The sequence below is a fragment of the Musa acuminata genome, chromosome BXJ2-11, assembly GCF_036884655.1.
Source record: "Musa acuminata AAA Group cultivar baxijiao chromosome BXJ2-11, Cavendish_Baxijiao_AAA, whole genome shotgun sequence".
NCBI classification, from domain to species: Eukaryota; Viridiplantae; Streptophyta; class Magnoliopsida; order Zingiberales; family Musaceae; genus Musa; species Musa acuminata.
In genome coordinates this window covers 5,203,627-5,347,805 of record NC_088348.1, presented here as the reverse complement: position 1 = coordinate 5,347,805, position 144,179 = coordinate 5,203,627, and the positions used below count along the sequence as shown (strand labels likewise).

Genomic DNA, 144,179 nt, shown 5'->3' with positions numbered 1-144,179 from the left:
CGAGCTCTGCCAGGCGGTGCAACCTCTCCAGTCAAGAGGTGCAATCGCCTGATCCCGAAATTTCGGGATTTGATCGTTTTGAGCTCCAAATTTGAATTGGGTTGGGGCCTATAAATACCCCACCCATTCAGCACTGAAGGGACAATGATCTACACCGAATTCTTGATCTTTTCAGTGATTCTAAGAGCTCAAATTTGTGTAAAGTCCAAAAGTTCTCCTCTTTTCTGTTCTTCAAGTCTTGAGTTGTAAAGAGAGGAGAGAAAGGATCTGTAAGGGTTGTCTCTTGAGCCCGTCAAAAGGAGAGAAACTGTAAAAGGGCAGTTGGCCTTCGCCCATTGAAGGAAGGCAGCTAGTTGACGTCGGTGACCTCGTCGGAGGAGGAAGCCAAAAGTGGAGTAGGTCAAGACTGACCGAACCACTCTAAATCTCTGGTTTGCTTTTATTTCGAGTACCTTATCATTACTGCAAACCTCCTATATAACTACTGCTCTCTGCGCCTTTACGAACAAGTTCTAAGCGCTGATCTTTCCGAATCTGGATTCAGACGTCAACAGGTGTTTTCGTACGATCTTTACATTGCAGCTTACATTTACGTCTTGAATCTGTTTATAACTACGAACTGTCTTCTGTGCTTTTACGAACGAGATTCCTTGCAGTTTACATTTACATTTTGATTCTATTTATAACTGCAAACTGTCTTCTGCAATTTTACGAACAAGTTTCAACATTTAGACGTAAAACTGTATTTAGACGTAAATCGGCTTTCCTCACACAATCATCAGATTTCAGTTTACGTTTACGTCTTGATTTCAACTGCATACTGCCTTCTGCGAGTATACAAACGAGTTTCAAAGTTCAGACGTAAATCTGCGTTTAGACGTAAATCTGCGTTTAGACGTAAATCTGCTTTCTGTAGATTACTTTTTGAGCTGTACAATAGCAGCACATTGTCTTTATACTTCTGCTTAAACTACGCTTAGACGCAAACTGTGTTTAGACGCAATCTGCGCTTAGATGCAAACTGCGCAATCTGCGCTTGGACGCAAACTGCGCTTAGACGCAATCTGAGTTTAGACGCAATCTGCATTTAGACGCAAACTGCGTTTAGACGCTAACTGTGTTTACACGTAAACTGCACTTAATCATAAGTAATCTTAGAATCGGCTTTTGCATCAAAATAGTTTTTATCGAACGAACGCAGCTTTCGTTTTTAATCGCTGAAAAATTTTCGCTGCACTAATTCACCCCCCCTCTTAGTGCTCTCGATCCTAACAATTGGTATCAGAGCAAGGTTAACTCTCTAACGGACTAAAACCCAAAGAGAAATGGCATACGCCAGAAACCAAGAGGGGCATTCTATTACGCGTCCACCCATGTTTAGTGGGACGGACTACACCTACTGAAAGACCCGAATGAGGATCTTTCTTATTTCTATGGATTTTGAACTATGGAATCTTGTCGAAAACGGATTTTCAAAGTCTTCTCTTCCAATGATCGATTGGAATGATTTGGAGAAGAAGGCTTTCGCTCTTAATGCAAAGGCTATGAATGCCTTATTTTGTGCACTTGATAAAAACGAGTTTAACCGTGTTTCAACTTGTGAAACTGCATTTGATATTTGGCACACACTCGAAGTGACCCATGAGGGCACAAGTAGAGTAAAAGAGTCAAAAATCAATTTGCTGTTACATTCTTTCGAACTTTTTCGGATGAAACCGAGTGAAACCATTGGCGACATGTTTACCCGTTTCACGGATGTCGTCAACGGTCTAAAAGGACTCGGAAAGAGCTTTTCGGATTTTGAGCTTGTTAATAAGATACTAAGATCCCTTCCTAAGAGTTGGGATCCTAAAGTCACTGTTATTCAAGAGGCAAAAGATTTGCGAAATTTTCCTCTTGAAGAACTAATCGGGTCATTAATGACCTACGAAATGACTTGTAAAGCTCATGAAGAGCAAGAAGACATTCTTCCAAAGAACAGGAAGGATATGACACTCAAAACTTCTGAATGCCACTTGAGAGAAAACTCAAGTGATGAGGAATGTAATGATGACTTGGCACTTCTAACAAGAAAGTTTAAAAAGTTCTTTAAAAGAAACAAGTTTAAGAATGATGCAAAAAATAAACTTGAACCCAAGAAGGACCAAGTAATCTGCTATGAATGCAAAAAGCCGGGACACTACAAGAGTGATTGTCCCCAAGTCAAAAGGAGAACGTCAAAGAAAAAGGCGCTTCAAGCAACATGGGATGACTCAAGCGCATCCGAAGAAGAGGAGTCCAACACCGAGCAAGTTGCTCATTACGCCTTAATGGCCATCGAAGATGAGGTAACAAATTCAATAGATGCAGATTTATCATTCGATGAATTATTAAATGCTTTCCATGAATTGTTTGATGAGTGTAAGACTATCAGTAGTAAATACAAATTGCTAAAAAAGGAGCATGATAGTCTTATTTGTAATTTCGATAAGTTAAATGCTGAACATCATGATAGTTTAAGCCCATGCATAAAATGCCATGATCTAGAAACTCTCCAAAAAGAAAACTTGCTACTTAAGGACACCTTGAAGAAATTCGAGGTTGGTAGCAAGTCATTGAACATGATCCTTACAAACAAGGGTCACGTTCCCAAAAGAAGTGGAATTGGATTCGTGAGAAGTCCTCACCAAAATCCAACCACCTTCATAAAAGGCTCCATCCTACATATTCGACATCAAGACAAATGTAACTTCTGTTGTAAATTTGGACACGAGACACATTGTTGTCCATTCAAGAAAATAAGTCCAAACAAATTGATTTGGGTTCCTAAAGGAACCATGATAAACTCCATGCAACATGATAAACAATGCAGATCTATCTGTGAGGCACCCAAAAGCAAATGGGTTCCCAAAAATCATCCCTTCCTATAAAAACATTAAAATTTTAGGCCGGAGCAAGAAATAATATTCTGCTCCTTGACTCTCGATAGTCATAAACCAAGAGTCAAAAAGGAACTCGCAACGCTTAAGCAACAAGTGGAAGTTATGAAATCACAAATACGATTTGGATACAACCTTATTAGAAACATATGATATCCAAATTCACATATCCCCTTGATCTTCGAACCCATCAACACTATCATCTACGAATTAACTCTTGAAGAAACTAAATATGTCATGATTTTAAAAGGGATACCAAACAAACTATCAACATACGTATGACATATACACGTTAAAAGATCTATCTTAATAAACATTAACTGCTCTGAAATTAAAAAAAAAAAAAAGACTCTCCTCAAGGCAAAATCACATTAGGTGCTCACTGGCTGCAGGCGGTGGCACCTCCAGCTACCACGGGTTGCCAGAGGTTGCACCGCTCCAGCCAGAGGTGCAACCGCCCGCAACTCTGCCTTTTTAAACCCACGCTAGGGCCAGCAGTGGAACCGACCCCAACTCACTCCCATTTCCTCTTCTACTCTCCCAAGTCTCCTCCATTCTCATTTCACTCCTCTAAGCCTTCCAAATACCTCCCATTTCGAAGCAAAACATCAAGAATCCTTCCTTCTCTTAAAGAGTTCACAAAGGTACTCTCTAAGAAGCCCTTAAATTCTGTTTTGTTCTTCATTTACTCTTGCTCATCATCATCCCTCTAAACAACAGTAGTTATGGGATCTAGAAGATCCTCAAGGGACAAGGGAAAGAGGAGATTAGTAGAAGAGTTTGATTTCACTCTTTTCGATTCAAAAAACCATGCTGAAAAATTTCCCTCTTTCGAACTTAGATCTATCAATAAGGGAAAATACGTAGATCTAAATGAGCTAAGAGATTTAGAGACTATCCAATGGTTTGCAAACCTAGATCTACTTCCAATCTTGCAGATTAACGAACCCATCTATCCTATGCTAGTTAGATTATTTTACAATAACATACAAATAGATGATGAAGAAAGGATGTCCACCTATCTTTTAGGACAACACATCTCAATCACTGATAGGTTCATTTGTGATATGATAGGCATTCCCATAAAAAGCATAGGACTTTACTTTAGAGGATCATGGGATGATGAAAGTATTGGAACATCCTATGTTGAAGCCTTAGAAACAATCTTTGCCAATCCTAACATAACATTGGTTCCTAAAAGTTGTGAACATCTATTGCCTTTGAACACTAAGATACTTCATCATATCATGACTAGTATAATTCTTTCTAAACAATACCATCATGATGAAATAAGTCAATTAGAATTAGGAACTATGTACTTAATCATGAAGGGACAGGACATCTGTCTTGGTTATCTTATCCAACAAAACATGTTAGAATTATCTAAAAAAGATATGATGCTCCCATATGGTGGTATAATCACAAGAATAATTAAAGCTTACGACATTCTAATACCACCAGAAGAAGAAGTAATGAAAGTAGATCGATTCAGCATAATAAACAAAAATCTACTTCACCGACTAAGATGTTACTATAGAAACGATAACTGGGTTAGAATCCCTAGAAGGACTGATCACCCTCAACCCGAACCAGAACCGGAAACACTAGTATTTAGGGGTACCTAATCTCCTCCGACCCTTCCCTTTGAGGAAACACATCCAGATGAGCAAACTCATACATCCATCGAAGAAATTGGGATTCGAATGGATCGATTCGAACAGAGACAAGAACGGATTGAACAACGATAAGATCAAATCCTATCTGAGCTGCAGCAAATTCATAGTCAATTTGACTCCTTGTTTAGGCATTTTAATTTTTCACCTCATCAATGAACTTGTTGAACACCTGTTGTTGTTGTAAACTTCATATGTTACTTCTGATGTGTTGGCTGTAAACATCTATCGTGGTAAACATATATCTTGCGCCTTGTGGTAAAAGTTATCTCAGATTTTTATGGTATCATTATTGTTTGGTATGTGATGTGTCCAAATTAAGAATGCTGTGCTTTGAAACTAAAAGTTTTGAAAACCTTGTGCCTTGATTTCATTAAAAGAGAATTAGGAATGTTGATGTGTCCGAATAGATGAATTTGTTAAAATTATTTTTCGGACTATATTGAATGATCAATTCACTTGATTGCCATGTGAAAATCTGCAACAAAATCTTGTCCGAATGCATCTTATTTATTCGAATGCTATAAAACAAATTTCTCGTATACTTTCATAAAAAATAAGTTTCTGAAATAGATTTGATGAAGTGATTCATGTGTATGTATTCCATCCTGCTAAATCTTTACATAGACAATGGCTTAAAACAAAAAGGGGAAGAAGTATTAAAGCAATCTATGTAAAATTCCTCTAAGCTTGCTATTATTATTTTCCTGGTATCATAATTACTATGCTTTTTGTTGATGACAAAGGGGGAGAAAAATATGAATTGATAAAAACTGCCATGATCATACTTGCAAAATACTTGAGTGATGCTATAAACAATGTTATGATTATGCCATCCTTGCATCACCAAGAGATATATGAACGTGTGCTATAGTTTGCATTATGCCCTGAGTTGATATCTTATCATGTGAAGAAAATGCAAAACTTGCTAGAATATTTCAAATATGTGCATCATGTAATAGCGCTTCACAGCTTTAAATGATAATGTTCAAACTACATGATGAATAGTTACAAACACAATCATACAAACTTGATGATGTATGTCAAGCCTTGACATCATCTTTGAAGAGATACATCATGATGCGTATCATGATGGGAGTATTGATAAGTTTAACTGATCTAACTTATCAATACGTCACTTGAATTCTTAGGTCTTGAATTCAAGGTTGACTTATCTCAACTATGGCATATAGACAGGGGGAGTTAAGGATAACTCCATTATCAATTGATTGTCATCATCAAAAAGGGGGAGATTGTTGAATCTCGGATTTTGATGATGAAGTCAATTGTCATTTGTTGTCTAATCTATGTGTTGAGATAAGTGTGCAGGATTAACTACGATGAAAGTTAGACAAGCAGCAGGAGTTGCGCCGAAGTCAAGTTCATGATCACGTTGGGAGTTCGAGAGTTCGACGGAAGTTCGGACGATCGTCGGAGGTTCTGCGAGAACAGATCCGAGAAGTCCAGAAGCTTGCCAAGCGAAGCTCGTCGGAACTCGCCAAGTGGATCGTCGCAAAGTCCAGGAGTTTGCCGGAAGTCCGCAGAAGAATCAGCGAGGGTACATCGGATGATCGACGGAAGTTCGCCGGAAACTCGCCAGAAGAAGCGATTGACGCATCGGAGCAAAGCTGCAGAAATTGTCTTAGATTTAATCGTAGTTAGCATGTTGATTAAGTTGGAAAATGGGAGGTGATCCTATTAGCTTAATCTTGGGGCAATTGGGACCCTGAAAAGATAGAAAGTGGGCCGAATGAAGCTAACCATTCGGACCCTGATTGCACCAGGAGGTGCAACCGCCTAGGCCAAGAGGTGGCACCGCCTGGGCTAAGCCTCCCAGCGAGACTGGGCGGTGCAACCTCCCCAGCCAGGAGGTGGCACCGCCTGGGCTCAGTCTTCGAGCAAGACTGGGCGGTGCAACCTCCCTAACAGAGAGGTGGCACCGCTTGGGCTCAGTCTTCGAGCAAGACTGGGCGGTGCAACCTCCCTGACAGAGAGGTGGCATCGCCTGGGCTCAGTCTTCGAGCAAGACTGGGCAGTGCAACCTCCCTGACAGAGAGGTAGCACCGCCTGAGCTCGGTCTTCGAGCTTTGCCAGGCGGTGCAACCTCTCTAGTCAAGAGGTGCAACCGCCTGATCCCGAAATTCCGGGATTTGATCGTTTTGAGCTCCAAATTTGAATTGGGTTGGGGCCTATAAATACCCCACCCATTCAGCACTGAAGGGACACTGATCTACACCAAATTCTTGATCTTTTCAGTGATTCTAAGAGCTCAAATTTGTGTAAAGTCCAAAAAGTTCTCCTCTTTTTTGTTCTTCAAGTCTTGAGTTGTAAAGAGATGAGAGAAAGGATCTGTAAGGGTTGTCTCCTAAGCCCGTCAAAAGGAGAGAAACTGTAAAAGGGCAGTTGGCCTTCGCCCATTGAAGGAAGGCAGCTAGTTGACGTCGGTGACCTCGTCGGAGGAGGAAGCCAAAAGTGGAGTAGGTCAAGACTGACCGAACCACTCTAAATCTCTGGTTTGCTTTTATTTCGAGTACCTTATCATTACTGCAAACCTCCTACATAACTACTGCTCTCTGCGCCTTTACGAACAAGTTCTAAGCGCCGAACTTTCCGAATCTGGATTCAGACGTCAATAGGTGTTTTCGTACGATCTTTGCATTGCAGCTTACATTTACGTCTTGAATCTGTTTATAACTGCGAACTGTCTTCTGCGCTTTTACGAACGAGATTCCTTGCAGTTTACATCAACATTTTGATTCTATTTATAACTGCAAATTGTCTTCTGCAATTTTACGAACAAGTTTCAACATTTAGACGTAAAACTGCATTTAGACGTAAATCGGCTTTCCTCGCACAATCATCAGATTTCAGTTTACGTTTACGTCTTGATTTCAACTGCATACTACCTTCTGCGAGTATACAAACGAGTTTCAAAGTTCAGACGTAAATCTGCGTTTAGACGTAAATCTGCTTTCTGTAGATTACTTTTTGAGCTGTACAATAGCAGCACATTGTCTTTATACTTCTGCTTAAACTGCGCTTAGACACAAACTGTGTTTAGACGCAATCTGCGCTTAGACGCAAACTGTGCAATCTGCGCTTGGACGCAAACTGCGCTTAGACGCAATCTGAGTTTAGACGCAATCTACATTTAGACGCAAACTGCGTTTAGACGCTAACTGTGTTTACACGTAAACTGCACTTAATCATAAGTAATCTTAGAATCGGCTTTTGCATCAAAATAGTTTTTATCGAACGAACGCAGCTTTCGTTTTTAATCGCTGAAAAATTTCCGCTGCACTAATTCACCCCCCCCCCTCTTAGTGCTCTCGATCCTAACAAGTACAATCTTAAATTTTGAAAAGTCAATTTCAAGAACACCATTAGAGATATTCTAACTTAGAAAATAGAATTTGAACTCATTGATAATGACCATCACCCTTATCGCTCTTAACAATAGGCTCATCATACTTCAAATGCAATTGCACTTGAAGTGGTAAATAAAGACTAAAACTCAATGGATGAGTGAGGTTGAAAAGAAAACTAAATTCTTCTATAGTATGGTTAATATTAGAAGGAAAATAAATACTATCCATATTATTCAAAATTCCTCTCAACTCATCATTTTGAATATCAATGCTATCTTTCTAGATTTTGTGCAACGGTATCACCAAATGTAGAATGATTATCCTTTTTTCTTTAATATTCTAAGCCTTCATCATGTTAACTTATTAACGATTTAACATATAAGAAATCCATTCAACCCTTTCCTCGGTGGGCTTGGGAAAAGCTAAGGTCTAGATGACTTTATAATTATATTCTTATAATTTTTTTAAAAAAATCTATCCACACATTTTAGCCACATTTAGTGAATTTCACAAGTCTACTAGGATTCCTAAAAGTTGAGTGCAAATATTTTTTTATTATTTTATGTCTAAGATCAATAGTCCTAAAAATATTTTAAATTTTTGTCTCATTGTCTTGTGTCATGTTATTTACAAGTTATGACCAAAGTTCTCTTGGTTTAGTGCCTATTCTTGATACTATTATTGATCCGATCTCTCTTAGGTTGGTGCATAATATCTATAATAATATTCTTATTATTAATAAGATAGTTTACATCATGTTTAAATATGAATACTTTCATTTCTATAAAAACTTAATATTAAAAAAACATACGATCGAGTTTCCAGGGATGCTATTATCGATGTTAGGAGATGCCTAAACTTCCCTAATATCTTTATTCAATTGATAAAAAATTACATTTATTCTCCCTTTTTTTATTATTACATTAATGGGTATACTTTTAAATATTTTGGTGCTTTTAGGAGGATTAGATAAGGGAATCCTATATCCCCTTATCTGTTTATTATTATCTAATAATTTTTATCTTCAATTTTGGATGACTTAACCAATGACAATAAGATCCTCTCTTTCAAGGTTAAGAGAATTAAGATATCTCATCTTATGTTTGTTAATAATGTTATCATGACTATTAGGAGAAGTCAAAAGTCTTGTAGAAACCTTATCAAGGTCTCATAAGGTTACTCTAAATTTATCAACTTAAATATTAATAAGTCCAAGTTTGTCATTTATGTTTCAAAGCATTGTAATTCTTTTGCTAAGCACAATAGCATAATATCTGAAACTTTTTTCAATATGAAAGAAAGAAACTGGCTCATGAAATACATTGGTACTTTTATATCTCACAATAAGCTTCTTAAGAGGCTTCAAATGATCCTTGTTGATAAAGTGACTAATAGAATCTAGGGGCAGTAGAAAAATCTTATAAACTCCAGCTAGAAAAACTATCCTTATCAATCCTGTGATCAAGTCTATACCATTGCACTGTTTGATGACTTCTTATATTTTGGATAAAGTTATCTATAAGACCAATCATCCCTTTAGGAAATTCTTTTGGGGTTGGAATGAATCTAAGAAGGGCTGTAATCTTATAAGCTAGCATTCTATATAACCTTCATCTAGTTAGGAGAATGATAGTGGCCAAAAGATTGCTTCCCCTCCTTAAATGAGCAGAATACTCTTTGGATTAATATGCTCAAAGCCAAATATGACCCTACACCCTCAACTTATTGGTCTTAGAAAAATATCTTGAACTCTCTCAAGGCTTTAAGATCTGATTCCCTTATTAATATTGGCAGTGGCAGATCCATCTGTAGTATTTCATTAACTTTTTAGCCAAATTTTACTAACTTTAAAGAGGCTAATAATTTCAAGATGGTGTCTGATTTGATTTCATTTAACTAATAGAATAACTCTATTTTATTGCAAAATGTTGAGAAGGTAGCTACTATACATATTCGTCTAGTCCTTAATGATGATGCTTAAAGTAAGTACAGATTACTCAATAAAGAACAACAAGCACTTGACAATACTAAGGTCGATTGAAAGACTATTTGAAAGGTTGTAGTGGTTCTGAAGGTGAAAATATTTTTGTGAAAACTGGAATGGGATAGGCGGTCTAGTTTTGTTTGGTTCTCTAGATTTTTTGTTTTTTGTGTGTAAGGGTATGATTCATTAGATCATTTCGAGTATCTTTCACTTAAGTTTGAACTTTTGTTTAAGAATAGTTTTAAATAATTTTTGAATTTTTTTTCTAGACTAAAAAAAATAGTAGACAACTAGAAGGATGACTAGAAAAAATAGTGCTTTGTTACGAAGCACTGCTCCAATATGATAAGTACTATCGCATCGATTAGCCCTATCTCGGGACAACCTCGTTACTATTTTAATGCATTGTTATTGCTAAAGGCTGCTAGCAAGTGTTTGAATTCCTTAGACAATATTATTCTTGTTGTTGCGAAAGTAAAGTATTTGTACAGTAGATGCAAGCAAACGAGAAGTCTAACCTAATTTAGAGGTTAGCAATGAAAAGCCTGACCCAAGTAAAATAACTATGATGTAATATAATGGCTTTAATCGACGAGACTATGACTGTGATATGTCGACCTGAAGGAGGAGGAGGGGAATATTGGATGCAGCAGAAATTTGTGTGCTTCCAATCTAGTTTTGATTTCTTCATTGAAATTGATGTCGCATTTGTGAGCGTCAATGATATTTCATGTTAAGGATATCAAGAATAGAGGGGGGTTTTTGGTGGTTATGGGTTACCGTGAAGGTACCACTTGTTGAAGATGAAGGTATGCTGGCAGCCCCACAGGTTACGGTGGTGCACTTCACAACTAACGAGCTAATTATATTTAGTATCTCAATTTTTATATTTTAAAAAATTATATTAACATTCATATAGTTATAAAAGTGAAACATCTAAGTTCATTTATTCTAACATCGTCGATTTTATCGATGGAAACAAAAAAATAAAAGATAAAAAAATAATTTTAATATTTTAGTTAATGGTAGTGGACGATATCGATAGTGGTAAACGACAACATTGTTGATGATTGTGAATAACTATTATGGATGAGGAGAGCAATAACAAGAAATGAGGGTCACTCTACATTTGTATTAGTGGTTATTTTATCGCTCAACAATTACATTAATATTGATATAGATATGGAGCAACTCTTTTTGCTTTGCATTTGTATCTGTATTGACGAAAGGGTCACTTCGATAGCTTTTGTTAACGTTGACGTAAATATAGAGTGACTCTTACCTTTTATCGTTGCTCTTTTCATTTACAACAACTATCTGCGGCTCTTAGTAACATCACCATTCGTCACTATTAACGTTATCCGCTATTATCAATTGAAATATTAATATCTTTATCTTTATTTTTATATTTTTATTAGTAAAATTCATGATGTTAGCGTAAATGAACACAAATATTTTACTTTCGTAATCATATGAATGTGAATATAATTTTTCAAAATATAAGGATCAAAATATTAAAGATAATTAACTATTGAGATAATATGTAATTAGTTCACTTACTCAGTTATCATAACCTTATGATTATTTTATATTCTCATGATTAAAAATATTTTTAATTTTTAATAAACGAGTTTAATGTACAAATCATCGGTGGACTTAATTATAAATTTAGTGAATGAGACGTTCAAACCATAACATTTGGTAAATAAAATTTCATTATAAAGTTTTTTACATGAGATTTTAAATTAGTAAACTTTGCTAATTAGTTTTGAGGCAATAAATCGGTGGCTTTTGTTCGACAAGGAAGGCTGGTCCGACGGAAGAGAGACGTCACTCCATCCCATTGGCCATTCCCAGAGGATCCCTGTTAGTTGCCTCTTCGTGTCTGGAGCGGAGGAGCCGATGGAGAAGGTGAGGCCGCAGTTCGTTCTGTTCGGGGACTCCATCACCCAGCAGTCCTTCAGGCCCGGCGGTTGGGGCGCTGCTCTCGCCAACACCTACTCCCGAAAGGTATCCTCTCTCTCCTTGCCTCATCAACTCGTGCTTCTTTCGTCGACTACTATCAGATCCCGATCCAATTCGTAACATCTAGCAATCCATGTCGTATAGATCTCGCATTTCTATTTTGATTCTTAATTCTTATCGGTTTTTGGTAAATCCTATTTCCTATCTGCTGTAGAACTGTGGATTTTTTCCTGGTCGCTTGTCTACAACTCCTTTCGCTGATTTCTTACTGATTTTTTTTTTTGAATAGATAGCATGCTTCATTTGTAGATGTGATGAATGCCAGATGCAAGATATTCAACTTCCACCCTATGCGGCATCATGAGTTAACAGTAGAGTATGGATTGACGATTTAACTACGAAGCTTAGATAATCTAAGGGCTTTTTTAATTTTTTTTCTTAGTTCAAACTTATCTAACTTTACAAAATTAATATATATCTTATGACCTTTTTAAAGATAATGATGAAATGAAACTTACTTTACAAAAACCCATTTATATCGAATTACTTAAAGAACAAGAGAGAGAATTTTCAAAACTTACAATTAAATGTAATCTAGACGTTAATAGATTTGACTCCTAGGTCTGAATGCATATATGAAAGTGAGAAGGGAGAGCTCCAGAGAGAGTGTTAATATTTGTGTCAAGTCATATTTTCCCAACAGCTATATTCACTTGTTTATGTAAAATATTAACACTTAGTGATATGTTATATTGTTACCTTCTAATAACAACTTCTTTCTTTGATGGAAGAAGATATCAGTCAGAAGATAGAATGAAAAGGAGATGAAGAGAAAAGAAAACAGGAGTAAGATAAAAGAAATGGAAGAATATGAGAGGAACTATTGAAATATTTACTTAAGATAAGGATCAGTTCTACATCTTGTTATATTGTCACATCTCATCTACGTACGGATTGCATTGTGAGAGAAACCCTGATGCCTATCTCATCTTAATGTTTATCTTCAAACCTCAATCTTCGGCTCTCTCGGTGAGCCTCCCAGATGCAATTTTCAAGGGGAATGGAGACTTGGATGAGGGCAACCCTCTATCCTCTTTGGTGACAGTCCATGGGTAGCCAACCAAGACTTTTTAGCTAACATGGGACTCCCACTCTGCATATAACTCCTACCAAGTGAAGAGTTGGTAATCCAATTTTGAAGTGGAGCCCAATTATATCTGATCTGGTTGAGATATAGATATTCTGAGATGGTAAGGTCTGAGTGGACTGGCTAAATCCAAAGTCTTGACACTATAGACTAGTCAAACCCTTTTAAATCTGATTAAATTTGAGTTGAACTAAACATTGATAAAGGGCACCATGTTGTTGGAGCGTGTTGATACGGCCTATGGTTTCCTCCCCATGGTTGTCCAATTTTATTGAACATTCAAGATTGCAAGGCACCCCGTACTTTCGGGAAATCTTGGCCAATTGCTTGGCACTGGACCAGCTCAAGAAGGTTTTTTTTCCCTCCTAGTTCCTTTTTCACTGTTGTCGAGGTTGTGGGATCTCTTAGCCCCCCTTCCATTTGGTGTTGAGGTTGAGAAGGGATCTGGGTCACTTGGAATTTGCATCATACCACATGAACCCTAACTAGAACCCAACATAACTTGATAAGCTGCTGTATTTCCCCTTGGCCAATCCCTATTGGTAGGCTGTAGGGTAGGTCAACTATATCTAGTAGCTTGTGGCTCCAACCAATGGCTAGAAATTCCTCTTAACTTTGCCCCTTCTAGATTTCAGGTAGGGTCTAAATTCTTCTCTTTTTTCTAACTTATGCTATCCCTTATTCAATCTGATTAGGTGATCTCTTTGAGTCAATTTGGGTGGTATTAGGGTTGATCCTAGGAGTGAGTTTAATCTGGATTGTAGTGATCCGATTCCTACTCCCATTAGGAGTTGGAACTCGTTGATTTATTAAATATTGGCTAAAGTTGTACAAAGTTCTACACAAGCCAGAATATGAGTCCATGAAAAACTCAATTCATGCTTGCATTATTATGGTGGTGCTTAGCCCCTCCTCCTGACTACTTTGGCCTGCCATGTGGCCCAAAGTGGCTTGGGGCAGGTTTGGCACCCCTTCGATTGACCTATCCTATCTCCTGCTGGCATAGAAAGGGTTCTTTGGGTATTGTATTGTGTTGCTGAGTCTCCCTGAGATGTTGATGATTATCCATTGTTAATGGATAGTTACATGCTAACAAAATTCAAGTGATGGTGTGTCCCCTTTTCTTTCTTTAGAAGAATTAGATATGTCTGTCTTTGCATGTAGGGAGTTCTTTGTTTCTTCAAATGTTCCCTTTTTTGTGGTTTCTTATTTGCTATATCTGTTGCTTTCCAGGCTGATGTAATTGTTAGAGGCTATGGTGGCTACAACACAAGGTGGGCTTTGTTCTTGCTTAATCACCTCTTTTCCCTGGTATGTCTTTGCAATCTCTATAATTTTTTGCCTTGTTTTTGTGCATTCCATTTTGTGCATATTTTTTGCAGGACTTTATTGTCTTGCAGATGCTGTGCCAATAGTATTTTAGTTTTAGTTGAGTATATATGCTTGTTTCTGTTCGACCACTGAGTGATCATGTTTAGGTGTCTTGTTCATCTTTTCTGAACTAAAAGGCTTTACATGTGTGTGTGTGTGTCTGCAGAGCTGCACAGCACCTCCTGCTGCTGTAACTATCTTTTTTGGCGCTAATGATGCAGCCCTTTTGGGGCGGACAAGTGAACGTCAATATGTGCCTCTTGAAGAGTACAAGGAGAACTTAAGGAAAATTGTTAAGCATTTAAAGGTAACAGGGTTTATTATTTTTATTTTGTAATTGTGATTCTTAATATCCTTATATCTTGCATTGTTATCTAATCTTTGCTTGGCCTTTATGCTTGTATGGCAATTATAGTGGCAAGGACTTCAATTTCGCTCAGACTGTTCGTACTGATCGATATTTGTTGGTCCAGATCTGAACTAAGATGCTGATCATGTTTAGGAACTTTTCCAGGACCTTGTAGTATTTTAAAAGTAATTAAAGGTAACTTAAAATTATTGTAGTACATCACTGGAGCAAGTTGCTGTGGCAGTTACTCTATATTAATAATGATGTGAAGCTCAATAGCATTTTAGATTGAATAAAATGATGGGTCATAGTAATGACTCAATTAGCTGATAAAAGGTAGATCAAATTGATTCATGCAAGAAAATAATACACAAACTTCATTGGGTTGATGCGTTTTGAGGCTGCAAACAGCAGCTTTTAATAAATATCCATATGTGCTTTACTTATAATTTACTTAGGGTTGCTGTGTCTCCTGAAAATATAATGGCCACCTATAACAATAAGCCATAGCCCCATAAATCTTGAAGGTCTAGGATATTTTTATAGCTGATTTATAAAAAAATTGTTGTTTATTTAAGTTTATTTTCTGTTGGCATTTGCTATTTAGTACCAGATGTAATTTGTTAGTTTGTTGATGCATGCATATCTTATGATTTTGTGCATGTTGTGATCTTACAGGAATGTTCAGCCATGATATTGGTAGTGTTGATCACTCCGCCCCCTGTTGATGAGCAAGGACGCAAAGAATATGCACGGTTTGGTTTCTTTTTTTCCCCCTCCATCTTCTCACTCAACAATAATGGTATTTCACGACATTTGCTGTCGATTTCAGTCTTTTGTTACATGCTAAGTCCAATTACATATTTTGCACTCGTCTTTTATTTTTTCTTTGAGAAATGCATTCATAGACAATAGGGAGTTTGGTTGAACCTTAATGTGTATTACTCTATGAGGAATGGTACAATAGACACCTAATAGAACTCTGAACATAATTGGGAAACTAAAGTTCAAGAGCTGAACAAATTCAATCGCTGACATCAAATTTTGAATTGTAAAAGATATTACCAGAGAGCACAAAAGAATCTTCTAAGCATTTTTAGGATTATATATCAACTTAGGCATATCTGATGGATATTTTGATCAAGGTTGAAATATTGGTCTGATATATAGTTTGAGCAATCAGTTGGATTGGTACGCACCATTGGGTACCATAAAAAACCTAAAAAAAAATACATACCAATTAAATCTGACTTACATGGTCTAATAACGATCATCAGTCAGGCTGGTAGATATCAGTTTACACACTGGCCCAACCAGTATTTGAAACTTTAGTTTTGACATGATATGAAATTTGTAGGATATAGCTATTGAGCAAACAGCGAGGGAGGTAGTTGTTAGTGGATTAGAACACGTGGGTAAGAAGCTGGAAGGTATCCAGTTTTGATACGATATGAGAACTGATGTAATTCAGCATACCAATTCTTACAAGAAGATAAAGACAAAGCCCTCAGACCGAAACTCAAAATCGACTTTTTGTGTCATCCAATTGTATTGCTTTTAATAGTAGGAAATAAACAAGATTAAGCATTAAATAGTGAATCATGGGTGATATTACATGATAATTTTATAGGAAATGTGCTAAAAGTTCACATTACTCTGCTTATTAAAGCTTATTAAGTATTATTTTGTTAGACATTTCATTAAATGAAATTGCTTTTTTGTTACCAAGATCTGTATATGGTGAGAAGGCAATGGAACTTCCAGAAAGGACAAATGATAATACTGGTGCTTATGCAAGGCAGTGTGTTGAGCTGGCTAAAGAGTTGCATATTCCTTGCATTGATCTATGGTCAAAGATGCAAGAAACTACAGGATGGCAGAAAAAGTTTCTAAGGTAATCTCCCAGTGTGCTTTTTTGCATTTTTTATGCTGATGATAAATTGGTAAGTTATTTTTGTAACTTCAAATCCAAAGCCAGTCCATACAGTCTCCTTTCCATTAAATTTAGTCATCTACTCATGAGTTTTTCTTCATTTAATTTGGTTTTGGTGAGTTCTTACTAATATTAGATGGAACTATGGTAAGACCCTAAAGTCTTATCGTGAAAGAAATGGGAGAAATGGGGATGTTCTGATACCAAATGATAAGACCCTAAAGTCTTATCGTCGCTCTGATACCAAATAATAAGACCCTAAGGTCTTATCGTGGAAGAAAGGGGAGAAAAGGGATGATAATGATCGCTTTGAGGGGATCGGCCTCCTTGATCGCTTCGAGGGGATCGGCCTCCTTGATCGCTTCGAGGGGATCGGCCCTCCTTGATCACTTTGAGGGGATCGACCTCCTAGGGTTTGTCCACATAGTGAAATAACATTTGATTGATTGATTGATTCCAAAAGAAAATGTTACATTACTATTTATAGAGTTCCACCTAGAGTTCACCAGGACTTGGACTCTTAATAATAAATAAATATTAAATAAACTTCTACTTAACTCTACTTGAACTAAACATACTCAATAAACAACTGAATTAAATAGACTCAATAAATATTATTCAAAAGCTCATAAAAAGAGTCCTAACAAACTATGTCATTTAATTAGATGGAACTATGTCATACAATTTTTTAAATAGATTTTCTACTAATGACTTTATTTTTTGTGTAGGATTGGTATTTGACAAGTACCAGGGATATAACTTGGTATTTGACAACTGGTGACTGGCAAGCTTGATATTGACCGATACCACCTAGTTGTCCCTTATCTATGCACTAATCAACCATGAAACCTGAGAATACTATGTGTTACGTAATGGTCTGACTGGTTTTTGAGTATTTGACTAGTACCAGGGAGATAACCTGGTATTTGACAACTAGTGAGTGGTAAGTTTGATATCGAGTGATACCACCTAGTTGTCCCCTAACTGTGCACTAATCAACGTTGAAACCTGAAAATACTATGTGATATGTAATGGTCTGACTGGTTTTTGAGACCAAGTTTACAAGTATCATGTAGTATTGTAACTTAACCATACAACAAAAAATAAAAAAAAGGAGAAAAAGAGTATGTTAGCTTCTAGCATCATCACAGCCCTCTTAGCAGAGGATACCAGAGAACAAATTGTCTTGTATTTACCAGGCTAGGTCCTCTTGATTTGGCACCAGTATAATCAGAGTACTTGAATTATTGAATCTAGGACCCAGCGATGAACTATAAAAACAATTTATGACTTTAAGCTGGTAGTGTGTGTCAACTCCACAGTTTGACTCAAAGACCAACTGGACGGTTGTCGGTTGAATCCAATTCTTACAAACAGCTGACACTGTGTTATGCCATAATTTGTTATATATGTCATTGTATTTCAAGATATGTTTGAATATGCCTTAAGCTACGTCACTACTGTTGGAGTTTCTAGTTAATTAGTAATGGTTCAAAATACATGGCGACCATCTTTGCTGTATGTATTTTATAAGAATGATATACTCAAACTGGAAAGTGAACAATCACAAGGTTCTTGCCCACGAGTTGACTAACCAAAAAGTTGAATACTCTACAGTATGCAGATTAATGCAAATAGTTTTAATTGGTATTGCTTTCATACATGGCGACCATCTTTGCTGTATGTATTTTATAAGAATGATATACTCAAACTGGAAAGTGAACAATCACAAGGTTCTTGCCCACGAGTTGACTAACCAAAAAGTTGAATACTCTACAGTATGCAGATTAATGCAAATAGTTTTAATTGGTATTGCTTTCATTTATGGAGCTGGTGTTTAATCAGTTTCAGATCCTATTGTTGTAAAAAGTAATAGAATTGGATTAATTACCTATTTTTGCAGGAACAATTAATAGACTGACTGAAATACAAAAAGGTTGGGATCTTATCCATTTCTGGTATTAATTAATAGTTGTTCTGTAACTAAAAATGGTCTGTTTTCTTATTTATAGTATTTGAACTCTCTTGATAAAGGGTGCCATGCATGGTTTGCAATTAAAATTGTACTTTTTCTTGACATAAATATTTCTAATACGTGTGGATTCAAGTAAATGAAACATCTCCAATGCTTCAGTAGTTTGCATCAACTAATCCGGACCAGAAGTTCCTATACACAAGTGTATTGGAGCCTTCTGATAGTCTTTATATGTTACCAAGTCTTTAAGTCAATTGGAGACTTCTCAATCATGTTTTGATTCCATGCATATTTATCCATTGTACAAGCCAAGCTGAGATAGTGGTTTATGTTAGTAGATAAAAGCTCTGCCCTACGAGTCTCTCGGCAACACCAGATTACTACCTCATGATGCACTGATACAAATCGTTTTTCCAGTGATGGCTTGCACTTAACAGAAGAAGGCAATGCAGTTGTTCACGAAGAAGTTGTACAGGTTCTCACGGATGGCCACCTCCGAGCTGAAGCGATGCCATTCGATTTCCCTCACCATTCGGAGATTGACAGTGATCACCCTGAGAAAGCATTCGAGCCAAAGAGCTAGGTCCTTCCCATCTTGGTAACATGGCACATGCATACTTTACTGCTTCATTGAAATGTCAAGTGATCTTGGGGCACTTTACCACTAAACCCATATTGTTTTTCTTGCACTGGTTTGTCACTTGACTATTCAAGTGCATCTATTTGTTTGCATGCTTTTAATCCGTGAGCTATTTGTCTGCTGGGTAAAATAAGTACCAATTATCTGTGATACAATGTTTTATACCCTGTCAAGATCACTGTAGCAACTGAAGTATGCAAGATCCAGATGCTTCAAATTGATGTTTTCTTTATTTTTCTGTTTTTTTAAAGATTGGATTGAGACTTGTGTGTCCTCAATAGTTTGGTCTAATTCATGACAATTTTCAAATATCACATTATCAATAAACTATAGATTTTAAATAAATAAATATCATTGAATGAGGCTCTGTTATTTGGAGCTTGAAGACTATAAATTTAACTTTCTTTAGACTTAATGCAATGAAAAAAAATGAGTAAAATGCTTCAACCTTATAAAAATTAAAATTATTGGTGTCACCTTAATAATGACATCATTTTTGAGAAATTTAAATAATACCACAATCAACTCTCATATTACCATCACGTACATCTATCCTACACTTTAATCTTCGTCGATGTCGTATGTCCTCGAATAAAGATAGAAAGTGTTTTCTTCCATTGATGCGCGATTCAGAGATTTCAGTGGTGGGTTATGATGTGCTTGATAGCACAATCTCAACTGCAACAATAATTGGAGAGAATAGGGTTTAATTGGTTAAAGCGGAAATCTTCACCAGTAGGGAGTTGGAGCAGGAGCGGGAGTGGGAGTGGGACACCAACTGCAGTTGAAGACAACATTGTGCCTCCATCCCTGCAGCACGGCGCATCTGAAGCGGAGTTCCTTTCTTCCCTCGCCACCATTCCCCACATCCTCATCATACAACCATTAGCAAGCAAACGCCCATGCCGATGATGGCGTTGTTGGCCTCTCCTCATCCGCCGACCATCTTCCGTGCCCTATCCTGTAAGCGTAACCATCTCCGCCCCAGAATCACATCACCGCCGCCCTCTCTTCTACTTCTGACTGCCAGGAACCTATCTCTGGTTCTTGCGAGATCCGCGGATGGATCTGCTGACGCCGCAGACGGGAATATGGAGAAGAAGGACGAGGCCGTTCCTCCTACTCCTCGTCCTCTGGAGTCGGAGAGGAATAAGCAGCCGCATCAGCAGCAGCAGCAGTACCACCACCATGAGATTCGTGATGGTTCCGTGGTGAAGACACAAGCGCTCAAGTTCGAGGACACGAGATGGGTTGGGGGAACCTGGGATACGAGGCAGTTTGGGAAGAATGGAAGAACAGATTGGGACGCCGTCATACATGCCGGTAAGCCTCCTTTTCTTCTTGACCTTTTACAAGATTGTGCATCAATATGGTCTCCCAAGTCAAACTTGCGTTAAATTATTTATCATCTTTGTGCTCTAGCTTCCTGATAGATCTCCAGATGTTTGTAGCGCGTGCTATATGGTTCATTATGCTTAAGGAGCAGTATACAAGTGTAGTCATCCTTCTTAATTTGGTTGGTTTATTCAATATCATAGGAGGTGGTGTGTATTTGATTTCTTTTATACTGATTTAATTGGACTAGTTTCCTTATCAATACATCTCAGGTCACTATATTATATTGTGCATCTCCCTTATCCAAGCCAGATTAAATCTGCCCACAAATTTATGTAGCTACTGTGCTTAAACTACCATGACCAAGTAATGTTGGAGGTCTAGGTTTGTGTCTCCTTGGCCACTAAGTTGTCTAGGCAATGCCACAATGAGTTGTGCTTCATACTCAACCCTACTCTAAAGTCTAAACTCAATAATGCATCTTGATCAACTCAACTACAGAGTGACTCTCATAGCTGATCCTCTCTGAGGAAGAGAATAGCAGGGTTGATAGTAGCTTCGGCATGATCGACTAGCCCAGAGAGGCATTCGGCCCCCAAAACCTACTTTTATGTTGAGGCTATGTGATCAACTTGGTTAGCGCAGGCTCTATCTTATCACATTACTATATTATATTGTGCATCTCCCTTATCCAAGCCAGATTAAATGTGCCCGCAAATTTATGTAGCTACTGTGCTTAAACTACCATGACCAAGTAATTTTGGAGGTCTAGGTTTGTGTCTCTTTGGCCACTAAGTTGTCTAGGCAATGCCACAATGAGTTGTGCTTCATGCTCAACCCTACTCTTAAAGTCTAAACTCAATAATGCATCTTGATCAACTCAACGTCAGAGTGATTCTTATAGCTGATCCTCTTTGGGGAAGAGAATAGGGGGGTTGATAGAAGCTTCAGTATGATCGACTAGCCCAGAGAGGAATTCAGCCCCAAAGACCTAGTTTTATGTTGAGGCTATGTGATCAACTTGGTTAGCGCAGGCTCTATCTTGTCACATTAACCTCTCAAGATGGCTTCAATGTCTTTGTGGATGTCTCTTACAGCTTTTACAAGAGTTTGGCAGGCTTTTAATCAAGGTTTGACCAGTCAGTTGTCCAATTTAAGGTCAAATTAATATTTTAGAAGGATAATGATGTAATCTAACTGAGTTATTTGTTTACATAGATTTGTATTTCGAGAATACTATAGTCATCTTTCTACAGAGATATTATGAGATGATAAGATTTTCTTCCAGCAACTCCAAGAAATATATAAGCATATTGGCCATAAGACACATTTAAAACCAAAAGAATATTTTCTTCACTCAAATTTCTTCGTTTTTCCTCTGTTCTCCATTTTGTTTCTCTTTTCTTAAAATTCTTTCTTGGAGGTTACCACCTTCTCTAGAAGGAAAGGGACATCCAAAAAGTAGGTGACGCATCCTCTAACTATAGTTGTTGGAAATTCTAGCTCATATTTCTTTTAGTGCCACATAATAAATTAGTGTTCATTGAATATATAAGGACTGAAATGATTCTAGTGATTTAAAAAGTGCTAGGCGTCAAAAGACGCTAAGGTCCCAAAATGCCTAAGGTGCTAGGCGCTTGCCCGAACAAAGCGAGGCGTTATGAAATATAAAAATATAAAAATATATAATATAATTAAAAATATAATTATTTAAATAAAAATATGATATTAAATTAAAAATATACTGTTAACAGTAACATAGGGGGATAAAAGGGTCATTGACAGTGGAAACTCATGGAAAGCGACAGCGATAGCAACAGCAACAACGGTGAGAAGCTGGTAGTAGCAGAAGCTGCAGGCAATAGCAACGATAGCGATAGAAGCTGCGGATAGCAATAGCGGTAGTGACGGAAGTTGCGGACAACAACAGCGGTAGCGGTGGAAGCTCTAGAGGGTGCCCGTCGGTGGCGGAGGAACCTGCATTTCTCTCCCTCGACAATGGAAGGAACTCCACATGGAGCGACAACAGAAGGAAGTTACGAGCTCTTGCTAGGTCATCAGAATCGTCCGTCGACTATAGAGGAAGGCTCGGTCCGCTGTGTCTGCGTGGAGGCAATCGCAGAAAGTGTCGTTGGTGGAGGTAGAAGTAGCGCTAGGGTTGGCTCAGGGTTGTGCGAGCATGAAGGGTGGCTTTTGAGGGTAAGAAACAATGTTATTGAATCGAACTAGACTTAAAAAGTCTGGTTCGGTTTGCTTATTTGAATTGGCCGCTCACCTGAAGTGCCCAAGTGGCGCCTCATTGAAGCGCGCCGCTTGGTCCACACACGAGGCGCTCGAGCCTCGCCTCGCCTCGCCCAAGAGCCTAGGTGATCGCCTAAGTGCCTATTTAAATCACTGAATGATGCTAATACTTGTAGTGACTAAAGGATTGATGCCTAAAGGAAACATGGAAAGGATTGTCGTCAGTGATGTGAAACCATCATGGTTCATATTAGTAGCTCATTTAGTTCAGTATATTTATAGTTATGATTGTGACCACTCGATGGATCTGTGAATTTTCTGTATAATCAATTGGCCAAATGAGAGAACATTAGATTATTTTTCTTAAATGTTTCTTTCATTACTGTGTGAATATTTTGTGTTTGTGGCACTCATGAAAGTGGGAAATACTTGTAAAGCAACATATGCAAATCATAAATCACATGAAGGTGAGAGTTACTTAAAGGCATGTGGTCTACATGGAGTAAATGGTGTAATGGCATTAAGAAGAATTGTTATCTTTGCATGCCTCTTAAATTCAATGTGTTTTGAGTTAATTATCTTCTAAAATATAAGTGCATACGTGACCTTGATTTATGAACAGCATTTATTCATTAACAGAGTAACGACTTTAAGAGCATTGAGGAAGATGAAGAGTCAAGGTGGAGCTAGCCACTTTAGATAAAGCTTGGTCGCTGTCTTTCCTCTAACCTACATACTCCTACATATTGTTCGTCAGTTTCCATCTCCAAATAACAAACTTAAAAAGACAGAAAAAAAAAAGGTATAGAGAAGATCAAATCGCCACAAAAAATCCTTTTACTTATGTGGTAACCTTGATTACATTATTATAATTTAAGGTTGTAGTTATTTCTCAAATGGCTCAAGTTAAAGTTGCAAGGTATTGTTTGATTTTTTTTCCTTTGTGTTGTCTGTTAGCATATTTATTTCACATTCATATGGTTCATAGGTTATAGCAAATGATCGTACAATTTTCTAACATAAGGAAAGATTAATTTGGTGCAACAAATCCTGGCAGGGGCCTTTTTCCATGCAGATTCTGCAACTTCTTTGAACAGTAGTATGTTTCTTATTAATCCTCTTTAGTATCAGATGTAGTTTGGAAATTTACAATTTTTTTGAAAATTATTATATACAAACACTTCCAAGCTTGTCTTCAGAGAAATTCATCAAATCTCTGCTTAGATACCTCCTGGTTTTGGGTAAGAAATACACATCGTATCTGTCAGCTCATGTTTTTGTTGAAAATTTTTGTTTTGTATTGTCCTGAAAGAATGCCTCATAATTATCATTAGTCGTGTTTAATTACAAATTTCCAACAGAACTGTTGGCTTAACATATTATTCACATGGGAGTAATAAATGTTTTAGATGCAGATTAGACCTGAATGCAAATAAATGTAATAGAGAAAGAGCTTATACCTGGTAACACAAGATTTATTCCAGCTGATCAAGAAATGTTGTTTGCAAACTATGTCTCTCTCATAGAATGAATGTCTTGTCATCTAGAGGCTAGCAGGAGAAAATGGCTTGAAGACCATCCTGAAGCCTCAAGTATGGACGAACCTGTAATATTTGATACATCAATCATACCCTGGTGGGCATGGATCAAAAGTTTTCACCTTCCTGAAGCTGAGAAACTCAATGGTGGGTTATTACATTGCCTCTTGTTGATCTGTGGATGAATCGGTCAACGAAAATAGTAAATTATCTTACACCATGACAACTATGCAGGTCGTGCTGCAATGATTGGTTTTTTCATGGCTTATTTCATCGATAGCTTAACCGGCATCGGGCTTGTTGGTCAAACGGGTAACTTTTTCTGCAAAACCATGTTATTTGCAACCGTAGTTTGGGTACTGCTGATCAGGGAAAACAGAGATATCAAGAACTTAAATAAGCTCTTCGAGGAAACGACTATGTACGACAAGCAATGGCGAGCAACTTGGCAGGATGATGCTCCTGGCGACTCCAAGAAGTGAATTCTAATAGCCAGTGTTCTTTAGAACTCCATCTCTCGTGTTTTGCAGGCTAAGCTTTTGTTGTGTCTACCTTTGGAAACAACTCCATCTCTTGTGTTTTGCAGGCTAAGCTTTTGTTGTTGTCTTCCTTTGGAAAACAAGAGAAACAACTATTTAGATCGACACCTATAAATAATAATATCTGGAAGTGGCTAGCTGCGTGACTTGAGTCATTAACTTATCCTTTGAGCATTAATGTTCTGTCCATGTGAAATGCTGGCAATTTTGGTGTTTGGAGTCATTTCAAGACACCTATAAATGCCGGTGGTTAAACATTGATGGTTTGCCGTGTTTGTGTGCATCTGTTAGTTAGAGGTGAGACATTAGCCATATATTCAAATGTCCGGATCTTCATAACAGATCTATCTATTTGATTTCAACTCTTGCAAGGAAGAGGCCAAAGATTCTGGCTGTATGATCTATCTGGTAGTTTGTCATACACTGAGTTCCCCGAATATAAAGAAAGGGTTACTTTGGACTAACAACCATGTGACAAGCTCCCAAAATATTTGAGTTAGCGCAAATATTATCCTGGGATCTTCTGGCCCTCATTTCTTAATGAGAAATATCTCTAACAACAATCAAAATTCATCCATTTCGACGGAAACTATCCTAGTGATAATTGCTACTTAGCTTCTTAAAGTACCTATTAGTAATAAAGCTAATATCACCATCACAGTTTAATTTGATTCGACCAAGTCAACGGTGACGACAACACTTAAAACATAATTCATATGAATACATGAGATAATTTTAAAAACAAACTAAAAAAAAAAGCATCAAATTAATAAAAACAATATCATTATGAGCCCCCCATAACACCCATAAAATTATAGCAACAAAAGGCTTCGGTCAAAAAAACCCAGAATCAAATATTTTTTACACCTAGGTGTCATTTCATTCAATAAATTATTTTAAAAGATTTAAACAGTATATTCCAACACCATCCTATCCCATCTTCCTCATTAAAGAAAATTTGGCATCACACACGTCGCTAACATTGTTTTCTTTTCTACGTCAAAAACATCAGAAACGACGTGGATATTTGAATCGTGAGTCACATTGGGCTAAAATATAACACGTTTTCGTATGCATGCGCTAATAATAATAACACGCAACGCAAGCGACATCGACTTAGCTGTACACAGCATCTCCACGAACAAATCGTGCGTCGTTGATCCCCCATGTTGGCCACGTGGACAACTGGACGCCATCCGATGAAACATCTCACTGGGGAATCCAAGTGTCATCTATATTTGTCGATTAATCTACCATCCACGCGGCTCATATGGACCACTAGAATATTGAAATGAGTGCGTAAAGAATCCACAATATCTGATCCGTAGCAACCAAAGTTGTCGGTCAGCATTTTAATCTGAGTGAGATCCCGATGACGATTAAACAGGGAAGAAATAAAACAATATGTTTGGGAAATCCAAAAGAGGACTGTTCCTACTCGTTTGAGCCGAGCTGATCGATCATCGCTGGCCATGTTAGTTAGCTCAGAGATCCACTCGTGAGTCCTCCAGCTCCAGGCTATTTGACCAACTAGATAAGCGACCCTATCGGTTACTACTCCGAAGGAAGGTTGACGCACAGGTCGGTCGGCGATCCCAGGTTGCATGTGGACGTACGAATAGAGCGTGCATATGGAGAGGAGGAAGAAGGTCGTCGTCGTCCTCGCATCCGCTTTCATCTTCCTCGTGCAGTCGTTGTTTTCCACCACTTGTGCTCTCCGCCGGGATCAGTTCCCTCCATCTTTTCTCTTCGGGACCTCAACCTCCGCCTACCAGGTACTCATCACTTCCTCCTTCTGTACTCGTCACTTCCTCTTCCCACCATCGTACGCTATGTATGGAGTCGGGAAGAGGATCATCCGTCACGAGAAGAGTAGGAGACTGCAGTGATGCGTGCGCTAATATCGATTGCTGCTGGTCAAATCTTGTCAAGAAAGAGAGGACAATAATATTGATAACTTTCATCTTCTCTTTCCTTCTTTTTCCTCATCTCGGTCATTTTGAAAAGAAGGAAATCTGTTGGGTGAGTGAGTGGCTTCTCCTCCTCCTCCTCCTCCTCCTCCTCCTCCTCCTCCTTCATTGTTGGAACTTAAGAAAGGTCTATTACCTAATAATATCCCCGACATCTTCGTCAAACGCAAAGGCCACGGGAAGGAGATAACACTCGAAACAGAACATCGATACTTGTGCAGGAATAGTCTTCTTGATTCCTTGCGGCTCTTTGCCACATTGTTTGATGTTGACTTTCGCTGCGATGTGATGTCTTTCACGCATTCATCCATCTACTGACCGTAGATATGGCCATGTCTTTTTAAGTACTGTATTAGGTGGAGAAGGGGGATAATAATTTTTTTTAAATAAAAAAATAAAAATTAATAAATAAAAAATATATTAAAAAATCGATATAAGATTAACGTGATTCGATATCTCTCACTTACGTCTATAAAATAATTAAAATTTTCATCAGGTAAAACTGAAAGAATTTATAATTTTCTTTTGTAAACCGCGGTGTCTTACTTTATACAACACAACGTGGAGAGAAATTCAATACTCCCCAAAGATAAAACCCTAATTTTTATGAAAGAATTTTTTATTTCTTTTCTCCAAGACATTAATTCTCAAAATCTTAAAATACTTACCTATCCCAATAGTATGAAATGACTTTCTTTGGATGGTAAACAAATAGATTTTATGAGAGAGAAAGAGAGTTAATACTTGGACAAGTCAGCTTGCATTTAATAGGTTACTGTTGAATTCTCTCGCAATCTCAAACTTCTTTTGATCGTAGATCGAGGGTGCATATCAAGAAGGTAACAAAAGCTTGAGCAACTGGGACGTCTTCACTCACTCACAAGGTATGTCATGTCTCTCTCTCTCTCTCTTACCATGTTTATATTACTCGACCCTCCTGCCTCTTCTTCATCCATCAACTTGTCGAGTCTCTGCAGATGAACACAAGTTTGTATGTATCATTCATGCTTGTTTGTTTTGGTTCTTCCACTGTACAGGAGGCAAGATAAAGGATGGCAGCAATGGAGATGTTGCAGCTGATCATTACCACATCTACATGGTATCTCTGTTCATGATAACAAATGAGTAGTAGGCTTTTAGGCTCCTATTTAGCTACTAGTTTTGTGATTTCACGCCATAGCTGAGTCGAGTCTCTTTCATGCTATATTAATAATGAGGAGAAACCTTGAATCGAACTATTGGAGTTTATACCTAACCTCCAAATTTAAAGTTGAATCTTTTAGGGCTGTTTTGTTTCATATTTGCACATCTCAAGCATGAACAATAATACTTAGATTATTGAAAGTTTCATATTCTAGTTTTCTACGTCTGTGTTGCTGATGATTACATCGTATTTATGTCACCCAAATTGCACGTTCTAATCAAGAGGAGTGATTTATGCAGGAAGATATTGAGCTGATGCATTCACTCGGAATCAACTCCTACAGGTTCTCCATTTCATGGTCGAGAGTCCTCCCAAGTTAGTGCCCAAAGAACTAAGTTGTGTTATCTCAATAGACTTTTAACCACGCGTGATTTCTATTCTTCTATGTTTATGCTTATTTATGTGGATAATTATGCATAATCGGTAGGTTTTATCTTATCTAACCAAGTATATTTGTGATCATAATCATATGATATGATCCATTTGGGATGTTATTGTAAATTCGTATATGTTATTGTCACGGACTTAGCGTATGGTAACAGTTATATGTTATTGTCGCCAGGAGGTCGATATGGGAAGATTAATCCGACAGGCATAGCATTCTACAACAACCTTATCGATTCCCTGTTGCTAAGAGGTAGTCATCATGTCATTATTTGTTTCTCACACAAACAAAAGAGTGCTCACATCGATCATATCAAACTTAAGCGAGTCGATTACGACACTAAATGACTTGTTATTGAAGTTAATAGTTTGATTTTATATTTTTCGGGAACATTTTCATCTCTTCACCGAAAAATAAAGCATCTAATGTTTTGGATCTTCGCATACCGTAATTGAAGCAGGCATAGAACCATTTGTCACACTGAGTCACTATGACATTCCTCAAGAACTCGAAGATCGATATGGAGCTTGGCTAAGTCCAAAAATACAGTATGCATTTCTTCTTTATCCTTTTCTTTCATATGACTGTAGTTAATTTCATTTTCTATTAGATATGTTGAGCTAATTATCATTCATGATGTGAATTTTCAGGAAAGATTTTGGATATTTTGCTGAGGTTTGCTTTAGCAAATTTGGTGATAGAGTGAAGCATTGGACCACATTCAACGAGCCACATATGATGGTGAGACATGGATATGGCACCGGAGAGTATCCTCCCGGGCATCGCAATAAAGAATTTATAGCCGGTCACAATGCGATATTATCGCATGCTACCGCAGTGGAGATCTATAGGAAGAGATATCAGGTACAAGTTTTGTCATCAAATATAAGAATTTATCTCTCTTTGTTTTTTCTTTTTTTGCGGAAAGAAAAAGTATCTATTACTTCCTCACGGATCTACAAAAGGACTCATGAAGGTCAGCAGTATCCAGTTAGATTACAGTGATGTATTATGCAGCTCAGTTTGATGTCTGATTTGCATCCTCTTCTTTGAATATGGAACCTCAGAATAATAAGTTCAATTGTAAACTTAAAATCAGCATTAGTTTTTGTGATATTATTATAGTACTTGCAAAATGTCTTTCATTTCTAATCTTCTTTCTTTGCTTGATTCAATCTAAAGGTGAAACAGCAAGGCATGATTGGGATTGTAATTTTCATGTGCTGGTTTGAGCCACTCAGGAACAACTCATTGGACTTTCTGGTAGCCCAACAAGTAATGTCCTTCCAAGCTGCATGGTAATTTCTCCATCCATCAAACTATTAGTAGATGTACTATCAACTTATTTGTTTTCATGTAAGTGCAAGTTTAGATAATTCTTGCTGCTTGTATACTTGAAACATAAGAAATTATTTCTATTATATCTTTCTATATGTTAGAAGAGGTCATTAACACCGTTCTACGAGGGAGGAGTAGCCACCGGAACGATTGATGGGATAAAAAAGAGAAAACTTTATATACGAACAAATACAAGCAGATTGTAACAGGCAGCGAAATTAAATGAAATCACAATAAAATATGACACCAAGATTTACGTGGAATACCCCTCCAAAGTGAAGGATAAAAACTATGAGACAAATCAGAGAAAATCCACTATAAGAATAATGAATATACAAATCTCAAAGTCTCTTACCCAAAACCCAAGCAACAATCACAAGAGAATAATTGAGATACAAGGATTACGCCACTGTGCACAATATCCAAAATCTCCCCAAGTAATTATAGCAAGAATCTATTATAGATCCGATTATAGTAAGAATATATTATAGATATGATCTAACCTGAGATGAGAATACTGCCTAGATGATTAAGAAGAGTCTCTTTACATTACCCTTATCTTCTTCCTTGTCTTTCTCTTGTTTTTCTATCATTTTCTCCTCTTTTTGAATCACGTTGCTTCTGCCCTGTTGCTATAGTTTTTTTTCCTATTTTTCACAATCATTACACCCCCTTATTAGATTTAAGTTTAGGTTAAAAGAGAGATGAGCTATGGACTGTTAAAACTCATTATGAGCTGAACTCATGGGTTGTCAGCCCAACAATGATAAAGTTACTTCTTTCATTTGTGATATTGGGAGTAAGTCATAAAAAACAATCTCTCTATTTTCGGAGATAAGAATGCATATGTTAATTTCCTCATATCCTATGAGTCAAAGTCTAATGCATTTGATACATCATTAGACAATTCTTGCTTGTTGTATACTTTGAAACATAAGAAATTATTTCTATTATGTCTTTCTATATATTAGAAGAGGTTATTAAGTCATATCTCTCTATCTTCATAGATAAGAATACATGAGTTAATTTTAGACCATCATTTTATTGGTTACGGACACCTCGTTAGCATTTAAGACCATAAAAATTTCACCTTTCATATTTGTTAACAATGCAATAATCTAAGTCTTCTTTTTTTTTATGAATCTTTTTTGTTGTTCTTATAATGTCCTTAAGTACTTGTGTTTTTTAGGTTTCTTGATCCAATAATCCATGGTGATTATCCACCCGAAATGCGGCAGGCTTTAGGTTCAAAACTCCCTACATTCTCAATTAAGGAGAGGAGAAAGCTTCAATATAAGTTGGATTTTATTGGAATCAATCACTATACTAGTTTGTATGTCAGAGACTGTACCTTTTCTCCATGCAAGTCAAGTAGAAATATAGGTGAATCATTTATCTACACCGAAAGAAATGGAATTCCCATTGGAAAACCAGTAAGCTTCACAAGAAATATATCAGTTTATATTCATGTCATGCTCTATCATATATATATAGATGGTCTCGTCGAGTGGCTTATTGTTCAATTACGTTTCACAGACCGCAATGCCAAATTACTATGTTGTTCCTTACGGCATCGAAGAGGTGGTTTTGTACACCATGAGAAGATACAATAACACCCCCATGTTCATCACTGAAAACGGTACGTATGATTTCGATTATTGTCATCACATGATCACATACGTGACTTAGCTTTATGATCAATGTGTTCTTAACTTCGTAGGTTATGCCCAACACAGCAACTCTTCGATGACGGAGTTACTGAATGACAGCGATAGAGTGGACTCCATGCGTCAATATCTTACTTATCTAAACAATGCCATGAGGTTAAATTCTTATGCATCAGTTCCCTTCACAAATGTCAAATGCTTCACTAACATCACTCGATAGAGTACTCAAACGTATATGTAAGTTGATGTCTTGTGCCTGTTGGTGCAGGAAAGGGGCAGACGTTAGGGGTTACTTCGTGTGGTCTCTCATAGATAACTTCGAATGGCTTTATGGGTACACCATGAGATTTGGACTCCATCATGTGGACTACAATACACAGAAGAGGACACCAAAGTTATCGGCGAGGTGGTACAAGCAATTCCTACATGGTGTTGAGGGACAACATGAACATGAGCAAGTAGATACGATTTAAGATGAGAGAGTCGATTAACTTGTATGAAAATGAAGCACTTTTTTTTTTTGGGTATATTCATCCATATACAATAATGTTGATATAATTCGTTATAAAGTTTATTTGTTTGCTACCTCTTAACGTTAATCTAGTAAGGTCAAATTTTACTTGCCTCGTCGAGGTGGGAGACGGATGGAGATGACTTGATCCTTTTTGTTGAATGATAGCACCATGAGCTTTGAGAATATCATATATCATGCATGTTATGTCTTAAGCTTCGGAAGGATCCTCTCATCACCGTAAAGAGCATAAACACCATATGACACTGGAAAGGTATCTACGAAAGAGAAGGTACCGAGTGGTTACTCGATAAAACCTTCTCTTTGGTCAAGTCACTTATATTCGAAGAGAAGCGAGCGAGAAACAGTGGCGTTTAGATACAATTCTGATCATAAGTATATACGTCTTTAGTTGCCATGAGAACAATGCTGTAAAATCCTTTGTTACATATGGTTATGAAACATATTTTCTATTTCAATAATATGTTATTCTAATGCTTAAATAATATTGTTATCATGATGTTCACAGATTTAATAAAATATACTAAATTGAAAACTAGATTCATTCAAACTTGATCACGCCATAGTGGTAGTGTTAGTATAATATCGAAAATCAATTTAGGATCTAATTAGTATCCTATTCTAACTTAGAGATAATTATGTGATGAAAATATTGCTAGTCATAGGTGCCCAGTAAACTTTATACTGATTAAGCCAATCATATAATCTTTTTACTTATTATATTTTAGTATTTATCACTTTATATTGATTATATATATATATATATATATATATATATATATATATATATATATATATATATATATATATATATATATATATATATTGTGATGTCCTTGGATCTGTACAATGGAAATCAGATCATGATGAGATCACGATAATAAGGCCTATTCGCCTTTAAACATAGATCCTAAATAATCCTGGTCATAGGTTACTCGAGAGGGACATCGAGATAACTGGACAGACTAGTGTGCTGTATACCCGTCCATATAATGGATATAGCTGGTCTCATAGTTGCTCATGTGAGGACACTAGGGATACAGTATAGGTGCTCATTAGAGAATGAGTTCACTGATTGATCCACTTACGGAATGTTGGATAGTTGATGATACCTTATTGTTAGATAGTGATTCAGTAGTCTTAGTGGTGTATTTGGTCCTTAGACTTGAGATGCCAAGGATATCCTGTATGAGTGCTCCAATGTTTGATACCAGACTTATAAGTTTGGATGTCTCAGATCTAGCACAGCAGGTCTTCGGGAGTGGTAGTCAACCTTACTATTGAGTGTCGATAGAGGATCATCCACTCTCGGTGTCATGAGAGGAATATCTCATATGTTCTTGCTTAGACAAATCCCTGGCCAAGGTCATTCGGATTGAGAGAGAAAGAGTTCTTCGGGAGAATCCGATTAGAGCAAGACTCGAGTAGAAACCGTATGGGTTTGACAGCACCATACCCGGTATACGATCTTTGTGATATTAGATGGATGAAGGACTATAGATACACGGTAATCGAGGACAGACATGTCCATTGGATTGGATCCCCTTGTAGCGCTAGGGTTGGCTCGGGGTTGTGCGGGCATGAAGGGTGGCTTTTAAGGGTAAGAAACAATGTTATTGAATCGAACTAGACTTAAAAAGTCTGGTTCGGTTTGCTTATTTGAATTGGGCGCTCACCTGAAGTGCCAAAGTGGCGCCTCATTAAAGCACGCCGCTTGGTCCACACACGAGGCACTCGAGCCTCGCCTTGCCCAAGAGCCTAGGTGATCGCCTAAGTGCCTATTTAAATCACTGAATGACGCTAATACTCGTAGTGACTAAAGGATTTATGCCTAAAGGAAACATGGAGTGACAGAAGGAGATAAAAGGGTCACCGACAGTGGAAACCCACGAAAGCGACAACAACAGCGGTGAGAAGCTGGCAGCAACAGTGGCGGAAGCTGTAGACAGCAGCAGCGGTGGAAGCTGCAGATAGCAGCAGCAGTAGCGACGGAAGCTATAGAGGGTGCTCGTCAGTGGCGGAGGAACCTGCGGTCCTCTCCCTTGACAGTGGAAGGAACTCCACATGGAGTGACAATATAAGGAAGCTACAGACTCTTGCTAGGTCATTAGACTTGTCTATCATTGACAGAGGAAGGCTCGGACCGCTGCATCTGCAGCGGAGGCAGTTGCAGAAAGTGTCAGCGACGGAGGCAAAAGTAGCGCTAGGGTTGGCTCGGGGTTGTGCAGGCATGAAGGGTGGCTTTTGAGGGTAAGAAACATCATTATTGAATTGAATCAGACTTAAAAGTTTGGTTTGGCTCGCTTATTTGAATTGGGTGCTCGCTTGAAGCGCCCGGGTGATGCCTCATTGAAGCGTGCTACTTGATCCACACATAAGACGCTCGGGGCTCGCCCCGCCCGAGTGCCTAAGTGAGCGCTCGAGTGCCTATTTAAATCACTGAATGACACGCTAGTACTCCTAGTGACTAAAGGATTGATGCTTAAGGGAAACATGGAAAGGATTGTCATCAGTGATATGAAACCATCATGGTTTATATTAGTAGCTCATTTAGTTCAGTATATTTATAGTTAAGATTATGACCACTTGATAAATCTATGAATTTTCTGTATAATCAATTGACCAAATCAGAGAACATTAGATTATTTTTCTTAAATGTTTCTTTCATTACTGTATGAATATTTTATGTGTGTGGCTTTCATGAAAGTGGGAAATACTTGTAAAGCAACATATGCAAATCATAAATCATATGAAGGTGAGAGTTACTTAAAGGCATGCTGTCACGGACTTAGCTGGAATTGTCTAAGTCGTGAGACACCCTTGCGACCAAGATGCAAACTTAGCTTGAGTTACCTAAGTCGCGATGCACCCTTGCGCCAACTTCATGGACTTAGCTAGAATTGCCTAAGTCTTGAGGCGTCCTTGTGACATAAGCGTCTGTAAAGGTTCAGTCTAGTTGTAACCTCGTACATGTCCCAAGGACCTATAAAATAGAAAGTTGATTAAATTGTAAACGAGCGATGGACAAGTCCCAACGTCTCGCAAAGAGGGAAGTTTTACAAGCAATTCAGCAAGCACCTTGTGTGCATAGGAGAAAAGAGAGGAAGGAGGAAAATAAGAACTTTAGAAGATAGAACGAATAGTTGCAAGTCCACAAACAACTGCTCACCGGGTGCCGGGTGCGAAGGCAAGTTCCCGTCAAGTTAGTGTGCGAACTTGTGAAGATTTTTCAATGTCCGACAATATATCGAAGCCCCATCCATCCCTATGCCACCTGGGGGATTCCAGGGTGCTGAGATGGCTGACATTTCACGCGCTACAGCGGGCTTCAAAAAACAGCCCACGGCACACGAAAACGGAGTCATTTTGGGGCTTTTTGACTCGACATGGTGAGCGATTGCACTGTGCGCTGTAACCTATTCGAATATGTATTTTTACAACAAAAAACATACAAAACCAAGGTAAAACAGGCTGCCATGTCTGTGTTCAAGCATGCAAAAGTGACGAACGGTTCTTTGAACGAAGTTGTTGCGAGTGCGCAACGACCGTTCATGACAATGCGGTCTACATGGAGTGAATGGTGTAATGGCATAAAGAAGAATAGTTATCTTTCCATACCTCTTAAATTCAATGTGTTTTGAGTCAATTATCTTCCAAAATATAAGTACATTCGTGACCTTGATTTATGAACAACATTTATTCGTTAACGGAGTAACACCTTTAAAATTAAGATTAAATTTGACATATGTTAGGATAGTTGATTAAAGATGTTACTTGAATTTCGTTAAATGATTTGAAATAGGATTATAGAAGGTCAAAATTTAAATTTTCTCTAAATTAAAATAAGTGTCGTATTAGTTTGTCTTATAAACTCCCATAAGATTTTATATTTTTAATATGATTTTTCCATGATCCTCTTGTCCCTTTTTTGAAAAGTAGATTAGGGATATTAATTTAATTATAGAATATTATTCTATTTTTGAAATATATATGACTTAGTTATTCATTAAGATTATAGTAAGTTTCAGTTATTCTCTCTTAATGTAAAAGTTTTGATACTTTTAAGTGCAAAAAATTTATAGGAAATTTATAAATATAAAGTATTTACCTTTATAATTTTTGTTACCATATATTATTCTTAAAATTAAGATTAAATTTGACATATATTAGGATAGTTTGTAGAAGTTATTGTTGACATTAATAAAATATGTGACTTTAAAGTTAGAATACATTTGATCGTGCATTGATATTTAAACTTAGTTGTACGAGTAATTAATTTAAATATAGTTTTTATTTAATGTAAAATTAATTATCAGATATTATTTGTTTAATGAAATGACGAGTCTAATGAGAATTAGATATAATGTTATTTCTTTGATACATATATAATATAAATCATTCGAAATTATAAAAAAATATATGTTAAATAGTTGGATAAATTTTCATCATTTCAATTGCTTTTGTTGAGTTGTACCTCAACTTATATCTTATGTCAACAATCAATTAATTTTTAAAATTTAAAAATTTTATTGATTTATTAGATATAGAATTTGATATACTTGGGTAATCTAAAACCAAATTTATTCAATAAATTTCATTAATTTGTCATATATTTTATTTTAAAAATATATAAATATATATTTTTGACTGAAAAGTTTTTGAGTGGTATATTTAATTAAAATATTTTTCAAGCTAATTTAGGTTTATCCAACTTAGTATTTCAAAAGCTAACTATATTGATTAATGTTATTCTTAATCAAATTTGGGGACCAAATTTCTATTAAGTGGGGGAGAAATGTAATCACCGATAATTTCTTCATTAACATAAATTAATTACTATAAATGATATATTACTTCATTATTAACTTCTATATTTATGTATTATAGTTAAGGAAATAATTAAATTTGGTTTCCTTAATCACATGGATAAGTTAGGAATTCTACTAATCAATTAAATTATTAATTGATTTATTTCCTAATATGTGATTTGATATTTAGGAAGTAAATAGTTTACATTCCATTTTTGTGCATGAACTATAAAAAAAATATTATATTACCTTTTTGTGTGTGAAAGCAAATGTAAAATAAATGAAAAATAAAAATTAAATTATTACTTATCTCTCGGGGAGATCATCTTCTCCTATATAAATGGACTACTCATCCCTCATTCTCTACTAAGCCTAATAATAGGAGGATTGAGGAGATGACTTTCCGGGGAGATGATATCCAAGAAGGGATAATCAAAGAGAGGTAGGATCTTTTTTTTAAATTAGCTTTGATTTGTATTTTGAAATCTTAACAGTGAGATTGTTACAATTTTATAATGAATGATGATGTTTTAATTTCGAAATTTTATTATTTATAAATAATAATAATTGATTTGTGATGTTAGACTGATTATTTGATTTGTGTTGATCTTTTATGTTTAAGTGAATTTTAATATTAATTTAATTATTAAAATTATTATTTAGTATAATAATTCTAATTTATTTAATTAGTTATATCTATGTTTTAAGAATTATGTGTGAATTTCTGTAATGCAATTTGTTTTAAATTTTAGATCATGAATTTAAAGTTTTAATTAATGTATTTGAGTAATTCTTTAATAATTTTAAATATTAAAATCTAATTTGATAAGAGGAGTCTAATTGGGGTCTGACTTGAGTCAAATTGATCGATCAGATCGAATCGACTCAGACCATGTGGTCATGTACAACCTAGCTTATGTGACTAAGTACAACCTAGCCCATGTGGTCAAACATGACCCAACCCATGTGACTAGGTACGATCTAGTCCATATGGCCTTGTATGACCCAACCCATATGACTAGATACGTTCTAGTCTATATGGCCATGTATGATGGCCCAGCCCATGTGGTGAGGTATGACCCAACCATATGGTTAGGCATGCGCCAGCTCATGTGGCTAGGTACAATCCAATCCATGTGACCATGTATAACCTAACTCATATGATAAGGTACGATCCAATCATGTGGCTTAGCATGGGCTAGTTTATGTGGCTAGGTACAACTCAGTCTAGGTGGTCAGATATGGCCCCAACTCATGTGTCTATGATCAATTCGTGAGCCAAGCATGACTTAGTTCAATGGTAAGGCCTAGCCCAACTTATAAGTGAGGCTTAGCCTAGTCCATGAAGTTAAGCCTGCCCAGCTACGCGATTGATATTAGACATATCATCGCTCCTTTTATATAGCCTATCGTAACTCAACTCAACCTAGTTTTTGGAACAAGTATATGCAATGTATATGACCCGCCCAAGACTCAAGTGGGTTGGTTCGATTTGGGTTAGCACTATACGACATAGTCCAATCTCCTTCTCTATTGGTTGAGCTCATTAATTGACGAAATCAAACAGATTTGATTAGTTAAAGCCGATTTAGGGTGATTCCAAACTAACTTGACTAGTTCAAACCTATTTGACCTAATCGAGATCAATCAGGATCCTTATAGAACCAGTCCAGAATCACCCTAAACCGATCGATTAGATCGGTTTAGGGTGATTCCGGACTGGTCCTATAAGGATTTGATATTTGTTCTGTTAGATCATAATCAAATTGAGTTTGGTTTAAGTCAATTGAGCTATTCCAATTAGGGTTTTGATTGATTGAGGACTATTGAGATATTAATGTTTAATGCTTTTATGATTTGATGAATTTAAATGTTTTATTTGAAGGTGTCGTTTGAAAATGATTATTGATTTTCTATGTTTATGATATTGATATGATAAGTATCATATAGTAGATGCGACTAGACTAGTAGTTCACATTGGGAGTGCAACCTGTGAAAGGAGCTACGGGCCCATCATAGTATGGAGCCACCAATGAACATCGTCTAGTAGATTTACATCAAGTATGGTCTCTCATAATATTTAATCATATTGATTTCTTGATGTATGCATGAGTAATTAAATGAGTGTAAATGAATGATCATGGATGTTTATGTATCCCTACCGAGGGCAGGTATGGCGATTCCCTTCGGGGATTAGCGGGCCATCAGACATGATGGTTAGATGGTTCCTCCATCCGTTGTTGGGAGGAACGTGTCTCCACTTGGGCGGGTGAGAGATACCACTCCATCCGCTGTTGGGAGTGCGATATAAATTATCTCCATCCGTTGTTGGGAGGAATCCATCCCGTGGAATATGCCTCTCCATCCGTTGTTGGGAGAGTGCACCATTGGGTGATGTACGCCTTTGTTATTATGTATGTGTTGCAGGTGGCTGATGCATGACTTTGTTTATTATGCAAGAAATTATCATCATTTTTCTTATGCATAAGTTTTATGATGAATAAATATATTTTCATATTGAATTATTGATATTTGTTTATATTTCATGAATATTAAAGATTATTTTTATGATTTTTCTGAGGTTCCTATCGGTGGTTGCTGATGTATTTTTATTTTATATTTATTTTCAGAGTAATCTACTATTGTGTAATAGATCTGGATGGAAGAGACTTGTGACCCTATGAAGAAGATATCATTTTTCTAGCTAATAGAATATTTACTACTATAAAGATAATGATTTGAATTCAAAGACAAATGAGAAGAAAAGAGGAAGTTTATTATGTAAATTATGAATAATAAATTAATAATTTATTATTCTTTTTATAAATTCGGGATGTGACATCAATCATACCCCGGTGGGCATGGATCAAAAGTTTTATCTTCCTAAAGCTAAGAAACTCAAAGGTGGGTTATTACATTGCCTCTTGTTGATCTGTGGATGAATCGGTCAACGAAAATAGTAAATTATCTTACACCATGACAACTATGCAGGTCGTGCTGCAATGATTGGTTTTTTCATGACTTATTTCATCGATAGCTTAACCGACATCGGGCTTGTTGGTCAAACGGGTAACTTTTTCTGCAAAACCATGTTATTTGCAACCATAGTATGGGTACTGCTGATAAGGGAAAACAGAGATATCAAGAACTTAAAGAAGCTATTCAAGGAAACGACTATGTATTGTTAGTTTGGCAAGTCCCATAGTCACACATCGGGAAAATCAAACTTGTTATCTCCTATTAGAACTATAAATAAGGATCTGAGCTTTGAAGTCAGATGCACCACAAGAGACACCACAAGTGGCACCACAAGAAAAACCTAAGTGTTTACTTTGGGTTTAAGTCCACACTCAGTTAAATAGTTTGAGCTTATAATTTGGGTTTTTTCTTGTTTAGTATTTTCGGGTGTTTTATGGCCTAGGAACATCTTCCTAAGGCATTTGTAATAGTCCCTCTTTTATAGTAATGATTTGCTCCTCTTTCGTCCGTGGATGTAGGTCAAAGTCAATTGATCGAACCACGTAAATTTGGTATTCTTGTCGCTTTTATCTTTTCGCTTTATTGTCTTTGTTGGGTTGCCAAAATTATCCTTTGGTAAATTTTTTGATGCTAGCTCTAACAAACTAGCATCAGAGTCTGGCTTCGGGATCATTTGGCAACAATGACAATAACAAAGATTGTTGTTGAGAAATTCGACAGAAATGTCAACTTCGGCATGTGGCAACTCAAGATGGAGGCCATTCTGATTCAAGACGGAGTTGATTTAGCACTATAGGAAGTTGAGAACATTCCAGATGATATATCAAAAGAAGATCTTGCGGCAATGGATAAGAAGGCCCGATCAAGCATCATTCTAAATCTCTCTAACGAGATTTTACGGGAGGTAGCTATGAAGACTACAGCTAAGAGCATGTGGGACAAGCTTAAAGCTTGTACATGAAGAGGACAGTGGAGAATCGTCTCTACTTGAAGCAGAGTTTGTATATGTTTCGGATGACTGAAGGTACATCTATACTCTCACATCTTGATAAATTTAATTCCTTGATTATGGATTTGGAGAATATATATGCAAAAATTGATGACGAGGATAAGGCCCTGTTACTCTTGTATTCTCTTCCCAAATATTTTAAGCATTTCCGTGATACTTTGATTTATGGAAAAGAAACAGTTTCGTATCAGGAAATTAAATCTGCACTAAGATCTAAGGAGTAGATAGACAGGAATATCATTGGGGAAAGTAGAGGGAATCAGGCTGAATGTCTGGTTGTTAGGGGGATAAAAGAGAATTTGACAGTAGTAGATTTAAATCTAGATCTAAATTCAGACATAGAAATTTGGAGTGCAGATATTGTCATAAAATAGGGCACATTAAATCTGATTGCTTTAAATTGAAAAATAAATTAAAGCAAAAGGAAAAATTTGTTGAGAAAACTATTGAATCCATTGAAGCTAGTGTAGCAACTGATGAAAATATTGGAAATATTTTCTCTACTATTGATAACAAGACGAGGTCTAAAAATGAATGGATTTTAGATTCTGGTTGTTGTTATCACATGTGTCCTAATAGAGATTTGTTTTCCACATATGAATCTTGTAATGGTGGAATTGTTTTGATGGGCAATAATGCAGCATGTGATGTTGTTGGTAGAGGAACAATCCGAATTAAAATGCATGATGGTATTGTGAGGATGCTCACTAATCTTAGACATGTTCCTGATTTAAAAAAGAATCTCATCTCTTTAGGCACCCTAGAGGCCCTTGGGTGTAAATACACAGCTGAAGGTTGAGTTATGAAAGTTTCTAGAAGTGCTCTTGTTGTTATGAAAGCTTGTAGGTCTGGTAGCTTATATATTCTGCAGGGAACTACTGTCACAGGCTCGGTTGTAGTCTCGTCATCATCATTGTCTGATTCTGACATCACCAAATTATGGCATATGAGTTTGGGTCATATGAGCGAAAAAGGTTTGAGCATATTGAGCAAAAAGGTCTACTTTATGGATAGAGTACTGGGCCACTGGATTTTTGTGAACACTGCATTTTTGGAAAGCAGAAAAGAGTTAGCTTCAATTCTCCGGTAGTTCACAAAACAAAAGGTACTCTTAACTATATTCATTCAGACCTTTGGGGTCCAGCTCATGTTCAGTCTAAGGGTGGTGCCAAGTATATGTTGACTTTAATTGACGATTATTCTAGGAAAGTTTGGGTTTATTTTTTGAAGCATAAAAATGATGTTTTTCTAACCTTTAAATAATGGAAGACTTTGATTGAGAAGTAGACGTGTAAACAGATTAAGCAGCTTCAAACAGATAATGGCATGGAATTTTGTGAAGGCGACTTTAATGAATTTTGCAAAATGAAGGAATTGTTCGACATCACACTGTTAGGATGACGCCTCAGCAAAATGGTGTGGCCAAACGTATGAACAAAACGCTCTTAGAGAGAGCAAGGTGTATGATTTCAAATGTAGGATTGACAAAGGACTTTTGGGCAGAGGCAATTAATATGACTTGTTACGTTGTCAACCGCGCTCCTTCTGCAGCACTTAACTTTAAAACTCCGGAGGAAGTTTGGTCAGGTACTCCTGCTGATTACTCTGATTTAAAATTTTTTGGGTGTCCAACATACATGCATGTAAATGAAGGAAACTTAGAGCCTCGAGCTAAAAAGTGCATTTTCCTTGGGTATGCTTCTGGGGTGAAAGGATACAGATTATGGTATTTTTATTCCAAATCCCCAAAATTTGTAATTAGTAGAGATGTTACTTTTTATGAATTGTCTATGTTATCTTCCAAAGAGGATTCTACTAGTTGTATAAATGATAATGCGCAGAAGCAGGTGGAGCTTGAGATTGGTAGGTCTGATTCTTTTCAGTCGAACTCTTCTACTTAAAGAATACCAGTAGATAGTCTTGAGTCTACTGATGAAGTTGCTCAATATTCTATAGCCAAAGATAGACCACGGAGAGATATTCGACTACCACAAAGATATGCAAATTTGATTGCATATACTCTGTCTGTTGCAGAAGAAACAAGTGAAGTTGGTGAGACTACTTCCTACTCAGATGCAGTTTCTTGTGATAATTCCGCTAAGTGGTTGATCGCGATGAATGAAGAAATTGAATCTCTTTATCGGAATAGAACTTGAGATCTTGTGAAGCCACCTTCGGGTAAGAAAATTGTTGGATGCAAATGGGATACCATTGCTGAGGGGAAAGTCCTTGTTAAGAAAATTCATACGAAGCACAATCCAGCTGATATGCTTACGAAGCCTCTTCCGGTTTACAAGTTTAAGCAGTGCTTGGACTTGATTGGTGTTCATTGTTGGTGATTGCCCGTTGGGGATTTTATGAAGAAGGTAGAGCAGGTTTTGTTGGGACATGCCAAGGTGGAGATTTGTTAGTTTGGCAAGTCTCATAGTCCCACATCAGGAAAATCAAACTTGCTATCTCCTATTGGAACTATAAATAAGGATCTGGGCTTTGAAGTCAGATACACCACAAGAGGCACCACAAGAAAAACTGAAGTGTTTGCTTTGGGTTTAAGTCCACACTCAGTTAAATAGTTTGGGCTTACAATTTGGATTTTTTCTTGTTTAGTATTTTCAGGTGTTTTATGGCCTAGGAACATCTTCCTAAGGGATTGGTAATAGTTTATCTTTTATAGTAGTGATTTGCTCCTCTTTCGTCCGTGGATGTAGGTCAAAGTCAATTGACTGAACTATGTAAATCTGGTGTTCTTGTCGCTTTTATCTTAAATCTAGTGTTCTCGTCGCTTTTATCTTTCCACTTTATTGTCTTTGTTGGATTGTCAAAATTACTCTTTGGTAAATTTTCTGAGGTTAGCTCTAACATGTATGACAAGCTAATGGCAAGCAACCTGGTAGGATGATGCTCCTGGCGACTCCAAGAAGTGAATTCTAATAGCCAGTGTTCTTTAGAACTCCATCTCTCGTGTTTTGCAAGCAAAGCTTTTGTTGTGTCTTCCTTTGGAAACAACTCCATCTCTTATGTTTTGCAGGCTAAGCTTTTGTTGTCTTCCTTTGGAAAACAAGAGAAACAACTATTTAGATCAACACCTATAAATAATAATATCTGGAAGTGGCTAGCTGCGTGACTTGAGTCATTAACTTATCCTTTAAGCATTAATGTTCCGTCCATGTGAAATGCTGGCAATTTTGGTGTTTGGAGTCATTTCAAGACACCTATAAATGCTGGTTTGTGTGCATCTGTTAGAGGTGAGACATTAGCCATATTTTCAAATGTCCGGATCTTCATATATATATATATATATATATATATATATTTCAACTCTTGCAAGGATGAGGCCAAAACAATATCATTATGAGCCCTCATAACACTCGTAAAATAATAGCAACAGAAGGCTTTCGTCAGAAAACCCAGAATCAAATAGTAACATTGCTTTCTTTTCTACTTCAAAAACATCAGAAACGACGTGGATATTTGAATCGTGAGTCTCATTGGGCTAAAATATAACACGTTTTCGTATGTATGCGCCAATATAACACGCAAGCGACATCTACTTAGCTGTACACAGCATCTCCACGAACAAATCGTGCGTCGTTGATCCCCCATGTTGGCCACGTGGACAACTGGACGCCATCTGATGAAACATCTCACTGGGGAATCCAAGTGTCTATCTATATTGATATATGCTCATCCTTCTCATTAATGTGCAGTAGGTATATATTTGTCGATTAATATACCTCCCGCGCGGCTCATATGACTCGTAGAATATTGAAACGAGTGCGTAAAGAATCCACAACATCTGATCCGTAGCAACCAAAGCTGTTCAGTATTTTAATCTGAGTTGTGATTCACGTGAGATCCCGATGACGATTAAACAGGGAAGAAATAAAACAATATGTTTGGGAAATCCAAAATAGGACTGTGGTGGGTCCTCTTTCTTGATTGTCAAACCTCATCGTTTGAGCAGAGCTGATCCATCATCGTTGGCCATGTTCGTTAGCTCAGAGATCCACTCGTGAGTCCTCCAGCTCGAGGCTCTTTGACCAACTAGATAAGCGACCCTATCGGTTACTACTCCGAAGGAAGGTTGACGCACAGGTCGGTCGGCGATCCCAGGTTGCATGTGGACGTACGAATAGAGCGTGCATATGGAGAGGAGGAAGAAGGTCGTCGTCGTCCTCGCATCCGCTTTCATCTTCCTCGTGCAGTCGTTGGTTTCCACCACTTGTGCTCTCCGCCGGGATCAGTTCCCTCCATCTTTTCTCTTCGGGACCTCAACCTCCGCCTACCAGGTACTCATCACTTCCTCCTTCTGTACTCGTCACTTCCTCTTCCCACCATCGTACGCTATCTATGGAGTCTGGAAGAGGATCATCCGTCACGAGAAGAGTAGGAGACTGCAGTGATGCGTGCGCTAATATCGATTGCTGCTGGTCAAATCTTGTCAAGAAAGAGAGGACAATAATATTGATAACTTTCATCTTCTCTTTCCTTCTTTTTCCACATCTCGGTCATTTTGAAAAGAAGGGAATCTGTCGGGTGAGTGGCTTCTCCTCCTCCTCCTCCTTCATTGATGGAACTTAAGAAAGGTCTATTACCTAATAATATCCCTGACATCTTCGACAAACGCAAAGGTCACGGGAAGGAGATAACACTCGAAACACGACGTCGATAATTGTGCAGGAATAGTCTTCTTGATTCCTTGCGGCTCATTGCCACGTTGTTTGATGTTGACTTTCGCTGCGATGTCTTTCACGCATTCATCCATCTACTGACTGTAGATATGGTCATGTTTTTTAAGTACTGTATTAGGTGGAGAAGGGGGATAATAATTTTTTTTTAAATAAAAAAATAAAGATTAATAAATAAAAAAAATATATTAAAAAATCGATATAAGATTAATGTGATTCGATACCTCTCACTTACATCTATAAAATAATTAAAATTTTTATCACATAAAATTCGAAGAATTTATATTTTTCTTTTGTAAACCGCGGTGTCTTCTTTATGCAACATAGAGAGAAATTCAAGACTCCCCAAAGATAAAGCCCTAATTTTTATGATAAATTTTTTTCTTACACTACGATTTCTTTTCTCCAAGACATTAATTCTCAAAATCTTAAAATACTTACCTATCCCAATAGTATGAAATGACTTTCTTTGGATGGTAAACAAATAGATTTTATGAGAGAGAAAGAGAGTTAATACTTGGACAAGTCAGCTTGCATTTAATAGGTTACTGTTGAATTCTCTCGCAATCTCAAACTTCTTTTGATCGTAGATCGAGGGTGCATATCAAGAAGGTAACAAAAGCTTGAGCAACTGGGACGTCTTCACTCACTCACAAGGTATGTCATGTCTCTCTCTCTCTCTCTTACCATGTTTATATTACTCGACCCTCCTGCCTCTTCTTCATCCATCAACTTGTCGAGTCTCTGCAGATGAACACAAGTTTGTATGTATCATTCATGCTTGTTTGTTTTGGTTCTTCCACTGTACAGGAGGCAAGATAAAGGATGGCAGCAATGGAGATGTTGCAGCTGATCATTACCACATCTACATGGTATCTCTGTTCATGATAACAAATGAGTAGTAGGCTTTTAGGCTCCTATTTAGCTACTAGTTTTGTGATTTCACGCCATAGCTGAGTCGAGTCTCTTTCATGCTATATTAATAATGAGGAGAAACCTTGAATCGAACTATTGGAGTTTATACCTAACCTCCAAATTTAAAGTTGAATCTTTTAGGGCTGTTTTGTTTCATATTTGCACATCTCAAGCATGAACAATAATACTTAGATTATTGAAAGTTTCATATTCTAGTTTTCTACGTCTGTGTTGCTGATGATTACATCGTATTTATGTCACCCAAATTGCACGTTCTAATCAAGAGGAGTGATTTATGCAGGAAGATATTGAGCTGATGCATTCACTCGGAATCAACTCCTACAGGTTCTCCATTTCATGGTCGAGAGTCCTCCCAAGTTAGTGCCCAAAGAACTAAGTTGTGTTATCTCAATAGACTTTTAACCACGCGTGATTTCTATTCTTCTATGTTTATGCTTATTTATGTGGATAATTATGCATAATCGGTAGGTTTTATCTTATCTAACCAAGTATATTTGTGATCATAATCATATGATATGATCCATTTGGGATGTTATTGTAAATTCGTATATGTTATTGTCACGGACTTAGCTGAACTTACAGTATGGTAACAGTTATATGTTATTGTCGCCAGGAGGTCGATATGGGAAGATTAATCCGACAGGCATAGCATTCTACAACAACCTTATCGATTCCCTGTTGCTAAGAGGTAGTCATCATGTCATTATTTGTTTCTCACACAAACAAAAGAGTGCTCACATCGATCATATCAAACTTAAGCGAGTCGATTACGACACTAAATGACTTGTTATTGAAGTTAATAGTTTGATTTTATATTTTTCGGGAACATTTTCATCTCTTCACCGAAAAATAAAGCATCTAATGTTTTGGATCTTCGCATACCGTAATTGAAGCAGGCATAGAACCATTTGTCACATTGAGTCACTATGACATTCCTCAAGAACTCGAAGATCGATATGGAGCTTGGCTAAGTCCAAAAATACAGTATGCATTTCTTCTTTATCCTTTTCTTTCATATGACTGTAGTTAATTTCATTTTCTATTAGATATGTTGAGCTAATTATCATTCATGATGTGAATTTTCAGGAAAGATTTTGGATATTTTGCTGAGGTTTGCTTTAGCAAATTTGGTGATAGAGTGAAGCATTGGACCACATTCAACGAGCCACATATGATGGTGAGACATGGATATGGCACCGGAGAGTATCCTCCCGGGCATCGCAATAAAGAATTTATAGCCGGTCACAATGCGATATTATCGCATGCTACCGCAGTGGAGATCTATAGGAAGAGATATCAGGTACAAGTTTTGTCATCAAATATAAGAATTTATCTCTCTTTGTTTTTTCTTTTTTTGCGGAAAGAAAAAGTATCTATTACTTCCTCACGGATCTACAAAAGGACTCATGAAGGTCAGCAGTATCCAGTTAGATTACAGTGATGTATTATGCAGCTCAGTTTGATGTCTGATTTGCATCCTCTTCTTTGAATATGGAACCTCAGAATAATTAGTTCAATTGTAAACTTAAAATCAGCATTAGTTTTTGTGATATTATTATAGTACTTGCAAAATGTCTTTCATTTCTAATCTTCTTTCTTTGCTTGATTCAATCTAAAGGTGAAACAGCAAGGCATGATTGGGATTGTAATTTTCATGTGCTGGTTTGAGCCACTCAGGAACAACTCATTGGACTTTCTGGTAGCCCAACAAGTAATGTCCTTCCAAGCTGCATGGTAATTTCTCCATCCATCAAACTATTAGTAGATGTACTATCAACTTATTTGTTTTCATGTAAGTGCAAGTTTAGATAATTCTTGCTGCTTGTATACTTGAAACATAAGAAATTATTTCTATTATGTCTTTCTATATATTAGAAGAATTCATTAACACCACTCTGCGAGGGAGGAGTAGCCACCAAAACGGTTGATGGGATAAGAAAGAGAGAACGTTGTATACGAACAAATACAAGCAGATTGTAACAGGCAGCAGAATTAAATGGAATCATAATAAAATAGGACACCAAGATTTACGTGAAAAATCTCTCCAAAGTGAAGGATAAAAATCATGAGGCAAATTAGAGAAAATCCACTATAAGAATAATGAATATACAAATCTCAAAGTCTCTTACTCAAAACTCTAGCAACAATCACAAGAGAATAACTGGGATACAAGGATTACGTCACTGTGTACAATATCCAAAATCTCCCCAAGTAATCATAGTAAGAATCTACTATAGATCCGATCATAGCAAGAATCTATTATAGATCTGATCTAATATGAGATGAGAACACTGCCTAAATGATTGAGAAGGGTCTCTTTGCATTGCCCTTGTCTTTCTTTTGTTTTTCTTTCTTTTTCTCCTCTTTTTGAATCACATTGCTTCTACCCCTGTTGTAATTTTTTTTCCTATTTTTCGTAACCACCACACTCCCTTATTAGATCTAGGTTTAGGTTAAAAGAAAAATGAGTTATGGACTATTCAAGCTCATCAAAGAGCTAAACTCATGGGCTGTCAACCAAACAATGATAAGGTTACTTCTTTCATTTGTGATATTGGGTCTAAGTCATAAAAAGCAATCTCTCTATCTTCAGATATAAGAATTTAATTTTTCTCATATCCTATATGGGTCAAAGTCTAATGCATTGGATACATCATTAAATAATTCTTGCTGTTGTATACTTGAAACATAACAAATTATTTCTATTATGTCTTTCTATATGTTAGAAGAGGTTATTAAGTCATAGAAACAATCTCTCTATCTTCATAGATAAGAATGCATACGTTAATTTTAGAACATCATTTTATTGGTTACAGACCTCTCTTGCTCTACACCTCATTAGCATTTAAGACCGCAAAAATTTCACCTTTCGTATTCATTAACAATGCAATAATCTAAGTTTTTTTTTTCTAATCTTTTTGATAGTTCTTATAATATCCTTTACATACTTGTGTTTTGTAGGTTTCTTGATCCAATAATCCATGGTGATTATCCACCCGAAATGCGGCAGGCTTTAGGTTCAAGACTCCCCACATTCTCAATCAAGGAGAGGAGAAAGCTTCAATATAAGTTGGATTTTATTGGAATCAATCACTATACTAGCTTGTACGTCAGAGACTGTACCTTTTCTCCATGCAAGTCAAGTAGAAATATAGGTGAATCATTTATCTACACCGAAAGAAATGGAATTCCCATTGGAAAACCAGTAAGCTTCACAAGAAATATATCAGATTATATTCATGTCATGCTCTATCATATATATAGATGGTCTCGTCGAGTGGCTTATTGTTCAATTACGTTTCACAGACCGCAATGCCAAATTACTATGTTGTTCCTTACGGCATCGAAGAGGTGGTTTTGTACACCATGAGAAGATACAATAACACCCCCATGTTCATCACTGAAAACGGTACGTATGATTTCGATTATTGTCATCACATGATCACATACGTAACTTAGCTTTATGATCACGGTGTTCTTAACTTCGTAGGTTATGCCCAACACAGCAACTCTTCGATGACGGAGTTACTGAATGACAGCGATAGAGTGGACTCCATGCGTCAGTATCTTACATATCTAAACAATGCCATGAGGTTAAATTCTTATGCATCAGTTCCCTTCGCAAATGTCAAATGCTTCACTAACATCACTCGATAGAGTACTCAAACGTATATGTAAGTTGATGTCTTGTGCCTGTTGGTGCAGGAAAGGGGCAGACGTTAGGGGTTACTTCGTGTGGTCTCTCATAGATAACTTCGAATGGCTTTATGGGTACACCATGAGATTTGGACTCCATCATGTGGACTACAATACACAGAAGAGGACACCAAAGTTATCGGCGAGGTGGTACAAGCAATTCCTACATGGTGTTGAGGGACAACATGAACATGAGCAAGTAGATACGATTTAAGATGAGAGAGTCGATTAACTTGTATGAAAATGAAGCACTTTTTTTTTTGGGTATATTCATCCATATACAATAATGTTGATATAATTCGTTATAAAGTTTATTTGTTTGCTACCTCTTAACGTTAATCTAGTAAGGTCAAATTTTAGTTGCCTCGTCGAGGTGGGAGACGGATGGAGATGGCTTGATCCTTTTTGTTGAATGATAGCACCATGAGCTTTGAGAATATCATATATCATGCATGTTATGTCTTAAGCTTCGGAAGGATCCTCTCATCACCGTAAAGAGCATAAACACCATATGACACTGGAAAGGTATCTACGAAAGAGAAGGTACCGAGTGGTTACTCGATAAAACCTCCTCTTTGCTCAAGTCACTTATATTCGAAGAGAAGCGAGCGAGAAACAGTGGCGTTTAGATACAATTCTGATCATAAGTATATACGTCTTTAGTTGCCATGAGAACAACGCTGTAAAATCCTTTGTTACATATGGTTATGAAACATATTTTCTATTTCAATAATATGTTATTCTATTGCTTAAATAATATTGTTATCATGATGTTCACAGATTTAATAAAATATACTAAATTGAAAACTAGATTCATTCAAACTTGATCACGCCATGGTATGGTGGTAGTGTTAGTATAATATCGAAAATCAATTTAGGATCTAATTAGTATCCTATTCTAACTTAGAGATAATTATGTGATGAAAATATTGTTAGTCATACGTGTCCAACAAGCCAATCATATGAGTGATGACACGTGTGACTTCACATACAATTATTTTGCTTATTATATTTTGGTATTTATCACTTTATATTGATTATTGTATATATGTATTTATATATTGTGATGTCTTTAGATATGTGCAATGAAAATCAGATCATGATGAGATCACGATAATGAGACATATTCGCCTTTAAACATAGATCATAAATAATCCCGGTCATAGGTTACTCGAGAGGGATATCGAGATAACCGAACAGACTAGTGTGCTGTATACTCGTCCATATGATGGATGTAGTTGGTCTCATAGTTGCTCGTGTGGGGATACTAGGGATACAATATAGGTGCTCATTGGAGAATTAGTTCACTGATTGTCAGACAGCGATTCAGTAGTCTTAGTGGTGTATCTGGTCCTTAGACTTGAGACACTAAGGATGTCTTTGTATGAGTGCTCCACTCTTTGATATCAACATATAGGTTTGGATGTCCCAGATTTAGCACAGTCGGTCTTTGGGAGTGGTAGTCAACCTTACTACTGAGTGTTGATAGAGGATCATCCACTATCGGTATCATGAGAGGAATATCTCATGTATTCTTGCTCAGACAAATCCCTAGCCAAGATCATTCGGATTGAGAGAGAAAGAGTTCTCCGAGAGAATCCGATTAGAGCAAAACTCGAGTAGAAACTATATGGGTTTGACAGCACCATACCCGGTATATGGTCTTTGAGATATTAGATGGATGAAAGACTATAGGTACACGGTAACTGAGGACAGCCATGTCCAATGGATTGGATTCCCCTGTATCGTCTAGGGACTGTGGCGTAGTGGCATAAAACGTCCGCAGTCGATGAGTCGAGTGAATTATTATGGAGATAATAATTTATTGAGCCAGAAGGAGTTCTGACAAGTATGACTCACGGCCAGCTCGATATTGGGCCTAGAGGGTCACACACATATGGTAGGCGTTACGATGAGTAGAGGTTCGGATATGAGATATCCACCAGAGCCCCTATCTTATTGGATATCCAATAATCCCTTGAATTATTGGATCCTATTGACGAGATCCAATAAAAGCCCATGAGATATTACTGGATAGAGATCCACTAATTTAATAGGCTTGAGTAGTTGGATGAAGATTCAATACCCAATATGGGAGGATCCATTAAGGTTAAGTTGACAGGGGACCTCTATAAATAGGAGGGATTCAGTGGTTCATAGGCTAGAGTCTTTGCTTGTCTCTCCTATTCTCCTCCCCCTCTCCACCTCAGAGCAGGCCTGGAGTTTTGAGGAGCGTCATCGTAGCCCTGCTATATGGATCACCGCTAGAGAGGAGGACGCTTGACCCCCTTCACCCTCTCCTAGAGATTTGCAAGGATTCAGGATATACGATGTCCCTATATAACATAATATACTATATACGCGGTTTTAAGTTTTATGGATTTTTTGTGCACCAATCTTTGCACAACGACGAATAAATCTTTGGAAAATTGGAGATTTTGTTTTCTATTCTTCCGCTACACATGTGATGTCTCCCCCAAGATTTCCCAACAAATATTATCCATAGGAATAGTACTCGAGCCTCACATACATTAAATTATAACTAGTATGCTAATAGAAATATAAATAATATGTATATATTATCCTCACTTAGTTATATGACTTATGATATTTATGCTTATAAATGATATGCTCATATTTTTTGCTTTTAAAGTTGAAATACATGTTTCAAAAAATAAGTTATTCATAATGTTTTATGAAATTTTGGTTGAGCATGTACAAGTATCAATGTCTATCTTAAATATATTTTATAGTAAGAAGGCATTGTCCCTTCGTATCACAAGATAAAGTATATTAGCAAATTTAAATATGAGGTTAAGTTATAATATTAAATATGTATATAGTGACTAGAAGTGGTGGTTGAATTTTAATTGATTTTAAATGAATCTCCTTGGATGAGTTTGACTTTGATTAAAGTAGAAAAGTTTAAATTTTAAATATCATATATGTGGAGGATAATAAACTATTTAGATATAGATGAAGTAATAAAAAATTAAAGAGATGTATTAATTAATAAGGAGGAGACTCCCGATGGTAGAGAGGTATCTAAATAAGGAGATCAAAGAAATATATTAATTAATAAGCTAACAGAATCGATAGAATAATCATCTAGACAACTGAAGCATTTATTAGCCCAAAGACAAGAGGCAATACCAATAGCAACTTCAGAACATTGATATTTTAGAATCAACAAATGAAAGATTTAGAAAGAATGGTGGAAGAGTGGATAAGAAATTTTGAGAGAATATTTGAGTATACAATGATTCCAAGTAAAGATAAAGTTATTTGTACAACTTATATACTCAAAAAAAAAAATACCTATCACTAGTGAGATGCTGAACAAATGACTTCGAAAAGATTCAAGGAGATCTTTTACAAAAAATATTTCAGCGCAATCCACCTATGTGTCAAAATAGCAGAATTTGTTAATGTCATACAAGAAGATCAATCAGTAATGGTTTATATCAAAAAGTTTGATGAGCTTTCCCGATTTGCACCTCACACTATTAGTACTAATGTCTTGAGAGTTGATCGATTTCTACAAAGACTTATAACAAAATTTATCGGAATATAGAGATGAAAATGAATGTCCTAGACATTCATTATTCTCTAATAGCGAAAAGACCTTAGAGGCAGAGGAGACTAAGTAAAGAAATTTTCAAGCCTAATAGATGTATTGTGACTATGTTATACAAAGAAAGGATATTATTTTTATAATAAGCCCTTACAATAGATTTTTTATAATAAAATTAAATAACACCAAAGTAAGAATAGCAATATAGACAACCCAAGTGTCCTACATAAAAAAAGGAATGAGTCAAACATCCCAATCTTCTCAACTAGCTCAAGTGTAAAGATCTACTTTATCTGAATGCGGAAAGCATAATATAAGAGAATGTCTTAAAAGAAAAGGACTATATTTTCAGTATAGAAAGTTAAGATATTTAGTAAGAAATTGTTCAATAATCTCATTAGAAGATAAAAGAGTATCAGACATTCTTTTTGATGATCAAGATAAAAGTTGAGACTGGGCCCCTTAATTATCTCAAGTGAGATATATATTTATGATTTTTTTTCATGCTTTAATTGATTCTAGCACTACACTTTTTTTTTTATCACCAAGATGCTTTAATTGATTCTAGCACTACACCTAATGTTGGGTACTGAATCTATTTCCAAAGTATTTTATAAAATAATTTCAATAAAACTTAAAGGGTTAAAAATATAACTACAAGAGTACCATGATAAATGGTCCATTTGTCCTAGCTTTTCACTATGGGGAGCATCAATCCTACTTGTAAAGAAAAATGATATGATAATATAATTATGCATAGATTATAGGAAGTTGAATAAGATAATTATTAAGAATAAATATTGACTCTCTATAATTGATAACTTATTTGATTAATTACATGGTGCATCAATATTTTTCAAAATTATATTAAAAGTATACTACCATTAACTAAAAATCAAGAATGAGGATATTCCTAAGACGACCTTCAAGATAAAAAATAGAGACCTTGAATTTCTAATGATGTCATCAAGTCTAACAAATACACTAGTAATCTTTATGGACTTAATAAATAATATATTCAATGAGTATCTAGATAATTTTTTGATAATTTTTATTGATGACATTTTAATATACTTATCCTCTAAGAAGGAATATGTAAAACATTTAAGAATAACCTTAAGTATCATGGAGGAAAAGCAATTGTATCCTGAGTTTAAGAAATATGAATTTTAGCTAGAGAAAATAGTATTCCTTGAGCATAATTTATCCAAGGAAGGGATCGCCATGGATCTAGCCAAGGTAGAAGCAATCGGTAATTAGATCAAATCGATTACTGTAATTAAGATAAGGAATTTTTGACAAGTTATCATAAACATTTTATGAATGGATTCTTTAAAATAACATCACTTCTAACCAAATTAACAAGAAAATTTAAATAGTTTGATGACTATGAAAATAATTTCTAAGAACAAAAAAAAGAGATTTATTTCAGCTTTAATTCTTATTGTACCATTTGGGTCAAGAGGATTCATGGCATATAACGATGCATCCAAAAATGATCTAAGATGTGTTTTGATGTAGAATAATAAAATTATAACTTATATCTTATGACAACTAAAATATTATAAGAAGAATTATCTGACCTATAATTTAGAGTTGACTGCGGTGGCGTTTGCTCTAAAAATTTAGCGACATTATCTTTATAGGGAGAAATATATAATACACATTAATCACAAGATCTTGAAATATTTCCCTATTTATAAGAAGTTAAATATGAGATAAAGGAGATTGTTAGAGTTAGCAAAAATTATGATTGCGTAATCAATTACCATCCTTGGAAAACAAATGTAGTTATTAATGTATTGAGTAGAAAACCAACAAACTTAGTTGCTTTATTAATGATTCAAAGACCTCTTCGTATAGAAATATAAAAAATTAGAATATAAGATGATCCTTAAAAGTTTAAATAAGTGATTGGTAGTGTTGTCACTATAACCAACCCTCTCGGGGAAAATTAAAAAGTAATAGGTTAAAGACCCTTATTTGAACAATTGAAGTATGAGAAGAAATAATTAGATTTTTGGAATAGATTATATATACCATAGGAGCTTGGCATAAAATAAAAAAATTTAACAAAGGCATGCTCATCTTTATACTCGGTGCACCTTGGAGCAATCAAAATATATAGAGATCTAAAGAGTATTAATGGTGGCTATGAATGAAAAGAGATGTCATCTAATTTATTAAAAAAATATTTTTCATGTCAATGGTTCAAAATAGAACATTGGATGCTACCAAATACATTAAATCCATTACAAATATACCATAATGAAAATGAAAAAGATTAACATAAATTTTGTCATGGGTTTGTCTATGACCAACAAGGAATATGATGAAATTTAGGTCATTATGGATATAATGATTAAGACAGCCAACTTTTTACTTATTTTATGCTAACTATTCCATGAATCAATATACTCAATTATATATCCAAGAGATAATTAGATTTTATTAAATGTTCATGTCTATTGTATTAGATAGAGACTCTAGATTCATACGAGGATTTTAAAAAAAATTCATTAGGCACTAGAGATAAAGTTAAACTCTCATACTGCTTTTTTTTCTTAAACAGATGACCAATCAAAATGATAATAGCTTATGTCATAGACCTTAAGATATCGTAGCGTAAATATTTATCTTTGATAGAGTTTGCATACAATAACAATTATTAAGCAATGAGATGACATCATTTGAAACATTATATGGCTTAAAGTACAGATCATTTGTTCATTGGGATGAGATAGATGAAAAAAAATATTTGAGGTCAGATTTGATAAGAGAAACAATTAAAGCAGTAGAAAAGATTTGCCAAAGAATAAAGGTAACATAAAACAAGTAGAAGTATATGCTAATAACAAGAGATATTTGAAATTTGAGATACGATAAAATATTCTTAAATGTAGCACTAATGAAAAGAGTTATAAGGTTTGGAAAGAAAGACAAGCTAAATCCTTGGTATATGGAATCATATAAAATTTTTGATAAAATTGGTGATGTGGCTTACAAACTAACCTTACCTCCTATTTTAGTAAATGTGCATAATGCTATATATCAATATTGATGAAGTATATTTCAAATCATTCTTATATCGTGAAAGAACAACTAATAGAATTGGATGAAAATTTGATATACGAGAAATAGACTATATAAATTCTTGATGGAAAGGAGAAAAAATTTTATAATAAGAAGATTGCTTTAGTCGAAGTATATCATGCAATGGAGGAAGTAACTTAAGAAAGAGAAGAAGAGATGCAAGAGAAATATCCAGAGCTATCATAGTAAGAAATTTTGAGGATAAAATTTTTATTATGAGGGGGAGGATTATTGTGCTTGAGTTTCACAATTATTAAATTACAACTACTATGTCAATAGAAGTACAAATAATATGTATATATTACTCTAGTAATATGATTTGTGATATCTATGTTTCATTAATATGATAAATGATATGCTTATGTTTTTTATTTTTAAAATTGAAGTGCATGCTTTCCAAAATATGCTATTCACAATGTTCAATGAAATTTTAGTTAAATATGCAAAAACATCAATACCTACTTTAAGCATATTTTATAGCAAGAAAGCATGGTCCTTCAACACAATAAGATAAAATGTGTTAATAAACTTGAATATAAGGTTAAGATATGATAATAAGTATGTATATAGTTACTAGAAATGACGGTTGAATTTTAATCGATCTTAAGTAAATTTCATTGCTTCAATGAGTTTGACCATCGTTAAAGTAAAGAAGTTTAAGTTTTAAAAATTATATACACGAAGGATAATAAGCTACTTAAGCATGAATGAAATAACACAAAATTAAATAAAAATATAAATCAAAGATTAGTGTTATACTAAAAATATTATAAGTGATATTAAGGGATTAGTTAGATCAAAAATATCATTTTTATTAAACCAAATTAGAATCAATTAAAGCTATTGCAACTTTATAATTATATTAATTAAAAATTTTCAAATAAGATCTAGTGGGACTGAATCCTAGATATCAAGGTAATCATCTTTATCTTATTTTGGTCGCATCTTCTTTACTAACCTGATAGCCCATGACTCTTTCTCTTCTTCAATCATTCTATTAGCCTTTCTCATGAAAGCTAGAAAACCTAAGCTCTAATGAATGTTTGAGTAAGAAAATTTTAACTTTTTCCTTGTTACACCTAGAATTTTGATCTTATATATTATATATTAATCTTTTCAACTACTTTTAAGTAACCTAGATATCGAATTAATATTTAATTTTTAGATATATATTGTATTGTTCGCTTATAATTCTAAAGTTTATGGTATGATGAGATTGGTACATAGAGCTATGAGTATCCTAATATAAGATGCTTATAATCTTTTATTTTTTGAGAAGAAATTCTATTCAAGCTCAATTAACCCTTTATGGATATTATTAGGTTATGTCCTTTAAATATATTATTTTTCTTAAGATTCCGTAACATTTATATAAGAGTTGCTCAGGCCCGCATTGATCGATAAACCTAGCTCTGGTCGATGATCCCTTATTTCAAATTGAGAGGGTGGACAAGGAAAAACAAAATGCTTGTCATATCCTTCGTTCCTAAAGGGAATCTTCCTTTTGAAAGTGAAGAAGCCCCAATAAAATTCTTTATTCCTTTTCATTTTCATTTTTGTGGATTCTTCGAGATCTATGGTACAATTGATATAGAATATGGTGAACCCCCATCCAATAGTAAAGATTCTTTTGTAATCACATTATCAAAGCCTACTTATGTTATTTTGTAATCATAGTTCTGGCTAGTCAGATAATCGATTACTACTCTTGGAGAATTGAAGAAGTGATGCTTCGATGACAATTATACATGAATTAAATGACTTTGATGGGTTTGAGAATAAGGAACTGCTGATTGACAATCACTCTAATCGAGTACTAGCTTTGAAGTCATAAGTACTTCAGTAGAATATCTTAAAACAAGATTTGAAGCAGGAGAAAGGAAACTGAGTACCCCCTGTGCATCAAGATATAAAGCTTAATAAAATAGAATAGGTTTTGATAGTAAATTAAGAGAATAGTTTAACCTTTAAATTATTTTATTTTAAGCTATATATATATATATATATATATATATATATATATATATATATATATATATATATAGTTTTATATGTTTCTTAATTTTTTATAAAATTTTATGATATTTAATATTACATACAAATTTGTTTTTATTGATAGAAGTATAAAAACTAAAAAATATATTTTATTTTAATCATATATATAGGATATGGGTGAAGTAGGATGTTTCCACGTGTCCATAGATTAATCTTCCTATTCATTCCTGCTTTGTGTACACGAACGACGGTAGCCGACTCTTGACATGCACGGTGGAGTCTTCATGCTGCACGATGCTCCTCCGTCGATGCCTCCACCTGTTGTTCGTACACCTCGGCCTTGTACACGTACATCCTACTGACGTAGACGAAGAAGACGAAGTTGATGAAACCGAGGACTCCCAGCAATGCATAGTAGTAATCCAGATGCGATGAATTGAGGTTGTTCGAGATCCATCCCTCCCTGCCATTCCTCTTGGTAATGTCAGAGACGGCCATGAGCAGAAGACTGCTGAGAATGTTGCCGACGCCATAGGTGGCAAACGAGTAGGAAGTGCCCAAACTCTTCATGCTCTCAGGCGCTTGGCTGTAGAAGAACTCCACCATCCCCACCACCATGAAACAATCGGCTACTCCCATGAGAACGAACTGAGGAATCAGTCCGAAGATGGTCAGCCGAACGTCGTCTCTGGCCGCCCGTAGTCGTCTGCTCTCGGTGAGAGACGCGACCAGCATGGTGATTGTGTAGGTTCGAGACGGTGTCGCCTCTTCCCGAAGCTGTGGCGGAGCTGCCTCCCGACCCGACCTGCCGAACCGACCTCCCGACCCGAACCACCGAGCTCGGCCGTCGGGAGACCTCGAAGAGCCTACCTGCCCGATTGACCACCACCTTCCGGGCCCGGACCAAGCCGCGACGACCTCGAGGTCACGGCTGAACAGTTACTTACCGTAACATTTTGGCGCTAGAAGGAGGGCCCCGGAATGTCGACTGGTCAACAAACCCGCCTAGGCGGCCCCTCAGTTGCGAGGACGCACCCGATCGGGTCCCCGGAAGATCATCCCCCGCGGGAGGAGCTCCGAGGGGGAGGTCTCGCTGCGACTTCGGAGCAATACTGGCGCCTGTTCAATGACCCGGGCTTGTCGCCGCCCGACGCCACTATCGTCCCCCCACCAATTTCCCCCGAGGCCTTCCACGACCTTGCCCACCAGGTGAGGACACTGGCGGGCGTGGTGCAAGCCATTGTTCCGCTCATCCCCCAGCCGGCGCCCTCGCAAACGAACCAGCCCCTGCATCAACGGGAGCCCGCCCCTCGGGAGCACGCACCTCCCCCCGGGCCTCCGTCACCTCGAAACCAAGCGACCCGGCTCGGCGACCGGGACACCGTGGGCACGTCGAGCCACCCCGAGCCCGAGTGGCCACCCGCAGACTCGACCCGCACCTTGCAGGCGCAGCTGCATCTTTTCAATCGACGTTTGAACGAGGTACAACAAGAAGTTCGCAGGTCGAAAGGGGAGCCCGGGACGGACGGATACCAGGGATCCCCGTTCGCGCCCGAAATACAAGATCAGGCCATCCCGCCGCACTTTCGGCTTCCATCCCTAGACACCTACAACGGCGACACCGATCCCGCGGATCACGTAGCCGCGTTTCGCGCCCAAATGGCGTTGTACGGAACTTCTGACGCCCTGATGTGCAGGGCGTTCCCGACGACTTTGAGGGGACCGGCCCGCGCATGGTACGGTAGCCTCAAGGCAGGAACCATTTCTTCCTTCGACCAGCTCGCCCGGGACTTTGAGCTCAACTTCCTCGCCTACGCCCGCCCGAAGCCATCCGCGGCGCTACTCCTCGGACTCAACCAAGGGGAAGATGAGTCCCTTTCCCACTTCTTGGACCGTTTCACGACGCAGATCCGAGGGCTCTCGGACGCTCATCCTTCCCTGTTGATGCAGGCATTCATGATAGGCTTACGGCCCTCCAGGTTCTTCTGGTCCCTGGTAGAGCGACCCCCCACAACTGTGCCAGAGATGCTTCAACGGGCGAGCCAATTCGTCGCGGCAGAAACGTGGATGGCCGGGAGACCCAGGGAGCACAGGGGGACCAAATCAGAGCCGCCTCGACAGCAACAGCCACCAACATTCCGGCGCAGGTCGGACAGATCTGACCTAACGGCTCCGAGGCCCCCCCTACCAGCTTTGAATGCATCTCAAACAGACATATTCCTTCATATAAGGGGAAAAGGTTTGCTCAAAGAACCCTACCCGATGAGCGATCCCCTGGCGCTGGCAGATCAATCGAAATACTGCCGCTTCCACCGGCAACGCGGGCACGACACTGAACAATGCCGGGAGTTGAAAAGACAGATCGAGGAACTCATCCGCAGGGGGCACCTTGGTCAGTATCTCCACCCGGACAAAGAATCCTCTCCCCGCCCGGAAGGGCCCGTCGAGCGACGTATCGACGTGATATCCGGCGGCCCCGCATCCGGTGGAGACTCCATGGCCCGCAAGAAGGCATACGCCCGAGCCACCTCAGCAGAGGCTCCCGGACACGCCCCCGGACCCAGTGTCACCTTCCCGGCCAGGGCGTATGAACAGGCCGAACACGATGATGCACTCGTGATCTCGGCCAGGATCGCCAACGCGCAGGTACAAAGGATCATGGTCGACACCGGAAGCTCGGCCGATATACTATACCTCGACGCCTACTTGAAGCTTGGCCTACCCAGAGATGGCATGAAGCCGGTGTCCTCGGCGCTCACCGGCTTCACCGGTGACTCAGTCTCACCGCTGGGGGCGGTTACTTTGCCCCTGACCCTGGGAGTTCCGCCAAAGTCAAAAACAACGATGACCACCTTCCTGGTCATCGACCTCCCCGCCGCTTACAACGCCATCCTCGGTCGGCCGACACTCAACAAAGTTAGAGCTGTCGTCTCGACCTACTATCAGACTGTGAAGTTCCCGACCTCGGCAGGAACTGGCGAAACTGCGGGAAGCCCTCGAGAATCCCGGCGCTGTTACTTGACCGCCGTCTCGCTACCTAAGAGGCCCAGAGTCGAACCACCATTGATGGACCCCCGAGAGGTGCAGAGGTCGGCCCCCCATGTCGAGCCGAAGGGAATCACGGTCGCTGTGTCGCTGCAAGGACGCCCGGAACGGGCGATTAGGGTCGGGTCAGAGCTGCCCAAGCACGAACGGGAACGACTCGTCGGCCTCCTGCAAGAAAACACTGATGTCTTCGCTTGGTCCCCCTCTGACATGACAGGCCTCGACCCAGAGGTCGCCCTACATCGCCTCAGCATCTCCTCCGACGCACGTCCGGTACAACAAAAGCTGAGGCGGCAGGCCCCTGAACGACAGACGGCCATACGGGAAGAAGTAAGTCGCCTCTTGAAGGCAGGCTTCATAAAAGAAGCCGGAAACCCGCAATGGCTGTCCAATGTAGTTCTTGTCAAGAAGGCAAATGGAAGCTGGAGGATGTGCGTTGACTACACAAGCCTTAATAAGGCATGCCCAAAGGACTGCTATCCTCTACCAAGGGTCGACCAGCTGGTTGACGCCACGGCAGGCTACGCCCGCCTGTCATTTATGGACGCCTTCTCAGGCTATAACCAGATCGGGATGGCACCCGAAGATCAAGAACACACGGCCTTCATTACCGATCAGGGGGTCTACTACTACAAGGTCATGCCCTTCGGGCTGAAAAATGCCGGCGCGACATACCAAAGGGCAGCGAACAAGATATTCGCCCGCCAGATCGGTCGAAACATGGAGGTGTACGTCGATGACATGATTGTAAAAAGCCAAGAAACCGGGACTCATTTGGCTGATTTGGCCGAAGCCTTCGCTACACTCCGCCAGGTTGGCATGCGCCTCAACCCCGCGAAATGCGCCTTCGGCGTCACATCAGGAAAATTCCTCGGATTCATCGTGCATGAAAGAGGGATCGATGCCGACCCAGAGAAACTCCGGGCAATCATCAACATACAATCGCCCCGGACTACCAAGGACCTGCAGCGCCTCAACGGGAAACTCGTCGCCATGTCCCGATTCCTCGCCCGCTCAGGGGATCGCTGTTTCCCCTTCTTCAAAGCACTGCAGAACCCGAAAGGCTTCCAATGGACGACGGAATGCGAGGAAGCCCTCCAGCAAGTGAAAAAACACCTGGCCAACCTCCCTCGGCTCACCTCAGTCTCTCCTGGCGAGAAACTGAGCATCTACTTGGCTGCCTCCCTGCACGCAGTGAGCTCCGTCCTGGTCAAAGAAAGCTCAAATGGCCAACTCCCGGTCTACTACATGAGCCACGTCCTCAACGGCCCGGAGGAGCGATACCCCCCGATCGAGAAGCTGGCGCTCGCCCTTGTGCTATCCGCCCGGAAATTACGCCCCTATTTCCAAGCCCACCCCGTGGAGGTAGTTACGGACCAACCACTTCGGCTGGTCCTATCTAAGTTTGATGTGGCAGGACGGCTCCTCAAATGGGCAGTAGAGCTCGGCGAACATGACATTCGGTATGTACCCAGGACGGCCATCAAAGCCCAGTCTGTGGCCGACTTCATCGCGGAGCTGACCCAAGGGGAGAGCGGGAGCCTCGAACGACCCCCCGAGGCCTGGCTCTTGCACGTCGACGGGTCAGCCAACTCAAAGGGTGCGGGCGCAGGGCTGGTGCTCCGAGCCCCCGACGGACGGTCATTCGAGCGTTCCCTCCGCTTTGGGTTCTGTGCCTCTAACAACGAAGCAGAGTACGAGGCACTCCTTGCGGGACTCAGGTTGGCCCTCGAGATGCAGGTAGACTCCCTCCATGTCCATACAGACTCCCGGCTAGTGGCCGAGCAACTCAGCGGAGGATATGAGGCTCGCGACCCGACCATGGCAAGATACCTGGCGCAGGTAAGGAACTTAACTGCGAAGTTCCTGCACTTTACATTATCTAATGTCCCAAGGGTGGAGAACGAGCGCGCTGACGCACTAGCTAAGCTAGCCTCAAAACCTGCCCCCGGTGTCGGGCCGGAAGTCGAGGAGCTACTTGCCCGCGCCTTCGAGATCGCGGTCACGGCCACCAGCAGCGCGTCCTCTTGGGTACAAGAACTACTGCGCTACAAACGGGACGGAACTCTCCCACCCGACAAGGCGGCGGCCCGGCGCCTGCTCCGCACGCACGCGTGGTATATTGAGGCGGGCGGGCGGCTTTATAAACGCTCCTTCTCATACCCCCTCCTACGATGCTTGGAGCCCGACGAGGCGCAAATCGTCCTGGCAGAGATACACGAGGGCACCTGCGGAGAACACATCGGCGGGCGGATCTTAGCGCATAAAACTCTCCGCCAAGGCTATTACTGGCCGACCATGTGTCGGGACGCAAGAGTACACGTACAGCGGTGTATCCCATGCCAAGAGCACGCCCGCACTCCTCGACTCCCCGCAGTCCCGCTGGCCCCCATTGACTGCGCTTGGCCGTTTGCGCAATGGGGCTTAGACATCCTCGGGCCCTTTCCCTTAGCCGCAGGACAACGGAGATTTCTTATCGTCGGCGTGGATTACTTCACAAAGTGGGTCGAGGCCGAGCCACTGGCAACAATTACAGCACAGCAAGTAGAGAAGTTCGTATGGAAAAACCTGATTACCCGGTTCGGCCTGCCCGAAGCCATCATCACGGATAATGGGCCCCAGTTCTCCAGTCAGAGGTTTCGGGAGTTCTGCGCAAAACATGGAGTCCGCCTGAAGTACAGTTCGGTCGCTCACCCCCAGACGAACGGGCTGGCAGAAGTGACCAACCGATCCATCCTGGACGGGCTCAAAAGGAGAGTGTCCGCAGCTCGGACAAACTGGACGGACGAGCTCCCGAGCGTGCTCTGGGCGCTGCGCACCACTCCAAAAACAGCAACGGGAGAATCCCCGTACAGCCTCACGTTCGGAACCGAAGCTGTACTTCCCCCCGAAGTAGCCATTACTACCTTCCGCACGAAGGGCTACGACGAGGGAGCCTCGGAGGAAGGACTCCGAACCGCCCTCGACTTGCTGGAAGAGCGACGCGCCGACGCACATATAAGAGCCCTCTCCTACAAAAGGGCGATCGCAAGGGTTTACAACCGAAAAGTACGACCTCGACCCATCAGATTGGGCGATCTGGTCCTGCGACGGACCGAGGTCAGTGACCCGACCCGACAAAGAGGCAAGTTGGCCCCCAGTTGGGAAGGCCCCTATCGGGTGACCGAAGTCATCGGAACCGGAGCGTTCCGGCTCGCCACAATGGGAGGTCAGTCCCTGCCAAGGACCTGGAATGCACAAAATCTCAAAAAGTTCTTTTCATAAAAACTCGGCCAGTCCCGAAGCACAGATCATTAAAAGGAGATCATATTCATTCAAAAACAAAGGAGGGTGTTACAAAGAAAAAAAGCAAAAAAGATGTGATACGAGGGACGTTAATCCTCAGCGGCGTCCGGGTTGTCGTCAAAAGGAACATCGGCGGGCATGTCGACGCCCAGATCTTCGGGGAGGGAACAGAAGGGATCCCCCGTCACCTCCGAGTCGGGATAGAGTGCCTTAAAGCGGGCAAGGGCAACTCGGTACCCGTACTCGTACGAGACCCGCCCGGTCCGAACGAGGCCTAGCTGAAAACCCGACGAAGCTTTGTAATCCTCGATCAACCCCTAGTCCTTTTCTGGCCTTTGGCGAATCTCGGCCTCCAGAGCCTCGGAGGCCCTCGACGCCTCGGCCCGTGCCTCCTCGAGACGCCGAACCAGCTCAACGGAGTCGGACCTCGCCGAACGAGACTCCGCCATCGCCGCCTTCAGGCGAGCCTGCGACTCCGTGTTGCGCTCCTCGGACGCCTCCAGCAGCGTCTGCAACTCCGCAAGCCGCTCGAAGGACGCCCGAAGCTCAGAGCTAAGCCGAGCCACCTCCGCCTCCGAATTCAAGGCACGCTGCTCGACCGCAGCCATCGCCTCGGGGCCGGCCCCGGCTCGGGCCATATCCACCTGCCGACGAAGCTCGACATTGCGGCTGCTCAGAACGGCGATAACTTGCCCCGCGTCTCGAACACGGTCCATCAGGGCGGCGGCATAATGGTTGCCCTGAGAGTTAGAGCAAGTCCTTGTTAGAGTTAGAGCCAAGCCCGTCCCCGGACAGGTAAACCCAGGAGCAAAATGACGCTTACCCATAACAGGGACTTGGCTGATTTGCTAAGCAGGACGTCGGAAGACAGGGAGTACAGGTCCCGGGCCATATCAGGATGAAGCCCGCCTCGGATGAACCGGCCCGCGATATCCCCGTCGGCCCATACCCGGGCGCCCCGGGTAAGACCGTCCCACCGAGCTACCAGAGGGTCGGTGACCGCGCCGCGGGGGAGAGCACCCACCTCTCGCACCAAGTACGGCTCATCCTCCCTCAGCGGAAGGCAGAGAAGCTCGCGGACGGAAGGTTGGTGAGGCGCCTCGATCGCCGCACTCCCACTCGGTCCGACCCCGACCTCTCCGGAGCTTCCTGTGGCACCCTCAACCGCCGGCGGCACCACGACCCCCGCTGCCTGGGCTACGACTGCCTCAAGACCCTCCCCTGGGGATGCCCGCGCCCTCTTCCGAGGCTTGCGCGCCTCGACGTCCACAGGAGCTTCCCTCGTGCCCCCCGTGGTGACGGAAGGCGAACGGCCCGGCACGGCAGAACTCTTTCCCCCACGAAAGGCCTCAAGACGCACCATATCTGCCGAGAAGGATCGGGATGACTGTCAGTCAAACGACAACATGCAAAGAAAAGGAAAGGAAACCCCCCAGTGGAACCGCTCCTCGGAGCGTACCTAAAGAGGCCGGGCTAAGACCCGCCTCCACTAACCACTGCTCAGACATGCTCCGGATAGCCTGGGAGGACGGAAGGATTTCTCTGAGCCGCCGAAGCCCCAGGCGCTCGTCATCATCCAAAACCAGGGTGGTGTTGTCTACCGCACGCGCCCCCCAGCGGACGCCGAACCCCCAGTCTCCCGAACGACTAACAAAAAAGAAGCGCTCTTTCCACCCCTTGTTACTGGAAGGGGCCCCGCTTACTCTGAAACCCGATCGAGCAGACAGGTAATAACCCCCCGACCCCTTGCAAAGACGAAAGCAGGAGAGGAAGAGGGAACGGGTCGGGAGTATGTTGGCGTAATGACACTCGCCCAGAAACACCACCAAATAGCGCCACGAGTTCGGCGCCACTTGAGACGGGGAGATACGCCACCAGGAGAGGCAGGAGGCTATGACAGGGTGCAGAGGGAGGCGGAGCCCGGCCTCAAAAGCGTCAAGGGTGAGGGCAAAGCCCCCAGGAATTGGGTCATACGCACGTTGGCCCGGCTCGGGGGCTTGAAGGACAAACTCCCCCGGGATACCATAGCGATCCCGGAGAAGAAGCAGCGTTGACTCGCCCACGATGGAGTCGTGGTCGTGGGGCCACATCAAAGCCTCAAGGGCCTTGGACGCCTTCCTGTCCGACGACGACGTTGGGCTCGACGGAGCCGCCGTCCCCCCGGCCTTCGACGAAGAAGAAGAGGAAGAGGAAGAGGAGGACGCCATTCTTACCGACCTACGGAAAAGGAAGGAGGAACGGTGGGCACGGACAAGGCGATCAAATACGAGGCAACACGGCACACTCGGAGAAAAAGATCTTCCTTCAGCAGCCAGCCTCACGCCACTTATAAGGAGACCGCATCCCGCCAGAAGGCGGTGACCCTTCCTCTTCTGAAGCCCGTAGCAGAAGAGGAAGACGTCACCTCACCATAAATACAGCCGGACATGGCGAAGGGCTACGGCGCGGCACGGGCACCAAGGAGATCATCATGCCTCGGGGACGGTAATCGAGACAGGCTTAAGTACATTAATCACGCTTAGCCATAATCATGTCGAGCTCGGAACCCGGCGGGCGCCGAAAGGAGAAGGCCCCTTGACCTTCCCCAAAAAAAACTCCTGCGCAGCTAGCCCGGCAGGGCCTTCCCCCTCGGTCGCGTAATGCCCGAGGCGCTCCTGAGCAGCTAGCCCGGCAGGGCCTTCCTCCTCGGTCGCGTAATGCCCGAGGCGCTCCAGCACAGCTAGCCCGGCAGGGCCTTCCTCCTCGGTCGCGTAATGCCCGAGGCACTCCTGCGCAGCTAGCCCGGCAGGGCCTTCCCCCTCGGTCGCGTAATGCCCGAGGCGCCCCTGCGCAGCTAGCCCGGCAGGGCCTTCCCCCTCGGTCGCGTAATGCCCGAGGCGCTCCAGCACAGCTAGCCCGGCAGGGCCTTCCTCCTCGGTCGCGTAATGCCCGAGGCACTCCTGCGCAGCTAGCCCGGCAGGGCCTTCCCCCTCGGTCGCGTAATGCCCGAGGCGCCCCTGCGCAGCTAGCCCGGCAGGGCCTTCCCCCTCGGTCGCGTAATGCCCGAGGCGCTCCTGAGCAGCTAGCCCGGCAGGGCCTTCCCCCTCGGTCGCGTAATGCCCGAGGCGCTCCAGCACAGCTAGCCCGGCAGGGCCTTCCTCCTCGGTCGCGTAATGCCCGAGGCACTCCTGCGCAGCTAGCCCGGCAGGGCCTTCCCCCTCGGTCGCGTAATGCCCGAGGCGCCCCTGCGCAGCTAGCCCGGCAGGGCCTTCCCCCTCGGTCGCGTAATGCCCGAGGCGCTCCTGAGCAGCTAGCCCGGCAGGGCCTTCCCCCTCGGTCGCGTAATGCCCGAGGCGCTCCAGCACAGCTAGCCCGGCAGGGCCTTCCTCCTCGGTCGCGTAATGCCCGAGGCGCTCCAGCACAGCTAGCCCGGCAGGGCCTTCCTCCTCGGTCGCGTAATGCCCGAGGCACTCCTGCGCAGCTAGCCCGGCAGGGCCTTCCCCCTCGGTCGCGTAATGCCCGAGGCGCCCCTGCGCAGCTAGCCCGGCAGGGCCTTCCCCCTCGGTCGCGTAATGCCCGAGGCGCTCCTGAGCAGCTAGCCCGGCAGGGCCTTCCCCCTCGGTCGCGTAATGCCCGAGGCGCTCCAGCACAGCTAGCCCGGCAGGGCCTTCCTCCTCGGTCGCGTAATGCCCGAGGCGCTCCTACGCAGCTAGCCCGGCAGGGCCTTCCCCCTCGGTCGCGTAGTGACCGAGACCCACCAGTACAGTCGGCACACCCAAAAACCCCATCGAGGTAAAACAAGCGGGACCGCCCGCCGCCTGAGACCGCCTCGACACCAAGAGACGCAGCCATGCCTCAAGCTCCCTTCCCCCGTCCCGATCGACGCATGGCTCCTTTTCGGGGGGGGGAATATGATAGGGAAAATACTGGTCGGGCGATGCGCCGTGACGACAGCCCCTTGGAAGAGCAATAACGCTGACTAGACCCGCCCTGACGACTCCCGCTGTTGGACAACGACCTCCGACTCCGCACGGTGGACGCACTACCCAAGGAAGGAAGCTTCAATGCCGAACTGATGGGAGCACGTCAACCGAGGCTCGCCCATACCCTGCGGCAGCTCGGTCCTCCACGCAGCCCCAGTGGCCATGTCAGATGTCACGCGGGGCACTGTCCTGCCCCTGCAAGCAGCCACATCAGGTAACATCAAACTCATCTATAAATACCCCTGAGCCCTAAGCAAAAGGAGGAGGAACTCACTCAGACACAAAACACTCAGAGGCTCTTCTTCTACCTCATCCACAATCCCCTCCGCATCCTCCTCTAACTTGATCGTCGGAGGGGTCGGGCCGAGCTCCCGGCCCGACCTATGTGTAGGTTCGAGACGGTGTCGCCTCTTCCCGAAGCTATGGCGGAGCTGCCTCCCGACCCGACCTGCCGAACCGACCTCCCGACCCGAACCACCGAGCTCGGCCGCCGGGAGACCTCGAAGAGCCTACCTGCCCGATTGACCACCACCTTCCGGGCCCGGACCAAGCCGCGACGACCTCGAGGTCACGGCTGAACAGTTACTTACCGTAACAGTGATGATGTGGAGGAGGAAGCCCGTTCCGATTCGCTGAAGCAGAGTTATTCCTCTGGGGTTGTTGGTCCAACTCCTCATGATCTTGACGAAGTAGCGGTCGTAGACGACGACGGATACGAGCATGGAGACGGTCACGAACGACACGAGGGTGGCAGGAGGGATTTGGAGATGGTGACGACCTACATTGATTCGGCGGTCCAGGGTGGTGCCCTGCTTCACGAACAGAGTGTTCACCTGGGTGACTACGGTGGATGGAAAGAAGCACGCGACCCAAATCGGGATCATTCGCAGCATCTGTTTGGTTTCCTCGACTTCGGTGACAGTGGTCAGCATCCATGGTGTCGACGTTGAGCCAACTCTCACCGCTGCTTTGTTGAGAAGCCTGCATGCGTGACATACACCGAGAATGAACGCGGATCAGATAGGATAACAGACACTGCATGCGTGCCTACTAACCTCAAGGAATCCGAAGGAAGGATCCTAAACTGTCCCTTCCTCATGTACTCCTCGGGATCCAGTTCATGGAGCTCTGCTGCACTCTTGGGGAGGGGGAGATTCCATTTTCTGATGGCGGCCACGATGACTCTTGCCATCCTGGTGAGCGGGCTGCCCTGAGGATCCTTATGCCGGTAGAAACGAGTGCCGGACAAGAAGATGGAGACGGAGAGGAGGAGGGCGACGGTGGGGATTCCATATCCCAAGGGCCAGCCCACGTTGTCCTGGATGAACACCAAGACGACGCCTGCGAAGAGGGTTCCGAGGAAGGAGCTGAAGAACCACCAGTTGAAGAAGGAGATCTTGTGAGCCCTCTCCCGGGGGTCGAATTCATCGAACTGGTCGGCGCCGATGGTGGAGATGTTGGGCTTGGTTCCTCCAGATCCAAATGCGACCACGTAGAGTGCACCGAGGAAGACACCCACCTGCAGCACCGAGGCCGGCGAACATTTGGGAGCGCCGCCCTGGTGAGTGCAAGGAGGCGGTCTTAACGATGGCAAGGAGACGGCCAACCTTAGCAGGCACATTCCCTGTCGCAGAGAAAGGGCAAAAGGAGATCAGAAGCCGCCGCTTATGGAGCGGCGGATGGAGAGTCGTGCGGTCGTCTCTATCTAACGGAATAACTGCTACAATAACTGTTCAATTAATCTTTTGCCTCGCCACGGTTTCAGTTATAGGAATGGGATCGGATGGTTATTTTTTTATTAATTTTTTTAAATATAAAAAATTATAAATTTATTTTTAAATAATAAAAATTAATTTATAAGTATGGTTTCAACCAAAAATAGAATTGACGGCTTTAATTTTCCAAACCTAGGAATTAAAATCAAACCGGATTCAATTTGGAACCAATTAATCATCAGGTAAATTTTGATTTTAATTATGGCTCGATTCGGTTTAGGTTTCAGTTTGGTTCTGGTTTGAATCGAACCATAGTTATATTTATTTTTACCTCATTCATGCATAAATTATAAAAATTTGATCCTGATTTGTTAATTTTAATGAACTTGAATTACTGATTAAAAAAATACTTACTTAAGTTAATAATAATATGTTTATCATATCCTTATAAATCAATCTTAATTTTAAGATATTTTGGATATATAATTAAATTAGGATATTCCACAAATATATTGATATATTGAAACTTATAATTAATTTTCTAATGCATTATATATATATATATATATATATATAGTGTGTGTGTGTGTGTGTGTGTATTATATTTCTTATTTGTAAATTCGTCTTTGTTAAAGATTATTAAGATTATACCTAATTTCACTAATTATTAAATCTAATATCCAGTGGCTCTCAAAATAAAATACACAATGATGTCATATTGAAAATTATTTTAGAAAGTTAGTGGGTTTCAATTAGTCATATAAAACATACAGTCGAAGAGAAGAAAAGAGAAACAAAATAACTAAGAATTTTTATTCATCACAATCACTAGTAAAATTATAAATCTTAAATCTCTTAACTCGATCTCTCAATTTGTAAGACCATTGGCCTATATATGAAGATTATAGATAATTTAAAGGACTTCTAACCTCACTAAGGCTTTTAAGACTAATCTTTTCTTTGAGAGAAAATAGAAATTGCTACCGATTAAAGGCTCTTAAAACTAATCTTTTCTTTAAGATAAAATAGAAATTGCTATCAATTAAACGAGCAATCAATCAGCCATACAAAAAAGAGAGAACCCGATAAGCCAACATGATGTGAATAGAGTTAGAATCAGTAATAGTTTTGAAATTAATCAACTGAAAAATATAATTAAATAAGTCAAACAGTTATATATTTAACGTTTAAGATTATGTGCTTAATTTAATGGTACAAAGAGAGATAAAAAGAACTTATTTCAATAGAAATTATAAATATAAATATAAATATTTTAAACTTAATTAAGCATATGATTTTTTTATGGATATAAATGATGATGAAAATTTCATATAACTGATCCAAATAATTAGGATTTAAAGTTTTATTATTATTATATATATATATATATATTTTATATATATATATATATAATGTTAGTCACCTTAGAGCAGCAGCAGCAGGCAAAGCAATCATATAGATGATACAGGTGTGCGAACATATGCATGCATACCAGGAAATAGATGGCCGAGGAGAGGACGAAGGTCCAGTATCGTCCGAGGTGTGCGTCCGCGACATAAGCGCCCAGAACGGGCATCAAGTATCCAGTTCCCACCCAGTACGTGACATTGTTGGCGGCGGTCACGGTGCCTTGGTGCAGATTCCTGGTGAGGTACAGCACCAGGTTGGATGATATCACCTGGTACGCCATCCTCTCCACAGCGTCGTACACTGCGTGTATACGTACATCACATCAGTGACTACGATCGAGTAGGTAAGGGAAAGGAAGCCCTCGACGACGATGGAGATCAAATCAGACTTCTTACCGACGATGAAGTAGCAAGCAAACCATCCACCTCTCTGAGACCTCGACACAGGGTTGCCTTTGAGATCCACCGAGCCATCACGGGCGTAGTCCTGTGCCAGCTTCGATGAGCTCTCCATTTCTGTGTGCCCAAAGGTTAATAGTCGCCGACCTCATACAGAGATGGATAGATAGATAGACCTCATCTTTTAGCAGTCACATCATATATTGGGACGCCATCGATTGCATTCCCTCCCCACTTCGTTCCTCTATATATTTACAAGTACAACGTTGAGAACAAAGAAAAATTACGAAGGTGCCTTTGATCTCAGTCGTTCATTAGCTTTGAACAGAGATCCACTTCATTGTGGTGCAGAAAAGTCAACTTAAAAGGAGTATTTCTCATAAAAAAAAAAATCTAAAAATAAAGATTTTCTTTAAGAATTCATCGTAAATAATTTGAGATGTGTTGTTGGGGCCGCGCGCGTAGTGGGAGCAAAAGGAGTGACTTTTTAGAAGAGAATAATTGTCTGTGTACCTTTGCAGCAGCCAATCGGCATCTCCAGCAGCGACCGATTGACGTGACCGCTCTTTACTCGATTCCTTGGCAGAAAGGGAGGCCTTTTAAAAAATGGGAGAGACAAACGACGCCTCCTCCACTACTCCAGTGGGCGGCTGCTAAGTGGAGGAGTGCGCTCTCTGTCCCTTCATCGTCGGACGGTGCTATCTTACGATGACAGGCGTTCAACCACTGGCCAAACATACATTCTTCACCGAGGAGGAGATGCTGCCTCCACTGCTAGCATCAGTGACAGGCAATGATACCATAGGGAAAAGCAGCTGTCATGAGCATGGCTCCACCAGACAACCGCTGTCCATCTCATATATTTGATACCATACGGTTGATTAATTAGGCTAATTAAATTAGATACAGAAGATATTAGAGCCACTTTGAGATTTCAATAATAGGAAATGAAGAGATGTAAAAAAGCAGTCTTTACCTGTGAGAACTCCTTCGCCTTCTCTGATTCAAGAGATGAGATAAATCTTCTGCAACCTGTTTATGTCTTCTGATTCAAGAGATAAATCTTCTGCAACCTGCTTATGTCTTTACTAGTGAACTTCACGAATCCATATTCTATTTGATGAATTGCGACGATAGAGCAATGACAACACAGATAACATGAAATTTCTCAAGTTTAAATGGGATAGAAACACAAACCTGGGAGAGAAGATGTTATTGGGGTAATAGAGTTCATTGCAGAATTTGAGTCTCATTGAAACCAGCAGAAGGAAGCAGTGAGATTCACCCGAATGAAAAATGGACCAGTGAACGTGAGATAAACCAAAGGATTGACGAAGACGAAGAGGGATCATCAAAATAATCGGAATACTGACATCACTCTGGTGGGATAGATAGATGTGAAATCACTTTGGATATATAATTATACTGGTTTTGGCCGAAAACTGGATTTCGTTAAAGGACAATATAAATTTCTTCCTTGACCAAACTAAATGTCCCTGTAACACAAGCATTAGATTACAATAATGAATAGAAAATGTCAAGTCATACTTTCACAAAATAGAAGGCCACAAAAAACCAAACCAATCCATCTAAACCACGAGTAGGAGAAGTTCAGCAACTTGACTGACCATCAGACAAGTTCATTCTAACCTTTCGCCTGCTGCTGCTATTCAAGGATCGCACCTGAACCCGAGAAACACGAGGCAGGTCTGAAAATCGATTTGCTGGTGCCAGGTCTTCATCCCCTCCCTCCACGCTGCTGCTGATGATGATTCGTCGTTGTTCCAACCGTACCACCCTTCCGCCGTGTTCCCTTCTATCCACATTACCAGTGTCTTCCTCTCCTTGCTGTAAATGTGCTGTTGAGTCTGTAGGCGAGTGGACAACTTCATGTGATTCGAAACCTTGGAATTCTGGTCTGAATTTTGATTCAGTAATCCTCTGTCCCGAGATGCTTCCCCTTTCGAAACTATTACTGCTGCTATTACTGGGGGACTGGCCATCCAGGTTTGATCTCCTTGCATGAATGCCTGAATCATTGGAATGACGCTGCCTTTCCTGAAAATTTGGTCCAGGCTTCATCGCACCTGGCCTTCCTTTGGTTCTCTTTCCTTTCTTGAAGCTTTTACTCTCGATTACAGGTTGGCTGTTCTTATCCTGACGTGGGTGTCCCTTGGCTTCTGCAGTGTATTCTAGTGGTTGGATATTCTGTAAATCTGCAGCAGGTAGAAACCCGACTGGCCACTTGGACTCATCCATTTTTCTGAAGGTAATGGAAATTCTGTGATCTCGGGGAAAAACATGAGCATCGTCAGATCCATGGGCATGAAAATAAGGAATGATTTATAGAAGTTACAAGAAACATACCTTTTCGATGGGACAGCTGGGATGCAATGCTTTGCAACATCAGCTGCATTACCATTCAACACAAGTACCGACCTAAATAAGATAGAAATTAAAACATCAGCCAGGCAAAGTTAACTGATTCTGTAAGATCAAGCATAACTAATTTGTCATAAAGATCATTGGATGTAAATTCACAATTACAATATTACGGTACAAGATCTCTAGCAACATAACAATTTCCATCAATCCAGATAGACCTACCTCTGAAGTAGATAGATACCTGCATCGGTTCTTATTTCTAGTATAGAAAGTAATATTCAGATGTTACTGACGTGCATCGCCCATTATGGTTAGTTAATAAACAGAAATGACATTTGTAAACTGGGAAGATATAGTAGTCAATCAAAGACATCTAAAAAGGTAATCCATCTTTAAATTCAGCAATATGGACGTATATACATTAAAATGACGAAGATGTTAGCCTATTGAACTTACCCGACAGGCAAGGGGATAGCGACTGAGCCAGGAAACTCGCCTGACCCAGCAATCTGTAAACTTGATCCAAAAAGTATATTGCACTCGCTAAGAAATGACACGGTACAGAATGGTCGAACAAAATCATGGCTGTCAATATGAGGTGGAATGCTGTCTCCCAGTTCATAGATGTTGACAATACAACTGTCAGGAATACATGTTCTTGGAATTACATGCCAACGAACCAGCCTTCTTATTATCACCTTGAAAAGATGAGGAACTGGGTCAGCAACAACATTCTTCAGGATTCCTGGAGGATTTCCATTCTTATCCTACAATCAAACTTTTGTTAGTTTGTCATGCATCTTCTTTACAGTTTTTGTGCAAAGGTTGAAAAGCTTAGTACCATAGAATAGTTATAACAGCATCCAAATTGAATGGTCACTCGTCCTTTGCCACACATCCATTTTGGTGGTTCTGAATATGTATGTTCTGCATGTATAACCAAGCATGATATGGTATCAGAGATTATCCTAATATAATAGAAATGCATATTAAAATTCCAATAAAAAGACAGGCAGAAGTCTGCTTCAATGCAAGGATAAAATCCAAGAATGTGTCAATCCAATTAGACCTAAAATAGCACTAATAAACAGCAATACTACTATAACTGGATGCTTACTAGACACTCTCGATAATAAAAAAAAGACCAAGAAACTAGAAAATAGTTCATTTTAATCAAAGTCAGGTCAGATTCAACTAATCTTATATGAGACCCTAATGAACTTTTCCTGTCTCGAATGACATTCCTACTTAGATCATTCAAACCTTGATGATATTCACGTCGAACGATGGTCGGTAATGCAAATACAAAGTCTTCATGAATGTCTCATCGTAAAAATTGATCAAAATGAAGAAATATTGAGTGAAATCCATCAGTGGCCATTCGGTAAATCCTTGGAGGCTGATGCATTGAATAGATATTAACTTGATCCGATCTAGACTCAAGTAAGACCTAACTATACCTAAATTGTATCAAATGACAAATATACTCCCGCATCAAATGCCTCGTAATTATAATTATATTTGTAGCTTCCAATATACTGTGCATATGCAATAGGTTTTTTATTACGAAAGACGATCAATATATGGACCATTAGTAAATGACTTCTGTAAATTCTTGAGGCAGCTTAATGTGACAAGACATTATTAGGACTAAGGGGAATAGAGAAGAGAGAATGTAGAAGAAGAAAAATTTAGGCCAAAGGCCCTAGAAACTCAATAATCACATGAATTAATCATATAAGCTGAATACAAAAGAGACCTATGATCTTGATTACTTAAACCCTAAGTTTACAGAAGAGGGAAAACAAATATCTAATTAAATTCTATCATATTAGGATTCCCAAATTTAAAGATCTCCAGGTTTCACATATATATTATAGACAATCTAGATCAGTGTAAAAAAATAGTACAAAATTAAGCCAAAAAAATCTTCAAGAAAATTATAGTTAGTTTCAGATATGTATGCAAATACTCTATCATAGACAACAAGACTTCAGCCTAACCTAGAGGCTTGAATCACATCAACTGATTCTGCTGTGCAGAGGTTATCTAGATATCAAAAGCCTGTTGCAGAGTCTTTTCTCCTTTGAGTCATCTCCACAAGTTGCTAATGAAAGATAAATTTTGAACCTTGCTCGACAAGCATAACAATATCTAAAGTAAAGTAGGGAGTGTAGGTACAAATAAGCTTATGCAAGCTCTTAGATCGGATTTTGTCAATGTAGGTAAGAGGTCTATTGATGATGGAAAAATTGCAATGACAATATCTTCTTGATCTCCGAGTGTAACACCCCTGATTAGTCCCACATCGAAAGTGGGCAAGATTAAGATTGGCTTATAAGGGTCTGATGAGTGTACTACTATCAACTTCAGCTTAAGCATTTTGGTCAGTGGTTTAGACTAAACAAAGTTGATAGGCCAGTTAGCCCATCAGGCCCGAGTCATAATACCGAGTTCTTGGCTTTGGTCACTTGATCATTCAACAAACATAATGCCCTTCTTTTTTACATGATCTCTGTTTACTCTGCAACATGATCTTCCATTGTCTGTTGCTCCACTTTTGGTCAAAAGATCATTTTAATATTTTCATGCCTGCCTTGCAACACAAGATATATTTCATGCATAATCTTCTTCCTTTCTTCCTGAAAAAGATATTGAGTGGCCATCATGATTGAACATAGATACAGCAGGCTTTAATACCAACTGGTACAACAACATTTGTGCAAAGGGTGAGGACTTGAGAAGATTTGGGAGGAAGAAGGAATATACGGCCAAAGAGCCTGTACAAAATCAATAATCACATCAACTTATAAAACAAGCTACATACAAAGAGGTCCAATATCCTTACACTTAACCCTAAATAAAAGACAGAAAACCACTATCTAATCAAATTCCATCATATTGAGATTCTTACATAAGCCTAAGGAGCTCTTACAGAAAACCATTTCTACACCTTGTCTTCAAACTGCCAAAAGGATTTGGAGAGGCTTCTTACAGACAAAAAGGAACAAGGTGCAAGTAGGGGTACTCATTGTTAGTTGTAAGATCAAAGGTAGCAAGATCAAATGTTTATGCTTGGGAAATGGCAGTGTTGCAAGGAATTCTTAATTAGACTGTGCTCAATCAATTTAACTTGAATTCAAGCTGATTTTAGCCGAAACTTCTCTTAGAATTGACGGCCGTTTGGTAAAATAAGTAGATCTCTTGACTTCTTTCCAAAATACATTGATACAATATATTCATTTGAGACTTGAGAGAGTTAGTTTTGCAACTTTGTAAAAATCTTACATTCAGAACCAATGATCCAAATATAGATCAGAATCAATCGATTTGGAGACCCAATAACTTAAATTTTGGGGAATAGGACTCATCCGACACCATAAGTTGTCACAGATCCTCCAGTGCCTTTGTTTTTTCTTTTTCTCTAAATGTACAAAACTCCCACGACCAAAGAAATGATGGATAATAGCATCAACCGTCCTGCACTTTCGTAATTTCTGTCATCCATTGTTCATATTTTGCTCTAGTCCTGTGGCTCAAGGTATGTTAGGATGACAGCATCATTGGTTTCACACCTTCTTTGTCTATTTTTATCATATATTTTCCATATTTTACTTTATCATTTTTCTGTGTTATCATAACTTTTATGAATGTCTTTGAACCCAGTTGACTCCTTGAAAATCAAACACAAGATATTGAGCACCTGATCAAGTCTAACTTGGCTTTTTGTATTTCTAACTAGACCGCCTAGCAGCTGCAACTAACTTTTCAATGCATCGTACAGATAAAAGTGATGAGAACTGCTAGTGTACTTTTTGAAAAATCTCAACTAGTTTCTTTGATTTGTTCTTCCTACTTTTCACAAAAAGAACCTCCATATGTAACTTCTTAACCTTGTTGCAACTTTCAATCCTTTGCACTGGACAACAGTTCCAAGTATCTTGCAGAAGATTCACAGCAAGAATAAGGTCACTTGTTGATTTTACGAAGGATCGAAAGGTTGGAACTTATGATCTTGTAAGTAATTGCAGGTTTTGAATATTAAGAGACAACCAATTCTTGTTTTGGCCTTCAATTAATCTCTTGTAACTCCATAACCATAGATCTTACAGAAAATTGTTCAGTTTGCTCAGACCTGAGATGAGCATCAACCATGGTTGGTAAACACATTAGTTTAGCATGTTTGTACTTATTAGATTGACAAGTCTAAGAAACTGCTAATTGGAATCTATTTATTAAAAGGTTGAATGAATTAGGGTAAGATATTCTTTCTGATGACATCCATGCCCACATCTTAGAGCTACCCTGCGATATTACATTGCTTATCTTCCATTTTTTATGAGATCTTGCAGTGAACCATCCATTAAATGATTATGATAAACATTAACAATTTTCCAATGCATTTTGCAAAAAGCTCAGCATACATTCCAGAAACCAGACAATAATAAGAGAATAGTTGGCTGGACTGCACAATCAATCGCAACACTTTTACACCCTGATTCCCATTTCAGAAAGAACTAGACCTTCATAATTATGGCTTTTAAGAGTTGGAATAAGAAAGACAGGCCTTGTACAGCCCTTAAATGCCGATTTCAGATTCATTTCTTTTTTTTCTTCTGAGCATTAGTTGTGTAAGCCACTATCTATCTGAGATAATCTGTGAAGAGATCAGCTGTTCTGAAAGCTTATAAATTGGATGAAGTTTAACTGTACGGTCATGTGGTAGCAGTGCTACCCATCAATTGGCATAAATGTTCAGGCACTGCGATTACTGAACTTGAAAGCTACTAATATTGTTTCCTGGATATAGATAAGTATATCCAACAAGTATCACTAAAATAAGCAAGGGTTCATTAAGGCCATCCAGTCTTTGAACGTAGAAATGAACATAAAATCATTCTAATCACATAATATAAATAGTCAATTAACCAAAGAAAAAAAGCAAATTATACACTCACCTCCCAACTGATGATTTTTCCCCTTTCCTTGGAGCTCATACACAAAATCCACAATCCTTTTCTACTCTGCCGCACTAAAAACTCCTGTATGCAGCTCGAGGCCATCGAGGATATTAACAATCTTCCCTTTGACCCTCTCCAGGCATATGAAATCCTTCTTTCTGACGACATTCTTAAACCGTATCTCCTCCCTCTGCTCCCTCGACAACCCTGTCTCCTTTCTCAAGGTGTTCCCTTTTCCCTTCGACTCTCCCCCCGTTGCATCCACCGAACTCCTCCTCTCTGCCTCTGCATCTTCCTCCCCTTCCGCCGCCTCCTCGAGTTCGTCCTCCTGCGCCATGTCGGCCCAAGACATCCGAACCCTGGGTGAATCAGACGATGCCGGCGGATCCGGATCCCACTCCGTTGGTTGGATGCCGGCATGTTGATTCAGCAGCTCATCCGCGCCAGCGGAAACTGAAGCTTCCGGATCCTCCGCGATGGTGGAGGCGGAGGCCTCCGCCTTGGCCTCGCCAGGCGACCCTAAATAACAACAAGAACCCTAAAATCTTAAAACATACAACCGAAAGATGGAACAGGAGGAGAGGATGGTAAGCGGAAGGAGATACCTGGGCGGAGGGAGTGGATGCGGCTGCGGAGGGCGGCGGAGCAACCGTCGCAGAGGCCGCGGGTGAGAAAAGGTAGCCAATTGGTGAGGAACTCTGCGGCGATCTCCAGCTCCGACGGCTCATACTCTTGCACGAACGAATCGTCCTCCATGAGCCACTCTCTCTCTCTCTCTCTCTCTCTCTCTCTCTCTCTCGTTCTGGTTTTGCGCGAGAATTGGATGAAGGCGAGTCTCACGGCCCGAGAAGGGCAGGCGGAAGCGACGATGTCGACGGAAGAAAGGCGCCTCCGGATCTGATCGCCACAAATTGTGATCAACGGTTTTGATCATGTTATTGATTCTGATCTTATATGAAGATTATATGTAACCTTTTATCAAAACCAGTTTAGTACGGTTATAATGGTATCAATGCTTTGGCATCCCAAATCGGACGGTTCAAAATTGCGCCAAAATTTATGGGGAAGAACTTGGCGCAAAGAATGCTTAGGCACAAGTATAGAAAGGGGCGGTGGTCTGGGGACGTGAGGTTTAACGGCGACGCTACTGTCGTAACTGAAGTCGCGACGAGTGCCAATACACGACGCACAGCTAGTAGCCCTATTCGTTCCTTGCATTCGCCGCAGCCACAACACAGGGCCAGCCTCGTGCTCCGCCGCCACGCCCGCCCCGTGAGAGTGGCCGCTCCGAGGAAGAAGAGGACGACGGAATATGATGCGGACGTTGCAAACGACGATCTCCACCTCCCTCAAGGCTCTCATTTCTCCGCAGAACCACCAGTTCCTCCGGAGATGCCCCGTCAGCGGGACCGCTAAGGGCAAGGCCAAGCTCAAGGCCGGACAGCCCCTCAAGCGCTCCACCATCCGCACCAAGAAGGCCTCCGGCAGCGGCGGGGATGCTCCCCGCGGAGGTCGCTCCCGCAACGAGGCCATCGAGCGCCTCAAACGCATGGCGGACTCCTGCCTCAACGCCCCCACCCCTATCCGCTACCTGAGCGCCAAGGACCGCCGCCGGGAAGCCGAACGTGAGAAGCTCGGTCTCATCTCTAAGGAGCGCCAGCGCGAGATCGACCAGGCCAAGGCCCGCGCCAAGTCCGGCAAGACTGGCCCCGAGGAGGAGACTGTGATCATGGGCACACCGGGGCTTGATTACATTTCCCTTGGTCTCGTCGATAAAGAGGCCATCCCCAAGTACGAGCTCACCGTGGAGGATGGCAGTCGGCTCGCCAAGGAGTACAGTCGGTTCCTGATGCGAAAGCACAGAGCGAGGCAAGCTGCCGAGACAGCACTCTTAAAACTTAAGAAGGAGGCGATCGCTGCTCTACCGGACCACCTCCGCGCGGCCGCAATGGTCCCGGATTTCACCCCGTTCCCGGCAAATCGCTTCATGGCGACGCTGACGCCACCTATTGAGGGATACACTGAGAAGCTTAGGGAGGATGCCAAGAAATATGCAGTCAAGGGCAAGCAGCGTTGACCGATCTCTCAGGTAATACCACCTGTTCTGACATTTCTCTGTTCAAGCTATTACTCTGTTTTGCTGCTTCCTTCAACATGAACCTGATTAAGGTTTTGACTTTGGATCAATTGACGGAATCCATTTGTATTAGCTTCAATGAAAAGCACCTGTCCTTCAGATGATTGTTTGTTCGCATGTTTGCATCAAAATGGCAATTTGCTGAAGATTCATCTTCTATGCTCTTCTAGACTGGTCAACATGGACCTTCTTTTCATCCAGTGTTCTAATGATGAAAGCATTAGATGTCTTACTTCTGTTCCATCACCTGTGGTTTCAAGTTCTTCCCCTCTCCTTCTACCTCTTTGGAATTCGATAAGATAATAAACCAAACTGATGACATCCTATTTCCTGTCAACTTTGATAGGAGCATCAAATTAGTTTATGAAATTGTATTTACTCATCAATTTTCTGTTTTTTTAGGGTTTATGTAGATTAAATTATAATCTTGCAAGGCTTGCATTATTTTGTACTGCATTGCAAACAACACATGTCATGGTGCATACTCATATAGAGTATCTTTTTGTATGGCCGACATGGATATGGGTAGACATTATATTAAGCTAGGATTAATCACAAATTAACCATGAAGTATTGATCTTCTATGAGGCTCATCCTTTTGACAGAAACATATCACCATATGAATCTACAAATTATACAATTTGATGTAAAGATGAATAATTCATTTATGTCATAAGTACGACATGTGTCGCTATTGCTGCCTCTATTCTTTATTTGTTCAGCTGGTTATAAGTTTATTTGAGGAGACTTTTTTATAACGTGTTGAGCATTTCATGGGTCATCAGTTCAACGTGGAGGCACATACTCTTAGTATCTACAGAATTGTAGAATTCACGAGATATAATTTGCTATCATTGTGTCAGCAAGTGTTGTACAAAGCACAAACCAAATCTCCAGAGTTGGAATTCAATATTATTCTCTAGCTTCCACCAGAAACTTGTGAAAAATAAGATCAATGACACATTCAATCTCAAGCTCTTTTCAGAGAAGCATTTTCTTGAACTTGACCATTTGAGGAAAATATATCAGAGATAGTGTCATGTATAAAACTATCTTCTTACTCATATTAGAAATTCGTAAAATAAGAGTGGAGATAATTTTCTCCTGAAAGTTGCTCAAAGAAGGTGCATTCTCCATTCTAAACTCATGTGAAAGAACTTAACCATATAAAATGAAAATAGACTTGTTGCATGTATGGCTTCATTATTTTTAAGAATCACAAATGTTTCACCTCCCATGGACCAATTCCTTAATCATTGTTCATGACATCATCATCTAATATGATATGATTGATACTTGTTGATGTTTATTAAGGTATTCGAATTTGGCATTGTCACCAAAAGTTGGCATTGAAAATTGACCAAACTGGGTTGGGGTTAGTGTTAGTCAACTTTAGTCATTTCTACATGATTTATCAACCACAAAAGAAGAAAAAGAAGGAACCAAAAATTGCAAGGTGTAGCAATTACAGGAGCCAAAGAGAACATAAAATGGAGGAACACGAAAAGTTTCAAGTTTTGACCGTGGTTGTGAAATGGAGATGTCACCATTATTACATGCATTTGGATATAACAGTCACATTCACAGTATGCTACCGATGTTATAATGTTCATCATTCACCGTACTAGAAGAAAACGAAGAAAGGGAATGATGGATAATATCATAATATCCCTGATTAGGAATGTAGACATAAAGTTTTGATCAAGGAAAAAGGATGATTTAAAGTTCTACAATACCCTTGATTCACAACATACAGAAATAATCATGTTGCCAAAAGTATAAATTCTGAGAAAGGAAAAGACTCTAATTTGGTTGTTGGGTTGACAATGATGTTGTTCATGTGGAAGTTAATAAGGGGATGTGCCTTTGGATGGCACCGGGCTATTTGATAATGGCATTGTTGCAACCATCAACAGAGAACACGGGATATGAGGAGATTATGGGTCTACCACTAGTGGTGTCGCTCAAAGGAGGGTACTAGAGGGCCTTACAAGTGTTCTTCAACAGAGTAATATGGGAGTGGTGATTGAGTTCACTGGATTCCTCCTCCAATGAAGATGAAAGGAGTGACCCCATTTGGATTGAGTGAGTTTTGTATGTAAAAAGGATAAAACAAGAGGCAACAGTTTTTGCTTGTAGTTAGTAGGCATAAGGGTTGATGCTATTGCTGTGAACAGAGGAGAAAGTTTATTGCTGTGAACTGAAAAAATCTGACTTTCAGAATTCTAACCATCACATCTGCCTATTCCATATAAATACTGACTATGGACAAACAATAAATTCTGCAAAAAAGTGGATATTGTTGTCACTGAATCCTGTGTCATAATTTCCACCAATATCTCCAACAATTAAAACTCAGATTATTTGTTTTTATTATTTTTTGAAAAAAATGAAAAACAAGAAACTGGCACATCTGTTTTCTTTCTAACTCCTAACCTTGAGAAATGTTTTCATCTAGTTGAGAGGGGTTGTTTGACAATAGATACTAAGGTTTGAGAGGAATGATGTTGAAGCACTAGTTAAGATTAGGCTGGATTCATCAGTGAATTAATTTTCATCAATATTGTATCTGATAGGTTCCCACATGGTTAATAGAATATTGATGTCAAAATTTGGAATATTCAGTTGCAAACATCCTAGGAATGAATCGATGTGAAGATTTTCAATTAGTGTCTAATTTTAATATATAGACACAAGATTTGTGTCGTCACATTGATATGTTTTGTGTGATTAATCGAACCTATTCGGTTTGGCTGATCGGAGATGAGAATAGTCGTCTCCAATTGGGAAATCCTTTGTGTTTTGAGCAATTATAGTTAGTAGGTACAAGTTTCAGCCGGTCATAATGTCCTACTAGTTACCAACCTGTTCAGAAAAAAGGAAAAAAACTGGTGCCATAATCTTATTTGATTGATTTTACCATATAAGCTGTTCTGACCCCAAGTCCTCAACTCCTAGGCTCAAACCCATCCCAATATCTTGAAGCTCAGATGGCACTGATCGAAGGTTGACATGCTCAATCAATGGATCTCTTGTTTTATCAACCCCCTAATTTTCTGTCTATGGAGTTCCTCCAATGAGCAACCACAAACGATTTGGCTTTAATCTGTTATCTATTGTATCTTGTAAGGGAACTGGCTATTTCGAGCATACCCGGCACAAGGATCCAGTGGGCTGCTGCTATATGGCTCAATCAACATTTAATCCATATGCACACATGGTTGAATGCCTTTAAGTTGATTCCTTCTAGCCATTACAAGCCTAGGATCAGGCCCATCATAAATCGTGTCGATAACTACCGGCAATTGGTCCATCATCATATTGTGCAAACAATTACTCTTGTTTTCTTTGTTTATGGCATTTTTGCTTTCTTGGGCTTCGGTTATGTGTTCTTTTTTCTCATTGCTTCACTTTTGTTGAACCTCAACTTCTTTCATAACAACTATGGCATTTGAATACATGCTTATTGGTGTCATAACCACATCAAACTTCTAATCTGATGCTTATGGTACTTTTTCATCAAACATGTGGATCTATCTCTGGCACTTCTAAGCAGAATACAAGTTGAAGGATGAAGACGGAAGCTGCAAGACTTACATGAGGTTGATACTTTTAGGAAACTTTCCAAGGGTTCAGCGGGAGTTATGGAACTTCAGATTAGAAAGTAAAATAGCATGACAGAATATGGTTTCCTTTGTTGGCATCGAACTACTACTTTCAAATTCATTCCAAGTGTGTGTATCCGAATCGGGAGAAGAGAAAAGAATAGGAAATGATTGGAACTGCTTGCTTCACATGAATTCTCATAAAGCTTCCACTCAGGTAATGCACTTGAATAATAGCTTCCTTTTTGCTTTACTCTACTGTTTCGGAAAATTATCGAAACTCCTGATGGTGCTCTCTTGATTGAGTTGTGCTCTTACAGTGAAACCCCAAGTTTTGATGGGAAGGTCACGGATGATGGCAGTAACCCATTGTGCTTTTTGTTCTTTTTCTTGTCATTATAATTGTGGCGGTTATAAGCAAACAAAAAAAAAGGGTTAAATTTCTGAATATCAAATGTCAGTAACTGATTACAAATATGACGGATGAATCCATTTATAAGTGCGTTTATTGCACAGTTTTCTTGATATACAAATCTTCAGATAGCACAGTTTATATAGGTATCATCCCATGTGAAAACTTAAGCTTTTTCTCATTTTAACTTCTACATTATATTAGTGTAATTCCCATCGAACCATTTGAAGTGTCATTTTCTCATGATCTGATTAAATCCTCTTCTGGGAAAAGGAAATGAAAGGGAACATTGGTCATTTTAGGTGACCCTGTTCCACCTAATTACAATGGCACATGTGGTCGTCTGGGACCGCATTTGCCAAAAGCCTCAGTATGTTATGTTCTTGGCTGAAGCAGCGTCTCTTGTATGCGTTTGATGTTAAACGATGAACTATCAGATATAGTTGCCTTTCTGCGACATGGTATTTGGATCTACCAGTGGCATGATTCAATGACTAGTGCGACAAACTGATGCAGTCAAGAACAAAATGCATTCATTTTCTCTTTTTTTTCTTCTGTTCTTAGTAATAGGAATAGGGAAAACCCATAGTGATGCCAGGCAGAAAAAGACGTATAATAATACCTTCACTGATTTTTCATAAGTCGGTGAAGATGAGATCCATTAGGCAGAAGTAAGTAGCCTGGACAATTGAATCACAACAGGAATAAATACTGGAGCATTCTTAAGCTCATTGAAGCAGTCAGCCTGAATCAATGTTTTATATGCAATGTAGCATAGAAGATTGAACGTGGTAGGTACATTATCTATGAGAATAGAGCTCGATACTCATCGGCCTCAAGGGCCATTTCCTCTGGTGTTCTGTCCTTCCTTTCTTTGTCCAAGTCAAGCTTCTCCTTGAGTTCCTTCTCTTTCAAATCAATCTAATAATAAGAAGATAATATTTGAAATAAGAATATCATCATGTACAACATTCATTGAAATAAGACAATCACTTACGGCATCATAGATCTCATCATTTTTCTCGAAATCACCCCTTTTCCTGGGTAGAATGTGAATGTGCACGTGAGGAACTGTCTGCCCCGCCTGAGGTCCATCCTGGATCGTCAACAAAAGGATGCCTTAGAACTTAGCAAGGTAATACAAACATCAACCATAGATTATCGTCAGTTATATGGAACGTCAAATAATATCATCTCTTTATCAGCTACATGAAACATAATTCAATGGCTCATACATATCAAGACACCTAAGCGATTCGAGTCAAATTAACAGTTGCAGACTTCCTACATAGCAAGACAGCAGAGGAACATAAATCAAAGGGGCATTGTCAGCACCGTAAGGGTAATTCCATAAGGACACAAACAAGAATAAATTTGACTGACTACTAAGTTATTTGTTGTCTGAAAAACTCAATTTCAATGCCTAACGCATTTTACAAAGACTGATCAGTCTTCAGCAAGGCTAACTGAAAGTACTTGTCTCTAAGATGCTGAGGGTTCCAGTGCAATCTCATCCTTCGTATAAGACAGTCCGCTGAGGCCAAGAGCAACTTGGCCTGATCCCGATAAAACACTTGCCAGGACATGATATATGGCTCCCTGAGCGAAGCCCATGGAAATCACAAACATGAAGTCTTTGCTTGCAATACTCGTTCGTAGTTTTGCAACTTTTGACTCGATGCTTAACAGTAACACAAGTTCAGAATGAAATTGGTGGGATAGGGTTGACCAGGTACAAAAGTTTAAGATATCAGATCAATCCATTCAACCCTACCGACAAGCACTCCAGTTTCAAATTTAAGAACCAGACCTTAAATGGAATCGAACCATTCAACAATCCAACTATAAGTAGTGAAACAATCATGTAGTGGTTGATGAATTAACCATACCCATATCATTCAAAAAGGTCAAATCGGGTTGCTGACAAGGTAATCAAGCTAAGCATGTCAGAACTTGATCACCTATGCACAGCTACTCAAAACAGGTTAATCATTGGGATCTTCAACCAAAGACAGATTAAATCAATCAATGAAGAGATTATCCACATGGCATTATATTCTTGAGATTATTCAACAAAAAAATAAAGGCTGGTAGCAATAATTGAATCATTCACACGGCACTATATTGTTGAGAGAACCTTCTCATTAATTAGATATAGTGAAATTACATAACAAAAAACAGTGACTAAAATAGATTCTAATAATCTTACTTGAATAGCAAATGTCAGTGAAGATGCTTCATGATGACGCTCAAGACGACCACCAACTTCTTTGGCAGTAAGCCATAAGTCACAAACCTCATCAGCAGTGAGATCAATAAAACGTTTTACTTCCCGCCTTGGACATACAAGCACATGTAGATAATGTCAAGGTTCAACTTATGGTGAAATTATGCATGCAAAATAAAAGTGTACAGATGAAGTGAATAGAGAGAAAGATGCCACCAAAGATATCTGTGCATTTTAACATAGATGCACAACAGAGGAACTGAACATCGCATGCATATATCATCAAGTAAAATGATATCAATAAGATGAATTAGTGGCTTCATCGAAAGGATATGACCTGCAGAATTTTAGAAAAGGTATATTAGATCTATGTAGCAATCAACAGAAATGAGGGAAGATGGCAGCAAAGCTTTAATAAAAGAGATAGTTATACAATAGAGTCTCACAATTTGCTTTGTATGCCCATGAATGGAAGGTAAATACTATTGCTATACAATGAATGTGCTACATAGACCTACCCTTTTACAGGGGAAAAACTTTAACATTAAACAATAATTATGGTTAACTGATCAAATTGATCAGATCAATATGCTTCATTCAAAGACAGAATTAATAAACATGTGATAAAGCACTTAAGTTAGAGAAGCTAGTACCACGAAGCATTTGTTTTTCACAAAACATTTTTAGTATAAGCATAATCAACCTTCAATAATAAACTAGCAGTCCCAGGAATGTAAAGTACGATTCAAGTGGCAGTCGCTAACCTTTCCTAAAGCTCAATCAGTTGTAAAAATCAAGCAATCAATTTCAACTGAGTAAAAGCACAAAAGTTTTTATTTACATAAAATTTAGGTAATATCAGGTTGTATGTTCGTACTTTAATTTTTATATCAAACCTCTCAAACAATCATCAAATGGGGAAATTCCTTGTCTGCCACAGGTTAAAAAATGCAAGCAGTTCAAAGTGTTCTTATCTCAAAAATTCCTTCTCGTAATGATACAAATTCAAGTTATCTACATCCACCCTATTTATTGGAGATCATATATGTAACAATGTCCACGATAAGCTTTTCGTGCATGCAATAGAGAATTTCTTAGTAGAATGCCCCTCTTTATGATGCATCATTTTATAACCTGGACCGAATCATCAATAGGTGCTTTTGTGTAAATGAAGTCACCTAAGAAATTTGGGAAAGATAGAAGTCCCACTCTCAAGTATCCTTTGGCAGTTCTCTTATCATTTAAAGATGAAGAAGATACAATATTGGAATTGTTAAACACAAAAGGTGATCCTAAGAGGAAAGAAACTTGCATTATACCGGACAAAGTGAGTTCCAATTTTGGTATTATAAAGAATGCACTTGCTTTTGCATTCCTAAGGTAAGCATTCTTGGTAAGTCCAAAAGTAGAATCTCATGGCTATAAAAGGACAAGGGAGAAAGGCAAAGGGGAATGTGTAGTGTAGCAAGGGTAATCAAGATCATGAGAAATTAGTCCAATGATGCAATTTTATAGATTGAAATTGAGTACCAGAAATAACAACGCAACCTATGAATGAAAAGGACAAGCATGGGACATATGAATGATCATGGATTTAATTATTACAAGACAAGATAATACAGATTAAGATTGAGATAGCATTTAGAAAAGTCCCAAAGTGCCAAGTAATAAAGAAGAATCAGCAACACACATTGTCATATACTTAAGTTTTTAGGTTGTATTGGTGTCCAACCACCATGTATGGTAGGCTTAAGATAGTCCCACTCAAACTTGAATTCCTTTGAAATTATCAACATCCAGATGAGTAGAGTAAAGATCGGCTAGGTCGATGGACCCTACCAGGATCAAAGATCCAGAAAGGATCAAGATTTAAAATCAAAAATTGAAAATAGAAGGGGAAATGACCAAACCTGATATAGCAACACATAAAAGTGGAAGATTGTTACCAAAAAAATTCATGTTTGTGATAGAGATTGAGATAGGGCTAAAAGTATTCCTACATTGCTAAGACATAAAGAAAAGTGCGAGTTACACAACATAAGAGCTTAAGCTAGCCCTCGCATTGACCGTCAACCATACAAAAAACAATACAATAAAGGAAGATAATAGTAACAGTAATCATATATCTCTCCAAACTCATTATAAACAGAAGCATCAATAGATATGCATCCAAAATTACTCTAAACAACCTATCGAAATCTATACCCACAATTGTGACCATAACCCTAATATTTCATAAGTAGCAACAATCCAAAATAATATGAGAGAGAATGGGAATCAACGGAAGGCATACCCGGTAGGAGAGGCCGCAGGTTGACCATGGCAAAGGAGTGCAAGGTGGAGTGGAAGACCTCGGTACGGTGGATCTTGTACGGGCCGAAGGTGTAGCTGACGACCTCCTCCATCTCAGACTGCGACCTAGACTCAGACCGAGGCTGAACCGTTCCGCGGAATAGACGGATCGGATTCGGGGTGAGGAGGCACGAAGTGCGGCGGAGAGCGGCAGGCGACGACGGAAAGAGGGAATACAAAGGAAGGGAAGGCATCGATATGATTGTTCGGATACAATGGGAAGGCATCGATAGACGAGACACGTGACTTCGAGCCGTTGCGTTACTGACCCGACTCGAGTCGTGTCTTACGGTGCGACATGACTCGAGTCCGACTTCGTAGGATCTTATAATAAGCCCTTCCGGTGATAGGAGATGGATGAATCGGATCATTACCAGGACTCAGTATTAGAGCATTGATCTGCTAAATTATGGAGCCCTTCTTCTCCACTACTAAAAGGAGGATTTTTTTTTCTCATTAAAAAAATTAAATTTCTATTAAGAAATATAACGACAATCAACGCATGAATTTTCTTTAAAAAATATGAGATACTGAAAAATAATATTATTAATAATAATAATGACTAAAAAATGTGTTAGATAAGATTGATGAAGATCCAAAGAGGTCTCTCTTCTTTGACACAATATCATTTATATGAATTGTTAAAAATTGTCTCTACATGAGAAAGCAGGATGTAATGACCAATGAATGATAATATATATACAGAGAGTGAGAGAAAAAGAGAGAGTGACAAAACACAGGATGTTAGAAACCTCGTCTATCTAAAATATACACATAGTTCCAAAAAAAAGTGTCACATCGAGTTGACAACCTCTCTGAGAGAGAGAACAAATAAATAAAAACACAATGCTGAAAATGCACACTCAAAATTGTTCCACCAGGAAACTGAACCTATGAAGCTTTTGAGGAAGAAAATATATCAGAAAATACTCATTTATAGGATGGTATCACTTTCAAGAGGTTTGTATAAAGTCATAAGAAGATGATGATGATCTTTCATGACAAGTAAATATAATATTTCTATCTGTTTACCAAAGTGGATGATCATCGTCTATAGTTTGAGATGGTTCAGGTTTTCATCCTGATTTCTCATCCCAGTACATGTCATAGTATATATGACCAGGACTTTGGTTCCGCACGCAACACCAGACGTATCTCTTCACGCGATATCTAAATGTTGCTTCCCTTACCTAAATCAACTCATCATGTTATCATCTAGAACAAAATAGTTATATAGAATTAAAATTTTTAGTCACCAACAAAAAAAACTATGATAATGCTTACCTCATCACTGAACCCTTCGAAGGCATTTGCCATGGATGAAAAGTGCAGGACTTTGATATCTTTGTACTGGGAGAATACTTGCATGTACTGTAAGACAAATTGGCAAACTATTTAGTAAAGCATTTGAACTCTTCTAGAGTACATCAGTAAATGCTTCAAGCATTTACCTATTTCATGGAAAAAAAATATAAAATAATCAGATTAATGTGTCATGACCGTCTGATTAACTAACTATAAGACAAAAAACACAAATACATGTTTCTAGAGCTTGCAAGGAGAAGCCAGTTCTTTGCTCTGTTTTCTTGCATTGTATCAAGAGGCCTAAGAAGAACACAGAATATGGACAACAATAGAAAGTCTAAGGTTTAAGGTTCCAAGACTAGAATACTGAGTGGTCAGTTTTGTGACTGAACTTTGCTTAGTTGATACCATTAGAAAATGAGCTCTCACCAAATGAACAGACAATCTCATCTTACCACCATTATTATGATCTTAAACCCTTAAATAATAAAAATTTAATCATTAGATGTGCGTACCATCTGCTCAGTGCTATTTCTAGGAAATTTGATGAAACCACGGCTAGTTGTTTCATTGGATATATTGCATCCTTTGGAATGTGCATCACAAAGTTGAACATTAAGTATTGATTCCTTCACCTGAATCCATAATAAAAAAAGTTATTTGAATTGAAAGATATGTATGAGCAGCTAAGTATTGCAAATTGATACAACAATATCTTTACATGTTTGGGCACTGATGGATTCTGCAGGAATGAGTACTCCCTAAAATGAATTTGTGGGCCAAATTCTTCTTCAGAAAGGTCACGGACCATGGTATGAATCTGCAAAGGTGAATCAACTCTAATCATATGATTGAAAAACAGTTATAACATGCAAAAACAGTTCACATGCAATGGAAGAATCAAAAAGCAAGCAGTGAGAGGCTGTCAATATAATCAAGCATATACTTCCATTCAGACTGCAAAAGACTGTCCTTTTAAAATAATTAATTAATAATGACAACAAAGACTAAAATAACTTTATTCCCAATGATTATAGATGGGATTGCTAATGGATCTCCTCTTTGTTGCTACACTCGGTATCAAGATTTTCAATACTGGTCCAATACAAGTTTCAACATTTGATCAGACCACTACAGTACTAAGTATATCGAGCAGTGTATTCTTTGTTATCAAATGAAAAGAAGAAATTATCCAAGCGCAAAAGCAATATAAAAATGGATAAATCATAGAGATTAGAGAATACCAATTTTATCGAATCTAAAGAAGATAAAACCACACTCTATGATCAAAGAATGAACAAAAATTGGTATAAGAATCTATTGGTTGAAGGAGAATGGATGAAATGTTTTGGGAAAATATAGTACACGAACAATAAGTTGAGCATGTGCAATCAACGTAATTTGAACCGGTGAGTTAAAAATGATACGACAAACTGCAAAGTCATGGTAAATGAAATCTTATAAGATAATTTCCACATGGACCAAGAGACCTACCTGCAAAATTATAGCAATTGAAGGAGATTTAGTCAACATATGTTTTCTTAGAAGTTAATTGTAGCAAAGTAAAATATTTTTTCAATAAGTACAATTTCCAACAAATTGGTTATCCTTTTAAGTCAAACGAAGCTAAGGAGACAATAATGCATATTAATATTTAAATTTCAATGCTAAGGATCAGTTCTGCTTGGGAATAACATTAAGAAAATAATTTCTAATTACTGGGATTATGGAGTATGGCATTTAGTAGACCAACTACCTCTATCCCTTCTGTAACAGGAAAGCTCATCATGATTCAACTCTCGGCAGGCCCACAGTATAGAACAAATGCGAATGTAAAAGTAGATGCTCTTGAAATAATGTGTATGTTAAAATTTTAATTGAAGAACAATATGCCCTTACTTCCGATCAAGTCTACTCTTGCCCCTCTACTTGCTTTCTAGTATCCCAGAAAAACCTGTGCAAAAGGCTTCTGCTAATGCAGGGTTTGAAAAGAGTTAATGTATGCAACCTAATCCCTAGATCTAAAGAGGTATTTTCTTATAACTTCAACCTGGTCTTCCATGTCATCGGAGCAATCTTATTTCCATACCCAAACTCACCCTTATTCCAACTTTGCCCCTCTCTAATCTAAGTTATGTTTAAACTAATACAAGCCACATTAAACAATATTACCACTATCATATTCTGACCTTAATTAATTATTATTTGTCTCTTCTCTCTCAACACCATCCTCCTACTCTGTGAGCACTCATTTCAATGTCCACGTACAGAAAACATGAATTAAGGAGACAAAAGCTCTTGTCTATTGTACATGTTGATGATAATCAAACATACTTGATCTTCTCATCTAATGTTGCCAAGGTCATACTTGGTATCATGAATACATATTGTTTCAACTCTCAAAAGTAAGAAATATGACAACCAAGGAAAGAACCATGTTTGATAGTCTGATAGACTTAATTTCAAAAAATTCAAGTAGAAAATTTTAATTTGCTTGAGTGATTCACCAAATAGTCAAGATAGGACAATTCTTGTTCTCTATATGACCAAACAAAAGTTTGTTCAATCAATTGCCAGATCAGATAAACACCCAGTCATTTATTGAAAAAAAGTTCTCTGATTTTTTAGAATAAGGAATTGTTTAAACTATCTCAGTGATTGGTCAATCAATTTTCTGCATGGATCCAAATATCACCATATCCTTACAAAGTGTACCATATCAGACCAACTGCTTAATTTTACAAAATGTGTAGTACCTGATTCTGTTGTACCAACACTTCAGCAAATACTACTGTACCAAGTGGATAATGACACAAGGCAGGTGTCCGAATTTTAGTTCCTTGGCTGTTAGAGCACTTGGATATTGCATATCTTCCATCCCACCACATCTTTTCATCTGCCCATACTGCTTCATCAGTTGAGAGTTCAAATTCCTCATTCCTCTTACACCATCTTTTGTTCCCATTAGTACTTACATCAGGGAATTTAATTTCCTATGGCTCGGTCCAAACTGACTGTTATTTACCATAACATTTGTACTTAATCTTTTACCGTAAATTTCAGACAGTATTGACTAGTCTGTGCTTGAACAGGGATGCTGAACACCCAAAATAGGGTGGTGTCCTCTGTTTATTTTCTTATTTAAGTGGCTATTTTTTCTTTAAACACCATTGTCCGATGCATAGTGGCTCACAACTTGCGAGTGTCTCTCTGCTGTCTGTCGCTCAATTGCCCTACCACCCATCTCATCTTTGATGTCTCCTCCTCTTCAATGGACTTCCTCTTCCTTTGACATCCTCTTCCTTCTTATTCTCCCTAGTATGGTTCGTCTTATCGGTATGTACCGATGTATCAATTGGCCATCGATACGGTATATATCAAAGTATCGATACACGATACGGTGGGACATACTGATAGACCGGTATGTACCACCTATACTGGTCCTTTATCGGATTGGTGTACCGCCCATATCGGACAGTACGTCACGGTATGACGAACCATGCTCCCTACCACTTCCTTCCTCCTCCCCCTCCTTCCCCACCTCCCCCAGCAGAATGACATTCCATGTGGCGATACATTGGAACAGACCAGACTTGTACCAATCTGTCCATAGACTAGCATGGGCCCAATACCCAAAATTGAAAACCTTGTTTAAGATCATTGGAATTCCTAGATAAAACTGTGCATGGCAAGTGGCAAAATGGAACACTATAGAAATTAAGTTTACAGGATTAAAGGCTAAAAGCATATATCCATAAACGTTGAAAACTAGCTAAACGGAAATTAGTCTATTCCCCCAAACCATAGTGATTCATCAGCAGGGAAAATCTGATTCCATACATCATGAATGAACAGGAAGATCCCACAATGTTCTGAGAATTTTAATAACCATATCAATGCAGTATAATGGAGAATGTGCAGGTACAAATAATTCAAGTAAGGCAAGAGCAACAAGATAAAATAATTCAGACCACCTAAACAATCATCTTAAAATTGAAGATGCAAGAAAATTAACTTTGATCTATTTCTAAGCACACAACTCATGCTAAAACTTTTTCCTCATAGTTAAAGTCCGGGTATATGTGCTATCTGAGGGCGAGCTTTCATACAAAGATAGGGTTCGTCCCAAACGACCTACCATTTTGCTGATCCTTTGGAATTTTGAACTCAATGGAAAGGAGCAAATAAAACCCATAATTTTATGATCCAAGTTAGCAAGTAAATGGCAAGAAAAGATAATGAAGGAAAATGCGCATCCATGGATAATGTGTTAGGAAACTAGAAAGAGAGTGCACAATATACACACTAATCTAACAAATCTAATTACCTCAAACAAGTGGTCCATAGGGCATACAAAAGGTTGCTTGGTCAGTGTCCCTTTCAAAATTCCAAGATGTCCAGACCACAATCTTTCAAACCTGCACCATAATCGAGGCATTACCTAAACATAGACAAGGAATATGAGTCAGAATTATTGCAACCACAGCAGTCAAGCTCGTTGAATAATAATTTCACAACAATGTCCTGTCAACTGTTAATGTGTCAATTCTGTGTGTTTTATGTTGCTAATGTATAACAAGCCTCATATTGCATACTGCAGAAGACTACGCTCGTTGTGTGATGAGAACAAAGTTGACCTTCCATCATTATTCTATGATGGAATCAGAATCTAAAAAATTAGACACAAAAATCAATTATTTGATACTCCATGAATTTTCGTTAAAGCAACACCCATTAACATTACAATTCTCAAGCAACAACTAATGAATAATAAGCTCCTTAAAAATAAGGATTTTGAGAAGTAAATGGTTCTCAGCTCAATGGCCATTTGGAATTTGATTGGATGATAAATTAATTGCACACTTTAATGAAATGTTTATTAGCATCTGCATGGACAAAAAGTTTTGCCGACATGTACATACATTGTTTTCAAAAGTGCACAATTTGTGAAAAGAGAAGGGATCTTCGAAAGATCCTATCTTCTGAAGCTATTTATTTCAAAAATAACCTTACCAGAATATCAAGGAAAAAGATCCCTTTAAAGTTTAAACTATGCATATAAGATATCTTTTACAAAATCTCAGCAGGTCAAGTTTAATTATTTAATTGGTGAAACCTCACTCACCAATGTTCGGTTCAACAGAGAAGCAACAGCAAGTGCAGTTCTTATCTGCCTCAACTGAAACATGCAAATAAGAATGTCACTTGACCAGTTAACTCCTTGGACATCTCTCCAAATCTCAATAAGAAATGCCAACATTTTGTAATATTATCTTACCTGGTAATTAACCAATGAGAAGTGTGATTGTACGGTATGTGGCCCATCCAGCAACAAACTCTTAGGAATACCAGGTTTGAATGATAAGAAACCTCCTGCAAAGACACAAACCGAGTCAGAAGGATAACAAGCAAGACAACATAACATAGTTTTTGGAAGAATTAAACATAAGAATCCAGTAACCGAGCAAGCAAGCCTGATGAGATAGACACTAGACTCTGGGATGTGTAGGGTGTGCTGAATTTTCTACCATCATTTTGTTGATTGTGATGCTCTAGTTCTTGCTCCATACCTCAACTAAATACAGTCATACCAAAGATTGGGTATTACTGAACTTTCCAAAATGAACACCGTCCATATACATGAATCTCATAAATTTTTGGCATATTTGTGGTAGGTACAGGTATATACTTTTGGCATTTTACATCTAATTATTGTGTTTGCATGTTAGTTAGAATTTCTTTCTCACCTTCTCGGTATATGTATTCTTTATATACTACTTTCAATTTTTATTCGATATATGTTTCGATTTGGTATTTTTATTGTATTCTATATTAAGATCACTTTATTGTTATCAATATTGATTATACTAGGCTCATTTATATGTGAGAAAGAACCCTAAATTAAGATTTCTTTTATTTTTCTCAAATTTTTTAGTACTTTTCTAGTATCATGGTACACGCCAACATAACATCTATTGATACACTGATACAACAAGAGTCATACTAGTCTAGGCCCTGTATGCTGGTACAAACCAAACCAAGTCAGATCGAGGCTTGGACTGGTGGGGTCCGATACACGGTATTTTATTCCTTGCATACTCCACATGAATCTATTGTTAGGATCAAGAGCACTAAGAGGGGGGGGGTGAATTAGTGCAGCGGAAATCTTATAATAATTTAAAAACAAAAAGGCTGCGTTCGTTCAAAAACGATTATGATGCAAAAGCAAATTCTCAGTTTGTATCTAAGTGCAGTTTGCGTCTAAGCGCAGATTGCGTCTAAGCGCAGTTTTGCGTCTAAATGCAGATTTACGTCTAAACGCAGATTTACGTCTAAACGCAGTTTTACGTCTAAACGTAGTTTTACGTCTAAACGCAGATTTACGTCTAAACGCAGATTTACGTCTAAACGCAGTTTTACGTCTAAACGCAGTTTTACGTCTAAACGCAGATTTACGTCTAAACGCAGTTTTACGTCTAAACGCAGTTTTACGTCTAGACGCAGATTTACGTCTAAACTTTGAAACTCGTTTGTATATTCGCAGAAGGCAGTATGCAGTTGAAATCAAGACGTAAACGTAAACTGAAATCTGATGATTGAGCGAAGAAAGCCGATTTACGTCCGAATGCAGTTTTACGTCTAAATGTTGAAACTCGTTCGTAAAATCGTAGAGGACAGATTGCAGTTATTAATAGGATTAAAATGTAAGCGTAAACTGCAAGGAAGCTCGTTCGTAAAAGCGCGGAAAACAGTTCTGCAGAATCAAACGTAAACGTAAACTGTAATGTACGAAAATACAAGTTTACGTCTGAATGCAGATTTTGGAAGAACAGCACTTAGAACTTGTTCGTGAAAGCGCAGAGAGCAGTAGTGATGAGGGAGGTTTGCAGTAATGATAGAGTGCTCGAAATTAAACGCAAACCAGAGATTTAGAGTGGTTCGGTCAGCCTTGACCTACTCCACTTTTGGCTTCCTCCACCGATGAGGTTGCCGACGTCAACTAGCTGCCTTCCTTCAATGGGCGAAGGCCAAACTTCCCTCTTACAGTTTCTCTCCTTTTGACAGGCTTAGGAGACAACCTTTACAGACCTTTCTCTCCTCACTTTACAGTTGAAAACTTGAAGAACAGAAGGAGGAGACTCAAGGATTTACAATACTTTTGAGCTCTTTAGAATCACAGAAAAGATCACAATTTCGGTATGGGTCTGTATCTTTTCAGTGCTGAATGGGTGGGGTATTTATAGGCCCCAACCCAATTCAAAATTCGAGCTCAAAACGATCAAATCGATCTAATCCCAGAATTTCTGGGATCAGGCGGTTGCACCTCTCAACTGGAGAGGTGGCACCGCCTGGCAGAGCTCGAAGACTGAGCTCTGCCGATTGCTTCTTCTCTGCCAGAGCTCGAAGACTGAGCTCAATGGTTGCATCACCTGGCAGAGCTCGAAGACTGAGCTTGGTGGTTGCATCACCTGGCAGAGCTCGAAATCTGAGCTCGGTGGTTGCATCACTTGGCAGAGCTCCAAACTGAGCTCAAGCTGATGCACCATTCTGCCATAGCTCGAAGACTGAGCTTGGTGAATGCATCACCTGGCAAAGCTCGAGACTGAGCTCAGGCTGATGCACCACTCTGCCAAAGCTCGAAGACTGAGCTTGGTGGTTGCATCGCCTGGCAGAGCTCGGAACTTGAGCTCTGGCGGTGCAACCTCTTGGCTGGAGCGGTTGCACCTCCCAGCCTTGCAACCCTGGCGGTTGCACCTCCTGGCTGGGGCGGTTGCACCTCCCAGCCTTGCAACCCTGGCGGTTGCACCTCCTGGCTGGGGCGGTTGCACCTCCCAGCCGTGCACCCCTGGCGGTTGCACCTCCTGGCTGGGGCGGTTGCACCTCCCAGCCGTGCACCCCTGGCGGTTGCACCTCCTGGCTGGGGCGGTTGCACCTCCCAGCCCCACAGCCCAGGCGGTTGCACCTCCTGGCTGGGGCGGTTGCACCTCCTGGTGCAATCAGGGTCCGAATGGTTCACTCCATTCGACCCACTTTGAATCTTTTCAGGGGCCCAATTGCCCCAAGATTAAGCTAATGGGATCACCTCCCATTTTCATGCTTAATCATCATGCTAACTACGATTATCTCTAAGACAACTCCTGCAGCTTGCTCCGATGCGTCAATCGCTTCTTCCGGCGAGTTTCCGGCCAACTTCCGTCGATCAACCGATAACCCTCGGTGATCCTTCTGCGGACATCCGGCATACTCCTGGACTTTGCGACGATCCACTTGGCGAGTTCCGACGAGCTTCGCTTGACAAGCTTCTGGACTTCTCGGATCTGTTCTCTCTGAACCTCCGACGACCGTCCTGAACTTCCGTCGAACTCTCGAACTCCCAACGTGATCATGATCTTGACTCCGGCGCAACTCCTGCTGCTTGTCTTAATCTCATCGTAGTTAATCCTGCACACTTATCTCAACACATAGATTAGATAACAAATGACAATTGACTTCATCATCAAAATCCGAGATTCAACAATCTCCCCCTTTTTGATGATGACAATCAATTGATAAAGGAGTTATCCTTAACTCCCCCTATCTATATGCCATAGTTGAGATAAGTCAACCTTGAATTCAAGACCTAAGAATTCAAGTGACGCATTGATAAGTTAGATCAGTTAAACTTATCAATGCTCCCATCATGATGCCTATCATGATGTATCTCTTCAAGAATTATGTCAAGGCATGACATACATCAACAAGTTTGTATGATTGTGTTTGTAACTAATCATCATGTAATCATATAAAGCAACGAAGGACTTCTTACATGATGCTTACATTTGAGATTTTCTAGCAAGTTTGCATTTTCTATAGAATATCAATTCAAGATATGATGCAAACTATTGCACATGTTCACATATCTCTTGGTGATGCAAGGATGGCATAATATTTGCACATGTTCACATATCTCTTGGTGATGCAAGGATGGCATAGCATTTGCACATGTTCACATATCTCTTGGTGATGCAAGGATGGCATAACATTGTTTATGGCATCACTCAAGTATTTGTAACTATGACATAGATATGATTATGGCAGTTCAGCTATGACATAGTGTTTATCAATTCATATTTTTCTCCCCCTTTGTCATCAACAAAAAGCATGATCAAGCATATAAAGGAAGTCATGACACATATATCACTTTATTGTTTTTGCTTGACGGAGAAAAGTCATTTTCCAACGAGTTTTCATAAGAGTGTACGGGAACATCCCATTTTTAGCATACAACCCGAAAAATGAACTTCTTACATGCATTTGGTTAAGAATATTTGTCACATGATTTGCAACATGTTATTTGATCAAGCGTTTTTCAAGGCATGTAATAGTAATAACATCCGAAAAAATAATTTTAACTAGTTTAAGTATTTGGACATATCAACATACCTAATTCTCTTCTTATGTAATCAAATTGTTCTTCACATAGGGGTTTTGTGAAGATATCAGCCAGTTGATGTTTGGTATCAATAAACTCTATGGTCACGTCATGATTAGTGACATGATCACGTATAAAGTGATGTCTAATATCAATGTATTTTGTTCTTGAGTGTTGTATAGGATTTTTAGTTAAGCATATTGCACTCGTGTTATCACATTTAATGGGAATATCTTTAAGATTCACTTTGTAATCTTCTAAAGTGTTTTTCATCCATACAACTTGTGCACAGCATGCACTTGCTGCAATGTATTCAGCTTCGGTTGTTGATAGGGCAACCGAGTTTTGTTTCTTAGATGACCAGGATACAAGGGCATGTCCTAAAAATTGACATGATCCTGATGTGCTTTTTCTGTCTAGTTTACAGCCAGCAAAGTCCGCATCAGCATAGGCTGTTAATTCAAAATTTTCTGTTTTTGGGTACCATAATCCTAGATTGGTAGTTCCATTAAGATATCTGAGTATTCTTTTGACAGCTTTGAGATGAGATATCTTAGGGTCTGATTGAAATCTAGCACAAAGTCCTACACTGAACATAATGTCTGGTCTGGTGGCAGTGAGGTAAAGTAAACTTCCTATCATACCCCTATAGGTTTTTTGATCGAAGCTTTCTCCATTCTCATCAATTTCTAACTTAGTGGAGGTGCTCATAGGAGTGTCAATGGCTTTTGAATTATTCATTTTGAACTTCTTTAGCAAACTTACAGCATATTTGGTTTGACTAATAAAGATGCCATTGCTAAGTTGTTTGATTTGTAGGCCTAAGAAGAATGTTAACTCTCCCATTAGACTCATTTCGAATTCATGACTCATAGTTTTCGAAAAGGATTCACAAAGAGATTCATTTGTAGAACCAAAGATAATGTCATCAACATAAATCTGAACAATGAGAAAATCATTTTCAAAATTCTTGATAAACAATGTAGTATCAACCTTGCCTTTTACGAAATTATTTTCAATGAGAAAAGAGCTAAGTCTCTCATACCAAGCCCTTGGGGCTTGCTTTAAACCATAGAGAGCTTTAGTTAATCCAAACACATGATTAGGGTAGCCATTATTTTCAAATCCAGGAGGTTGTTCAACATAAACTTCTTCGGAAATGAAACCATTTAGAAAAGCGCTTTTAACATCCATTTGAAACAACTTAAAATTATTGCAACTAGCATAGGCAAGGAGCATCCTTATGGCTTCCAATCGAGCCACAGGTGCGAAGGTTTCTTCGTAATCGATACCTTCTTCTTGGTTGAAACCTTTGGCCACTAATCTAGCCTTGTTTCTAACCACGATACCATTTTCATCTTGCTTGTTTCTAAAGACCCATTTAGTACCAATTACTAAATGGTCATTTGGCCTGGGAACAAGCGTCCACACCTCATTTCTCTCAAATTGATTTAATTCATCTTGCATTGCGATAATCCATGAATCATCTTTCATGGCTTCATCAACACATTTGGGTTCAATTTGGGAGAGAAAAGCGGCGTTGGCACAAAAGTTTTTAAAAGAAGATCGTGTTTGAACCCCCTTTGATGTGTCTCCTAGGATTAGCTCCTTAGGATGAGCATCTATATACTTCCAATCCTTGGGTAAGGATGTTTTGGAAGTGGATGCAACCAAGTTGCTAGTTGGAGACGGGGTTTCGTTTAAATTCAAGGAATCAAAATTAATATCATCATCAAGATCATTTTTCTTAATTTCTGAAATCTCATTGAAAACAACATGGATGGATTCTTCAATAATTAAGGTTCTTTTATTGAAGATGCGAAAAGCTTTAGAAACCGAAGAATAACCAAGAAAAATTCCTTCATCAGATTTAGCATCGAATTTTCCTAAGTTATCCTTTTCATTCAAGATAAAACACTTACACCCAAAGACTTTAAAATATGAGACATTGGGTTTTTTGTTATTCCATAACTCATAAGGAGTTTTGGTGAGTAAGGGTCTTACTAGGACTCTATTTAAAATATAACATGCAGTGTTTACAGCTTCGGCCCAAAAATATTTAGGTAGGCTATGTTCATTCAACATGGTTCTAGCCATTTCTTGCAAATTTTGATTTTTTCTTTCTACTACCCCATTTTGTTGAGGATTTCTTGGAGTAGAGAAGTTATGGTTGTATCCGTTGAGTTCACAGAATTCTTGGAAGTCATGGTTTTGAAATTCTCCACCGTGATCACTTCTAATCGACGAAATCATAGATTCCTTCTCATTTTGAACAAGTTTACAAAACTTGGTAAAATGTCTAAAGCATTCATTTTTTTTGTTTTAAGAAGTAGGTCCATGTATATCTGCTATAGTCATCAATAATGACAAAGGCGTATTTGCTACCTCCTAGACTCGATGTAGAGATTGGTCCGAACAAGTCCATATGGATTAATTGTAAGGGCCTAGAGGTGCTTATTTGATTCTTAGCTTTGAAGCTACCCCTAATTTGCTTACCTAATTGGCAAGCATCACATACATTATCTTTGATGAACTTGATATGAGGAATTCCTCTTACAAGTTCTCTAGATGATACTTGATTGATTAGTTTCATGCTAGCATGACCTAATCTTCTATGCCATAGCCAAGCATCCTCATTCATAACGGCAAAGCACATTTCATCACATAAGTCATTGATGTCAATAGTGTATACGTTGTTTTGTTTTAATGCAATCATAGATATATTTTTGTGTGGTTTTTCAATGATGCAGGCATTAGATTCAAATCTTATAATATATCCTTTATCACATAATTGACTAATGCTCAAGAGGTTATGTTTTAAACCATCAACTAGTAAAACATCTTCAATAGAGAGGTTGGATTTGTTACCTATGGTTCCTTTGCCAATGATTTTACCCTTGTTGTTGTCTCCGAAGGTGACATATCCTTCGTCTATGCTAGAGAGCTTAGAGAATTGAGATGGATCTCCGGTCATATGCCTTGAGCATCCACTATCAAGGTACCATTTCTTGCTCCTAGCTTGCGATTGTTTAGTTTTCTACAAGAAAGGATGACGTTTAGGTACCCATTTGCTTTTGGGTGCCTCATAAATAGATCTACATTTTCTATCATGTTGCATAGAGTTTATCATGGTTCCTTTAGGAACCCAAATTAATTTGTTTGGACTTATTTTCTTGAATGGACAACAATGTGTCTTGTGTCCAAATTTGCAACAAAAGTTGCACTTGGTTTGGTTTTGAACATGTAAGATGGGGCCTTTTACAAAGGTAGTTGGATTTCGGTGAGGACTCCTCACAAATCCAATCCCACTTCTTTTGGGAGCATGACCCTTGTTTGTAAGGATCATGTTTAATGACTTGCTACCAACCTCGAATTTCTTCAAGGTGTCCTTAAGCAGCAAGTTTTCTTTTTGTATAGTTTCTAAATCATGACATTTGATACATGAGTTTAAACTATCATGATGTTCGACTTTTAACTTATCAAACTCACAAGTAAGATTATCATGTACCCTTTTTAGCAATTTGTATTTTCTATTTATAACTTTGCATTCATCAAATAAATCATGGAAGGCATTTAATAATTCATCGAAAGATAAATCAGCATCTAATAAATCCGTTACCTCCCCTTCGATGGCCATAAAGGCATAATGAGCAACTTGCTCGGTGTTGGATTCTTCTTCCTCGGATGCGCTCGAATCATCCCATGTTGCTTGGAGTGCCTTCTTCTTTGTTGTTCTTTTCTTGACTTGGGGACAATCACTTTTGTAATGTCCCGGCTTTTTACATTCATAGCAGATCACTTGGTCCTTCTTAGGTTCAAGTTTATTTTTCATATCGTTTTTAAACTTGTTTCTTTTGAAGAATTTTTTAAACTTTCTTGTCAACAGTGCGAAGTCATCGTCACAATCCTCATCACTTGAGTTTTCTCTCAAGTGGCATTCAGAAGTTTTAAGTGCCATATCCTTCCTGTTCTTTGGAAGGATGTCTTCTTGCTCTTCATGAGCTTTGCAGGTCATTTCGTAGGTCATTAATGACCCGATTAGTTCTTCAAGAGGGAAATTTTGCAGATCTTTTGCCTCTTGAATGGCGGTGACTTTAGGATCCCAACTCTTAGGAAGGGATCTTAGTATCTTATTAACAAGCTCAAAATCCGAAAAGCTCTTTCCGAGACCTTTTAAACCGTTGACGACATCCGTGAAACGGGTAAACATGTCGCCAATGGTTTCACTCGGTTTCATTCGAAAAAGTTCAAAAGAATGCAGCAACAGATTGATTTTTGACTCTTTCACTCTACTTGTGCCCTCGTGGGTCACTTCAAGTGTGTGCCAAATATCAAAAGCAGTTTCGCAAGTTGAAACACGATTAAATTCGTTTTTATCTAGTGCGCAAAATAAGGCATTCATAGCCTTTGCATTAAGAGCGAAAGCCTTCTTTTCCAAATCGTTCCAATCGATCATTGGAAGAGAAGATTTTGAAAATCCATTTTCAACAAGGTTCCATAGTTCAAAATCCATAGAAATAAGAAAGATCCTCATTCGGGTCTTCCAGTAAGTGTAGTCCGTTCCACTGAACATGGGTGGACGTGTAATCGAATGCCCCTCTTGGTTTCCGGCGTATGCCATCTCTCTTGGGTTTTAATCCTTTAGAGAGTTAACCGAGCTCTGATACCAATTGTTAGGATCAAGAGCACTAAGAGGGGGGGGGTGAATTAGTGCAGCGGAAATCTTATAATAATTTAAAAACAAAAAGGCTGCGTTCGTTCAAAAACGATTATGATGCAAAAGCAAATTCTCAGTTTGTATCTAAGTGCAGTTTGCGTCTAAGCGCAGATTGCGTCTAAGCGCAGTTTTGCGTCTAAATGCAGATTTACGTCTAAACGCAGATTTACGTCTAAACGCAGTTTTACGTCTAAACGTAGTTTTACGTCTAAACGCAGATTTACGTCTAAACGCAGATTTACGTCTAAACGCAGTTTTACGTCTAAACGCAGTTTTACGTCTAAACGCAGATTTACGTCTAAACGCAGTTTTACGTCTAAACGCAGTTTTACGTCTAGACGCAGATTTACGTCTAAACTTTGAAACTCGTTTGTATATTCGCAGAAGGCAGTATGCAGTTGAAATCAAGACGTAAACGTAAACTGAAATCTGATGATTGAGCGAAGAAAGCCGATTTACGTCCGAATGCAGTTTTACGTCTAAATGTTGAAACTCGTTCGTAAAATCGTAGAGGACAGATTGCAATTATTAATAGGATTAAAATGTAAGCGTAAACTGCAAGGAAGCTCGTTCGTAAAAGCGCGGAAAACAGTTCTGCAGAATCAAACGTAAACGTAAACTGTAATGTACGAAAATACAAGTTTACGTCTGAATGCAGATTTTGGAAGAACAGCACTTAGAACTTGTTCGTGAAAGCGCAGAGAGCAGTAGTGATGAGGGAGGTTTGCAGTAATGATAGAGTGCTCGAAATTAAACGCAAACCAGAGATTTAGAGTGGTTCGGTCAGCCTTGACCTACTCCACTTTTGGCTTCCTCCACCGATGAGGTTGCCGACGTCAACTAGCTGCCTTCCTTCAATGGGCGAAGGCCAAACTTCCCTCTTACAGTTTCTCTCCTTTTGACAGGCTTAGGAGACAACCTTTACAGACCTTTCTCTCCTCACTTTACAGTTGAAAACTTGAAGAACAGAAGGAGGAGACTCAAGGATTTACAATACTTTTGAGCTCTTTAGAATCACAGAAAAGATCACAATTTCGGTATGGGTCTGTATCTTTTCAGTGCTGAATGGGTGGGGTATTTATAGGCCCCAACCCAATTCAAAATTCGAGCTCAAAACGATCAAATCGATCTAATCCCAGAATTTCTGGGATCAGGCGGTTGCACCTCTCAACTGGAGAGGTGGCACCGCCTGGCAGAGCTCGAAGACTGAGCTCTGCCGATTGCTTCTTCTCTGCCAGAGCTCGAAGACTGAGCTCAATGGTTGCATCACCTGGCAGAGCTCGAAGACTGAGCTTGGTGGTTGCATCACCTGGCAGAGCTCGAAATCTGAGCTCGGTGGTTGCATCACTTGGCAGAGCTCCAAACTGAGCTCAAGCTGATGCACCATTCTGCCATAGCTCGAAGACTGAGCTTGGTGAATGCATCACCTGGCAAAGCTCGAGACTGAGCTCAGGCTGATGCACCACTCTGCCAAAGCTCGAAGACTGAGCTTGGTGGTTGCATCGCCTGGCAGAGCTCGGAACTTGAGCTCTGGCGGTGCAACCTCTTGGCTGGAGCGGTTGCACCTCCCAGCCTTGCAACCCTGGCGGTTGCACCTCCTGGCTGGGGCGGTTGCACCTCCCAGCCTTGCAACCCTGGCGGTTGCACCTCCTGGCTGGGGCGGTTGCACCTCCCAGCCGTGCACCCCTGGCGGTTGCACCTCCTGGCTGGGGCGGTTGCACCTCCCAGCCGTGCACCCCTGGCGGTTGCACCTCCTGGCTGGGGCGGTTGCACCTCCCAGCCCCACAGCCCAGGCGGTTGCACCTCCTGGCTGGGGCGGTTGCACCTCCTGGTGCAATCAGGGTCCGAATGGTTCACTCCATTCGACCCACTTTGAATCTTTTCAGGGGCCCAATTGCCCCAAGATTAAGCTAATGGGATCACCTCCCATTTTCATGCTTAATCATCGTGCTAACTACGATTATCTCTAAGACAACTCCTGCAGCTTGCTCCGATGCGTCAATCGCTTCTTCCGGCGAGTTTCCGGCCAACTTCCGTCGATCAACCGATAACCCTCGGTGATCCTTCTGCGGACATCCGGCATACTCCTGGACTTTGCGACGATCCACTTGGCGAGTTCCGACGAGCTTCGCTTGGCAAGCTTCTGGACTTCTCGGATCTGTTCTCTCTGAACCTCCGACGACCGTCCTGAACTTCCGTCGAACTCTCGAACTCCCAACGTGATCATGATCTTGACTCCGGCGCAACTCCTGCTGCTTGTCTTAATCTCATCGTAGTTAATCCTGCACACTTATCTCAACACATAGATTAGATAACAAATGACAATTGACTTCATCATCAAAATCCGAGATTCAACATCTATAGCTTATGTAAGCTCTTCAATAGATAATTTCTCAAAAATTAAAGCACTCAACACAGCCTAGCATCTCAAAAATCACATAGCACTAGTACTGGTTTTCAGTATTTGGGGAAATATTTTTCACTTATTACCTATCAATATTACAACTCACTTTTGAATTGTGCAGTAAAAGTCAAGTACAAAAAAAAAAAGTTGTCAACCAGCAAAGACATTTAGCTTAGTATGAAAAAGTTGAATTTTACCAGATAAGATGAGAAGAAAGAATACCTGGTGTATCGTAATATGCAGGTTGGTCGTAGAAAAGCATAGCCTCACGTAACCTATGGCGCTTTCCATCAGAACCTGAAAACTGGAAGGTAGTATGCACAGCATATGGTTCCAGTTTGAGTTGCTGGGGCATTGCCTGCCAGTTCATTTAAAAGAATTGTTGCATGGTCATTCACATTTATTTGGTTTAAAGAGAGAGAATACCATACAACAAACTATACAATAACCATAGTTGGATGAGCAACAATAAACTAATAGCTCCAAGAACAACAATAACAATAAAGCTGTAAGTCCCAACTATTTTGGGTCAGCTACATGGATCTTTTGTTGTCATTGAGGTCTGTAAAACTTTATATGTAAAAATTCTTGCACCACTAACATTAATTATTTTATCTTTTTTGACAATCATATCCAAACGTCTATTAATTATATGCTCACATCATTTTAAACGATTTTCTCTCATCTTATCCTCTGATAAACATTTTTAATACATAGTTATTCACGAATAAAAATATTTTTTTCTATATTTTCTAGTAAGTCCACACATCCATCTCAACATTCTTGACTACCCAATACTTGCTAGTCATAGGTGCCTAGCAAGCCAATCACGTGAGTGATGACACGTGTGACTTGACACGAAATCTTTTTACTTATTATATTTTGGCATTTATCACTTTATATTGATTATTGCATATATGCATGTATATATTGTGATGTCCTTGGATCCGTGCAATGGGAATCGGATCGTGATGAGATCACAATAATGAGACCGATTCACCTTTAAACACAGATCCTAAATAATCCCGATCATAGGTTACTCGAGAGGGACATCGTAATAACCGGACAGACTGGTGTGCTGTATACCCGTCCATATGATGGATGCAACTGGTCTCATAGCTGCTCGTGTGGGGATACTAGGGATACAGTACAGGTGCTCATTGGAAAATGAGTTCACTGATTGATCCGCTTACGGAATGCTGGATGGTTGATGATGCCTTATTGTTAGACAACAATTCCATAGTCCTAATGGTGTATCTGGTCCTTAGACTTGAGACACCAAGAATGTCTTGTATGAGTGCTTCACTCTTTGATACCAGACTTATAGGTTTGGATGTCTCAGATCTAGTATAGCTGGTAATTGAGAGTGCAGTCGACCTTACGAGAGCTATTGTGTGTCGATAGAGGTTCATCCACTCTCGGCGTCATGAGAGGAATATCTCATGTGTTCTTGCTCAGACAAATCCCTGACCAAGGTCATTCGGGTTAAGAGAGAAAGAGTTCTCCGGGAGAATCCGATTAGAGCGAGACTCGAGTAGAAACCGTATGGGTCTGACAGCACCATGCTCGATATACGGTCTCTGGGATATTAGATGGATGAGGGACTATAGGTACACGGTAACTGAGGACAGACAGGTCCAATAGATTGGATTCCCCTGTATCGTCTGGGGACTACGGCGTAGTGGCCTAGTACGCCCGTAGTCGATGAGTCGAGTGAATTATTACAAAGATAATAATTCACTAAGTTAGAAGGAGTTCTGACAGGTATGACTCACGGCCAGCTCGATATTGGGCCTAGAGGGTCACACACATATGGTAGGCATTGCGATGAGTAGAGATTCGGATATGAGATATCCGTCGAAGCCCCTGTCTTATTGGATATCCAATAAGCCCTTGAATTATTAAATCTTATAGATGAGATCCAATAAGAGCCCATGAGAGATTATTGGATAAAGATCCACTAATCTAAAAGGTTTGGGTAATTGGATGCAGATCGAATACCCACTAGGGGAGGATCCATTAGGTTTTGACATGGGTCCTCTATAAATAGAAGGGATTAAGAGCCTCATAGGCTAGAGCCTTTGCTTGTCTCTCATATTCTCCTCCCCCTCTCCACCTTAGAGCAGGCCTGGAGTTTTGAGGAGCGTCGTCGCAGCCCTGCTGTGTGGATCACCGCTAGAGAAGAGGACGCTTGACCTCCTTCACCCTCTCCTAAAGATCTGCAAGGAAATAAGGATATACGATCTCCCTAGGTAACACAATCTACTCTATACGTAGTTTTAAGTTTCGCGGATTTTACGCACCAATCTTCGCACGGCAACGAACATCTCTTTAGGAATAGGGGATTTTGTTTTCTTGTTCTTCCGCTGTGCATATGATGTCACCCCCAAGATTTCCCAATAATACTTATATCTATAAAGCATTGTGGGTCTCACAACTATCTTAGAAATTTTTTCTTTTAATCGTAAGGTATCCGATGATTGATCCAAGATACCTAAAGATTTTGCTTAAAGGGAATTCTAGTCCATCCAATTTAATTATAATCTATTATCTATTTCTCAAAACACTAAAATTATATTTTATATATTCAGTTTTGGTCCTAAATAATCTAAAACCTTTATATTCTAAAGTTTGCTTCCATAACTCAAGCTTATAATTAATTTCATTTAAGCTCTCATCAATTAAGACAATATCATCAGCAAATAATATATATCATGGAGGTCTATCATATAGACGACTAGTCAATTCTTCGATTATCAATGTGAAAAAATAGAGACTTCAACCAGATCCTTGAAGTAATCCTATGCTAATAGGAAACTCACTAGACACTCTCCCTATAGTTTTGACAATAATAACTATATTATCATATATATCTTTAATAACATCAATATAATTATCTTAAGAAACCCTATTATAGGTTTTCTCTGATTCAATAAAATTCATGTGCAAATCTTTTTTTTTCTCCCTATACTTTTTCATTAATTTTCTTAATAAACAAATAACTTCTATGATTGATCTTTCAAGTATAAAACAAAATTGATTTTCAGAGATAATTGTTTCAAACCATATCCTACTTTCAAAAACTCTTTTCCAAAGTTTCATAATATTGCTCATGATTTGAACTTCTCTAAAATTTGAACAATTTTAAATGTCACCCTTATTTTTGTAAATTGATACTAAAAACTTTTTCTCCATTTATCAGGATAACAACTCCAAGAATAATTAGAAGAAAAAGAATTGTTGCTTAGGATTTATATTATATGGTTAAAAACATAGAATAACATACCAAAAACTTTACAATAACCACAGTTGGATGAGCAAATGAATTAACGGCTACAAAGACAATCGAAAAGAACTACCTGGACAAAGTATGTGTGCCCACTGCAAAATATGCTTGCTGGCAAAAGACCGACCTTAAGAGTCCCATCATAAGCATAAAAAAGTCCACTTTCTCCTTTAAGTGGTGGTCCTAAAACATGGCGGACAAGATCATTAAAGACAACCTGGTCCCATTTCTCATCATCACCAAGAAGTAAATCTTTCCACTCCTTAGCTAGCCTCTTCGCAGAGTCAGTGGGACGCCAGTGAAACATTCCAATATTGTAGGCCGTAGTTACTACAAACAATAGAAAGGAAAAATATTAGTTAATGATCCTTGAACTATCAAAGTCAAATTTTGATGAAAGAAAACTTTAAAGAACCTTAAGAAAGGGATAAGGAAAGAAACGAAAGTGCAGATGCTCTGTATTAGCCGTACTATGTTTTGGCTTGCACTTTGCATGGCACCAAAACAAGCGCCATTTCACTACAACATGTGTCAGCCATGTGGACATATGCAAACTTAAACACTAAGTTTTCTACAGTCTAGTTTATAGGCTCCTTCATAGAACCTGACATCAGCAACATTGTTTGATATCTTTGAATAAACTTTATCACTAACAACTAAAAAAGTAACTCGGATGATATATTTGATAATACTAAGATTCACTAAACTATATAGGACCTCCTGAGTAATTTTTTGAGGTAATATTTTTTACAGGAAATACGATTCTGGGTCAAAAATTTTGTACGTGATAAGGTCCAACATTTTAGATACTAATACAAGTAACGGTACCTATACCACAATCTTATTATATCAGTACAACTTGGCATATTAAAAAAAATTCAAGAATGTTTAATATATCTGTACCAGCTAGTGTGCTTATTACTTATTACCAAGATTCATTGACATTAGAAGAAAATACCATTATGCCAGACTTCCAAACTGTCATCAGTTGTTGTTGGTCTAAGATGATCGGTTGATGTTAACAAATCTGCCTCAGGAAAACGAGCAAAATATGGAAGTGGATTCTGTTCCAAGCAAAAACACATACTAAATCATTTATAATATGAGACGAGAATAAACAGTAAAGAATGCTTTGAGTGAACTATCCAATTTAATAGATATAATTCAAGAACTGCTTGGGCCAAGCAAATCAACAAAAGAAATTTTCTTATATCCTGGTAAGTCCCAGGAAAGATTTAACTCTGGCAAAGCTTGATAAAAATTGAGAGAATTTCATTCTTATTCTAACTGCATTACATACAAGAGCAAGAATTGAGCAGAAGATATATCTTGGGCTTTGGAAAGCCAGTTTTGCCTGATACTGACATGTAATTCCATTTGAAATCATCTTGCTTCGTCAAGAGGAATCCAACATTCCAAACTAGAGCCGGTGCATTGCCCTAATTATTTTTAATCCAAAACTACAATTTACATTATTAAGAACACTTATTAAAGTGTGCATTCCGAGGAGACCTACCAAGCTACAAGAAGCTTTTGTGACAAGGCACGATATCCATAGTATTTTCTACATTCATATGTTCATCCATATCCTTACTCCGTCACTTCTTTTCACTCAGTTGAAGATTACAAGGCACGATATCCTAAAGTTTTTGCTATATCAAGATTGGTCTAAACCCTCTTGGTTATCCTAAAAGGAATTGTACATAAACATGGCAATTTGAAGTTTCTATCAAACATATTCCATATCACATTTCAAGTTATTTCTTTGTCAATTTTAATTATGTTGATATCATAAAATAGTCACAATTGGCCTGGGTGATGCTAAGTTCTTGTAGCATGGTGAAAATTTCGAGTTTCCAAAATTAGGTACCATAAATTTGGAAATGGCAAGCATATTTAAATCATTTCTCCAGTAACAATCCATTAAAAAAATGGTCTGTAATATAGAAAAGATAAGCATAGATTAAACATGCAGGCCTTATATATGGTCTGATCCCTAGAACATGTATACAGCCTCCAAGGTATAAAACTTCACATGTGCAGGAACATTTGCTTATATCAGGTTACACAAGGTTATAATGATCAAACTGTTATCAGGTGCACTAGGTGCTACATACAAAAAGGTACAAGAGAACATCTATAAGTTCAGCTAACAAAGACAGACATCAAGATCTAAATTTTAGCATATCCAGAATAAGTAAAACATGAACTATTGATGAGATCCAAGAAAGGTTATAATGTTGTGACATTCTACACCTATGGACTATCAGATCAAAAATAACAGAATTGAAACTGGTGTATACCTTTAACCAAACCATATCTGTATCACACATTAGCAACTCATAACCAAACGGTAGGAGAGCATTTATCAACAATACTTTTTCCCTTCCCATTTTGTGAAATTTGGCCGATCCCCAGCCAACATCTACTGTTATCATTTTGCTGCCCATGTCGAAAACAGGAATGCCTTTCCAATACAAAGCCTCCAATAATCTGGTATCCATAGCACCTATATCCGAAAAGAGAACTCAGATAAGTGTTATGTGAACTTTCTGTACATATGAATCTAACGTTGCTTAAGAGGTGCCTAACTTACCGACAAGAATGTTAAAAATATTAAGATCCGTTAGGTGTTTGACCCAATTCAATATAAAGTCCAGGAATGCATGGTTCCCAAATGTCACAATGATGATATTATCTTTTGCACGGTGCTTCACCATCTCCTTGGTTAGCTGAAATGACTTCAGATCAGGCATTCTCCTATCAATAGGCACATCCCATATCGCTCTTGTGAACATGTCTGAAGGCTCTCTTTGCAGCTTAGGTGTTCTAGTTACTGTCAAAAAAAAAAAAAAAAACTTTCTTAGGTTTACTCAGATTGCTACTGAAAAGGCATAAGAATTCAAAATTAGTATGTTACAACAAATCTAATAATTTTGTACTTTCTTTTGACAACAAAACAGCTTCAATAGAATTACAGCATAGCTCCTCTTCGGCCTTTCTTTTGACAACAAAACAGCTTCAATAGAATGGTGACAATCAAGGTAGAGGTAGCAGAAATTATTAATTTTGTACTAATTTAATCAAGTGCTTTTCATTTTAAATTAACAACATATATTTATCCAAGTGAAGCTTTATTGATCATAAGAGCATCTGAGACCCATTGAATAAGCAAAAAATTGGCAACTGTAGAACATTCACTCTTTAGAGTGATGCTTAGCAACAACAGGGACATTTCAGGGGAAGTGATTTCTTATTGAGCACGCAGTCAATCAAGCCACTGAAGATCCATTCATGGGTTTGCAGAAATCTACGCTTGTATTTCAACAGTATTTGTTACAGAAAAGGTAGAAGTAACTAAACGACCGTTTCCTAACATATTACGTGCCCTACAGACTTTCATCTGCAGTTGGAACTCGACTTGTAGCCAGTAGAGAAGGCAAAGTTTTTGTGATTTTTAATGCATTTACTAGACCATATATTTATTTTCTTCTTTGCCAATTCAGCATGTTGAAGAGACTCTTTAGTAACATTCCGAAGCCGTCATATCACAAAACTTAGACCGAGAGACGAACAAATTGGTGCTGAAAGCATGATACGAAGAGGGACAAAACATATCTGCGCACTTGGGAATCGAGGAGCAATGAACCATAAAAAGAAGAAAAAAAGCTATGAGCAGAATCAAGACTATCCTAATATTGCGTAACAAAGATACACACATAAAGACAGCATCGAAACAACAAGAACGCGCTAATGGAAGAAGAAAAAGAAGCAGAATTTGACCGGTTACCTATCGGCGATGGAGGAGGAGGAGATGTCGAGGGAGGAGAAGAAGACGACGAGAAGAGCGACGTTACTCCTTCGCCGACGCCGGCAGCGGGTGAGGTGTAGAAGGAGGAGAGAATGACAAGAGCAGAAAATACGACGCTGGCAACAACCGCAGCATAGATCGTCAAAAACACGGTTTTCCCGTCCGGGAAAGGATTGCGCGTCGCCATTCGAAGAAGAAAAATGCGAGAAGGTAGGTATATCAGACGCCCGAATCAATTCGCCTCCTTTCCTTACTCGTACAATCCCCGGCCCTACTCTCTCCTCCTCTCGGCGATCGCATCCATGCCTCGACTTCCGTTGTCCAAAACCCTCCACACTCGTTTTGCTTTGTCCAAAGCCCTCACAAAATCGAACACCGACAACGATATCATGTCATCTGGTGGCTTAATTTAGTGTGTATGGTGTATGAATAATATATATAGTGAGGGAATTAAACCGTCGTCGTCGTCGGTTGTTTTAGTTGGGTTCTGCTGCGGCTTAAATTTGAATGTTGCATTACAAAATTGATAGGAGCGGCATCACCAAATCTCGAGGAGATTGGGGCCCCCCTAAAATGACTCTGGTTCAACTCACCTGCATCGTAGTTACCAAATCGGACCAAACGTGGATCCTACTGATTCACTGGGACTACGTGTTCTGTAGTGTGTCATTAAAACCATTCTATACATACATGCATTTTATTTATATAATAAAACGAATACATTATTTGAAAAATATTTTATTGATATAAAATTAGTATGTGGGCATGGCATGTATGGAACTCTCGATACGCTACTCTCGTTCGGCCAACATCAACTTTACTTAAGTCCTATAGGAATGATTAGTCATGTGACGCCTTAGTTTGGTACCATGGATTTGTCACTCGACGTCCACAGATTCAATTAATGAATCATTGACAGTCGAATGATGCATGTTTTTAAATTGATTTGAACTAAAATCGAATTAAATTGAATCATTTTTTCAGAGTTACCTAATCGAATTGATTCGAAACCGATTCATCATGTTTGACTAACCTGTTAACTAATTTCTAATTTTAAATAATTTATAATATATATATATATATATATGTATAATTAAAATCGATTCAATTCAGTTTGAATCGATTAACCGAACCAAAGAAGCTACCTGAACCAAAACCGTTTGTAGCATTCAAAACCAAATCATTGATGAATCGATTTGGATCGAACCGATTTGGTTCACGTTCGGTTTCGATTCAATTCAGCTTTTCGATTCGATTTAAACAACTCTACTCTCAACATTTGTCATGATTTCTATACAATGGTCGATTATGTTCATTGAGAGGCTCTTACTTTTACTAATCATCTTTTCCATTAAAATTCTTTGAATCCACACTAAGTTAAGCATTACAGAGGCTTTTTATCGGGTATATCCCTACGTAATTAAGGTTTCAGCTTGAATCTCCCAAACACTCGACGTCTCAATTGATTCTAAATCAGACAACAAAAATCTATTATGATAATAATTAATTTACTATTTTTTAAAAAGATAATTGATAAAGGTGGGTTTTGATACGAAGGCTCTGCAATAATATAACAAGGTATTTGTCGACTAATATATAAAATTATATATCAGATAAAAATATGAATGCCCAATAAACGATTCATTATCGTTAGATTAATGAGAAAACCGACAACGATAGATAAAGCTCCGATGAAAGCTCCGATGAACCTGTGTTGGATGATGGAAAACAGACTGACAATGTCTCATGTAAGATGATAAAAGAATGAAAATATGCTAAGATAAAATGACTTCATAAATGATGATGAAAATTTAAACATAAAAACGAAAAAATATAAGAATAAAAGTGGGAGAATAAAATATAATAATAATGAACAATCAACAATCGATGATGCAGGGGAAAAAAGATTGAAGGGATGGTTAAAAGAATTGATGATCCAATTTTTTTTTATTTTGGGAGGGAGAGAAGAATTTTAAAATAAAAATATAAAATATAAAGAGAGGAATAATAAAAAAATATTTAAAAATAATAATTTAAGATTCATATGATTATATACATTTTTATCTATATTTTTTAAAAAAAATTAAAATTTTGGGGTTCAATTATAAACATAAATTTTTTTATGTCTAGGAGTACCAAAAATATTTCTTACACACAATATAATTTACATGAATCCATCTAACATTGTTAAAAATCAACTCTAGAGAATGAGCGAGGAAGAGAGAAAGAGAGAAAACATAGATATTGAAAACCTCCGGTCTAAAATTAGATATCGTTCCAAAAGTACCACATCAAGTTGTCAACTTCTTTGAGAGAGAACAAATAAACAAAGTCATACACATGATGATGATCTTTCATGACAAGCAAAAATAATATTTTAATCTGTTTACCAAGGTGGATGATCATCATGTCTAGTTCGAGGTGGTTTAGGTTTCCATCCTGGTTTTTCATCCCAGTACATGTCATAGTATATGTGGCCAGGGTCACGATTCTTCATGCAGCACCAATTTCCAACGTATCTCTTCACACGACTTCTAAATTTTGCTTCTCTTGCCTAAATCAACTCATCACGATATCATCTAGAACAAAATAGTGATATAGAGAAACAATATTTAGCCACCAATAAAAAAAGATACGATAATGCTTACCTCATCACTGAACCCTTGGAAGGCATTCGTCATGGATGAAAAGTGCAAGACTTTGATATCTTTGTACTGCGAGAATACTTGCATGTACTGTAAGACAAATTGGCAAACTATTTAGTAAAGCTTCTGAACTCTTTTAGAGTACATCAATAAAAGCTTCAAGTATCTACCTGTTTCATGGAAAAAAATACAAAATAATCAGATTCATGTGTCATGACTCTCTGATTAACAAACTATAAGACAAAAAGTAACAAAGTCCGTTAAAACACAAATATATGTTTCTAGAGCTTGTAAGGAAAAGCCGGATCTTTGCTCTGTTTTCTTGCATTGTATGAAGAGGCTTTCAAAGAACACAGAGAAAATGAAAAATGAAAAGTCTAAGGTTTAAAGTTCGAAGACTAGAATACTGAGTGGTCTGCTTTGTGACTGAACTTTGCTTAGTTGATACCATTAGAAAATGTGCTCTCACCAAATGAACAGACAATCTCATCCTACCACCATTATTATGATCTTAAACCCTTACAGAATCAAAATTTAATCATTAGACGAACGTACCATCTGTTCAGTGCTATTTCTAGGAAATTGGATGAAACCATGGCTACTTGTTTCATTGGATATATTGCATTCTTCAGAATGTGCATCACAAAGTTGAACATTAAGTAATGATTCCTTCACCTGAATCCATAATAAAAAAAGTTATTTGAATTGAAAGATATATATGAGCAGCTAAGTATTGCAAACTGATACAACAATAGCTTTACATGTTTGGGCACTGATGGATTCTGCAAGAATGAGTACTCCCTGAAATGAATTTGTGGGCCAAATACTTCTTCAGAAAGGCCGCGGAGCATGGTAGGAATCTGCAAAGGTGAATCAACTATAATTAGATGATAAAAAATGTGGCAGCAGGCATAACAATTATAACATGCAAAAACAGTTTACATGTAGTGCAAGTAGAAAAAAAACAAGCAGTGAGATGCTGTAAATATAATCAAGTATATACTTCCATTCAGACTGCAAAAGACTGTCCTTTTAAAATAACTAATTAATAATGACAACAAAGAGTAAAGAAACTTTATTCCCAACTATTATAGATGGAATTGCCAATGGATCTCCTCTTTGTTGCTATGGAAGGTATCAAGATTCTAAATAATGGTCCAATACAAGTTTCAACATTTGATCAGACCACTACGGTACTAGTATATCGAGCAGTATATTCTTTGTTACCAAATGCAAAGAAGAAATTATCCAAGCGCAAAAGCAATGTAAAAATGGATAAAGCTTAGAGATTAGAGAATACCTATTTTATCGAATCTAAAGAAGATAAAACCACACTCTATGATCAAAGAACGAACAGAAATTGGTATAAGAATCTATTGGTTGAAGGAGAATGGATGAAATGTTTTGGGAAAATATAGTACACGATCAATAAGTTGAGCATGTGCAATCAACTTAATTTGAACCGGTGAGTTAAAAATGATATGACAAACTGCAAAGTCATGGCAAATAAAATTTTATAAGATAATTTCCAGTTTCCACATGGACAAACAGACCTACCTGCAATATTAGAGCAATTGAAGGAGATTTAGTCAACATAGGTTTTCTTAGAATTTAATTGTAGCAAAGTAAATGCATATTAATATTTAAATTTCAATGCTAAGGATCAGTTCTGCTTGGGAATAACATCAAGAAAATAATTTCTAATTACTGGAATTATGGAGTATGGCATTTAGTAGACCAACTACCTCTATCCCTTCTGTAACAGGAAAGCTCATCAAGATTCAACTCTTGGCAGGCCCACAGTATAGAACAAATGCGAATGTAAAAGAAGATGCTCTTGAAATAATATGTATGTTAAAATTTTAATTGAAGAACAATATGCCCTTACTTCCGATCAAGGCTACTCTTGCCCCTATACGTGCTTTATAGTATTCCAAAAAAACCGGTGCACAAGGCTTCTGCTAATGCAGGGTTTGAAAAGAGTTAATGTATGCAACCTAATCCCTAGATCTAAAGAGGTATTTTCTTATAACTTGAACCTGGTCTTCCATGTCATCGGAGCAATCTTATTTCCATACTCAGACTCACCCTTATTCTAACTTGCCCCTCTCTAATCTAAGTTATATTTAAACTGATACAAGCCACATTAAACAATATTACCACTATCATATTCTGACCTTAAGTAATTATTATTTGTCTTTTCTCTCTCAACACCATCCTCCTACTCTGTGAGCACTCATTTCAATGTCCACTTACAGAAAACATGAATTAAGGAGACTAAAGCTCTTGTCTATCGTACTTGTTGATGATTGTCAAACATACTTGATCTTCTCATCTAATGTTGCCAAGGTCATATTTGGTATCATGAATACATATTGTTTCAACTCTCAAAAGTAAGAAATATGACAACCAAGGAAAGAACCATGTATGATAGTTTGATAGACTTAATTTCAAAAAATTCGAGTAGAAAATTTTAATTTGCTTGAGTGATTCACCAAATAGTCAAGATAGGACAATTCTTGTTCTCTATATGACCAGACTAAAGTTTGTTCAATCAATTGCCAGATCAGATGAACACCCAGTCATTTATTAAAAAAAGATCTCTAATTTTTTAGAATAAGGAATTGTTTAAACTATCTCAGTGATTGGTCAATCAATTTTTTGCATGGATCCAAATATCACCATATCCTTACAAAGTGTACCATATCAGGCCAACTGTTTAATTTTACAAAATGTGTAGTACCTTATTCTGGTGTACCAACACTTCAGCTCATACTACTGTACCAAGTGGATAATGACACAAGGCAGGTATCTGACTTTTAGTTCCTTGGCTGTTAGAGCACTTGGATATTGCATATCTTCCATCCCACCACATCTTTTCATCTGCCCATACTACTTCATCTGTTGAGAGTTCAAATTCCTCATTCCTCTTACACCATCTTTTGTTCCCATTTGTACTTGCATCAGGGAATTTAATTTCCTATGGCTCGGTCCAAACTGAATGTTATTTACCATAACATTTGTAGTTAATCTTTTACCGTAAATTTCAAACAGTATTGACTAGTCTGTGCTTGAACAGGGATGCTGAACACCCAAAATAGGGTGGTGTCCTTTGTTTATTTTCTTATTTAAGTGGCTTATTTTCCTTTAAACACCATTGCCCGATGCGTAATGGCTCACAACTCGCGAGTGTCTCTCTGCTGTCTGTCGCTCAACTGCCCTATCACCCATCTCATCCTTGATGTCTCCTCTTCAATGGACTTCCTCTTCCTATGACATCCTCTTCCTTCTTATTCTCTCTAGTATGGTTCGACTTATCGATTTGTACCAATATATCGATCGACAATCGATAATATATACCAATGTATCGATACACGGTACGGTGGGACATACGAATAGACCGGTATGTACCACCTATACTGGTCCTATATCAGACTGGCATGTACTGCCCATATCGGGCAGTATGTCACGGTATGACGAACCATGCTCCCAATGACTTCCTTCCTCCTCCCCCTCCATCCCCACCTCCCCCCATAGAATGACATTCCATGTGGCGATACATTGGAACAGACCAGACTTGTACCAATCTGTCCATAGACTAGCATGGACCCAATACCCAAAATTGAAAACCTTGTTCAAGATCATTGGAATTCCTAGATAAAACTGTGTGTGACAAGTGGCAAAATGGAACACTATGGAAATTAAGTTTACAGGATTAAGGGCTAAAAGCATATAGCCATAAACTTCGAAAACTAGCTAAACGGAAATTAGTCCATTCCCCCAAACCATAGTGATTAAATAGCAGGGAAAATCTGATTCCGTACATCATGAATGAGCAGGAAGATCCCACATTGTTCTTAGAATTTTAATAACCAAATCAATGCAGCCTAATGGAGAATGTGTAGGTACAAATAATTCAAGGAAGCCAAGAGCAACAAGATAAAATAATTCAGACCACCTAAACAATCATCTTAAAATTGAAGATGCAAGAAAATTAACTTTGATCTATTTGTAAGAACACAACTCATGCTAAAACTTTTTCCACATAGTTAAAGTCCAGGTATATGTGCTATTTGAGGGCGAGCTTTCATACAAAGATAAGGTTTGTCCCAAATGACCTACCATTTTGCTGATCCTTTGGAATTTAAACTCAATGGAAAAGAGCAAATAAAACCCATAATTTTATGATCCAAGTTAGCAAGTAAATGGCAAGAAAAGATACTGAAGGAAAATGCCCATTCATTGATAATGTTTTAGGAAACTAGCAAGAGAGTGCACACTAATCTAACAAATCTAATTACCTCAAACAAGTGGTCCATAGGGCATACAAAAGGTTGCTTGGTCAGTGTCCCTATCAAAATTCCATGATGCAAATACCACAATCTGTCAAACCGGCACCATAATCGAGGCATTACCTAAACATAGACAAGGAATATGAGTCAGAATTATTGCAACCACAGCAGTCAAGCTCGTTGAATAATAATTTCACAACAATGTCCTGTCAATTGTTAATGTGTCAATTCTGTGTGTTTTATGTTGCTAATGTATAACAAGCCTCATATTGCATACTGCAGAAGACTGCGCTCGTTGTGTGATGAGAACAAAGTTGACCTTCCATCATTATTCTATGATGGAATCAGAATCTCAAAATTAGACACAAAATTCAATTATCTGATACTCCATGAATTTTAGTTAAAGCAACACCCATTAACATTACAATTCTCGAGCAACAACTAATGAATAATAAGCTCCTTAAAAATAAGGATTTTGAGAAGTAAATGCTTCTCAGCTCAATGGCCATTTGGAATTTAATTAGATGATAAATTAATTGCACAATTTAATGAAATGTTTATCAGTATCTGCATGGACAAAAAGTTTTGCCGACATGTACATACATTGTTTTCAAAAGTGCACAATTTGTTAAAAGAGAAGGGATCTTCGAAAGATCCTATCTTCTGAAGCTATTTATTTCAAAAATCACCATACCAGAATATCAAGGAAAAAGATCCCTTTAAAGTTTAAACTATGCATATAAGATATCTTTTACAAAATCTCAGCAGGTCAAGTTTAATTTTTTAATTGGTGAAACCTCACTCACCAGTGTTCGGTTCAACAGAGAAGCAACAGCAAGTGCAGTTCTTATCTGCCTCAACTGAAACATGCAAATAAGAATGTCACTTGACCAGTTAATTCCTTGGACATCTCTCCAAATCTCAATAAAAAATGCAAACATTTTATAATATTATCTTACCTGGTAATTAACCAATGAGAAGTGTGATTGTACGGTATGTGGCCCATCCAGCAACAAACTCTTAGGAATACCAGGTTTGAATGATAAGAAACCTCCTGCAAAGACACAAACCGAGTCAGAAGGATAACAAGCATGACAACATAACATAGTTTTTGGAAGAATTAAACATAAGCGTCCAGTAACCGAGCAAGCAAGCCTGATGAGATAGACACTAGACTCTGGAATGTGTAGGGTGTGCTGAATTTTCTACCAACATTTTGTTGATTGCGATGCTCTAGTTCTTGCTCCAGACCTCAACTAAATACAGTCATACCAAAGATTGGGTATTACTGAACTTTCCAAAATGAACACCATCCAAATACATGAATCTCATAATTTTTTCGCATATTTGTGGTAGGTACAGGTACATATTTTTGGCATTTTACATCTAATTATTGTGTTTACATGTTAGTTAGAATTTCTTTGTCACCTAGAATACATACTACTTTCAATTTTTATTCGATATATGTTTCTATTTGGTATTTTTATTGTATTCTATATTAAGATCACTTCATTGTTATCAATATTGATTATACTAGGCTCATTTATATGTGAGAAAGAACCCTAAATTAAGATTTCTTTTATTTTTCTCAGATTTTTTAGTACTTTTCTAGTATCATGGTACACGCCAACATAACATGTATTGATACACTGATACAACAAGAGTCATACTAGTCTAGGCCCTGTATGCTGGTACAAACCAAAGCAATTCAGATCGAGACTTGGACTGTCGGGGTCTGATACACGGTATTGTATTCCTTGCATACTCCACATGAATCTATAGCTTATGTAAGCTTTTCAATGGATAATTTCTCAAAAATTCATCTCAAAAATCACATAGCACTAGTACTGGTTTTCAGTGTTTGGGGAAATATTTTTCACTTATTACCTATCAATATTACAACTCACTTTTGAATTGTGCAGTAAAAGTCAAGTACAAAAAAAAAGTTGTCAACCAGCAAAGACATTTAGCTTAGTATGAAAAAGTTGAATTTTACCAGATGAGATGAGAAGAAAGAATACCTGGTGTATCGTAATATGCAGGTTGGTCATAGAAAAGCATAGCCTCACGTAATCTATGGCGCTTTCCATCGGAACCTGAATATTGGAAGGTAGTATGCACAGCGTATGGTTCCAGTTTGAGTTGCTGGGGCATTGCCTGCCAGTTCATTTAAAAGAATTGTTGCATGGTCATTCACATTTATTTGGTTTAAAGGAGAGAATACCATACAACAAATTATACAATAACCATAGTTGGATAAGCAACAATGAACTAATAGTTCTAAGAACAACAACAACATCAAAGCTGTAAGTCCCAACTATTTGGGGTCAGCTACATGAATTTTTTATTGTCATTAAGATATGTAAAAATTTATATGTAAAAATTCTTGCACCACTAACATTAATTATTTCATCTCTTTTGACAACCATATCCAAATGTCTCTTAAGTACATGCTCACATCATTTTAAACGACTTTCTCTCATCTTATCCTTTGACAAACATTTTTTATACATAGTTATTCACGAATAAAAATATTTTTTTCTATATTTTCTAGTAACTCCACACATCAATCTCAGCATTCTTGACTACCTAATACTCATATTTATAAACCATTGTTGGTCTCACAACTAATAAAAATTTTCTTTTAATCTTAAAGGTATCTGATGATCACACAAGACTCCTGACACCCCTCATCATTTTAATCAACCTATTTTTACTTTATGAATAATATCTTTGTCAATCTCTCCATCCTATTGAATAATTGATCCAAGATACCTAAAGCTTTTGCTTAAAAGGAATTCTAGTCCATCTAATTTAACTATATTCTCTTATCCATTTCTAGAAGCACTAAAATTATATTTTATATATTCAGTTTTAGTCCTATATAATCTAAAACCTTTACTTTCTTAAGTTTGCCTTCATAACTCAAGTTTATAATTAATTTCAAATAGACTCTAATCAATTAAGACAATATCATCATCTAATAATATACATCAAGGAGGTCTATCATGTAGGTGACTAGTTAGTTCTTCCATTATCAATGTGAAAAAATAGGGACTTGATGCAGATCCTTGAAGTAATCCTATGCTAATAGCTATGCTAATAGGAAACTCCCTAGACACTCTCCCTATAGTTTTGACACTAGTAACTATAGTATCATATATATCTTTAATAACATCAATATAATTAGTGGATACATCGTTCTTTTCTTAAACCCACCATAATAAATCGTTAGGAACCCCATCATAGGTTTTCTTTGAGTCAATAAAATTCATATGAAAATCTTTTTTTTTCTCCCTATACTTTTTCGTTAATTATCTTAATAAATAAATAACTTCTATGATTGATCTTCCAAGTATAAAACACAATTGATTTTAGAGATATTTGTTTCAAACCTTATCCTACTTTAAATAAATCTTTTTTAAAGTTTCATAATATGAGTCATGATAATAACTCCTCTATAATTTGAACAATTTTATGTCACACTTATTTTTGTAAATTGATACTAAAAACTTTTTCTCCATTTATTAGGATAATAGCTCCAAGGACAATTAGAAAAAAAAGAATTGTTGCTTAGGATTTATATTATATGGTTAAAAACATAGAATAACATACCATAAACTTTACAATAACCACAGTTGGATGAGTAAATGAATTAACAGCTACAAAGACAATAAAAAAGAACTACCTGGACAAAGTATGTGTGCCCACTGCAAAATATGCTTGCTGGCAAAAGACCGACCTTAAGAGTCCCATCATAAGCATAAAAAAGTCCACTTTCTCCTTTAAGTGATGGTCCTAAAACTTGGTGGACAAGATCATTAAAGCCAGCCTGGTCCCATTTCTCATCATCACCCAAAAGTAAATCTTTCCACTCCTTAGCTAGCCTTTTCGCAGAGTCAGTGGGACGCCAGTGAAACATTCCAATATTGTAGGCAGTAGTTACTACAAACAATAGAAGGGAAAAATATTAGTTAATGATCCTCGAACTATCAAAGTCAAATTTTGATGAAAGAAAACTTTAAAGAAACTTAAGAAAGGGTTAAGGAAAGAAACGAAAGTGCAGATGCTCTGTATTAGCCTTACTATGTTTTGGCTTGCACTTTGCATGGCACCAAAACAAGTGCCATTTTACTACAACATGTGTCAGCCATGTGGACATATGCAAACTTAAACACTAAGTTTTCTACAGTCTAGTTTATAGGCTCCTTCATAGAACCTGACATCAGCAACATTGTTTGATATCTTTGAATAAATTTTATGACTAACAACTAAAAAAGTAACTCGGATGATATATTTGATAATACTAAGATTCACTCAACTATATAGGACCTACTGAGTAATTTTTTTAGGTTATATTTTCTACAGGAAATAAGATTCTGGGTCAAAAATTTTGTACGTGATAAGGTCCAACATTTTAGATACTAATACTACCTATACCACAATCTTATTATATCAGTACAACTTGGCATATTAAAAAAAATTCAAGAATGTTTAATATATCTGTACCAGCTAGTGTGGTTATTACTTATTACCAAGATTCATTGACATTAGTAGAAAATACCATTATGCCAGTCTTCCAAACTGTCATCAGTTGTTGTTGGTCTAAGATGATCGGTTGATGTTAACAAATCTGCCTCAGGAAAACGAGCAAAATATGGAAGTGGATTCTGTTCCAAGCAAAAACACATACTAAATCATTTATAATATGAGACGAGAATAAACAGTAAAGAATGCTTTGAGTGAACTATCCAATTTAATAGATATAATTCAAGAACTGCTTGGGCCAAGCAAATCAACAAAAGAAATTTGCTTATATCCTGGTAAGTCCCAGGAAAGATTTAACTCTGGCAAAGCTTGATAAAAATTGAGAGAATTTCATTCTTATTCTAACTGCATTACATACAAGAACAAGAATTGAGCAAAAGATATAGCTTGGGCTTTGGAAAGCCAGTTTTGCCTGATACTGACATGTAATTCCATTTGAAATCATCTTGCTTCGTCAAGAGGAATCCAACATTCCAAACTAGAGCCGGTGCATTGCCCTAATTATTTTTAATCCAAAACTACAATTTACATTATTAAGAACACTTATTAAAGTGTGCATTCCGAGGAGACCTACCAAGCTACAAGAAGCTTTTGTGACAAGGCACGATATCCAGAGTATTTTCTACATTCATATGTTCATCCATATCCTGACTCCGTCACTTCTTTTGACTTAGTTGAAGATTACAAGGCACGATATCCTAAAGTTTTTGCTATATCAAGATTGGTCTAAACCCTCTTGGTTATCTTAAAAGGAATTGTACATAAACATGGCAATTGGAAGTTTCTATCAAACATATTCCATATCACATTTCAAGTTATTTCTTTGTCAATTTTAATTATGTGGATATCATAAAATAGTCACAATTGGCCTGGGTGACGCTAAGTTCTTGTAGCATGGTGAAAATTTCGAGTTTCCAAAATTAGGTACCATAAATTTGGAAATGGCAAGCATATTTAAATCATTTCTCCAGTAACAATCCATAAAAAAAAATGGTCTGTAATATAGAAAAGATAATCATAGATTAAACATGCAGGCCTTATATATGGTCTGATCCCCAGAACATGTATACAGCCTCCAAGGTATAAAACTTCACATGTGCAGGAACATTTGCTTATATCAGGTTACACAAGGTTATAATGATCAAACTGTTATCAGGTGCACTAGGTGCTACATACAAAAAGGTACAAGAGAACATCTATAAGTTCAGCTAACAAAGACAGACATCAAGATCTAAATTTTAGCATATCCAGAATAAGTAAAACATGAACTATTGATGAGATCCAAGAAAGGTTATAAGGTTGTGACATTCTACACCTATGGACTATCAGATCAAAAATAACAGAATTGAAACTGGTGTATACCTTTAACCAAACCATATCTGTATCACACATTAGCAACTCATAACCAAACGGTAGGAGAGCATTTATCAACAATACTTTTTCCCTTCCCATTTTGTGAAATTTGGACGATCCCCAGCCAACATCTACTGTTACCATTTTGCTGCCCATGTCAAAAACAGGAATGCCTTTCCAATACAAAGCCTCCAATAATCTGATATCCATAGCACCTATATCCGAAACGAGAACTCTGATAAGTGTTATGTGAACTTTTTGTACATATGAATCTAACGTTGCTTAAGAGGTGCCTAACTTACCAACAAGAATGTTAAAAATATTAAGATCCGTTAGGTGTTTGACCCAATTCAATATAAAGTCCAGGAATGCATGGTTCCCAAATGTCACAATGATGATATTATCTTTTGCACGGTGCTTCACCATCTCCTTGGTTAGCTGAAATGACTTCAGATCAGGCAATCTCCTATCAATGGGCACATCCCATATCGCTCTTGTGAACATGTCTGAAGGCTCTCTTTGCAGCTTAGGTGTTCTAGTTACTGTCAAAAAAAAAAAAAAAACTTTCTTAGGTTTACTCAGATTGCTACAGAAAAGGCATAAGAATTCAAAATTAGTATGTTACAACAAATCTAATAAGAGCCTAACATCTAATTACAGCATAGCTCCTCTTCAGCCTTTCTTTTGACAACAAAACAACTTCAATAGAATGGTGACAATCAAGGTAGAGGTAGCAGAAATTATTAATTGTGTACTAATTTAATCGAGTGCTTTTCATTGTAAATTAACAACATATATTTATCCGAGTGAAGCTTTATTGATCAAAAGAGCATCTGAGACCCACTGAATAAGCAAAAAATTGGCAACTGTAGAACATTCACTCTTTAGAGTGATGCTTAGCAACAACAGAGACATTTCAGGGGAAGTGATTTCTTATTGAGCACGCAGTCAATCAAGCCACTGAAGATCCATTCATGGGTTCGCAGAAATCTACGCTTGTATTTCAACAGTATTTGTTACAGAAAAAGGTAGAAGTAACTAAACGACCGTTTCCTAACATATTACGTGCCCTACAGACTTTCATCTTCAGTTGGAACTCGACTTGTAGCCAGTAGAGAAGGCAAAGTTTTTGTGATTTTTAATGCATTTACTAGATCATATATTTATTTTCTTCTTTGCCAATTCAGCATGTTGAAGAGACTCTTTAGTAACATTCCGAAGCCGTCATATCACAAAACTTAGACCGAGAGACGCACAAATTGGTGCTCAAAGCATGATACGAAGAGGGACAAAACATATCTGCGCACTTGGGAATCGAGGAGCAATGAACCATAAAAAGAAGAAAAAAAGCTATGAGCAGAATCAAGACTATCCTAATATTGCGTAACAAAGATACACACATAAAGACAGCATCGAAACAACAAGAACGCGCTAATGGAAGAAGAAAAAGAAGAAGAATTTGACCGGTTACCTATCGGCGATGGAGGAGGAGGAGATGTCGAGGGAGGAGAAGAAGACGACGAGAAGAGCGACGTTACTCCTTCGCCGACGCCGGCAGCGGGTGAGGTGTAGAAGGAGGAGAGAATGACAAGAGCAGAAAATACGACGCTGGCAACAACCGCAGCATAGATCGTCAAAAACACGGTTTTCCCGTCCGGGAAAGGATTGCGCGTCGCCATTCGAAGAAGAAAAATGCGAGAAGGTAGGTATATCAGACGCCCGAATCAATTCGCCTCCTTTCCTTACTCGTACAATCCCCGGCCCTACTCTCTCCTCCTCTCGGCGATCGCATCCATGCCTCGACTTCCGTTGTCCAAAACCCTCCACACTCGTTTTGCTTTGTCCAAAGCCCTCACAAAATCGAACACCGACAACGATATCATGTCATCTGGTGGCTTAATTTAGTGTGTATGGTGTATGAATAATATATATAGTGAGGGAATTAAACCGTCGTCGTCGTCGGTTGTTTTAGTTGGGTTCTGCTGCGGCTTAAATTTGAATGTTGCATTACAAAATTGATAGGAGCGGCATCACCAAATCTCGAGGAGATTGGGGCCCCCCTAAAATGACTCTGGTTCAACTCACCTGCATCGTAGTTACCAAATCGGACCAAACGTGGATCCTACTGATTCACTGGGACTACGTGTTCTGTAGTGTGTCATTAAAACCATTCTATTCATACATGCATTTTATTTATATAATAAAACGAATACATTATTTGAAAAATATTTTATTGATATAAAATTAGTATGTGGGCATGGCATGTATGGAACTCTCTTCCGGCCAACATCATCTTTACTTGAGTTCTATAGGAATGATTAATCGTGTGGCGCCAACAGACTGATGATTTAGTTTGGTGCCATGGATTTGTCACTCGACGTTCACAGATTCAATGTATGAATCACTGATAGTCCAATGATGCATGTATTTGGTCTCGATTAACGGTGTTCAAATCGGTTTGAACTAAAACGTCAAGGGTCTAACTAAACCAAATCATTTTTTCCGAGCTACCCACTCGAACTAATTCCAAACCGATTCATCATGTTTGGCTAACCGTTTAACTAATCTTTAATTTTAAATAACTTATAATATATATATATATATATAAGTATTTCGTGATTCAATTCGGACAATAAACTCAATTAGATCGATATCTTTTAAATTAAAATTAATTCGATTCAGTTCGAATCAAAACTGTTTATAGCATTCAAAACCAAACCATTGATGAATCGATTTGGTTCAGATTTGGTTCAGGTTCAATTCGGGAACAACTCTACTCTTAACATTTGTCATAATTTTCACATAATGTTCGTTCATTGAGAGGCTCTTACTTTTGCTAATCATCTTTAACTATGAAGTTCTTTGGATCCACACTAAGCTAAGCATTAGAAAGGCTTTTTATTGGGTATACCCCTATGTAGATTAAGGTTTCAGCTTGAATCACACAAACTTTCAACTTCGCAACCTATTATGATAATAATTAATTTATTATTTTTTAAAAGATAAATGATAAAGGGGGGTTTTGATATGAAGGCTCTACAATAATATAACAAGGTATTTGTCAACTAATATAGCTAGCACCGTGATAATTGTGTATGATACATCATCGTTAGACTACTATTTAGATATTAAAAAAAAAATATCAGATAATAATATGAATGCCCAATACTTTATAAACAGATATGATTCATTATATCCGATGAGCATGAGTTGGATGCTAGAAAAACGGGCTGACGGTGTCTTATGTAAGATGGTAAAAGAATGGAATTATACTAAAATAAAATGACTTCATAAATGATGATGGACGATTAAACATAAAAACGAACAAAAAAATATAAGAATAAAAGTGGGAGAATAAAATATAATAATAATAATAATAAACAATCAACGATCGATGACGATGGAGGGAGAAAAAAGATTGAAGGGATGGTCAAAAGATTTGATGATCCAATTTTTTTTTATTTTGGGAGGGAGAGAAGATTTTTAAAATCAAATTAAAAAATATTATTATTATAAATCACCTCTACATGAGAAAAGGAGGATTCATTAGTAGGAGGTAATGAATGACCAATCACTAATAACATATATACAAAAAGTGAGTGAGAGTGAGAGAGAGAAACAAACACGATGTAGGAAATCTCATCTGTCTAAAACCTAGACATCGTCCCAAAAATGTTAAATTGAGTTATCAACTTTTTTGAGAGAAAGAATAAATAAATAAAAAGAGAAAAATTGTCTGTTAAAATCATGCAACCTGTTCAATTTTATTCCGTACAAAGAGAAGAACTTTTGAGAAAAAAATAATATTAGAAAATTCTCATTTATACGATGGATAAAGCTTTCGACAGATATAATTATGCCTGAAGTCGCACAATAGTCTTTCATGACAAGCAAATATAATATTTCAATCCCAAGGTGGATGATCATCTTCACTAGTTCGAGGCGGTTCAAGCTTCCATCCTGGTTTCTCATCCCAGTACATATCATAGTATACGTGGCCAAGGTCACGATTCTCCATGCAGCACCACTTTCCAACGTATCTCTTCACGCGACTTCTAAATTTTGCTTCCCTTGCCTAAATCAACTCATCACATTATCATCTAAAATAAAATAGTGATATAGAGAAATAATTTTTAGCCATCGATAAAAAGGGTATGATAATGCTTACCTCATCACTGAACCCTTGGAAGGCATTCGCCATGGATGAAAAGTGCAAGACTTTGATATCTTTGTACTGGGAGAATACTTGCATGTACTATAAGACAAATTGGCAAACTATTTAGTAAAGCTTCTGAACTCTTCTAGAGTACATACATCAGTAAAAGCTTCAAGTATCTACCTATTTCATGGAAATAAAATAAAATAATCAGATTCATGTGTCATGACTCTCTGATTAACTAACTATAAGACAAAAAAGTAACAAAGTCCGTTAAAACACAAATATATGTTTTAAGAGCTTGCAGGGAGAAGCAGGATCTTTGCTCTGTTTTCTTGCATTATATCAAGAGGCCTTAGAAGAACACAGAGAATATGGACAACAAGATAAAGTCTAAGGTTTAAGGTTCCAAAACTAGAATACTTAGTGGTCTGCTTTATGACTCAACTTTGCTTAGTTGATACCATTAGAAAATGTGCTCTCACCAAATGAACAACAATCTCATCCTACCACCATTATTATGATCTTAAACCTTTAAAGAATAAAAATTTAATCATTAGATGTACGTACCATCTGCTCAGTGCTATTTCTAGGAAATTGGATGAAACCATGGCTAGTTGTTTCATTGGATATATTGCATCCTTTGGAATGTGCATCACAAAGTTGAACATTAAGTAATGATTCCTTCACCTGAATCCATAATAAAAAAAAGTTATTTGAATTGAAAGATATGTATGAGCAGCTAAGTATTGCAAATTGATACAACAATATCTTTACATGTTTGGGCACTGATGGATTCTGCAGGAATGAGTACTCCCTGACATGAATTTGTGGGCCAAATTCTTCTTCAGAAAGGCCACGGACCATGGTATGAATCTGCAAAGGTGAATCAACTCTAATCATATGATTGAAAAAGTGGCAGCAGGCATATCAATTATAACATGCAAAAACAGTTCACATGCAATGGAAGAAGAAAAAAACAAGCAGTGAGAGGCTGTCAATATAATCAAGCATATACTTCCATTCATACTGCAAAAGACTGTCCTTTTAAAATAATTAATTAATAATGACAACAAAGACTAAAAATACTTTATTCCCAATAATTATAGATGGGATTGCTAATGGATCTCCTCTTTGTTGCTACGCTCGGTATCAAGATTTTCAATACTGGTCCAATACAAGTTTCAACATTTGATCAGACCACTATGGTACTGGTATATTGAGCAGTATATTCTTTGTTACCAAATGCAAAGAAGAAATTATCCAAGCGCAAAAGCAACGTAAAAATGGATAAAGCATAGAGATTAGAGAATACCTATTTTATCGAATCTAATGAAGATAAAATCACACTCTACGATCAAAGAACGAACAGAAATTGGTATCAGAATCTATTGGTTGAAGGAGAATGGATGAAATATTTCGGGAAAATATAGTACACAATCAATAAGTTGAGGATGTGCAATCAGCTTAATTTGAACCCTTGAGTTAAAAATGATATGACAAACTTCAAAATCATGGTAAATGTAATGTTATAAGATAATTTCCACATGGAATAAGAGACCTACCTGCAAAATTATAGCAATTTAAAGAGATTTAGTCAACATATGTTTTCTTAGAAGTTAATTGTAGCAAAGCAAAATATTTTTTCAATAATTACAATTTCCAATAAATTGGTTATCCTTTTAAGTCAAACGAAACTAAGGAGACAATAATGCATATTAGAATTTAAGTTTCAATGCTAAGGATCAGTTCTGTTTTGGATTAACGTCAAGAAAATAATTTTTAATTACTGGAATTATGGAGTATGATATTTAGTAGAACAACTACCTCTACCCCTTCTGTAACAGGAAAGCTCATCATGAATCGACTCTCAGCAAGCCCACATTATATAACAAATGAGAATGTAAAAGAAGATGCACTTGAAATAACTGCGTGTATGTTAAAATTTTAATTTAAGAACAATATGCCCTTACTTCCAATCAAGTCTACTCTCGCCCCTCTACTTGCTTTCTAGTATTCCAACAAAAGCTGTGCACAAGGCTTCCGCTAATGCAGGATTTGAAAAGAGTTAATGTATGCAACCTAATCCCTAGAATTAAAGAGGTATTTTCTTATAACTTGAACATGGTCTTCCATATCAATCTTATTTCTGTACCTAGACTCACACTTATTCCAACTTGCCCCTCTCTAATCTAAGTTATATTTAAACTAATACAAGCCACATTAAACAATATTACCACTATCATATTCTGACCTTAATTAATTATTATTTATTTTTTCTCTCTCAACACCATCCTTCTACTGTGCGAGCACTCATTTCAATATCCACTTATAGAAAACATGAATTAAGGAGACTAAAGCTCTTATTTATCGTACTTGTTGATGATTGTCAAACATACTTGAGCTTCTCATCTAATTTTGCCAAGGTCATATTTGGTTTCATGAATGCATATTGTTTCAACTCTCAAAAGTAAGAAAAATGACAACCAATGAAAGAACCATGTTTGATAGTCTGACTTAATTTTTAAAAATTCGAGTATAAAATTTTAACTTGCTTGAGTGATTCATCAAATAGTCAAGATAGGACAATTCTTGTTCTCCCTAAAATCAAACCAAAGTTTGTTCATCAATTGCCGGATCAGATGAATGCCCATTCATTTATTGAAAAAAAGTTCTCTTATTTTTCAGAATAGGGAATTGTTTAAACTATCTCAGTGATTGGTCAATCAATTTTCTGCATGGATCCAAATATCACAGCATATCCTTACAAAGTGTACCATATCAGGCCAACTGCTTAATTTTGCAAAATGTGTAGTACCTTATTTTGTTGACCAACACTTCAGCTCATACTACTGTACCAAGTGGGTAATGACATAAGGCAAGTGTCCAACTTTTAGTTCCTTGGCTGTTAGAGCACTTGGATGTTGCATATCTTCCATCCCGCCTCATCTCTTCATCTACCCATCCTACTTCATCTATTGAGAGTTAAAATTCCCCATTCCTCTTGCATCATCTTTTGTTCCCATGTACTTATATCAAGGAATTTAATTTCCAATGGATCTATCTGAACTGACCATTATTTATCATGACATTTGTACTTAATCTTTTACCGTAAATTTCAGACAGTATTGACCAGTCTGTGCTTGAACCGGGATGCTGAACACCCAAAAGAGGGTGGTGTCCTCTGTTTATTTTCTTATTCAAGTGGCTGTTTTTTCTTTAAACACCATTGCCTGATGCATTATGGCTCACAACTCGCGAGTGTCTCTTTACTGTTTGTCGCTCAACTGCCCTGCCACCCGCCTCATATTTGATGTCTCCTCCTCTTCCATGGACTTCCTCTTCCTTCTTCCTTCTTTTATCTTATTTTCCATAGTATGATTCGTCTTCTCAGTCCATACCGGTGTATCGATCGGTCGTCGGTATAGTATGTATTGATATATCGACACATGGTATGGTGGGACATATTGATAGATCGGTATGTATCGTCTATACCAGTCTTCTATCGGACCAGTATGTACTGCTCATACCGGCAATACGCCACGGTACAATGAACCTTGTTTCTTACCACTTCCTCCTTCCCCTCCTTCCCCACCTCCCCCAATAGAATGGCATTCCGTGTGTCTCCATATGTTGCAACAGACCAGACTAGTACCAATCTGTCCATAGAATAGCATGGCCCAATACCCAAAATTGAAAACCTTCTTTAAGATCATTAGAATTCCAAGATAAATTTGTGCATGGCAAAACAGAACACTACGAAAATTAAGTTTACAGTATTAAAGGCTTAAAGCATATAGCCATAAACTTCGAAAACTGCCTAAAAGGAAAGAGTCTATTCACCCATACCATAGTGATTCATTAGCAGGTAAAATCTGATTCCATACATCATGAATGAGCAAGAAGATCCCACATTGTTCCGAGTATTTTAATAACCATATCAATGCATAAATGGAGAATGTGCAGGTACAAATAATTCAAGTAAGCCAGGAGCAACATGATAAAATAATTCAGACCACCTAAAAAATCATCTTAAAATTGAAGATGCAAGAAAATTAACTTTGGTCTATTTGTAAGGACAAAACTCATACTAAGACCTTTTCTCATAGTTAAAGTCCTGGTCTATGTACTATTTGAGCCTTGAGGGCGAGTTTCATACAATTATAAGGTTCATCCCAAATGACTTACCATTTTGCTGATCCTTCAGAATGTTGAACTCAATGGAAAAGAGCAAATAGAACCCATAATTTTATGATCCAAGTTAGCAAGTAAATGGCAAGGACAGATAATGAAGGATAATGCCCATCCATGGATAATGTGTTAGGAAACTAGCAAGAGAGTGCACAATCTACATACTAATCTAAAATTCTAATTACCTCAAACAACTGGTCCATCGGGCATACAAAAGGTTGCTTGGTCATTGTCCCCTCCAAAATTCCAGGATGTGCAAACCACATTCTTTCAAACCTGCACCATAATCGAGGCATTACCTAAACATAGACAAGGAATATGAGTCAGAATTATTGCAACCACAGCAGTCAAGCACATTGAATAATAATTTCACAACAATGTCCCGTCAACTGTTAATGTGTCAATTCTGTGTTTTATGTTCCTAAAGTGTAACAAGCCTCATATCGCATACTGCAGAAGACTAAGCTCATTGTTCTGATGAGAACAAAGTTGATGTTCCATCATTATTCTATGCTGGAATCAGGATCTCAAAAATTAGACACAAAGTTCAAGTATTTAATACTCCATGAATTTCCAGGAAGCAACTCACGTTAACATTATAATTCTCGAGCAACAACTAATGAATAATAAACTCCATAAAAAAAAGGTTTTTGAGAAGTAAATGGTTCTCAGCTCAATGGCCATTTGGAATTTGATTAGATGATAAATTAATTGCACAATTTAATGAAATGTTTATCAGCATCTGCATGGACAAAAAGTTTTGCCAACATGTGCATCCATTGTTTTCAAAAGAGCACAATTTGTGAAAAGAGAAGGGATCTTTGAAATATCCTATCTTCTGAAGCTATTTATTTCAAAAATCACCATACCAGAATATCAAGGAAAAAGATCCCTTTAAAGTTTAAACTATGCATATAAGATATATTTTATAAAATCTCAGCTGGTCAAGTTTAATTTTTTAATTGGTGAAGCCTCACTCACCAGTGTTCGGTTCAACAGAGAAGCAACAGCAAGTGCAGTCCTTATCTGCCTCAACTGAAACATGCAAATAAGAATGTCACTTGACCAGTTAATTACTTGGACATCTCTCCAAATCTCAATAAGAAATGCCAACATTTTGTAACATTATCTTACCTGGTAATTAACCAATGAGAAGTGTGATTGTAAGGTATGTGGCCCATCCAGCAACAAACTCTTAGGAATACCAGGTTTGAATGATAAGAAACCTCCTGCAAAGACGCAAACCGAGTCAGAAGGATAACAAGCATGACAACATAACATAGTTTTTGGAAGAATTAAACATAAGAGTCCAGTGGGCAAGCAAGTAAGCCTGATGAGATAGACACTAGACTCTGGGATGTGTGGGGTGTGCTGAATTTTCTATCATCATTTCGTTGAGTGTGATGCTCTAGTTCTTGCTCCAGACCTCAACTAAATACAGTCATACCAAAGATTAGGTATTACAGAACTTTCCAAAATGAACACTGTCCATATATATGAATCCCATAGATTTCTGGCATATTCGTGTTAGGTACAGCCGTACAGCGATATATTTTTAGCATTTTACATCTAATTATTGTGTTTACATGTTAGAATTTCTTTCTCACCTTCTCGTTGTATGTATTCTTTATATACTACTTTCAATTTTTATTCGATATATTTTTCGATTTGATATTTTTATTGTATTCTATCTTAACATCACTTTATTGTTATCAATATTGATTACACTAGGCTCACTTGTATGTGAGAAAGAACCCTAAATTAAGTTTTTTTTATTGATTTTTTAGTACTTTTCTAGTATCATGGTACATGTCGACATAACATGTATTGATAGGCTGATACAGACAAGAGTCAAACTAGTCCAGGCATTGTATGCTGGTACAAACCAAACCAATTCAAATCGAGACTTGGACTGGTAGGGTCCGATACATAGTATTGTATTCCTTGCATACTCCATATGTAAGTTTTTTAATAGATAATTTCTCAAAAATTAAAGCGCTCGACACAGCCTAGCATCTCAAAAATCACATAGCACTAGTCCTGGTTTTCAGTATTTGGGGAAATATTTCACTTATTACCTATCAATATTACAACTCACTTTTGAATTGTGCAGCAAAAGTCAAGTACCAAAAAAAAAAGTTGTCAACCAGCGAAGACATTTAGCTTAGTACGAAAAAGATGAATTTTATCAAATGAGATGAGAAGAAAGAATACCTGGTGTATCATAATATGCAGGTTGGTCATAGAAAAGCATAGCCTCACGTAACCTATGGCGCTTTGCATTAGAATCTACAAACTGGAAGGTAGCATGCACAGCATATGGTTCCAGTTTGAGCTGCTGGGGCATTGACTGCTAGTTCATTTAAAAGAATTGTTGCATGGTCATTCACATTTATTTGGTTTAAAGAGAGAGAATACCATACAACAAACCAAGGTTTGCCGTACCGGACTGTACCGCCCGGTACGGGCGGTACGTACCGGTCCGACAGGCCAGCGGTACGCGGACCGCTCCGTACCGTACCGACACTGTAGCAGTGTACAGTACAACTGTAGCAGTGTACAGTAATACTGTAGCATGTACAGTGCTCGGTACACGTGAGTGTACCGCTCGGTACACCTGGGTGTACCGAGCGGTATACCGTACCGTACCGGTACCGAGCCCGGGTCGAAACGCCGGTACGGTACGGTACGGCGAACCTTGCAACAAACTATACAATAACCACAATTGGATGAGCAACAATAAACTAATAACTCCAAGATCAACAACAATAACAACAAAACCGTAAGTCCCAACTATTTGAGGTCGACCACATGAATCTTTTACTGCTATTGAGATATGTAAAAAGTCATATATTTAGTTAAGTTCATAGTACTTCAATCTTTATTCATAGTTTCTGTTAAAGTCTTTTTAGGTCTTCCTCTACCCCTTCTCGTACCACTAACATTAATTATTTAATTTATTTTGACGATCATATCCAGATGTCTTCTAAGCATATGCTTATACTATCTTAAACGATTTTCTCTCATTTTATCTTTTATCGAGACGATACCAAATTGTTCACAAATAAGAGTATATTTTTTTCTATATTTCCTAATAACTTCACACATCCATCTCAACATTCCCATCTCGGCAACACAAACTTGTTGTATATGTTGTTTTAAAACTGTCCAACACTCTATCTATAAAGCATTGTTGGTCACACAATTGTCTTATAATTTTTTTTCTTTTAATCTCAGAGGTATCCAATAATCACATATTTAGCCATCCTATTTTTATTCTACGAATATCTCCATTAATCTCTTCATCAAATTGAATAATTGATCCAAGATACCTAAAACTTTTACTTAAACAGAATTCTAGTCCATCAAATTTAACTATATTTTCTTGTCTATCACTAAAATTATATTTTAAATATTAAGTTTTAGTTCTACTTAATCTAAAACCTTTAATTTCTAAAACTCGCTTCTATAGCTCAAGTTTATAATTAATTTCACTTTGGCTCTTATCAATTAAGACAATATCATAAGCAAATAATATACATCAGGAATATTTATCATGTAAATGACTAGTCAGTTTATCCATTATCAATATGAGATGATAAAGACTTATTACGGATCCTTGATGTAATCCTATGCTAATAGGAAACTCAATAGATACTCTCACTATAGTTCTAACACTAGTAACTATATTATCATATGTAACTTTAATAACATCAATATAATTAGTGGATATATATTTCTTTTCAAAAACCCAACATAATAAATCTTTATGAATTCTATAATAGGCTTTCTCTAAGTAAATAAAAATTATATGCAAATCTTTCTTTTCTCCCTAGGTTTTCTCATTAATTATCTTAATAAATAAATAGCTTATAAGGTTGATCTTCTAGGTATAAAATCAAATTGATTTTCAGAGATATTTGTTTCAAACCTTAACCTACTTTCGATAAATTTTTCCCAAAGTTTCGTAATATGACACATGATTTTAATTATTTTATAATTTAAATAAATTTATATGTCACCCTTATTTTTGTAAATTAATACTAAAAAAAATTCTTTCTCCATTTATCAGGATAACAGTTCCAAGAACAATCAGAAGAAAAAGAATTATTGCTTAGGATTCATATTGTATGATTAAAAACATAGAATAACATAGGGCATACTATACCATAACCAACAATCAAAAGGAACTACCTGGACAAAGTATGTGTGCCCACTGCAAAATATACTTGCTGGCAAAATACCCAGCTTAAGGGTCCCATTGTAAGCATAAAAAAGTCCGCTTTCTCCTTCAAGTGATGGTCCTAAATCTTGGCGGACAAGATCATTAAAGGCAGCCTGGTCCCATTTCTTGTCATCACCTAAAAGTATATCTTTCCACTCCTTAGCTAGTCTTTTCGCAGAATCAGTGGGACGCCAATGAAACATCCCAATATTGTAGGCATCATAGACTACACACAATAGAAGGGGAAAATATTAGTTAATGATCCTCGAACTATCAAAGTCAAATTTTGATTAAAGAAAACTTTAAAGAACTTTAAGAAAGGGTTAAGGAAAGAAAAGAAAGTGCAGATGCTCTGTATTAGCCTTACTATGTTTTGGCTTCCACTTTGCATGGCACCAAGACATGTGCCATTTCACTACATGTGTCAGCCATGTGGACATATGCAAACTTAAACACCAAGTTTTCTACAGTCTAGTTTATAGGTTCCTTCACAGAACCTGACAACAGCAACATTGTTGGATATCTTTGAATAACCTTTATCACTAACAATTAATAAAGTAACTAAGATGATATATTTGATAATACTAACAAAGACTCACTTGACTGTGAAATGAGTCATAAACAGAATGTCAGTTTTATTACTTTTGCCCAATTATAAAGGACCTACCAAGTAATTTATTGAGATCAGTTTTGCTACAGGAAATAAGAATTTAAAATTTTTTTATACATAATAATGTCCAACATTTTAGATACTAATACAAGTAATGGTACCTATACCGGAATCTTATTATACCAGTACAACTTGGCATATTAAAAAAAAAATCAAGAATGTTTAACATATCTGTACCAGCTAGTGTGGTTATTATTTATTACTAAGATTTATTGACATTAGTAGAAAATACCATTCTGCCAGACTTCCAAACTGTCATCAGTTGTTGTTGGTCTAAGCTGATCGCTTGATGTTAATATATCTGCTTCAGGAAAACGAGCAAAATATGGAAGTGGGTTCTGCTCGAAGCAAAAAACACATACTAAATCATTTACAATATGAAACGAGAAAAAACAGTAAAGAATGCTCTGAGGGAACTATCCAATTCAATAGATATAATTCAAGGACCGGTTGGGCCATGCAAATCAACAAAAGAAATTTGCTTATATCCTGTTAAGTCCCAGGAAAGATTTAATTCTACCAAAGCTTGATAAACATTGAGAGAATTACATTCTTATTCTAACTGTATTACAGACAAGAACAAGAATTGAGCAAAAGATATAGATTGGGCTTTGGAAAGCCAGTTTTCCTGATATTGACATGTAATTCCATTTGAAATCATCTTGCATCCTCTAGAGGAATCCAACATTCCAAACTAGAAATGGTGCATTGCACTAATTATTTTTAATCCAAAACTACAATTTGCATTACTAAGGACACCTATTAAAGTGTTTATTTGGAGGAGACCTACCATCCTACAAGAAGCTTTTGTGACGTAGACAAGGTGCACATTCCATAGTATTTTCTACGTTGATATGTTTATTCATATCCTTACTCCGTCACTTCTTTTCACTCGGTTGAAGATTAAAAGGCACGACATCTTATTGTTTTTGCTATATCAAAATTGGTCTAAACCCTATTGGTTATCTTAAAAGGAATTGTACATATACATGGTAATTTGAAGCTTCTATCAAACATATTCCATATCACATTTCAAGTTATTTCTAACTTTATCAATTTTAATTATGTTAATATCATAAAATAGTCAGAATTGGCCTGGATAACGCTAATTTCTTGTAGCATGGTGAAGATTTCATGTTTCCAAAATTAACTACCATAAATTTGGAAATGGAAAGCATATTTATATATGAAAATGGTCTGTAATATAGAAAAGATAAGTATAGATTAAACATGCAGGACTTATATATGGTCTGAACCCCAGAACACATATACAGTCTCCAAGGTATAAAACTTCACATGTGCAGGAACATTTGCTTATATTAGGTTGCACAAGGTTATAATGGTGAAACTATTATCAGGTGCACTAGGTGCTACATACAAGAAGGTAAAAGAGAACATCTATTAGTTCATCTGACAAAGAGAGACATCAAAATCTAAATTTTAGCATAAGCAGAATAAGTAAAACATGAACTATTGATGAGATCCAAGAAAGGTTATAATGTTGTGACATTCTACACCTATGGACTATCAGATCAAAAATAACAGAATTGAAACTGGTGTATACCTTTAACCAAACAGTATCTGTATCACACAATATGAACTCATAGCCAAAAGGTAGGAAAGCATTTATCAACAATGCTTTGTCCCTTCCCAGTTTGTGAAATTTGGACGATCCCCAGCCAATATCTTCTGCTATCATTTTGCTGCCCATGTCAAAAACAGGAATGCCTTTCCAATACAAAGCCTCCAATAATTTGGTATCCATAGCACCTATATCCAAAAAGACAACTCAGATAAGTGTTATGTGAACTTTTTGTACATATGAATCTAAGGTTGCTTATGAGGTGCCTGACTTACCAACAAGAATGTTAAAAAGATTAAGATCTGTTAGGTGTTTGACCCAATTCAAAATAAAGTCCAGGAATGCATGGTTCCCAAATGTCACAAAGATGATATTATCTTTCGCACGGTGCTTCACCATCTCCTTGGTTAGCTGAAATAACTTTAGATCAGGCATTTTACTGTCAACAGGCACATCCCATACGGCTCTTGTGAACATGTCTAAAGGCTCTCTTTGCAGCTTTAGTGTTCTAGTTACTGTCAAAAAAAAAAAAATTTCTTAGGTTTCCTCAGATTGCTACCGAAATCCAAAAAAGCAAAAGAATTCAAAATTAGTATGTTAAGACAAATCTAATAAGAGCCTAACATCTAATTACAGCATAGCTCCTCTTCAACCTTTCTTTTGACAACAAAACAGCTTCAATAGAATGGTGACAATCAAAGTAGAGGTAGCAGAAATTATTAATTTTGTACTAATTTAATCAAGTGCTTGCCATTGTAAATTAACAACATATATTTATCCAAGTGAAGCTTTATTGATCATAATAGCATCTGAGCTCCATTGAATAAGCAAAAAATGC

At 38.4% G+C, this 144,179-nt stretch overlaps 10 protein-coding genes and 1 pseudogene across 13 annotated transcripts; 5 read left to right on the top strand and 6 right to left on the bottom strand.

The window, feature by feature from the left end:
- The first annotated feature begins 11,745 nt into the window (after window positions 1-11,745).
- LOC135627831 (GDSL esterase/lipase At5g62930-like) lies at window positions 11,746-19,555 on the top strand. The gene is made up of 6 exons (XM_065134178.1): window positions 11,746-11,953; window positions 14,289-14,366; window positions 14,593-14,733; window positions 15,454-15,530; window positions 16,505-16,669; window positions 19,101-19,555. Exons 1-6 carry the CDS (start codon window positions 11,846-11,848, stop codon window positions 19,264-19,266), a joined length of 735 nt encoding a protein of 244 aa, XP_064990250.1. The 5' UTR covers window positions 11,746-11,845; the 3' UTR covers window positions 19,267-19,555.
- A 403-nt stretch (window positions 19,556-19,958) lies between these two features.
- On the top strand, window positions 19,959-25,139 carry LOC103970560 (light-harvesting complex-like protein 3 isotype 1, chloroplastic). The gene is made up of 3 exons (XM_009384376.3): window positions 19,959-20,646; window positions 24,447-24,584; window positions 24,672-25,139. The coding sequence occupies exons 1-3, from the start codon at window positions 20,226-20,228 to the stop codon at window positions 24,917-24,919; spliced, it is 807 nt and encodes a 268-aa protein (XP_009382651.2). The 5' UTR covers window positions 19,959-20,225; the 3' UTR covers window positions 24,920-25,139.
- A 1,270-nt stretch (window positions 25,140-26,409) lies between these two features.
- Window positions 26,410-32,323, top strand: LOC135586176 (beta-glucosidase 18-like). Of its 2 annotated transcripts, none has more exons than XM_065134176.1 (12): window positions 26,410-26,751; window positions 27,764-27,830; window positions 27,984-28,045; window positions 28,390-28,465; window positions 28,713-28,787; window positions 28,993-29,083; window positions 29,186-29,399; window positions 29,718-29,833; window positions 31,063-31,306; window positions 31,410-31,512; window positions 31,594-31,696; window positions 31,809-32,181. In XM_065134176.1, the coding sequence occupies exons 1-12, from the start codon at window positions 26,608-26,610 to the stop codon at window positions 32,011-32,013; spliced, it is 1,500 nt and encodes a 499-aa protein (XP_064990248.1). In that variant the 5' UTR covers window positions 26,410-26,607; the 3' UTR covers window positions 32,014-32,181. The 2 variants fall into 2 exon arrangements, with proteins under 2 accessions (XP_064990248.1, XP_064990249.1); XM_065134177.1 differs by having other exon boundaries at window positions 26,412-26,751; window positions 28,996-29,083; window positions 31,809-32,323.
- Window positions 32,324-44,800: 12,477 nt separating this feature from the next.
- On the top strand, window positions 44,801-50,529 carry LOC103970559 (beta-glucosidase 18). Of its 2 annotated transcripts, none has more exons than XM_018821050.2 (12): window positions 44,801-45,157; window positions 46,147-46,213; window positions 46,367-46,428; window positions 46,773-46,848; window positions 47,106-47,180; window positions 47,386-47,476; window positions 47,579-47,792; window positions 48,111-48,226; window positions 49,454-49,697; window positions 49,799-49,901; window positions 49,983-50,085; window positions 50,198-50,529. In XM_018821050.2, exons 1-12 carry the CDS (start codon window positions 45,014-45,016, stop codon window positions 50,400-50,402), a joined length of 1,500 nt encoding a protein of 499 aa, XP_018676595.2. In that variant the 5' UTR covers window positions 44,801-45,013; the 3' UTR covers window positions 50,403-50,529. The 2 variants fall into 2 exon arrangements, with proteins under 2 accessions (XP_018676595.2, XP_009382650.2); XM_009384375.3 differs by having other exon boundaries at window positions 44,802-45,157; window positions 47,389-47,476; window positions 50,198-50,528.
- Window positions 50,530-58,979: 8,450 nt separating this feature from the next.
- On the bottom strand, window positions 58,980-73,994 carry LOC135627830 (protein NRT1/ PTR FAMILY 5.2-like). Its single transcript, XM_065134175.1, has 7 exons — window positions 73,863-73,994; window positions 73,642-73,738; window positions 72,663-73,555; window positions 72,350-72,567; window positions 70,198-70,766; window positions 69,748-70,123; window positions 58,980-59,594 (listed from the first exon to the last, which is right to left on the bottom strand). The coding sequence occupies exons 3-7, from the start codon at window positions 72,778-72,780 to the stop codon at window positions 59,133-59,135; spliced, it is 1,743 nt and encodes a 580-aa protein (XP_064990247.1). The 5' UTR covers window positions 72,781-73,555; window positions 73,642-73,738; window positions 73,863-73,994; the 3' UTR covers window positions 58,980-59,132.
- Window positions 73,995-74,112: 118 nt separating this feature from the next.
- Window positions 74,113-80,767, bottom strand: LOC135627828 (RNA demethylase ALKBH9B-like; annotated as a pseudogene).
- A 397-nt stretch (window positions 80,768-81,164) lies between these two features.
- Window positions 81,165-86,006, top strand: LOC135627829 (uncharacterized). Its single transcript, XM_065134173.1, has 2 exons — window positions 81,165-82,100; window positions 85,705-86,006. The coding sequence occupies exon 1, from the start codon at window positions 81,324-81,326 to the stop codon at window positions 82,086-82,088; it is 765 nt and encodes a 254-aa protein (XP_064990245.1). The 5' UTR covers window positions 81,165-81,323; the 3' UTR covers window positions 82,089-82,100; window positions 85,705-86,006.
- Window positions 86,007-86,776: 770 nt separating this feature from the next.
- LOC135627205 (bifunctional bis(5'-adenosyl)-triphosphatase/adenylylsulfatase FHIT-like) lies at window positions 86,777-90,971 on the bottom strand. Of its 2 annotated transcripts, XM_065133211.1 has the most exons (5): window positions 90,684-90,971; window positions 88,375-88,521; window positions 87,163-87,261; window positions 86,965-87,086; window positions 86,777-86,845 (listed from the first exon to the last, which is right to left on the bottom strand). In XM_065133211.1, the coding sequence occupies exons 1-4, from the start codon at window positions 90,969-90,971 to the stop codon at window positions 86,970-86,972; spliced, it is 651 nt and encodes a 216-aa protein (XP_064989283.1). In that variant the 3' UTR covers window positions 86,777-86,845; window positions 86,965-86,969. The 2 variants fall into 2 exon arrangements, with proteins under 2 accessions (XP_064989283.1, XP_064989282.1); XM_065133210.1 differs by having other exon boundaries at window positions 86,777-87,086.
- A 706-nt stretch (window positions 90,972-91,677) lies between these two features.
- On the bottom strand, window positions 91,678-116,082 carry LOC135627126 (arabinosyltransferase XEG113-like). Its single transcript, XM_065133098.1, has 13 exons — window positions 115,659-116,082; window positions 114,465-114,704; window positions 114,172-114,377; window positions 112,827-112,932; window positions 111,942-112,198; window positions 108,805-108,940; window positions 97,328-97,422; window positions 97,175-97,228; window positions 96,377-96,490; window positions 92,771-92,869; window positions 92,565-92,684; window positions 92,029-92,115; window positions 91,678-91,934 (listed from the first exon to the last, which is right to left on the bottom strand). The coding sequence occupies exons 1-13, from the start codon at window positions 115,864-115,866 to the stop codon at window positions 91,821-91,823; spliced, it is 1,836 nt and encodes a 611-aa protein (XP_064989170.1). The 5' UTR covers window positions 115,867-116,082; the 3' UTR covers window positions 91,678-91,820.
- Window positions 116,083-117,940: 1,858 nt separating this feature from the next.
- LOC135627152 (arabinosyltransferase XEG113-like) lies at window positions 117,941-130,412 on the bottom strand. The gene is made up of 13 exons (XM_065133149.1): window positions 129,989-130,412; window positions 128,820-129,059; window positions 128,527-128,732; window positions 127,181-127,286; window positions 126,305-126,561; window positions 124,638-124,773; window positions 123,576-123,670; window positions 123,423-123,476; window positions 122,626-122,739; window positions 119,086-119,184; window positions 118,880-118,999; window positions 118,328-118,414; window positions 117,941-118,233 (listed from the first exon to the last, which is right to left on the bottom strand). The coding sequence occupies exons 1-13, from the start codon at window positions 130,194-130,196 to the stop codon at window positions 118,066-118,068; spliced, it is 1,890 nt and encodes a 629-aa protein (XP_064989221.1). The 5' UTR covers window positions 130,197-130,412; the 3' UTR covers window positions 117,941-118,065.
- A 2,009-nt stretch (window positions 130,413-132,421) lies between these two features.
- On the bottom strand, window positions 132,422-143,818 carry LOC135626337 (arabinosyltransferase XEG113-like). Its single transcript, XM_065131566.1, has 12 exons — window positions 143,617-143,818; window positions 143,324-143,529; window positions 141,992-142,097; window positions 141,059-141,315; window positions 139,079-139,214; window positions 137,999-138,093; window positions 137,846-137,899; window positions 137,050-137,163; window positions 133,451-133,549; window positions 133,244-133,363; window positions 132,686-132,772; window positions 132,422-132,592 (listed from the first exon to the last, which is right to left on the bottom strand). Exons 1-12 carry the CDS (start codon window positions 143,816-143,818, stop codon window positions 132,422-132,424), a joined length of 1,647 nt encoding a protein of 548 aa, XP_064987638.1.
- Between the last annotated feature and the right edge of the window lie 361 nt (window positions 143,819-144,179).

Bases quoted from the DNA above. Each gene is read 5' to 3' on its own strand.
- LOC135627152 (XM_065133149.1), bottom strand. From the start codon at position 130,196: ATGGCGACGCGCAATCCTTTCCCGGACGGGAAAACCGTGTTTTTGACG. The intron at 119,185-122,625 runs GTAATTAGATTT...TCACCTTTGCAG, and splicing joins CTATGGACCACTTGTTTGAG to ATTCCTACCATGCTCCGCGG. The intron at 118,234-118,327 runs GTAAGCATTATC...GAGTTGATTTAG, and splicing joins TCCAAGGGTTCAGTGATGAG to GCAAGAGAAGCAAAATTTAG.
- LOC135586176 (XM_065134176.1), top strand. From the start codon at position 26,608: ATGGAGAGGAGGAAGAAGGTCGTCGTCGTCCTCGCATCCGCTTTCATC. The intron at 28,788-28,992 runs GTAGTCATCATG...CCGTAATTGAAG, and splicing joins CGATTCCCTGTTGCTAAGAG to CAGGCATAGAACCATTTGTC. The intron at 29,084-29,185 runs GTATGCATTTCT...GTGAATTTTCAG, and splicing joins TGGCTAAGTCCAAAAATACA to GAAAGATTTTGGATATTTTG.
- LOC103970560 (XM_009384376.3), top strand. From the start codon at position 20,226: ATGCCGATGATGGCGTTGTTGGCCTCTCCTCATCCGCCGACCATCTTC. The intron at 20,647-24,446 runs GTAAGCCTCCTT...CTTGTCATCTAG, and splicing joins GGACGCCGTCATACATGCCG to AGGCTAGCAGGAGAAAATGG. The intron at 24,585-24,671 runs GTGGGTTATTAC...ACAACTATGCAG, and splicing joins TGAAGCTGAGAAACTCAATG to GTCGTGCTGCAATGATTGGT.
- LOC135627205 (XM_065133210.1), bottom strand. From the start codon at position 90,971: ATGCCTTCCCATTGTATCCGAACAATCATATCGATGCCTTCCCTTCCT. The intron at 87,262-88,374 runs GTAAGATTATTA...TTGACGATCCAG, and splicing joins CACTGACATTTGCTATTCAA to GATGGACCTCAGGCGGGGCA. The intron at 87,087-87,162 runs GTAAGTGATTGT...TCTTATTATTAG, and splicing joins ATGATGAGATCTATGATGCC to ATTGATTTGAAAGAGAAGGA.
- LOC135626337 (XM_065131566.1), bottom strand. From the start codon at position 143,818: ATGTTCACAAGAGCCGTATGGGATGTGCCTGTTGACAGTAAAATGCCT. The intron at 138,094-139,078 runs GTATTCTTTCTT...GCGTCTTTGCAG, and splicing joins TGCATATTATGATACACCAG to GAGGTTTCTTATCATTCAAA. The intron at 137,164-137,845 runs GTGAGTGAGGCT...GTCTATGTTTAG, and splicing joins CTCTGTTGAACCGAACACTG to GTAATGCCTCGATTATGGTG.
- LOC135627126 (XM_065133098.1), bottom strand. From the start codon at position 115,866: ATGGCGACGCGCAATCCTTTCCCGGACGGGAAAACCGTGTTTTTGACG. The intron at 112,199-112,826 runs GTATTTTCTTCT...TATTGTTTGTAG, and splicing joins TTTGGAAGTCTGGCATAATG to TAACTACGGCCTACAATATT. The intron at 96,491-97,174 runs GTGAGTGAGGTT...GTCTATGTTTAG, and splicing joins CTCTGTTGAACCGAACATTG to GTAATGCCTCGATTATGGTG.
- LOC135627829 (XM_065134173.1), top strand. From the start codon at position 81,324: ATGATGCGGACGTTGCAAACGACGATCTCCACCTCCCTCAAGGCTCTC.
- LOC103970559 (XM_018821050.2), top strand. From the start codon at position 45,014: ATGGAGAGGAGGAAGAAGGTCGTCGTCGTCCTCGCATCCGCTTTCATC. The intron at 47,181-47,385 runs GTAGTCATCATG...CCGTAATTGAAG, and splicing joins CGATTCCCTGTTGCTAAGAG to CAGGCATAGAACCATTTGTC. The intron at 49,902-49,982 runs GTACGTATGATT...TTAACTTCGTAG, and splicing joins CATGTTCATCACTGAAAACG to GTTATGCCCAACACAGCAAC.
- LOC135627831 (XM_065134178.1), top strand. From the start codon at position 11,846: ATGGAGAAGGTGAGGCCGCAGTTCGTTCTGTTCGGGGACTCCATCACC. The intron at 14,367-14,592 runs GTATGTCTTTGC...GTGTGTCTGCAG, and splicing joins TTAATCACCTCTTTTCCCTG to AGCTGCACAGCACCTCCTGC. The intron at 15,531-16,504 runs GTTTGGTTTCTT...TTTGTTACCAAG, and splicing joins GGACGCAAAGAATATGCACG to ATCTGTATATGGTGAGAAGG.
- LOC135627830 (XM_065134175.1), bottom strand. From the start codon at position 72,780: ATGGAGAGCTCATCGAAGCTGGCACAGGACTACGCCCGTGATGGCTCG. The intron at 70,124-70,197 runs GTTAGTAGGCAC...TCACGCATGCAG, and splicing joins CTTCCTTCGGATTCCTTGAG to GCTTCTCAACAAAGCAGCGG. The intron at 59,595-69,747 runs ATCATCACTGTT...TCTCGAACCTAC, and splicing joins GAACGGGCTTCCTCCTCCAC to ACAATCACCATGCTGGTCGC.